The 140805-nt window shown below is 33.7% G+C and overlaps 2 protein-coding genes across 6 annotated transcripts; both read right to left on the bottom strand.

Annotated features, from left to right (window-relative positions):
- Positions 1-1869: 1869 nt before the first annotated feature.
- Positions 1870-3950, bottom strand: LOC123712487 (secretory phospholipase A2 receptor-like). Its single transcript, XM_045665597.1, has 6 exons — positions 3841-3950; positions 3479-3592; positions 2999-3139; positions 2600-2794; positions 2267-2518; positions 1870-2119 (listed from the first exon to the last, which is right to left on the bottom strand). Exons 1-6 carry the CDS (start codon positions 3893-3895, stop codon positions 1941-1943), a joined length of 936 nt encoding a protein of 311 aa, XP_045521553.1. The 5' UTR covers positions 3896-3950; the 3' UTR covers positions 1870-1940.
- A 52510-nt stretch (positions 3951-56460) lies between these two features.
- LOC123712511 (allatostatin-A receptor) lies at positions 56461-121450 on the bottom strand. 5 transcript variants are annotated; one of them, XM_045665629.1, is made up of 4 exons: positions 121294-121450; positions 64029-64898; positions 61991-62146; positions 56461-57282 (listed from the first exon to the last, which is right to left on the bottom strand). In XM_045665629.1, the coding sequence occupies exons 2-4, from the start codon at positions 64854-64856 to the stop codon at positions 57181-57183; spliced, it is 1086 nt and encodes a 361-aa protein (XP_045521585.1). In that variant the 5' UTR covers positions 64857-64898; positions 121294-121450; the 3' UTR covers positions 56461-57180. The 5 variants fall into 5 exon arrangements, with proteins under 5 accessions (XP_045521585.1, XP_045521586.1, XP_045521587.1 ...); XM_045665630.1 differs by lacking the exon at positions 121294-121450 and adding an exon at positions 79489-79557; XM_045665631.1 differs by lacking the exon at positions 56461-57282 and adding an exon at positions 59835-60839.
- Positions 121451-140805: the final 19355 nt, after the last annotated feature.

Below are 140805 nucleotides of genomic sequence, written 5' to 3'. Positions count from 1 at the left end.
CTTATTATAATATAAATTCAGATGCAATATTTAAGACGTAGTTTTAGACGTAGTTTAGCATTGTACAGTACACTGTCTATGTGTTATTTATATGCTAGACAAAATATAAGAACGAGTTTTTTCGTGTATTATTTTTTAACCATTGTTAGTATAAGTTGATCTGTTTTATCAATTTATTAACACCTAACAGCGGCTATAACGATATAGGTATCATTTTCATTAAAATCATAAATTTTCATTAAAAATTTCATGGGACTTTTTTTTTATTGCATAATACGCATTTTTCCCCAACTTTTTCCCCAACCTATTATAGGTTGGGGAAAAAGTTTCTTCGCATATTTTAAGAAAATTTACATTTTTTAATATAGTTTATGTACATTTAACTAAAGTATGTAGGTACCATTTCATTCGATAATTTATAATAACCAACATACTTTTTGCCATCTTGTCATCATCAGGTAGGGACATGATCCCATTGCTATAGAAATGATCCCATTGGGTCTCCTAATCAAAATACGCGACAATTGGTTTTGGCAGTCCTCTCGTGAATGGAACCTCTGCCTAAAGAATTCTGAAGAGACCGACATAGATGGAAATCGGAAGGTGCAATGTCAGGACTATCCTAGGGATGCATTAATACCTCAGAGCCTAGCTCTCTTAATTTTTGCTGAGTGAATAAAGATGTGTGAGTACTAACGTTATAATATTGATAAACTAGACCCCTTCTGTTTATTAATTCCGGCCGTTTTCTCTCAACTTGCTTTAATCTCATCAGTTGTTCGCAGTAGAGATCAGAATCCACCAGGATTCTAACAGCTCATAATAAATAGTGCCGTTCCAATCCCACCACACACACAGCATCACCTTGTTGCGAATTAAGCCGCGTTTTGCCACAGTCTGTGAAGCCTGACCGGCCTTTGAGCACGATCTTTTTCGCACGATCTTTTTCGCACGTTCTTGTCGTACGTGATCCACTTTTCATCACCTTCTTCGAAAATGCTTCGGTTTCATTACGTCGTAATAAAGAATCACAAATAAGTACACTGTGCATTAGGCTTCTTTCAGTGAGCTCGTGAGGTCCCAAATATCCAGCTTTTTTGTGTACCGTTTTTTCTCAAATGCGCCACAACTGGTTTGTGGTCAATTCCCAGGTATTCAGCTACGTCGTAACTACTGTTATGCCGATTTTACTCCACTTTTTCAAAAATGGTATCCATTTTATCCGTTATAGGGCGACCAGAGCGACGTGCATCTTTGACGTCAAAATTTCCGGATTAGAAAACGCTGAAACCAAATCTGTGCTACTCTCACAGACACTGCACTAGGTCCATAAACATCGTTTGCGTTGCATTTTTACCTTTTTTATAGTAAAATTTTAAAAAGTATCGAATTTTCATTTTCATCTTCATCTTGACGGTACGAAAAATAAATAGTTAAGTGTGTTAAGTTTAGTTTTTGGGAATGGTTTTTATTTTACTCGTGGTCCTTATAATATTATATCGATAGATGACGCTAAGAAGTAGTGATCTCGTCTCAATTGACTCGTCTCGACTGACTAGTGGCTTGCCGCTAGTGAAACAAACGTATGCCTGAAGTTCGCGTGGCTCATTTCACGGACGATACAGTGTTTTGCGGACAAAAATGAAGTAAACGCCAAATACTTAATTTTATGAATTAATGGTTTTAATGAATTGCTTATTTATTTACCATCATATGTATATCATCATCTTATTCTCTTTAAAGACAACTATAAAAAATATTGAAAATGGTAGTAAAGGTGATGGCTATACGATTTATATTAAAAATGTACGCAGGGAAGACACGCGAGGTAAATTTATTCAAGCAACACCAAGCCAAATTAAGTACATATACGTTTGGATATAATTATTTAATTAAATATATATTTTAATAACTGAAAATACATTATAATTTCAGTAAAATTATTCATTTTCGTCCAACAGGCTGTCTACCGACTTTTCGCATATGAAAGCCAGCCTGTAATGGCACCAAGCGTCATCTAATTTTCCTGACCTGAACAAACCTCCGCACGACTGCACTCCGGAGGCGTCTGGCTGGTTAGCTTCGAAAGTGTTGAAGCCTGCGTTTTCAATTGTTTGGCCTGTAAAAATTAAAAAAAACTTTAGTCTACTTTGACGGATGCGTCTTAATTAGTTAATTAATTTTGCAGTTGTATTATTCAATCAAAATCTTACACACCATTAGACAATATATCCATTTTTTTTGTATTGGTTCCAAATAAACATACCGTGTATAGTAGTCCAGACATTTCGCTCGCCCCAGTCATGGACACCCACGAAGGCGACATCCTTAGAATTGGTAAAACGTGCAGCTTGTGGATATTTCGCGAACAGCTCCTTTAAGATTTCAGCTTCAGCATCACTATTGATGATTGCCAGATAGGCACCCTCTGCGGCACATGTCATGAAAGCGCGGGTCCAGTTACGGGCAATCAAGTGGAACTTGTAGCAGCTGCCAGTCCGTGGGTCCCGATTATAATCTTAAATAAGAATAATTTCAAGTTGTTTTAAATTTCTTGGTGAAAAAAAAAATATTTTCGAGGCTTGGTATTTCTCCTTACCCCTATCAACAGTGCCGCATTCAGTTAACACCTCGTTTCTAGACTTCTTTCTGTAGCAGACATAGGGGAAGACTTCAATGCAGTTGACATCGGCGATTGTCCCATTTGAATGCATCACAATACAGTTTTCATTATTGTTTTCGTTATCAGGCTCGAAAGGCATCCATTGCAGCGGCATTTTTGTTAAGGGAATACCTGTAGGCAAACAGCGTTTCTTTTTACCAAGTGGTAAATGAATGAATATAATACATTAAATTTAAAGTGAAAATAATAATAGTATTTTTTTACGTTGAAAATTCCATTTAAGATAGATATGAAAGTTAACATTAAAACCAACGTTAGACAATAACAGAAAATCTACATTTAGATCTTCTATTATTGTCTGATAATGCGTCTCACCTTCTATAGACTGAAAATCTCCGTTCGAGAAAGTCGCATGGATGCCCGTGAAGATTCCTGTGCGTTCAGCATGAGTGTTCTTCAACATATTCTTTAGTATTGTCGCAAACTTGAGATTTTGGGGTGAGGCTAAATTGGCACCTAAAAATTTATTTTATTGATAAATTATTGATTTATCAAAATATTAAGGAAACGCCTTAAACTTTTGCCTCGTTTACTTAATACAGCTAAATCTGCAATAATTATCTCTAAATCTAAGATGATTGTGTCGACAAAAGGGCATCGATATACCTAACATTACACATACATAACAAAAGTTTGTCTCATTGTCACATCAAATTATCTGAACGGAAAAGCTACTTTACTGCTAACAGTTTTAACACATACGTGTATACGTACGTATTATGAGACATATTAATTAAAACTTAAATTGAGGCAAGTGGATTAATATTTTCCCTCCTAGATTATAACAAAGTATACCTTCAAGTTGACATCTCAGCCTTGCGTTCTTCCAGGTGGAGGGGACTTGGTGCAGTTTGATCCAACCTTGAATATCTTGGTTATATTTGTAATCGTAGCGAAATTGACGAGACTCTGTCGGTAAATATTTTTAAAGGACCATATTATTAACCATTACTTATGTGATCATTAAACATAATTAGAAAAAAATTACATGCAGGAGATATCATCACACCGCTTTGCCAGTGATGTTGAGTTTCTTAAAATAATAAATAAATTCCATTCTAATTAAAAATCCCTTTGGCTATTGTCTAAAATCTATAGTAGTCAAAATTTTCATTAATAATGCAATGATAGACTAGAAAATATGAATAAATACTTACCGACTAGGCTGAGCGCTAACACTAGGAAAAAACAGAACGAACAGATCAGTTCCATGATTGCATGCACGAGCAGGCAAAAGGGAAGTGATCAAATTATTTTTAATTGTGTTATTTCAGTTGTTTAGTTTATCTGTTGAGTGGGTGTGGGAAACGATAGGATTTGTTATATGTGATAGAACTCCAATTATAGTAAATTAATCAAAAATATTATAATGTGTACATTGACTATATTTTTGATTAATTTCCTGGTTCTGTGTACTACGCAGAAATACTGAAACTGTTAAATTACCTTCTGAATTTGTATCTTGAAGGATTTGTAAGGTTTTTAACTTGTAACAACTTTTGAGGGTTTTAATTTTCTTTATATGGCAATATTAGCAATTAATTGTTAGGTGATATTGTGCAGACAGTTCTGAAGTAGTAAACATCTTTATTAGGAAGTACAGCCATTTTATGTTGAAATAGTATAATATTTAGCTATTTCAATGTGCTTTTCTTAAATTATAGCATAAAAAGGTACCTATATAATACTCATTATTCCATATACTCAATACTATCAGGAACTGCCGCAAAGTATATGTATCATAATAATGTTGAAAGCCGATAAAATTATATCGTTAGAATAAAGCATGCGTTCCTGCGTTTAGTCTAACTGTACAATCTAACATTGCGTAATATGTCAAATAAGTTCAATATCATGGTCATTTAAATGTTGAGGTACTTATTGATAGTTCTAGATTCAATCAAGCCTAATTAGAGAGATTAAAATAAATTAAACCAAGAAACAAGTTCGTAAAACGCGTGTTAAATGAATAAATTGTAATCTACTAAGCGAATACGAAAACGAATGTGAAAAGATGCATTTCCAAGGTATCAACTCAACTATCCACAATTATACGCGCGCCGTGCTCCGTTTTTTCGTTGCTAACTCGGTCGACGAAATTGTTCTGAAGGGCATGGAACTATTTATTCCATTTTCTAATCTTTCAACTACGGCAAAGTCTGAGCACATCGCCATATTTGGCGAGAGATTGGCTCGCCTCCTTTCGGGGAATAAATCCTTCTGGTCTATCGCCAAAGCTGTCTGGTATTTCAGTCTGCCCTCTGTTCGACCTCTGTTCCAAGCCGTCGTTTTGGTCTCTCTTTCGCGTCGGGCTTCGTGCTACTCGACTTTGGATGAGATTTGATAATACACCATTTCGCGGTGCTTTAATGCCTGAAATCATATTCCGGCAACGTTCTGCCCGCAAAACTCTTTTATACAGGACGTGCAGGTGTTCTTTGGGCAGTATTTATTTCTTTCTTTCTTCCCATATAACATTTACAACAATAAATAAGATTACAGTTGAGAAGGTATTAGGAGACTGGTTTCCAAACTAGGTAAAAACCAGTGATATATAACCAGGCTTCCATTCACAGCAAAGTCATATTGAGTGGTAACAAAAAGTACATACATATATGGGTAGGCAAACAAATTTAACGTTTTAAATAAGGAAAGTAAAACAAAACAAAGCAGTCAACTAGTTAGGAGTTAGTAGAAATAAAGTTGTATGTTTGGGTGTGTGTATGTGATTGTGATAGTGGGAGAGGGTATGTACGCGTGTGTGAGTGAGTGTTAGAAGGTGTGTGTGTATGTCAGGCACACGCTTGAGAACATATGTGAAAATTATTTTAATACATCTAGCAGATTTTCCGTTTGGTCACAGTTCAAAGTAAGTAAAAATGTATGAACTATTTGCTTTACACATTTTTTAGTTTTAGGATATATATTCAGAATATTTTTAAGTTTGTTATACAAGTAAAAACCCAGAAAAGAGCACGATCGCTGAGAAAAATTAGAAAAGGAAGGGGTTTCACAAACGCTACATTAGTATTTCGCAACGAATTAGACTTCAAAGGGAGTGTACTTAAAAGCTCGGCAACGCAATCGCAAGCCCTCTGACATTGAAGTGGTCGATAGGCAGTGGTATCACTTAATATCAGGTGAGTTTTCTGTCACTTTGCCCCCCTGTTTTATAAAAAAAAACCTAGTAATCAGAATAAGCTTATATTCCCACTTCTTCAAACCTCTAAGCCTCTTAGACTTAAGCAAAATGGCTCGAACGATTTATTTGAAATGTAAATCACTGTGTTTGATAGTTTTAGATAGCGGGGCAAACTATAAAATTCTAAACCATTTCGAATTAGTTTTGTTTTGTATTAATAGAGAATTCCATATGAAAATATCCCTTTTCCCCAATAAGTCCACGCCAGGTATCTGCAATCCATTTAAGAATATAACCTTTGTTTAAGCTCTCTTTGGAAGACTCGTAGTAATAGAATTGTATCCTTTTGGGTGAATCTATTTTACCCGCAGGGAGTTGTTTATGAATATAATCGCATTTGTTTAGGCCTCATCGCAGATGGGATGAAAATCAATACAAAAATCCGTATAGAGTTAGGCATCATTAGGCTTTACATATTTATAGAGGATGGTTTGAATAATAATAATAATAACTTTATTTTAGATTATATCCATATGTTTTTTTATATTCTATGCATGGCTCGAGTGAGATATATTCGCCTTGTAGTGCATGACTCTTAATCTTATGTACGTCCAAACCGCGGCCACCAAACCGCCAGCATCCACAAACATCCATGTACAACAATTCTATGTAAAATGTAGATTCTTCTACACTAAGCAGAATAGATCGTACTAATTGAGCTTACTGAAAACTACTTACCTTTTGTAATTATCCTTATGAGCGTCATAAACAAATCCAGAATGAAAAAAATAAAAAGTCGTTTTTTAATATTTAAATCAGCATTTATTAAGAAAAAAGATAAAATAATCCCGGTAAAAATAGTATTAGAGATCAATGCGTTAATTTGTACTGATAACTAGATATTTTAATTAATAACTGTCCACAGAAAAGATAAAATGTGTATTTCTTAGAAGCATAACAATCTGGTTGTATTAATGTGAAGGTAGTACTTCACATTAAAAATGACATAAAAAATAAACCACATATTTACGTATATTTCAATAAAACACTTACCATACTATCGACGTTACAGAAAAGTCGCAACCATCTTTGACATTAAAGTATAACAATTACTAATAAGCAATATTTATATTTTTTTTATTGACTGCATACACCGCATGGACTAAGCTATACTTAAACTGATAGATTGAAATAATGCCAGTTAAAATAAATATTCTAAAGTTTAAAGTAAACACTTTTTTACCGGATTTAAGCTATGTATTATTATAAACTTATAATTATTTTACATAGTTTTCTTTAAATATTGTGTAAAAACTATGTTAACAAAAGACAATATTCTAAAGTTGAATACCAATTAGAAGAAGAAGAATCGACCGTTCAACATCAAATTAATTTGGACCACGGAACGAGTGGTGGGACCAATAACAACTTGTTTATGTATCATAATTCTATACACAATTCTATACATAAACAATATTTTGATAATGGATAACAGATACAATAGGCGATGTATTTTAAATTATTATAATTTAATTTTGATCATGAAGTTTGAATCCTAGGCTGAAAACGGTCAACGGAAAGGTAGCAAAAGGATGTTTTAACTTTAATATTTTTAAAAGTAATAATACGAATAAGAATTGCCTTTCACATCAGTCATATGTACTAATAAACTAAATTATTGAAGGAATATGGCTGGTTTTCATTGTTTCAATTTTGAGACAACGCACAAGTATTTTAAATGTTCTGTTTATGACCCATGAACACTATTTCATCTTATTGATTCACCATTAAATAATTTCTTAAAATGAAACATAGCTCGTAAACAAAATCTAGACTTTGTGAGGAAATCAGCATGTCTTAGTTCATTTAACTCGTGCGTCAAGCACTGAGCCAATGACCGAAACATGCAATCAACCCAGGAAACCGTTTATGGTTTTTTATGGGTTGTAGCACTGCTTGATTATTATTACGAGCTGATGTCGGTTATTACTTCGGTATAACTTCTGATTTATATCAGAAGTAATATGTAGAAACATATTTGATGTTCTGTAAAACATTTAATACATTTTGATTCGGAAAAATAAATTCGAATTAAAAGAATATACGAACCCGATTAAACATTTTAAAAAAATCTCCAAAAAGCGTGTAATTGTGAATAAAACCACACACAATTTGATTTCCAAATAAACGGCTAATTTTTTCCATTGAAAATGACTTTATTGGATGTTTTGTCATAGTCATATACAACTATGTTGTATACTTATCTTCTGTAATATAAAAATGAATCGCAAAATGTGTTGGTAAGCGCATAACTCTACAACGCCTGGAACAATTGATTGAACAGATCAGAGATTTGATTTTTGAATTATTAATTTAATATCCCTATATGAGCAAAATTATTTGAATACATACTAATAGGAAAATATATCAATGAGGCACACAATTTTTTAATATTTGTCACTTTTAGGTTCCCACTATCCTTTTAGATTATTTTCCAATCAGTTTTGAACCCTAAATTCGCCTCTTAGTTTGAAGCCCTCTAGCATACATCCCAGTCGGGGTTTTTTAGTGGGTCACAGAAGAGTGGCCAAAGTTCGTGAAAGCGAAGATACTTTGGTCACCCGAGCTGAACCTCACACATCGGCCTATCATCAGGGTGATGGTTCTGCCAAGAGAATTTTTTGCGCCGACTATAAAATTGGTAGGAACAAAAAACTGCCACATTTCAAATCTTTTTGATAGAACGAAGTCTGTGGGGTCAGCTAGTTTTTAAATAAATATTTTCAAATGAAATAACATATGTAGACAAATGTCGAACACGTCGCTAAATATATAGAGGATTTTATTTAGTAATCTAATGATTACTTTAAAAAAATCTCACAACACAACTGTATCAATACTATATACATATATAATATTTTGTGTTTTAACCAATCAATGGATGAAATCTATACCCAGTGACTAAATTGAGCGGTTGTCCAGACCCTATAATTTTATTTCTAACCCAAAGGTTGTATCTATCTAATTATTAAAAATAGTTTCTTAACGCGCAATTAACACTTGTTAAGATGTTTAGTAGTTTAGGCTCCTCGGTTGCCTGGCCAGTGCGGTTAGTTTGAGCCTTTCGTTTGAGGTTTCTTCAAAGAAATCATGAAAACTTTTGATAAATAATAAATTGTATATTAAATTTAATTGTTCTTCTTTGTCATGCTCCAACGTATTAATTTAAAATACAATCGTTAATGCACTAATAAAAACAGTAAATTGCTTCTAATAAAGTGTTATGTATCCCTGAGCTTAATTACATTAATGTTTATGGATTCAATTTAATCTGGCATTTTAAAGAGTTCGTAAAGTGTGAAAGGCGCAATCTCGAGAAACACCTGTTGGGGAGGTGAGGTTTTAAGTAATTAATACACGTCATATGTACTACACTCAGCTTTTGTTTCTAAGTACCTTAGAAGCAAACATTACTTCGATAGTTTCACTTGTCGATTCTTCTATACATATATTATAATATATAAGTACCGTAGGCCAATATACCTTGCCAATAAAATTACATAATGAGTTATTTTCCATTTCCTGGACGCCGTAAATAACGAACACCGTTTTTTTCAATTAGATAAATTCTCTAAAGTTAAAACCTAGTTCAGCCATATGTTCAGTTTTTTTAATGAAGTAATGTAATATTGTTAAAATTTATAGCTACATAATATTAAAGTCCCAGGAAAAAATACAAAAATATTATATGTAAATAGTCACCTTTTTATACAGGCCTTTAATCTGTTTGGTCACGACTCTATGGATTTATACTCTGTTTCCAAGGGGTATTTTGCCACTGCTTGCTCCAAAGATTTTTAAGAGACTCAATGTCGCCATGTCGTTTAGGAGGCCAGTCCTCTAAAATTGAACATAATTTGAAATCTAAAGGGCTGAGGTAAGGGCTAGATGAGGGCCAGTCTTCAGCTCCTATAAAGCCCGGAACGTTGGTTTTAAGCCAGGCTTGAGTAGTTCGTGCCTTGTGACCCGGTGCAAAATCCTGCTGGAAAGTTCAAAAAAAGTGTATTGCTGAGAGGTGTAACGACATGATCCAAGACTGTGGCTGAGGTTTTCACTTCTTTTTCACAAATGTAGTCACTTCTTGATAAGACATGCCCCACCAAAGCATCACTGACGCAGGATGATGACCACGTTGTACGTTTCCGAGCACTTGAGCAGCTTCTATAGAACTATGAGCGTACACTTTATCATTTTGTTTATAGTAGTGTTCTTTAATCGTGATTTTTTTTTCATCGGTAAAGAGGATATTTCTGTGCTTTTCACCTGCGTATTTATCTTATATATAGAGGATGAGCACCGAGCTGCAGGTCTTGTTTTAAAATACGCGACAGAGTCCTAGCGGGAAACCTCATTTCTCGCGATAAGATTCTTTGCTTCGTAATGGGGTTTCGACGAATTCTGGCTTTGAAAGCACTAACAGCCTTTGTAGGTCTAACAGCACGCGGCCGCCCCGATATTTTCTGGTCTTCGCCAGACGAAGTGTTGTTGTATTTGTTGATATTACGATATACGAACATACAGCTTTAGAAGTGTCTGCACTTTGTGCATTTGTAATTTGATAATGAACACGAAAAAATATGTGAAATGTCGCAAACCCGAAAAAAGTTTTTCAAATAATTTACGTGTTCCAAATTCAAAATAATAAAAAGTTGAATAAAATATTTTTTTATGTAGGTGACAGTATTTATGGCCAGACTAGTTATAATCGGTTTACTGGTAAAAATATTAAATGCTGTTTAAAAAGTTTCAAGGGGGTTTATCTGATGTTGAATTTTAGAATCAAAAGTAAGTTGCACTCGGTCACAGTTTTAATAAAACTAAAGAATTTAAAAAAATCGATTGGATCTCCAAGGCCCTAATTGCAACCAAAGTTTTCTAAAGATGACAAATAAATACGTGACACATTGACCTTTAAGTCTTAAAGATTCCGCTTTGTTCACGATGTTTCCTTGACCATAAGAGTACACAAAAAAGCCAATGAAATTAATTTCCCATAGATTATCAAACGTGACTGTTATCGAAAGGTGCTTTGCGATTTATGCTTTTTGTTGTATAATGATTTGCGCTCGGGAAGTATTAAACCAATAAATTATTTTTAATAATGGCTCAATACCGGGTGAATATGTGTGTAGATTGTGTGTCAACATAAAGATTTATATTAAATCTAAATTAAATAGATAGACACACATGAGTGTGACTGTGATGTAGTAGATATAATAAGCTATTATTACTTAGAATATATTTTTAATGTTCGCTCCAGACACCGCTTTTGGGTGTAGAGACTTGTCTGTAGCAGATACGGACATAAAATATCGCCAAAGTTTTCTTCGCAGTTTCTGCGACTCGTCGCGCGTCGGTTTCAGGGACAGTTTATGGGCCAGAAAAGGTCGCTTGCAAATATTTGTCTCTTAAAAGTTCAATTATTTAGCCCCCTTTTTATTTGTAAAGACTCGAGAGTAAGGTGTAGTGGTCAGCGTGCTACTTACATCCCTGAGGTCGTAGGTCCAATCCCCGGCTGTGCGTTAGTTGATTTTCTTTGTGTTTAACATTCGCTCAAACGGTGAAGGAAAACATCGTGAGAAAACCGTGTTGCCTTAGACCCAAAAAGGCGACACCGTGTGTTAGGCACAGGCTTATCACCTATATGCCTATTAGATTGACAAATGAAATCTAAGGCCCAGGTCTAAAAAGGTTGTACTGGTTTTACGACACAGTTTTGTTTTATTTTTAGTACATGAGAGTAAATTGTTTAATTTAGCTAGGGAAACGTTTAGTTATGTTACCGTTATGGAACGTTTGTTGAGAATGTTAAGAGTTACTTTATCATATGCAGTGAACCTTAAGAATATTTTCAGGAAGCTTACCCCCGCTCTGTTATTGGCTTATAACGCGTCATCGACCAATTTCTGAGTAGCTTGGCTTTACGTTGGAATCCCAGAAAAATACAAGGAAAATTCTTTATCTTTGATCTGAGTGGAAAATTTGTAACAAGATTTTCGAGTTTTAGGCCGAAAAGGAATTGGTTAAATTGTTCTACACAAAGTAATCTTATTAATTAATGGAATAAATATGTATTCACAAAACATCAAAAAGGCCCTTTTGGCATTTATCTGTGAACGAGAGTCTAAGAAATTATTTCTATTCAATAGTCACATAATGCATGTTGTAATAATAATATTGTACATATTGTTACAAAACTAATATTTTTATTTTATATCGCTTTTTTTCAACTTTTTACTTGTATTAAATTTGGAACACGTATATTATTTAAAAAAAAAAACTTCTTCCAATTTTGCGCCATTTCACATATTTTTTGTGTTCATTATCGAATTACAATATGGAATGGGGGTTTTAAAAAAATAAGATTGCAGTGATCGCCTTGAACAAAGTGGGTATAGAGCCGTCGGTCATATTCCAGACACTTCAAAAGCTTAGTATCAGCCGTATGTTCATATATCGTACTATCAACAAACATAATAACACTTCATCTGTCGAAGACTAAAACTATCGGAGCCGTCGCGTGCTGTTATAACTACAAAGGCTGTTAATGCTGTTAAAGCCAGAATTCGCCGAAACCCCAGGGAGCAAAAAATCGCGAGAAATGAAATCAAAACCACGAAACGGGTCGATATACCTTCTGTAGAAATATGCAGATAAAAAGCACAGAAATATCCTCTTTTGTATACGCTCACAGTTCTAGAGAAGCTGCTCAGAAGTGTATAACGTGGTCATCATCCTGCGCCAATGATGTCACGTTCAGCCTACATTTTTGTGAAAAAGGAGTGAAAACTTCAGCTAAAGTGTATCAAGATACAGTCTTGGATCATGTTGTGAAACCTCTCAGCAATACACTTTTAAAAAATATACCGTGGACTTTCCAGCAGGTCACAATGCACGAACTACCCAAGCCTGGCTTGAAACCAACGTTCCGAACTTTATAAGAACTGAAGACTGGCCCTTATCTAGCCCAGACCAGAACCCTCTAGACTTCCAATTATGGTCAGTTTTAGAGGACATGGCCTGCTAACTAAACGACACGGCGACACTGAGTCTCTTAAAAAATCTTTGAAGCAAGTAGTGGCGAAATTTCCCTTGGAAACAGTTTGTAAATCCATAGATTCGTGGCCAAACAGATAAAGGCCTGTATGAAAAACAAAAGGTGGCCATTTCGAATGTAATATTTTTTTTATTTTTTGCTAAGATTTGTATTATTAATTGATTTAAAAAAATGCATTTTCATTTGTAACAATACTTATGGCTGGACTAGGTACAATTATTTGTGGTTTATTATGGGTGAGTTTATTTTCCTGAAAAAATAGGGGAATAATAATAATTCAAAGTTAATGAAAATGGTTATTCATAAGTGATTTTTGCATAAAATGTATCATAGCTTTGTCAATACAATAATTTTATCTTTTGACAGCTCAAACGTTCGATTTTCCATACAATTTACTTAAGCACAACAGGTATTCTATTTAAAAGATATATTATCATGTTTCCGTTTAGTTTTGAATACTATAATAATATACGCACTTTTTAGGTTACTTTTCGGTTACGATAGCTATAATTAGTTACATATGGTTCATTTTTAAGGCATCTGTAATTTTATTTAAAGCAACTTTTTGAAATAGCAATAACAGGGGCTACGTATTCAAAAATAAAGGAGGCCTTGTTATTCTAAAAAGATTTATAAGAGTGGATGACTTCAACTTGGTAATGTTACCGACGTCTGCATCTGGCGGCTGCATACCAATGCGCTAAGTCGATATAAGAAACCACAACCATTGTTTCTGAAATTTATAAAAAAAAAACTAAAAATGTACAGTTTTTACAATTTTCTTAAGTTACATGTTAATAATAATATAAATTCAAAAGTTTACCGCTGGCAGCATTTTCTCGCTATATTGCGATATTTATTCGTTGAGCAACGAAAGCAATAGCAATACATATTTATTTACAATTATTTAAAATAACATGAAATCAATATGAAATCATCCTGAGAACGTGCAATTTTTTATTACTTGATGTCGACTTATTCCATATTTTCGGAAATGAGAATGTTACAACATATGAATGAAAAACTAAGGGACTCATTTATTATTAGCAAAACTGACGATTTACATTTTATTGGGATCTAGTGTATGATGATTGTTAGAATTTGGTATGCGTTTTTTATTACTTGCTAATACATTAATATAACTTAACTAACGTTAGGTTAGACACCTCGTGTTAGGGGACCAATGCACCTGAAAGCGCTTCTACATGCGTCTACACGTTTCAAATTTCCATTTTATCGACGGCCATACTGACACCTTAATGTATTACTCAATTTATTATATCGCTGTTATATATTACATTTTATATCGCTTGAATTAATGACTACATTAAAAGCATATTTCAAGCGAACTTATACACTTTTTAAAATTAATTGTAAATGTTTTTCACATATTTTTAATGCTGATGTTGTCGTTGATACTGAATATAAACGACTTTGACAACGGATGTTTAAAAATATAAGTTCATTTAGGTTTATATACTTCATGATATCTTTAATGCAATAGTGGAAAATTAGTAACATATAGATTTATGAAGAAATCAATATGGTACTAAACATTTATTTAATTTATTTAAATTTACACAAAAATACATACACAATCCTCACGTAAGCCTATACGATAATGTCGAAAACATAAAAAGATTAAATGCAGAATATATACAATATCGCTACTGTGAAATATTCTGCGAACATAATATTATAAAGATGTCGATAGTGTCGAAGAAAGCATTCAGTATGTGCATCGTCTTTATTAGGTTTAGGTTTAAAGACGTTTATTCTCATAACTGACCGCCTTAAAGACGTTGATTGTCAGAAAAATTATACGCTAAAGATACAATTTATCACGCCGTGGATCATTGCAAAGCTGAATTAGCGAAGTAGAACTTGGGGGAACTTTAATTTACGTAGCGAACTGGGATCACTCAAGAGATGGTATTTTAGTCTTTATTTAAATATTGCCAGGATGTCTGCACTTTTTTATAATTATATAAAATATTTTTAAATATATATTTTGTGGATGTTTATTATAACGAACACAACGCTTAATGTTTTTTTTACCGTAATTGGTTCTATACTTAGGTAGAATTAGATTATGGGGTCGTCGTGAACTGCACTTCGGAATTTGATTTATTTTAGTGAAAGTAATGTTAGAGTGTATGAAGTAATTTAAAACTTTGTGGATTAATAAGCTGGTATTGTATTGAAATAATTGTTTTATATTCATAAGTTTTGTTTTACTGTAGATTTTTTGTGTAGAAGTTAAGTAATTGAAAAGCAATTGAATTACTTGATTTTGAGCAATTTGAAGATGTGATATATGAGTTTTAGTCTTGGCTCCCCAAATTTCAATAAGGTAAAGAAAGTATCATTTTGCCAAAGAATTATAAATATGAAGACAAACTACGAGAAAGGCTCCGAACTATGTGTCTAAGGAACCTCTTAGAGAAGATAATTTAGTTATTACATATACATAATTTATGTGACCACACATCGACAACAGTCCATATTAAGTTATTGTTAATATATAATTCAAGAATCTGTGCAACAGACTGGTTATGGCTACCGTGGCACATATCCCCTTGGTAAAAAGAGTCCAAGTTCTTGAAGAACACTTGGGTTTCTCACCACCCCCGACAAGAATTTAAGTAGTTAGTAGGCCAACTGTAAGTCTCGTCTTGTTTCTTACTTACTATACCCCACCATCTCTAAGATTAATCATGTTGGGATAGTAGGCATAGATGCCATACAGTCTATAATAAAGAAAACGTAATAACTAATTCTGAATACGCTACAATGGAGCGCTTAGACAGTATTTTGTTTGGGCTTCCCAAACAAACGATACCACTGGTTATTTCTCGTGTTCTGATTAGTTTGTAATAATGTAAATTAGTTTGTAGGTTAATACTTCTTATTTTCCATATTGATTTTAATTGCAAGGAATATATAGAATAACAACGTCAAAAAGCATTTCAGTATCCCGAGACGTTACCGCAGAAGTAGGAATTATTGCCTATGATTTCCTTACAAATAAGAATTTGTCTGAAACAGTAAAATAACTTTCTATCATCAAATTGCTAACCCATGTCATATCTTCGTGTCATACCCAATTTTCGTCCTATTTTGCCTCCGGCATTACTCGACTTTTGGGTTTTTCTATTCGAATAAGGGAATAAACGATAAACGTTTTTTATTTCCATTATGCTATTGTTTAAAACGGTATCTTATAAATAAGTTAGAACTTCTATTCCGTTGTATAAATTGAATAATATGTTCGATACGGCGGATTATTTATATTATGTTTATATAGTAATAATAAAAATTAATAAAAAGACAATGACAAGAAGTTAAGAAAATTTTATCCCTGTGGCAGTGTACCTTTAACGCTGGCAGCATTACCTTGCTGTATTGCGATTCTTATTTATTATTATATCACCAGTACCATCAAACAGGCGCCAACTTTATTCTTTAATTAGCGCCTTTGCACTTATTATTTTTATTGATATTTTCATCATTTTAAATAATAAATTATTTTCGTATCAATCGTATACCGAACTTTCTATGGAATAACAGTTCCTAAACCTTCTGTAAAGGACACATGTTTCGGTGCATTACATTAGTTAATATTTACATAGGTTAACGGACCTTTTATATTGTCCGTTGATTGAACTGACGGAAGTTCTATTATTTGTTAGTACCGAGAGTAATAAATTTTTTCATCATTTAATTATTCCTAATTAATTTCTTATGTTTGCTTCTCATTTTGTGTCTGAATCTTGTATTGGTTGCACATTCTTGTTGATTCTGAGAAATAAATAAACATTTTGAAATGTTTATTTTTTCTTGCTCGAAATGTCCACACTGTGTATATTTTATACAAGGAAATATTTTTCAAATTTTACACACATACTATGTGTTTCTCGCATCAGTTATATTAGAACAAACAAATTTCAAACTAGCAAGGAAAATATTAAATAGAAACATACACAAAATTACGGTAAGCAGGAAGATTGTTGTAAAATATGTCAATACCTTCATCAATGTTTCATCAAAGAGCGAGATAGCTAACTGGAGCATTAAAAGTAGTAAGAAAATATTATATAGATTAAACATTACAAGTATAAATTTAATAGAGGTTGCCTTGATTTTAATTTAATATAAAGGTATAGAATGAACTATCGCAGATTTATAGCTATATAAAAGAAGCATACCAGGCTGGAAACGTGGAATCAGCAATATAATTCATAACAAAAGTGACACGTCGCAAAGTGGCAAGTCTTGTGAACGGAATGTACGAGCTGTATACAATTTAAATCGAGCAATAACTCCTACACTGACATCATGAATTTCATTTCATATTTCTGTTTATGTCTCTTTTTATATACGGCTCTTAGAACAAAATCACATAGGCCTCACATTTTTGTTGCATTAGTAATGACTTACTAATATTTGCTTTGAATTCAAATTACCAATATTTGCAGGTTAGACTTAGATTACTACTAAGAGCAGTGTTGGCCTACGACTTCAGCGTGCGACACTCATCCCTGAGGTCTTAAATTCTATACCCGGCTGTACACCAATGGACTTTCTGTATATGTGCGCATTTAACATTCGCTCGAACGGTGAAATTCGACATCGTAAGGAAACTGGCATGCTTTATACCCAAAAAGGCGATGGCGTGTGTAAGGCCCAGAAGCCTATTGAAAATTGATTATGAAACAGATACACCAAATCTGAGGCCCATACCTAAAAAGGTTGTAGCGCCACTGAGTTTTTTAGATTAATGAGAAGATCGGCGATAACAATGCTACTTTTATTCAAACTGATCGTATTTAACCTACTTCTACTTGATAGCTTCCATGATCAGTACATATATCTTTAAATATATTTTTGCGGAATAACATCTTGCATCTACGGCATATTCCCGAGAGTAAAATGATATTTTAAAATATGTGGGCGTGTCTTTAAGTAAATACAGCGCCGTACATCTTCTTAAAACCACTGTTGAACTCAGCTGTTAACGTTCTTAGCACTCACAACGAGAATCTAGCATTCAAGGCATTTAATGTCCGTAAATTTTGTTTATAGATATTTAATTATGCTATTTATTAGAGTGATTATCGAATACTTTTTAAAGTAGATAATGAGGATCTATTACCATTAAACCTAACTTTTTTATAATTTCAAAATAACCTTTTCTATATACCGATTTTATAGCAATGCCAATAAATAAAAATGTGTTTCTCTACCAAAAGCCGAGAAATGACCTTCAAGAAAACTGGGGTTACATAAATGTGTAGTAAATCCATTGGCCACACAGGGAAGATAAAACACTTAGTTTACAAAGGACTTGAAAGCCCTTGTGAGCCTCAACTTTACAGACTCAACGGGCTTTACAAATAATACACGGGATTCTCTATGCGTTATGGAAAGGTTTGTTAAATAGCCCGAGTATATAAGTTACTGGTACCAGGTAGTGGTAGGTGGTGTTCCTGCTGCTTGCAACTTTATAAGTCTATTGTAATTTCGACAAAAAGAAATGGAAAGGAGGAGGCAAAATACCCAAAAAGATATTATACAAACGAAAATACTAGACATTAACAAAATGAACAATGAACAACAAAATGAGGAAATGCTCCCAGCGTTAAAGGAACACTGCCACGGGGACCACCTTATTAATTATCTTTATTATCATGTACTATGTAGGTTATGATAACTAATAAAGTTATTCATTATATCAAGTTTTATTATATCAAGTCATATTATATCAAGTAACTACGTTTTTATTATACTATGTTATTATTGAATGGAATTATTTTTTGAAAATTGATTTAGTAGGTACATCTGTGTTGTTGTTACATGTGACTGTATTTCTATTAAAGGCCATTACTATTACAATTAATCATATAACTTTAAACAAAATCGGTACGTAAATTGTCATACGACTCGACTTTGAAGTCTGGATTAACAATTTACTCTCCCTACCCTCAAAGAACTTAAATATAACAATCTGTGTAGGATAACTGTTCCTTATCTTTACATATATTTATCAAAAGTTATTACAATCTGTGTAGTGAAGCGTGAAAGTAATACATATTAACAAATTAATCATTGATTAATAGTTAATTTACTACATATTGTTAGCGGTAGTTGATTTAGTTCTTAGGGTAGGAAATTAAACACTTCAATGATGACTTAATTCACTATAATTTACTTCACTGATTTTACGTGAACTGTATAACTTCAAACTTGTACGAAGAAAAGGCCCGTGCGCATGTGTCACAACCTCTTTTATAAACACAACTCCCTCCTCCGACTCGACCATCCCACTTCGGGAAAATGGTCGAGTCAATTCGTAACAACTCGTAAACAACCGAACGAGTCAAATGAGTAACTATTGCACATGCGCACTTGTAGCAAGATTCTTAAGAATATGTTTCATAAAAATGTTTAGAATTTAATTAAATTAATATTAGAAGCTAACAGTCGGCCTTTCCTGACAATGTTTGCGTCTCGCAAAAAAAAAAGAATGCTTTGTAACATACAACTCAAATTAGAAACCAAATTTTAACTTTAACTTTTGAATTACATCTATAACTATAGAGAGTTAAATTTAATCCATTGTGACGTTACTAATTATTTATGTTTATTTATTATGGGATATATGAATTTGTCTCGGTGGACATCCTACTCATCGGCAAAGAAGACACAGGGTATAGGCCGAGAGAAAAAGCCGGCGTAAAAAACTCTTGGTACTCTTAAAATATCAAGTCATCAATTTTATCAATAATTTACAATAGTCTTACTAACTAAATCTATTGTGACATCTTAATATTCACAATAGTTTTACATAACCAAATCTATTGTGACCTCTTCACATTCACAATAGTGTTACATAACCAAATCTATTGTGACATCTTCACATTCACAATAGTTTTAAATAACAAAATCTGCTGTAACCTCTTCATATTCACAACAGATTCACAATAAAGTTTACATAACTAAATCTAATGTGATCTCTTTATAATAAAAAAAAATGACATAACTATCTAATTAACTCTATCTTGATCCTTTATATTCACAATAAAGTTTACATAACTAAATCTATTGTGATCCCTTTATATTCACAAAAGTGAATTTATCATGTAAAATTGATATTCTAGTCTGTGTTCAAAACATAAATTTAACAAAAATATATATTAAAATTAAAAAAAAACTTATCGTAAGCACAACAATTACTTGAAGCACTTTCATTTCTCACAAAATACCTAATTATATTAATAACACCAACTACTACTACAACCCTACTTGTTCTTAGTATTATGTTTCAACAACATATTTTAATTCACTCAAAACTTACTTATTATATTCAGCCATCGCTTTTATTAGGATACTATTACTTCTGGAGATGACGTAAATTTGACATTACTTTATCAAATAATTTGTCAAATACAAACTCATTGGTAACCGATCAAATTAATACAATAATTTCCTTACATTCAATTTCATTACAATATCTTATCAATTCTGTTGTACGAAATTTTTATCATCAGACATAAATAAAAGTATTTCATATCCACTATTAAGTCTAATAATAAAAAGAAAACTATTGTTAGTGTAAGTCAAGTATTGATTATGCACAGGGAAAATATATATGTAGAAAAGTAATATGTAATTTTACTATAAACATACTACTTTTAATATAAAAATTATAACAGTCTTAACAAGCAAGCTAAATTGTCGACATGACATAACATCGAAGTTTCAGATTTGTTACTTAAATTGAGATTTATTCCGTTTTATGCTGTGCCAAAACGCAATCCTTTGTAATATAATAAACCCAAAGTGAATTACAGTCAAATACGACCCCCAAAAAAAAAAGCCATGAACGACTAGGCTCTGCTGAATGTTAACATACTGCAGAGTCCAATTCATCTGAAGTAAATCAAGTTTCTTTATTAGCAGTGCCAACTTTAAGTGCTGGGAGCAATATGTATGTAAAATTAGACTTCGGGAGGTTCACTAATTTAAAACCTAAACTTGCGAATGCTTGCTTCCTTTTTATTTTAAATTTCTAAGCAACACAAACAAAAAATAATAATAATAGTAATACCTCTTTTTTCAGTCTTACGGTGCCGTTGTCCTATAGGGTCATTTTTACAGGCCATTTTAATCTCCTTTGCAACCCTTGCTCACTTAAAACCACAAATACCATCAGCTTTCTAATAGTACCCTCTTGCAAAGTCCAGTGTAATGCAACACCGACTGACCGAAGTATTGTCCACTTATTAATTCGCGGTAGAGGGCAAAGTGCACAGCCTAAGACAGTAGGACAGTGCACAATTTAGTTCTCGATTTTTTTTTTGTTTTACCGTTCCCAGTTTGATCTTATTTCATGCCGTATTACGGGTAAAAACCTGTCGCTTAGCTCTATCTTAATTTCTGTACATGTTTTAAAACCAATCGCTAAACTTATTTGAAGAACCCAGCTACAAATAAGTATCTATATTTTCATTCCATTTCCTTATTAATGTTAATCTTTAATTGGATTTACAAATGAACGACTATTCAACGGTCAATAGTAATTAGCGATTCCACTGTTATCATTATCACTTCATTCATATTGACGTTTTTCTACTTTATGGACGTGTAATAACAAGTTCTATTAACGGTTGCCTATAATAAAATAACTCCTCTAAATTTTCAAAACCAGAAAAATCTTTGAGACACTTAAAATATTTTCATTTTCCTTTCGAGGTTCTCGACATCAACTTTGATCTGAATCTTTCTTCAAAGGAACACTACATTTGTCCAATCGATTTTAAGAAATATGTTTTACGTTTTGACTAACGATTGGCTAGTTGTCTCGCCACGGATTTAAATTTGTAGCCTCTTCGTGAGATATACGTAAACAATAATTTAGACCGTACACCGATGCTATTTTGCGTGAATGAAAATAATCGTGATATGCATATGTCGTATAATGTCGTAGAGTCGTAATATCACTTAGTGACTTACTATAGACGACGTGATTGCGACGAGCACACATTCTTTGACAAATTGTCATAATTTTGTCCGGATTGAATTCTGGGACCAAGATCATATTTTAAAACTTCTAACTTCAATCTGTTATATTGTTTAAAATTTAATTTAAATAGAAAATCTTAACAATAAATATTAGTATCCATCCATACTTGCCTAAATAACAACACTAAATTCATATCTCGTATTCAAATTTCTCATCCACAAGACTTAAAAAATCTTGATCGAAGTTCACACTTACTACAGTCTAACCCATTGCAACAACTTAAATAGATTCTACCTTCATTTAGTTTAATAAACAATAAAATTAATAAATATCTAATGACAAACTACTTAACCAATTTCTTTTTGACACTGGAAGGAACTAGCGTCTAAGTTACAGGCTAGGCCTAATTTAAACGCTAGTGCTCATAGAAGCATATTATGTGTAAGGTTAACCAAAATGAATATTGTAGCTCAACGTTTCGTAGCCTATTGTATGTTTACAACCTTTAGGTTTTAAAAAATGTAAGTACAAAATGTTATGTTTTTTTTGTCTAATAAAGTAATTGTAATATTTAAAAAAAATGAATCAGCCGTTTGCTGTATTTTCACGTCTTGCATTATTCATGCAATCGTCGTTCGCGTGCCTTACTTTTGTGGCTAAATGCTGCGTAAGGACTGCGTAGTCCTGTGATGGTAGTGCCGTGAGGCAACGCCTGCGTAATTATTCGATCTACTGCGGCTTTTGTGGTAAGGTTAACTTACGACTGCCCTATAGTCTTGCTCCTGCATTGGGAAGCGAGCTGCTTTAGTCTCACTAATGAAATAACCATGAGGTTCGACTCCTATATGTCTAGTCCTTAAAACCATTTCGTAACTCAGGACTAAAACCCTAGATTCTTTTTGCGTCTAGTCATACTACTGGAAACAAACGTTACACATAAGAAAAGCATTGTACATTACTACACCCGCCATCTGAATCTTAAAAGGATTGGCATCGATTCTAACAAAGATATTTTCTATTTAAATCAAAAAGCTTAATGTATATATATATATATACTTGAAACTATACTGTATTATGTTCAATGTAATTTTCGTCTAACATAGTTATAATTTGATATTAATCTAACCTTGAAATCCTAAAAATGGTGAAAACTACTTACTGTTTAAAGTAGCTTATTATCCTAAGATTTTATAAAATTTGTAAAAAAAAATATAACAATTAATATTAAAAAAAACTAAAAATATTCACCTCGCCTAAAACCTCTAAAAATGGTAAAATTATTATTATACACAAAAAATATAAATAAATTACTTCTGTAAGAACCTTGTTATAATATTAAAGAGACATGTAACTTCTAAAAATAAAATATTATAGATTTAATTAAGGTAATGGTTAAAATTCATTAAAAAAATTAAAATCAATTATTTCTGTAATAAAAATAAACTTTATAAAAATTTTCAACTCACCCAATAAGCTCTAAAAATGGTAAAATTATTATTAAAAAAAAATAAGTCCTGTAAGAACCTTATTAAAATATTAAACTGGCTTAGGACTTCTAAAAATAATAAAATTATTATACATTTAATTAAAGTCAGTTTAAAAGAATCGTTAAAAACATTAATAAATTAAAATCAATTATTTCTGTAGAAAAAATAAACTTTATAAAAATCAATTCACCTAAGAATCTCTAAAAATTGTGAAAATTATAAAAAGATACGAATACTATAAAACAAGATTTGATTGTTTGCTTTTTGAATAGGCCCCGAAACTGGATGGATTCACAGGATCAATTAGAATTAGAACCCTCCATTATCTCGGATGAACATGGGCTAAATAATATTTTTACAAATTACTATGGCATTCAGTTCACACCCAAGGCGTGAAAAATACTATATATTAGTTCACATAACGCCTTTATAACTAGCTAAATAAACGCTTCACTACCCTAGTAACCTCTTATAAATAAAGATTATAAACTTTCCTATATACTTATTAAATTTATTTCGACTTCATACAAATGGTAAGTATTATAAAAATATATAATGTAACAGCTCTTAAAAATAAAAAAAATTACGTAAAATGTTCTTTGCGTTCTAGAGCGTTAAAAGGAAATCGGACAATTCAAGATTATATCTACAATTAAACAAGAAATTGTACTAGTATACGACTTCTTTTCTTTCATATATGTTAGGTAGGTATCAAGGCCTGCAGTTGGGAAGCTTTGATTTTTATCGATATAACTAATACGACAAGACAGGGCCGAGAGGTTATAATTGGAAAAGGTTTAGAAATCTTAAAACATAGCACAGTTCCACGCTTCCTACGCAATAGCACAGTCTTGTGTGTGTTAGTTAATAAAGGAACAGAACTTTATACTCCTAAGCTACTTTTGATAGCATAACAAATGTATAGAGAAAACCTAAAATACGAAACCAACGTTACTTCGTAAAATAATTTCCTTCCTTAATATACTTCTGTACCACAAAGAACGGTTCTGTGGCCGCCGCTATACAATATTATACTAGAATAATAAGTCCTGAGTACATACCTCGTTACAATATTTTCTTCCCAGGAAGAAAGGCACACAATATTATCAGACGTAAGGATTAGGAGAAATTCTATTAATTTCGGAACAAAGAGAGGTTAGACTGATGCTAATACCTTGCCTCACGATAGTTCTCAAAAACGCACTAAACACTCACTATACAATTCTAAATAGTGGACGTAGCTATTATCAATTATAATTAACAAAAAGTATATATTAAAATTAAAATATGTCTAACGTAACCTGAGTAAATCTCAACAATGACTCAACTAACAAATGTGACGGTCGGCCGAGAAAAAATATTTGGGATCACCATCAAAAATTATTAAATTTAAATTATGTATTTCGAACAACTTCTATTGATCTATTTTACGGAATAGTGAAGTCATACAATTGAATTATTTATGTATTAATTTAGATAATATTGCGATAAATAGCTAAAAGTTAATTCCTTTGTTCACTTTTTATACATACGGGTAGATAAAAAAAGATGCAATTTTGCATTAAATAACAAATTTACGTGCATAAAACGCTGTAAAACTTGTCTTATAACACTTAATTTACTCAAATGACGAACGATTTTGAATATTATAGCAAAAATCAGTACCTAGGTACCTAAAAATCTTTAGGTTACAAAAATGGATGGATGGAATTTCTTCGCTGCATCCCGTTCTTCTGAATTGTTTTTTTTTTTATAACCCTCTACTCCCCTGCCATATTGTCCAGGGACTTTTTATACCACATTTTTTCCTAAAATAAAAACAATATACATTTAATTAATTCTACTAGTTCGCGAATGGCAGGCGTCGCGAAATACGCCCCGGCTGCATCGGTAATATTTTTATTTACAATATTCATGGGCGAGCCGGGGCGCAATTCCTCGCGAGACCCGCTCTTTCGGTTTTGTTTGCCTCCTTTAAATATTTAAGAATTTTTTCGCAGAACCGTTCCAGGCACGGTCTGTGCTTTATTAACATGTCCTGTAGGCCGCCACGGTCTACAGTCATCTGCATTTGTTGCTCCAGGTCGTGCCTGGACGATGCGAATATAGGGCAGTGTAAAAGCACATGTTCTACTGTTTGCACTTCATTACTGCAGGCACATGTTGGGCTTGTCCTAATTTTAAACCTATGCAGGTAATATGCAAAGGCTCCGTGCCCTGTAAGAATTTGCGCCATCTGGGGAGTGAAACGCTTCTCTTTTATTAACTTGTACGCTGTTCTTACATTGCCGATAAATAATTTTGTTGTTCCAGCTGTTTCACCCCCCAGGTAGCGCTCGTTCCATACCTCTAGAGTCCTCTGCCTTATCTGATGTTTTATATGTGACAGGGGGCATGCGGCGTATTCTGGTTTTGATCTGAGTTTTTCCGCCGGTTCTTTTGCTAATGTGTCCGCCCTCTCGTTCCCTGGCGTACCAACGTGCGCCTTTACCCAGAAGAGGCTTACATGAGTTCCTCTTTTGCGGCACTCTTCCAGGCTCCGGCGGATCTCGGCTACCTGGGGATCGAGAGATCGTCCACTCACAATAGCATCTAGTGCTGACCTAGAGTCACTGTATATTTTAGCGTCACGCTTATTTTTATTTATGTGGCTAGTCGTGTATCGTAGTGCCGTCAATTCGGCTTGAAATACTGTGCAGTGGGCGCCATCTTCATCTTCTTGCTATTTAGTTCCATACCATCTTTCCATTCCGTCCAAGCGGCGCCCACTCCTGTACTTGTTTTGCTGCCGTCCGTATAGATTTGTGTGCCGCCGTGTCTTTCGATTTCTTCCGGATTTGTGAGCATCTTGTAATACAGTTTCATTTGTTTCGCCGGGGGTGGGAGATCTACGAATTGCACTCTCTTTTCTAATTTTTCGCCCTCCTTCAGTATTTCCGCGCTGACCCCCCTTTTTTATCTCGTATAAGGCAGCGGCTTCCTGAATACGGAGGTCTAGAGGAAGTATCCCGGCCAGTAGGGTTGCTGCGTGTAACGAAGTCGTCCTGTAAGTTTATGCAATTTTTTGGGCAAAGCCCCTTTGCAGATGACTTAGTTTTTTCCGCACACAGATTTTATTTGTCGCGGGTGCCCACACCGCGGCCGCATACATTACGATTGGTTCAATAACGGCAGTGTACGCGGTCGCGATAACTTGCTGGTTTAGTCCCCATTCGATCTTCGCGGCTTTAGCCAGCTGCTTATATATCTGAATGGCTTTCCGGCATACCCTCTCCACATGTCTGTTGAATGTGAGTCTAGCATCCAGATTAACTCCGAGAATTCGGATGTGGTTATCCATCTGTATCGGTACATTATTCATATTTAGTCGTGGGGTGGCATACTTAAGTTTGCGCGTCACCACCATGGCCTTGGTCTTGTGTGGCGCAAATTTTTCGTTTGTTTAGGATACCCCATCTATGTATCCGGTTCAATGTTAGGTTGAGGTTCTGCTGGATCTCACTACCTGTCTCTCCTTCCGCTATCAAAACGATGTCATCCGCAAAAGCCTGGACGTACTCACCACCTTTTCGCAAGTCCTATAGGAGCGGGTCCAATATTAGATTCCACATTGTTGGTCCCCCTATTGAACCCTGAATGCAGCCTTTGTTAGTTACTTTTTCAACCGTGTGTCCAGCGTAGGTTAATTTTATTTGTCTTTCATGTAAGTAACTGTCCATTACTTTCCTTAGTTTTAATGGGCATTGTTCTTCTGCCAGTCGGACTCTAATTTGCAGCCACCAAGCGCTGTCAAAGGCGCACTCTATATCGAGTGATACGATGGTTATTCTTGGATGGTCTTCTTTTGTTTCAGCTTTGCGCGTATATGTGTGACTGCGTCATATAGGGCATCCTCAGTGCTCCGCTGGGGCATGAACCCGTATTGGATTTTCGAGGTTTTCGGGACTAGATGCCACTTTAGCCGAGCAATTAGCATCTTTTCGTATACTTTTCCTAGAAGAGGTAGTAAGCCTATGGGTCTATAAGACTTTGGGTTTGTATAATCGGTCTTACCCGGTTTGCGCAATACAATTATTGTAGCAATTTTCCACAATTTGGGGAAGTACCCTAGCTCCAGGCATTTGTTTAGGACGGTTAGGAATAAGTTAGGCGCCGCGTTTATCGCGCGCCAACTTATATCCGGCGTTATGCCATCTTCTCCGGGGGCCTTTCTCGGGTTGAAACTGAGAGCGGCGGTTTCGAGTTCAGTCATTGTGAAAGGGGAATCATAGACTAAGTTATGTCCCTCTTTGTTTACTGTGTTTGCTCTGCTTCTTATCAATTTGTGGTCTTCAGTTTCATCCTCACTTGTGTCTTCCGGTAAGAAAGTTCTTGCCAAGGTCTCCGCTGACTCCCTTTCGCTAACGTATCTACCGTCCCTGCAAAGTGGTATATCCTGGACTCTGGTCTCTGTCCCTCTTATCACTCTATATATACCTTCCCACATTGTCTCTCTTTCCTGTTTCTCGCAGAACTTCTGCCAACTCTCAGTTTGGGCTTGTTTGATCCGGTTTTCATACTCTTGTTTTGATGCAAGGAATTCATCTACGACCTCTTGCCTTCTGCGTGCTGCGGCACATCTTATCCTTCTCTTTCTAGTCTCAACCTGTTTCTTGAGCAGCTGCAGTTCTTCGGTCCACCAAGCCATTTTTGGTTTCTTCCCGGTTTTAATTTTTGGAATTGCTGTTTCACTTGATTTGATTACGACATCTGTGAACTTTTCTACTATTTGTTCCAACTCTTCAATTTTGTTTATCTTCCTTACGACGTCTTCTGTTAATTGAGAATTTTCTATATTTACTAACATTTCTTCCTCGAATTTTACCCAATCATCTTTTTTACTGTTGTAAATTTTTGTTCTACTCTTTCTCTGGATTCCTTGATGTATTTTTGCATTAATTTTGAATAATATGGCATTGTGATCCGATGAAATCATTCCTATGTCTACTTCCCAATCTTCGATCTTTCCTAATAGGTCGCTCGTGCATACTGTTACATCTAAGTGGCTGGCTATTCTGGTTCCTCTCCTTATAACCTCAAATGTTGGTTGCTGCCCATCATTCAGTATGTGCAGGCCAAGCTCAGTTACCAGACTTCCGAAGGCTTGTCCTCTATCGTCTATTTTCGGGCTTCCCCACCACGGACTTTTGGCGTTTGCGTCACCGCCTAGAACTATTCTACTCTTGAGCTCATTCACCGTCGTTTCCAGGTGCTTTAGATAGGGTTCTATATCGGCTGGGTCTGGTTCCATGTAGTATGACATCAGTGCAATGCCAGTCTGTGCCGTGGTCTTTAGTTTGATACTATATTAGTTGTTGTTAGTGCGGGGTATTGGGTAATACCAATATCTTCGTCAAAAATCAACACTGCTGCCTTTATTACTTTACCCACTGGAGGATTCTGGCACTGCACCACTCTCACTCCCCTGTAGTCTTTCACCCTACCCAGAGCTTCAATGTATGGCTCCTATACTAGAGCGACTGTAATTTTCCTCAATTGTGCCTCGTAAATAAGTTCACTCATTGCAAGTCTTTTCCTTTGCAGGTTAATCTGCACAATTTTTATCGCTTTTACCGTTGGCTGGCCCTTAGCAATAAGCTACTCTGCTTCTGGCCAGGCTATCCCACCTCTTCCTTACTGGACATTGCATGTCGAAGGCTCCGTGGTCTTGTCTCTCAAAACCCCCCCTTTTGCAGTTTATACAGGTGGGTTTTTCAGCTGCTTTATATTTGGGACACTTCTCCCGGATGTGGGTTCCTCCACAGTGGGCACAGGCACAGACTAGATCGTCCTCTTCCTTGCAGTGCTTGCGCCCATGGCCATAGCCCAGACATTTCATACACTGCACCAGGGGGGACTGATCTACAACCCACACTCTTTGTAGGTCCACATGCACTTTTCCTGCGCTAGTCAAAGCTTGCCATAATTTTGGTGAGACTTGAAGGATGACATGACCCTCATGTGGGGTCCTCGCTCTCCGACGGTATTTTTCGGTCATCCTCCAGTCTTCTTCTCGTATGTGTTCTACTATTTTCCTGTTTTGTGTTCGTATTGCCTGCTTAATGTCTTCTGTATTGTAATTCAGCAAATTCTTTAGGACGATTAGTGGGTCTTTGTTTTCTACTTCTTTTACTTCCAGGTACTCATTTTCACTCTCTAAGTTTTGCTTGAGTCTCTCCTTTTCTTCTAGATCTCTACATCCAATGATTACTTTTCCATTTTTGATCTTTCTAATCCTATCCACTCGAATGCCTCCCTCTTTAACATTTGCGGCTTCCCTAATTCTATTTATTACTTGGTCTCCCGTTTCCTTTTCATTTCGTGGTTCTATTATCATGGAGTGCAGCTCTACACGTCTGTTCTCCATGTTAACACCGTGCTTTGCGTTGGATGGCGTCTCTCTTCTTTCTCCTCCGCTCGTTACCACCTTAGCATAGGTTCGTCTCTCCTCCAACGCTTGTCTCACCACTGTTGTCTGTTCTTCTATTTTTTCTTCTAGTCTCTTTTCCCTTCCATTTTGTTCACTAATATTTTCTAGAAGTAGCTTGGTAATTTCTTCTAACTTTTTAGTCTCCTTCTCTAGTCTTATCAGCTGCTCCTGCATAAAAAATATTATAAATATATAAAATAATTGCCTCCTCAAAAATATTTAAGAGGTCTTAAAATCTAATGTCTATTTCCAAAAGTGGTGGTGTTAGACAGTCAATAATTTAAATTAAAACTAGGGCCTCCTCCTAATAAGGTAGTGGCCGTGTCGCTGTCAAAAATAAAGTTACAATTATATAAAACTTAAAAATTAAATTAATTAACCTATTTAACAAATCACAATTAAATTTGCTAAATAGGTCTATTCCTAATATATCACAGTCATAAGTTATTATATATATGTCGGGAAAGGCTCGTCGAAGCTGCTGCGTTTTGGACCGCCGTTGTCTGTGCCGATTTCCGTCGTCCTGGAGGTGTGGTTGGTACAGTTTACTCTTTCTTCTTAGCTCTGTGGAATTACATTCGCTTTTGTTTACAGCTTAGAAGTTTTTCTTGTAGCCTTCGGTAAAATCCATTATTTCTTTTAATTTTTTTTTATAAAATGAAATGTGCACAGTCATATTTTTGTTTCTATTCCGAACTTGCACAACAATAAATGCTCCTTCAAGTACGTAACAGTACAAAGTCGCGCAGGTTACGTACACACATCGAGTCCCAATACGGATTCCAAGGATTTTATAGTGGAGTTATTTCTTCCTTGACACTTGCACTATAATAGTTCACGCACTTTTAGTTCCTTTGATATTTACGAAAATGAGGTAGAAAATTTGTTAAAAAAATTTAAAACATAAATTTTCGGTTTATTTCCAGTTCCGAGGAAGAAAATATTATTTCCTGTGATTTATATTTCACTACTTATGTCTGTTATTTACTTTTTATTCCGTATCTTCTATAATTACTATTTTTAATTGATTAATTAATGAGGACTGGATGTTGACGTTGCGCCTACTCGCAACATCCCTTTACTTCTTCTGAATTGTTAGCGGTAGTTGATTTAGTTCTTAGGCTAGGAAATTAAACACTTCAATGATGACTTAATTCACTATAATTTACTTCACTGATTTTACGTGAACTGTATAACTTCAAACTTGTACGAAGAAAAGGCCCGTGCGCATGTGTCACAACCTCTTTCATAATCACAACTCCCTCCTCCGACTCGACTATACCACTTCGGGAAAATGGTCGAGTCAATTCGTAACAACTCGTAAACAACCGAACGAGTCAAATGAGTAACTATTGCACATGCGCACTTATAGGGAGTGTTAACGGAGTGTTAAGGGAGTGCGAAAGCGGTCTGCTGGTCGCCGCGGGCCGGCTCAGGTAGTCGCGTGCGAATATATAGGCAATAACATGCGATCTCGCTTGCGCGCTACCTGAGCCGGCGCACGACTCAACAGAATTAACTATATACAACAAGTTTCGCCACGTCCGTCCGCTCACTGAAATTAAAAATTTAGTTTTACATTTATCATAGGGCACTACACACTTGTAGCAAGATTCTTAAGAATATGTTTCATAAAAATGTTTAGAATTTAATTAAATTAATATTAGAAGCTAACAATATATTGTGGCAATTAATTATATTTTTTAAAGCGAACCGAATAGGAAAGCATATGACTTGAAAGACATAGATAATTTAGAATATTGGTAGGCAAGTTTTATTATGTTAAAATTTACAACACTACAAAGCACGAAGAGGTTTTTATTTGTGAGTAGTTGAGGTATAATTGAGGGTAGATGACTTATTTTTTGGTCATTAGAATAAAATATAGTAAGAAATAACATCCTTGCTACATTTCGCTGATTTGCCCAGCAACACATGAGTCAAAGCATCCACTGACACACTTACCAGTCTAAAAAGCTGAGGGAACATTTCAATGGGTAAACGCAGTTTCTCAAACTTATTTCGAGACCAGCCGTTATAGGCTAAATAAAATGATAATAGTGTTTTACATAAAGGATATTATTGTAAAGTTAAACTGGTCTCCGTAACCTATATTGAAAACATTGTATGAAATTATGTGATACTCATATGAATTGCAAAAAAGTGCACAAAAAATTCTGTCTGTATGTTTTCAACTGATTTCTGTTTTGAAAATTAAAAAAATTCAATAATGTCAGGTTATATTGCAAAACGAAAATATAATTATAAAGTAGGTGTTTTTGGGCCAAGTTAAAGTCAAACAGCACCTAGCACAGTGGCGCATTTTCATTCTTCAAAAAGAAGCCAAAAACGTAGTTCTGTTTCGCAATGACGGTTTCTATGCTTTCATTGCTGTTAGTCATTCCTTATACCCAAGGAAACCTATGAGTACTAGGAACCGGTTCTTCAAATTAAAAAAAAACAACTAAATATATATAAATAAATTATCAGAAAACGTGCGATTCTATGACAAAATGAATTTTTTTTTGATGAATGAAGAAACGATTTTTTATCAAAGCCCTTATAAAATAACAATAATGAGACTTAAGTCATAGGCACATATACAATTTGAGATACCTTTAATGTATTCGTCCCAATTACACTCACCATGGTTTTTATATCGCAATTTCAATTAGATTATTTACGGTTTAATATATCTTTAACATATATGTATTTTACACCAATTACTTACAGAATCATATAAATGCTATCTTAACTGTCTGTATTTTTATATAATAGGGGGCAAACAGATACGAGGCACACCAGCTAATGTTAAGTGATTTCGCCGCCCATAGACAATTGCACTGCAATAGGGCTCGCAAGTGCGTTGCCGGCGTTGATTGTACAGTTGTAATTTTATTCAGATATATATTTTTAAATAGTCGGATAGTATGAGAACCTCTGCCTTCCTGGTAGATCGCTCATGGCCCGGCCGTTAGTCGATCGGCAACCATTTGTCATTGTCAATGCAAACGTACCTATGATCCATTGTTATTCAAGAAATCATTTTTCTTTGCCGATCGGATTAAGGTGTTTATCTAACCCACTTGAAACTCCTTAAAATTTATACGTTTTCTTCTTCTATATATGCAAATAATGTTAAGTTTTTTTCTGCTACGAATGACTTTTGATGAAGTGTTTTAAAGAGAAGTACGAGGTATATATGTTGAATTTATTGTTTTTTTTAAATAAGTTAGACACGGTAAGCTTATCTAGGAGGGCTTTCTTATTTGAATTCTATTTTTTTTATACGAGCCAATTTTAGTGGGTGCGTTGCCAGCATTTGAGGGAACAGCGCAATGAAGTGACCTGTGTCTCGTGAAGCGAATCGTGGAAGTCTTCCATCTATTAAGGTTGTTAAGGCCGAATAAAGTGAAAATAATTTTATTTTAAATTAATTTATTTCTAAGAAAACCAGGTACACAAAATAAAGAATGATATTTGCGTGAACATCGGTGAAATCAGAATGACAGTGTAACATTATATATCACATACGCCTCGGTGCATTTGTAGTCATTTTCATATTTACTGAGTATTTGCTATTAAAATATGATCAGGCGCTATGTATCAAACAGGATGCTGGTGAAAAAAAATTCTACGAATCATCATAATTTATATTAATGAGATCCATCTAAGTTGAAGTGATTGAATAATTAGAGCAATTAACAGACAGAATTGAGTGGGGGCAAGTTGAAGGGGCGAAAAGGTACTGTGCGAATTAATGCGACCCAATTTTGGGATACATTCAGTGGTCTTAATAAATTGTTACAAGTTGGGTTGAGCACTCTTCACTTCGTATTATGAATTACGGCTCTTTTTATTGCTCATGTGATGTTCTGGCTTCCCCATTTGTGTAATGTTAGGATAAAGGCAAGACCTTGTCCTGTATATAATGTACCTTTGCTTATAAATTCATTCAACTTTTTAACTATTACTTTTCAATACAATTTTCGTGTCATAGTTATATATATAATGAAAAACGTATATTTAGTATTTAATAAATATAACGTGAAACTAGCACCAAAAGTCCCGTTTTAAGACGTGTGCCATTTTTCATTGTAAAGAGCTTTTTGTACATTTGTTTAAATATGTACTAAAAGCATAATACGATACAAACCATTTCCGCTTAAAAGAAAGTTTAAAGTGTCGTCGGAAGTGACGTAACGATGTCGCCATCCGGTGGCTTAGCGCTCATTAACGCCTAATGGACCTTACTCGTTTTGTCCTCACAGCCTGCTTTATGCTCGCCTGACATGTGATTTTGCTGATTTTAGACAGCATAAACAACAACAACATTTATTTATATACGTTTGTTACAAATAATTATTATTTACTCTATTAAATCACTGCTTTAATAGTGTTTAGTTATATAGTGCTGCATATATTTACATCAACATCATACAACTTTGAATTAAATAAATAAAATAAATATATTTTTTAGAACAAAGGGTAAATATATACCTTGTACTATAGACACTCAGCCTGTCAAAAGGCTTACGAGAGTGTTACGAATTTTGAAGGATTGGTACGCTTTTTTCTTAAAATCAGTTTAATTCAAAAGTTATTAATTATTATTTTCGACTTAATTATTATCTGACAACGTGGCTATGTCTCTCTTACCACTACGGCTGTAATGAACTTTAAAAATCGTTTAAATAATGTAATATATTTGCATTTAGACTTGTTATTTCGCCTTTTCTTTTATAACGAAATATTAATGAATACTATCTAGTATTAAAAAAATACTTGTTATAAATTCATACTTGTACTGTTAGAGATGTTTGATTTAATTTTTAATACTATTAGTTTATCGTGTAAGACTAAAAATATATCCACCTTGTCAGTGCAGCTCAGTTAAGTGAAAAAGGCAGACTCTAAGTTTGGCCTCCGTACACTTAGAGACTGATCTATCCGGTCAACGCCAAACCGGGTTGGGGCGCAATCCTCAACTTAGAGTAAATCGCTGCTCATTAGTCCGGACTAAACACTGTCAGTGGTCATTAACCCTGTCTAAGTTATAACCATTTACTATCTTCGGTCCGCGATACCACAATATTGACACGATTATCTACCCCTGTAATATTAATAAAGCCGCATGTATAACGCGTTGCGGCCTCATTAATTGGGTCACTGTATAATTATTGACATATATTGTGATTATTCTAGAGATTTAGTTTTATGTTATTGTATTCCTATAATATAAAATAATCCTTGTAAGATTGCCTCTTAAGCTGGAGTTCCCACAACTGAAAAACGAGTTGTTTCAGTAACCAGGCGTTAACGTACGGTCGTTGGCCATCCGTTAATTATATAGGAATGCTGTTGTCTACTAACCACCTTGTTACTTGACGTCTAACAATATTACTCGCTCTATTTCTGACATAATAAGGTTTGCCGTTCCTCTTGAGAAATAACTTTTGCACTGCGTGTATATTATATGACGCAGCATTGTGACAATAATAAATAATTTTATATTAAACACAATACGTGCTTTAACTAGTTTTTTGGGATATTCGTTCTTTTTGCTGTATTTTACGTAGTTTACACGTCGACAATTTTTCATGTAACTAAATTTACCGTACCTATTCAATAAATCAAAATTTTGCCTACGTTGGGCTATACCGGGCATAACTCCGACGACTTTGAAAATCGCCACGCTTATAAAACTAAGAAAGTCTGAGTGAGCCAAATGCACAGCCTTCGCTCGTACAAGCAATAAGAAATTAAATTTTTGTTCCATAAATTCCAAAGAAATAATATGTATTAAGATCCCGCAATATGATTCCCCAGGTATTAAGCCTCTCCAAAGTTTTCGCTACAATCTCAAAGCTTCATACGGGTCTTATTTTAATTACTTATTAATTATACCACGAAATTTAATATGTGAAAAGAGAATGTTTAACAAGGCATCATATTCTTTAAGTTTTCATAAATCATAGAGCACTTGGATTTTATAAGCATTAACTTACTCCAAAAGATCCGTTCTTTTTAGACAAAAACGTGAACGACAATTTGTGCCTTCTGAACAGAAATAATGATATTGGCATTTATTTTATTTATTTATTCACAAGAAATATTTACACTCCTTACAGTACCAATACGATAATGTCGGGAAAAAAATTAAATATAAAAAAATGATGTGGGTATTTTTTATTTATTCGTAGGAGTATTTACATATTATGACGATGTTTTAATTCATTAAACGTTTAACTTAAGGAAATACATTACAAAACAATGTTTAACCGTATAAATGAAATGTGTATGAAAGTTTTGAAATAAGTGACAAATATTAGTACCTACATAGAAAGGCACAAGAATTAGCCTGTAGGGAGGGTAGTATAAGATGAATCAGCGTTCTATATAATCAGCTGGAAGATTAGATCTTATTAATTTCGTCCTGAAAGGGTCAGCACATATATGGGTTCTTACTTTGTTTAGACATAAAACCCTTTTAATTAAACTCTAGTCTAGCATCGTTTAGTACAGAGTATGTAACGGTATTTATTTTGTTTTTATTCATATTTTTCCTTTTCTAATATAATTCTTGGGTAAATAAAACAGTACCGCTATGTATTTAAAATATTTATTTCTAATAAATTGTTAAGCTATTCGATTTAAGTTCGATAGGGAGAGGAAGATGTGATTAGTAAAAGTTGTTTGTGAAAACCTTTATGTGACTGATGAAAATGTAATTTATTCCGTATCTGAGATGATGAAATCCGTCGTGAAAATTTATTCATAATTTTCGGTAAACAGCAATTTCATTAATCAATTTGATAACTTTATTGAAATTTATGATCCGTGGGGTTTAAAGATAAAATCCCGAGAGTCTTGGTTTAGTAAGAATAATAATAAGTTGTAACTAGCACTATCCGCCCAAACACTACGAGTATTTAATAGAAAGTGTCAAGTTTTTAAGGAGGCCTTTCACTTAACTGATTGTAATTATTTTTATTACTTCAACAAATATATATTTGTATCGTCGCATTCATGGTTAAGTTATTTTTTTTCTTTAGGAACAATAGCTATGGGGCGGGCACGGGAGGTATTTTAATTATTAGCGTATATAGGAATGGATCAATCAAATGGATGCGATAATGAAGTCTCAATTCAATCGTTAAAATCCACCAGAGTAAGAGCAGAAAAGAAAGAAAAACAAAATTTGTTGTGATTTGCAATACAATAATTGATAATTAGTAGTCCATTCATTCACATGAATTATATCATACGAAATAGAAATTCCAGTGAATTGATGTTTATTGTAAAAGCATCGAAAACGTTGCTTAACTGATCTTAAATGAAATTATTAATTATGATTAGTCTATACTGGTATGGCTTCCGAATGAGATTGAAATATTGTGTGATAGATAGTCGGTAAACATAGTAGTTTCCGAAAATTATTAAGTTATAGAGATAAGACACCAAGAAAGGTTTTATATGTTACTAGCAATGCCCTGCGGTTTCACTCGCGTAGATACCGATCTCGTGTTAGTGGAAAGTCCACTCAGTCGCACTATAGATTAATTTTTGTTACTCTTAGTTTTTAATTACTTCCTTTAAAATTATTAGATACAAACTTACATTAAGAATCTAATCAATTTATAGATTTTACTATACAACGATTATGCATCTGGTACATTTTGTACATTATCAACCGTGGAATGTTCGACATTAGTAAATTTAAAAATGTACAGGTAAATGAAAAAGTACTGATTTCAAGTAGGCAATGAAATATTTTTTTAATAAGTCCAGGAATTTTTATTTCTTCTAAAATGCAAAACTTACTTCTATAATACATATTAGGGAAGAGATTTATTTGTAGATCTTCAGTGTCTCAGTACTTCAGGGATTCACAGCATTTGACGTAGTTTTGTTTTCTGGTAGTTAAATAATTTGATGTTCTGGTGTTTTCGGGATAGGTCAATTGCCCATGGGTAAACATAATTTTTGTAGATGACGGTCTATAATACTCCACAACATTTTTTTTGTGCTATCATTAATAGTTTCCACAGCACACTGCGATGACAGATTTTTTGTAGATAATTTTTTCACACCTTAGGCTATATAATCGCAATTGTAATGGGTTTTTCTTTAGAAAATGTAATATAGCCTATGTCAGTCAGTGAAGATGCAGTTTTCTAATAGTAAAAGAATTCTTGAAATCGGTCCAGTAGTTTTTTTTTGTGAAAACATTACATATACATACAAAAACTATCTTATGTAATTTAATACTTTTTTTTCCTTTACTCACAGTGGTTGCCTGGAAGAGATCGCTCAAAAGCGATAAGGCCGCCAGTTGCCCTCCTTTTGATTTAATTATGTTCAATTTTTTTAATATTGTAATGTAACGAAGTGTTAATAAATAAAATAAATAATATAAACTCAAATATTTCCTCTTTATAATATTAGTATAGATAAACATGGTGGTGTGTTTGTTCGTTCTCTGAATATACAAATACAAATGAACGAGACAGTTTTTTTAGACAAATTAATGAATGGTAAAAAAAATATACTATTAAAGTACGACTGATCTATTTACATTCTCATAAAATTTATTGATAGATATTAAATGGGCTTTTATTATTATTAAATTAAAATGTTAAATACTTAAAGTATAAAACAAAGTACTATACAGTCATATTGGATTTGAATACTTTTTTCACTTACTCAGTACATTATTAATTTATCTCTGGTTGATATCGCGAGTACAATAAATCATGTTGAAGTCACGAGCTCCCGCCCTCGACCTGCCCGTGACACGTTTGATGAATATTATACTTTTCCGCTTCGACAGATTTATTGTATTCATTTTTTGTACTTTATATTTTAGGTTTTATTTACAATGCAAACTGCCTATAAGGCTGTTATCAATTGCTTTTGAATTATACACATGCTTATAACTGTTTTTATGCAGGTTTATTAGGCAGTGTTTGCTTCTTGCTAGTCTTACGACTCTTTAGGCCGAGGTAGAAACTAATCCCTGACTGGCACGGTAAGGGAAATTTATTTGCAATGCGCACCAGCATGACAGGCATAGACGGTACATCACGTAGTTGCCCGTAAAAATAATCAGTATTCACCAAGCACATTTATAGTTTAACAGTAAAAATATATTTTTTAAACCAGTATAAACACAACAGTAATATTTTTTTCAAAACTAACAACTAAAACCCAAATTTGATTGAATTATTTCGGAGTGTAATGAAAGCGTAATAAAAACATTATTCTATGACAAAATCTGTATGCATTCGAAGGTCGAAGAAAACTATATTGAATAGTAAACAGTGAGTGGATTTAATAGAAAACGTGTGAGCAATATTTTCGTGATACGATTGTGTCACGTATAGGCGTTGTAGGTGTTTGTGGACTTGTTAGCTTGACGTAGACATGGAAGGCGAAGGCGTTAAACTATGACTGGATAGGGTAAAGTAAGTTTATTAGACAGCATAATGATTCACGAAGTGAAATCCTTAAGGGATGCAAATTTGAAGTTAGTTCTATAGCTTAAGACAACCATCTCACAGTCACCAGTTAACTAATCATTTAATTATCTATCAAAGGTCTAGCCATTAAATTTCCTTGACAACTTAATCGTACAACGCAGTGGACTCGGACCGCGTTAAAGAAAATCGTGTTGTAGCACTCTCGTAAAAAAAGTTATTTTTCAAAAATTGAAAAACTAGGAACACTATTATAATATAGTTATTTAGTTTATTTTATAACAACACAATTTTACACTTTACAAATATAATGCGTTGTATGGGTATTGGAAATCGCGTTATATGAAAACGAGTTAAAACAAGTTTCATTATTTATTTTATATCATACTTTTGACATTGACGACTATTATAATTCATAGAATGAATTATAATAGCGAAATTGATGCTATCTATACATTACTTGTTTGAATGCACACATTTTAAGAGCTGATTAATAAATAGGGTAAGGTTAAAGGAAATGTTTATTAAAGTTCATAGAAGAATTCCTCTTGTGCATTCTAGGGTACATGTGTCTACGGATAAGATTCAAAAACGTGACTCCTGTATATATGTATAGGGTGCAAAGTGAATTCGTGGGGCTCTGGGCTACGGGGACGTCCCCTGTAATAGAAATCAAGCGACGGGGAATTCCCGTCCCGGAAAGTTCGATAGACGCGTTTCGCACATGGGTTGATTGACCTGAGGGATACCAACGTTATGATGGGAATTTTTAAAATTCCATTTTTTACATTCAAAATAGCGAATATTGTTTCAGCGACAGACTTTGTATCCACGAGGCCCTTGGTTGCAGCCCAAAACCCCGAAGGTAGATCCACCCCTGCTGCTGTACGTCAGTATAGGATTTTGACATAGTATTATGGGTATTTTGGGAGTATTAGTTCGCATTATGTTTTGTTTCTGAATATCAACGTAAAAGAGAGCAAATAAATCCACTTAAATATGTTATATTATTATAAAAGCTCAATGTAGCCAGTTTGACCATAATGTATCAGTTCGATTGACGACGAAATTACCGCGAACATTATTAATTAAAAACCAGGACCAAATATAAAATAATGTTTCTCTTTCAAATGAATACACCAATATTTCTACCTGTGAAACTGCCAAATGACAATCTACGTCACACATCTTCTTGCTGGGTCGCTAAATACATTACTTTAAAGGTAGTTAAGTTCACTCACATCTCACGCAGATGTCTGTCTGTGGTACATGCTATGCCCGCAGAGACATAATTCACCTTTTACGACTTTACTTTCTATACTGGTAAACTTTTTACTTTAGCTTAAATTAATGATAATATTATAAACCTGATTCTGGGAATGGCAGCTCTGTGAACCAATGCGTATTTGAGTAATCGGCTGATTTTGGCACTCCCTAATAATGACGTAGTGCTGATGTTTCATTCATGTAATAGGAGGCAATCGAGCAGGAGGTTCCCCTGATGTTAAGTGACACAGCCGCCCATGGATACTCACACTGACAGAAGGCTCGCAAGTGCGTTGCCTGCCTTTTATGAATTGGTACGCTCTTTTCTTGAAGGACCGACGAAGTCATATTGCTTCGGAAATACTAATGTAGGCAGCTGGTTCCACATAGGGGTTGTAATAATTAAGAATGTTGCAAACTCAGCCTGTAATAAAGTCCTTAACATGAAGTTGGCTTACGCTATTGGGAGGAGGTGGAGGAGGTTTACACATATGTATGTCCTATCACATATAATACACGTTAAAGATAATAACAGGTGCAGTATAGTTGCATAATACAATCGTTTTTCGAATTCAGCGCAATGCGAAACCCGAAACATTTTTCAACATCAACTTACGATCTTCTTATGCAAATGAAGGTTCGCAGTACGTGATGTCGCCAGTTCTATTCCCGTCACGTAAACGCATAGGAAACTGTGTTTACCGCATCTATGATATTTTTAAAGTTACCTTTTTAGAAACGTGGCATCGATCCTTGACACGTTATCAATATAATAATTGGAAGCTTGAGAGTGTAACCACTCTTGCACCCTTCTAACTAAAGTACACTTTCGTTTGTTCCACTGTGATAAAAAGAGACAAATTATTACTTTCCTTAAAACGACTTAATTAAGTTTTGAATTCATGAATAGGGCTAGAATTTTTAAGTCTACTATAGTTGAGATATTCTTGAATCTGTTATTAATTCCAAAGATAACTTCTTCAAGTCATATATGGTGAATCTAAATAACGAAAAAGATTAGCACTACATTTTGAGATTTGTTATGCAAAAATAATTAGATAGAACACAGTGTACTTTTAAGTAAATTTAAGTTAATATCTACGTAGTATAATAAGTAGTTTTAAGTTTGTTTTGGAAAATAGTATTGAAAGCTATAAGATATACAGAATGGTAAAAGTTAAGCCTCATATATTCCTTGGGGTTTAATCAAAATGCCTTAACAGTAGTGTATATAGGATGTCGCAACCTGAATTTGTATGAAAATTTGTCAACCAGAACTCTCAATTTCATACAAATTAAACATTCATCTTTACATAAGATACACACGCTTAAAATTTTATACAAAAATTAATTATTTTTCCAAAAACCTCTATAGAGTATAGGTCTCCTCCAACTGGCTCCATCTCTCTCTATCTTTTTCATTTTTCTCCCAATGTTTCCTAACAACTTCTTTAGATCGTCAGCCCACCGTGCTAGAGGGCGACCTCTCTTTCTTTTCCCTGGTAGCCCTTTGTTATCCTGAACTAATCAGTGGTGTGGCCTGCCCCTTTCCACTTTAGTTTTTTTGCAATAAAATTTACATATTTTACACAATATTGAACTCCAATCTTCGTAGAATTATTTATTTCGGTCTATCTGCGAGGAAATGGTTTGAAATGTTTACGATTAACGCGATTAAAAGAATTTTATGAACCACTTTCGTTTGCTATTTGGCATCAAATGTGTTTCGATGCTTCTTCAAGGTTATAAAAATTTAAACTTCTAAATATTATGAATAAGTTTTTGTTGAATGTGCATTACGCGTAGGAACTTCATTTTTTATAGGTTTTAGCAAATATTTTTGATATGACAACGACAGTTAAATTAAATTTGAAGATTTTTTCAAAATTATCTGTGGCTATTGTATATTAATTTGTAATAAAAATAAAATAAAACATGACAATAATTTGGGCTTCGAATTGCTTCCGCATCCACCGCATTTCTTCAGATTAGGCCCCATTAAGAGAATTCTCGCTGGACAAAATTTTGTGACAGATAATAATCTAATCGTTTTTACCACAAAGGCAGCCGAACTAAGTCTTCCCGATAGGGTGGTAATATGCCATGCAACCTGCATGTTTCCTACGATGTTTGCCCTCACAGTAAGTGTAAGAAAATAAAAAAAATATTGTTTGTTGTATGTGCTTGTATGTTGCTTAATAAACTTTATTTTTAATTTAATTCAGCAACTATTCCCATTCAAATAACCAACCAAATACACAAAATAAACTCATGGCGCTCAGAATAATCGTTTATTTTCGATGTCCAATAAAACAGAAATATAAATAATGTGTACTATCAGCAAACCTCGAATAAGACTAATAAAGTGATTATTTTCAGTTTTGTTGATTTGTTCAAATAGTATACTGAATTATTACTAACTATTAGTAATAGTATACAATAACTTTTATTCGTGTACAGTGTATAGGATCACTGGGCATCCAACACCCTAGGCATCCCCTCATCCCATTTGTCCCTTCTTTCAGAAGACAGCGTTTTGCCCACCACTCACGGATGTCCAGATTGAGCATTATGATAAACGAGCTAGGTCTGGATCTGGTCTGGAAATCGATTTTCCTTTAGTAGTTATATTTTATGTTTGCCAATAAGAGCTTGTCACATTCAATATTGTATTTACTTTTTATTTTAGCAATGTATCAGTGTGCCGAGAATTGGCAGGCTTTTCTTAATAAATAAATTATAGGTTTGCTTAGATTTCTAGATAGTCATCCTGTTTTACCGACATACGTCCAATTAGCATCTAAGACTCGACGACTCGACTCGGGTGACGATAATTTCTGTCACCTTATCGGAAACTATTGATGACGTATAAAGAAATTTGAGCAAAGCCGGGATCCAATCTCACGACTTAATGCTATATTGGCGGGTCTTAACACATCTAGATTATGATTGTCACACACAAATTGTGTTCTAACAATTATCATTCCGCAATGTGCATAAATTTTTCGCTACCTTTTTCGAGCTATCCGAAAGAAATAGCTAAGATAACTCTTAAGGGGTCAATAATAATACTTTAGTTATGGTGAGAGTAGTATGAGTAGTGAGTAGTGATATATACCCTACACACAAACAAGAATTATATCACGATACAATCCAAAAGTACAATAAGCAGTGAAAAAAATCAAATAGGCAAAGCGTTTTATTTTGCTGATATTACTCACCCATTGTACTGAACAGTACATATTATTTTTGAATTATGAGTGTTTTTAATAAGATAATTACGCAGTTTAATGGAGAATTATTTACATAAATAACAAAAGACTATTGTTTATTTAGGTAGCAATATTGACGAAATTATAAATACCAACGTTTTTCCTTTTAATCCGTATGCTTAAATTATGAATTTATATTAAAAATATGTATGTAATGTATGTGTATACATGTTTGTGATTTCCTGTAAATACCACAACAATTAGCTCATTGAGAACACCTCAGTGATGGGGATTTCCTTCCTCCACAGTCCTAACAAAATAACCACCACCTACCATGCAGACCATGTATTGTAGTATTTTACTAACACAATATTATACCTGTTCGTAACGTTAGTAAAAAACTGTCATTTTAATTTTCTTTGTATTCATTTACTGTATTAAAATTAGGCAAATTATTGGTCTAACATCTTTTTAATTTTTTGAAACAGTTTTTTTGCCATTATTGTAGTTTAGAATAGATAAACATAACATATACTGTAGATATACTCATAGAATTATATATGATGTGGTGAACATTATTAAATCAATAAATAAACGTTGTTTTATGCAAATATGCAAAAGTTAATAAAGCGTAATTGCCACAACCAATAAAGTCCATCAGATAAAACATAGATCGAACACAAATTAGGTTGTTAACGAGGCGAATATTTTTCATCAAATTTTGTAAAAGAAGTTAATAATTTTAACCGACCGAATAATTTTGAAACAAACTCATTGTTAGCTGTTTTCCGAGTCATTAACTCAACAAAGTAAAATAACACGGCGGAATTATTTAATTCTCAGTCAATTTGAGTTATAAACTCGTTTTAAATTTTATTAAACTTTACTCTGCGAGTAGTACGAAGAATATTCGTTGGAAGACTCGGTATACCTTTAAGATAAAATAGGAAAGATGGTAGTATTGTACACCAAGATTACCTAACGCTAATTTTAAATAAGTTTTAAAAGGTTTGAAAGTTGAACACGTTTTCTTAAATGGAATGAAATTTTCGTTTCTTTCTAGGATCATCTTTTAAATATAGTTTATAAGATTTGAAATTATTTAAATTGATTTGTAATCATATAGTATCCCCCCTAACTGTATAAATAATCCTGCTTGTATGGTGAAGGAACAAGTGAAGAAAGAATCAGAAACAGTAGGCTGATCATATTTTTGACTATAAATAAAACACGATCCAGTAAACATATGCAAGTTATGACTAGCGCTAATTATGCAGACTTTTGTATGTCAAATCCAATCCTGTGTAGGTTCATACTTAGCTTAAGTCTTGGCTCTGTATAAGACCTTAAAAGTAAGTTTATCATAAGTATCTACATGATACCGTAATTTATCACTTCAGTCAGTTCAAATTCCGATACTAATCGTAAATTCTCAAGAATCTTGTATCCATCGTAAAATTGGTTATTTTTATTACTGAATGCGCGCTCTGAATAGTTTTATAGTGATTCAAATCGAAGTACTCATTGTATAAAAATAACAAGAGATAAATTATCACGCGCACGATTCCTTTCATCTGGGACTCTAGTAAATGATAGATTAGATAAAACGTGTCCGTTGTTAGTTTAAAAATGCACTGGAACTGTACAATATTCATCTGTTTTTCGCGATTTTAAATATCGTTATTACTATTAAAACCTGTTTATTGTAAAACCGCATTTCCCTCAAGTTAAGAAGCGCTCAATAAGAAGACTCACCGAAGCCTTAAAGGCATAGACAAAACCAAGCGTTGAACCACTACAACACGTTAGTTAAACATTGAACGTGTAACTAATTTACTATGTAAATATTAATTAGTTTAAACTCAATCGATAGTTTCTGAACATTATAAATATATAATGCGCTATAGGTATTACATTATACGTATTATGTTTATCGGTTCCCCCAGATTTAGTAGCTTCATATGCTTTTTCGTGGTCACCGAACCAAACCATGTTCTTATTTATTTATTGACGTTTACCTCAACTATATTTACAGTATATGTTACAAGCCATCTTTGCTAAAATATATGACAATTTTGGTAAACATAAATATTACAAAAAATATTAGGCCCTTACATATGAAATTGGCGTTTTGTATGGGAGGAACAAAAAGTCGAATATTTTTAAATATAATATATTTAATTAATCAAAGTATGAACCATTGTTTTCTATGCACTTTTGCCATCTCATAGGTTCATTGATCCCTTTACTAAAAAAACCAGTCGGACGGGAATCAATAAAATCTGTTAAGGCGATTTGGACTGCCCCATGAGAGTTAAATTTTTTCCCTTGCAAGTTGTCCAAATTTCGAAAAAAATGGTAATCTGTTGGAGCAAGGTCCGGGGAGTACGGAGAATGTCTTAGACATTCCAATTGAAGCTCTTCTAATTTGGTAGCCGCCTGTTGTGCAGTGTGTGGTCTAGCGTTGTCGTGAAGTAGCAGTGGCGTGGAGCGATTGACCAGCCTAGGTTGTTTAGCCGCTAGCTTTTCCATCATGGTTTGCAATTGCTGATAATAGACATCAGCCGTAATAGTCTGGCCAAATTTGAGAAAACTGCAATGAACAATACCGGCACTAGTCCACCAAACGCTTACAAGTAACTTTTTTGGGGTTAATTTTCGCTTGGGGCAGGATTTGGCTGGCTGGCCAGGATCCAACCATTGCGCTGAGCGCTTCCGATTATCGTAAAGAATCCATTTTTCATCACAGGTAATGATTCGGTTTAAAATACATAATAACATTATTGTGCCGGTTCAGTAATGTAACGCAGCAGTCGACGCGCGTTTGCCGGTTTGCTTCAGTCAATTCGTGAGGTACCCACCTTTCAAGCTTTTTAATCTTCCCAATTTGCTTCAAGTGAATTAAAACAGTTTTATCACTAACACCGCAGCCTGCAGCTAACTCGGACGTGGTTTGCGATGGATCCGCTTCCACAATAGCCTTCAATACTACATTATCAACTTGGGTCTCAGGCCGTCCACGGGGCTTGTTCTGCAGGTCGAAATTTCCAGAACAAAAACGTTGGAGCCAAAAACGAACTGTGTTTCCTTTTGCAACATGACCGCCATGCCATACACATCATTCACCCTTCGAGTCGTTTCCGCAGCACTAGTGCCACGGCGGAACTCGTACTCGTAAATAATGCGATACTTTAAGTTTTCCATTTTGTAAAATGAGTGACGCAAACAGAAAAAAACAGAAGAAAAAAACAAATGAATGACGGTCATCGAAGCACAAATACATGAGTAAATAGCTGTACAAATTTGAATTTGTAATTCCTTACCAAAGAGGAGAACATCGTGATTAAAGTGGCCAGTACGAAATACGCCAATTTCATATGTAAGGACCTAAAACATACTAAACAGTATTTTTTGTTGTTAAGCAAAAAAAAAACCAGAAAAACAGCGAATTAGGTATGAGGTAGGTACTCGCCATTGAAAAGCCTACTACCGAATATATCCAGCTTCGGATAAGTAATGTTTAATCCGTTATAATCGCGAAGAATTCGAAAGAGCGGTGCCTGGACTCCTAGTTTGGTTTTTGCAGACGGATTTCAATAAATTTGGAAAATTCTGCTGATTTTAAACCTTGGAAATGAATAAAGGACGACAACGTTAATGTTCTTCAAATATTTACACAATATCTTTTCTTGTAATTAATCAATATCATAACATAATACTAACTTTAAAGATATTTGTATTGGTTACTTCTCTTTAACGCAAAAAGAAGACGCTCGCATCGGCTGTTAAAGCGCATATCTTCTACATCAGGCGTGACCAGAGGGTTAATACCCGTATCAGGTCCGTGTAAATTTCAACGCCAACCAGTAAGTATTATGCCGTAGATTAGCGTTGTCAATCCAACAAACTTTTCAATTTCATTATACTAAGTATAGAACTCTTCTAGCTAAAAATTGCTGTATGCTAAAGTTCTGACGTAGATGAAAAGTAAGAGGATGCCGTGAATTAGTTGAGAGTTAACTAAACATCATTAGTTACCCGTGTTTACATACGAAATTAGATTCGAATGCAGTGAATATCCATTCCTATCTGTTATGCTTTATTTACAATGGTTTAGTCACTCGTAAAATCCCCATTTTATGCTTCAACCATTTGGGCTAATTTTATCGATAATATAGCGTAATTTTATATGTATGTATACATCTTTTGTTTTTAATAGACTTGGAAATTGCACTAAACAATCTTATATAATATAATATGTATTGCTTGTGAGACATTGTGTTTCCATGCGATGGCCAAGTGAATGTATTTATTAAAAACATAAAATATTTGTAATATTAATAAAGTGTGTGTAAGATGGTGTGAGGTTAGATAATTATGTAATAGCTTAAGACAGAAGGTCCCCCTTAAGTAGGGAATGAATAAATTGACCGACTTAGTGTTACATGGATCTCACAACTTTTTAAGGTACGGCGTTGCGAGACTTGTTTTTTTTACAATATGTTATGAGTATATTAAACTTAACAGTAACATCTTATTTTAATGAGTGTTTTTGTCTGCGTAGGAAATGTACAAAGATGTCTTAGCCTAGTGGTGAAGTGTGATCGAGGTTGTACTTATGAATTCTGGCTATGCCTCACAATTTTTCTTATGTTTGTGTGCCTAATTGCGCATATGGAAATCGAAGACGTCTGTCAGACACACAGCTTTTTGCTTCTAAAAAAGTAATCAATTTGACAGATATGTCTGAATATGCTCCATTAGGTGCTTAAAATTTGATATAATTGCTGCCTTTGACAAGCTTTTGTATCTGACACACTGAGTAAAATTTTCAGTCTAAAGCATGCCGATTTCCTTATGTTTTCCTTCACCGTATTAGCGAATGTTGAAAAATATATTATATGCAGTTTTCAACATATAATGATGGTATACGTCGATATATAATAGCAAACCACGTACGTCGATAACATCTAATTTTTTGAAACAGAAAACAGGGTAAATACTGTACCGAATTCTATTTCTGTAATCTTCAAGCACATAACACACACATCGTTTTACTCGAACGCATTAGAATCGCATTAAACAACGTTAATCACTTCACACGTCAATATTGCCGAACACATTGTAATTGCTTGTTCGTATGTGTAACTACGAATACTAGCAAAGTATTATGAATATTATTAAATATGTATGAAAGTGAAAAAAATTAAAATGGGCAGGCCACACCGTTCTCATGAACAATGGCGGATGGACAAACAGTGTATAAAAACGGAAAAGGAAGAGTGTTCGCCCTCTTGCACGGTGGGCTGATGAGCTTAAAGAAGTTGGTTTAGAAGATAGTGTGATAAATGCAAAAGATAGGACGTGTTGGAAGCAGTTGGACGATATCTAAGGAAGTTCTTGGAAAGACAAGAAATAATTATTTTTGTATAAAATATTAAGTGTGTATATATATTTTGAAGATGGATGTTTAAATGAGGCTTAATTATTATTATTGTTATATGTATGTGAAATCTTTTAATCGTGGCAAAGAGTAGATTTGTTTCTGAACGTTTCTCATTAAGCAAACATGATTCTGAAAATCAATTGAATCATTGTCTTTTATAATTATAAAATAATTTTACATACTCATTTAGAACGGACAAATGAAAGCAAACTGCGTGAAATTACATTGTTTAAACAGACCAAGATACATATTGAAGGTTAGTGGGAGGTTCAAAGGTGAAATATCAAAGGAACGCCCACACACTTTTGCGGGACTTAAAAACCTCATTTGTTGTAGCTTATTTCAATAAGCTGTTGTTTAATATTAGATCTAACAATTTTGTATAAATAATAAAGCTCTTGTAATGACAACATGTTTTTCAAGAAGAATGATAAAGGGTCGCTGTTTTCGACGATTACGGGAAGACAGGCAAGCTATTATTGTGCTTTTGATGAAATCAGCCGAAAAAAGTTACTTTTTTTTTTTTTTTTAATAAAATAGGGGGCAAACGGGCAGGAGGCTCACCTGATGTTAAGTGATACCGCCGCCCATGGACACTCTCAATGCCAGAGGGCTCGTGAGTGCGTTGCCGGCCTTTTAAGAATTTGTACGCTCTTTTCTTGAAGGACCCTAAGTCGAATTGGTTCGGAAATACTTCAGTGGGCAGCTGGTTCCACATAGCGGTGGTGCGCGGCAAAAATTGCCTTGAGAAACGCTCAGTCGTGGAACGTCGGACGTCGAGGTGATACGGGTGGAATTTTGTATTTTGCCTCGACGTCCGATGCTGAAACTCAGCTGCAGGTATTAATCCGAACAACTCCTCTGAACACTCTCCATGGTAAATGCGGTAGAAATGCAGAGTGACCCCACATCTCTACGCAACGCCAAAGGATCGAGCCGCTCGGAGAGGGATTGGTCGTTGGATACGGTCAAGTGGAAGGAGCTGGTACTGGGGAGCCCCCGCCCAGAGGTGAGAACAGTATTCCATGTGGGGCCGTATTTGCGCTTTATAGAGTTGCAAGCGGTGGCCCGGAGTGAAGTACCGTCTCGCCTTGCTGAGCACACCAAGCTTTTTGGAGGCTAATTTAGCCTTTCCCTCCAAATGACCGCGAAACTGAACGTCGTTCGATATGTCAACGCCAAGTATTCCGATGCTGGCTGTGGCTTCAAGAAGAGTGTTTTCGAAAAGAGGAGTAGCGACAAAGGGTATTTTTTTCGCGGAAAACGCGCAAACTTGTGTCTTCTTGGGGTTAAATTGGACTAGGTTTAGTCTACCCCAGTCCGAGACTCCACGTAAAAGAGTTTCGACTTCAGACACAAGTTTGTTCCGGTACTCATCGACAACTGCCCGAGAAATACCTGCCCGGCCAGTGTAAAGAGTATCCCCAGTGCTGTCGTCCGCATAGCAATGAATGTTGCTGAGTTGCAACATGTCATTGATATGCAGAAGAAACAGGGTCGGGGACAGAACACAGCCTTGTGGGACCCCAGCATTCACGGGTTTAAGGTCGGAACATGCTCCGTCGACGACGACCTTGATGCTCCGATCGGCTAGAAAGCTGGAGATCCAGTCGCATAATTTCTCAGGAAGCCCGTAGGCTGGTAGCTTCGAGAGCAGTGCTTTGTGCCACACCCGATCGAAGGCTTTCGCTATGTCCAAACTAACCGCTAGTGCCTCCCCCTTGGACTCAATTGCCTCTGCCCATCTATGAGTAAGGTATACTAGAAGGTCACCAGCTGAACGACCACGACGAAAGCCGTACTGATAATCGCTAATCAGCTGGTGGCCCTCTAGATAACTCAAGAGCTGGCCATTAATAATGGATTCCATTATTTTGGAGAACAAGGAGGTTATTGCGATTGGGCGATAGTTGGATGGATCAGTGCGATCGCCTTTTTTAGGGATCGGATGTATCGAAGCGGTCTTCCAGCACTTCGGGACAGTGCCGAGCGAGTACAGGTACCGGAAAAGGCGCGTCAGGACCGGAGCCAACTCAGGAGCACATGTACGCAGCACAATTGGAGGGATACCATCCGGCCCGCTCGACTTATGAATGTCCAAGGAAGATAGTGCTCTGCGAACAGCACGTTGCTGGAATGTGATTTCCGGCATTGAGTTATCACACCGCGAAATCGCCGGTGGTGATCTCCCCCGGTCATCCAAAGTCGAGTTGGACGCAAAGAGACAGCCCAAGAGGTCGGCCTTCTCCTTCGCAGTGTGGGCGAGCGAGTCATCCTCTCTGTGCAGCGGTGGTATCGATGGCTGACAAAAATTCCCTTGTACAGCTTTGGCGAGAGACCAGAAGGCTCGGGTCCCAGAAGGGAGTTGGGCCAATCTCTCGCCAAATCTGGCGATGTGCTCTGACTTTGCCTTAGCGATTTCCCGTTTGAAGGACCTGGAGGCTGAGTTATATGCTTTTTTATGTTCGCTGGTATTGGCATCACGAGATATCGCCGCTTCCGCCCATGCATTAAAGCATTCTCGCTTTCGACGCGATGCCGCCTTGCAAGAACGCTTAAACCAGGGCTGTGACCTGCCACCGATCGGCACCGCAGAGAATGGAATAAAAAGTTCCATGCCCTGCAGAACCACTTCGGCGACAGAGGCAGCGACGGAATCTGGAGCTTCCGACGAAAAGCACATAGGCCCCCAAGGGTAGGACGCAAAGAAAGACCGCATCCCATCCCAATCTGCTGACCGATAGTGCCAAATACGACGACAACCCGAAAAACGGGGCCGAGGAGGGCGCGTAGTAGGCACAGTACTCCGGACCACACAATGATCCGATGAACCCAATGGCGGGTCAACAGAGACTTGATAGGTCTCCGGATGTGAGGTCAGCAGAAGGTCCAACAAAGAGGGTTTATGACCATCCACATCTGGTATTCGCGTAATCGCAGGGACCATTTGTGACAGGTCGTAAGCTAAAGCAAAGTCGTGAAAGGATCTTCCCACGTGATCGGTGGTTTCCGAACCGAGCCAATCGGCATGGTGAGCGTTAAAATCGCCAAGTATCACGATTTCAGCGGTAGGAACCCCTTCGAGCAGGGAATCTGTAGCCATTTGGATGTGCTCAATGAGTCGCTCAGTTTCGGTATTTCCGCTATGGGACCTATACAGGCATGCGTAGAATCGCGGATGGTCATCGCAGTCTACGCGCAGCCAGAGGCTAGATAGGTCCCTTCCTTCAAGCGACCCGAGGCGACGAGAACAGATATCCTCTCTGACGTACACGCAAACTCCCGCCCGCGGCACAAATGAATGTTCCAATTTGTACCCCGGGTAGGAGAGGTAGGAAGTATCAGCCGGGAAGGATATCTGAGTCTCAGTAAGGAAGAATAAGGCCGGCTTCGCAGTTTCGAGGTGAAAGTGAACCGCGTTAAGATTAGAGTTGAGCCCCCTAACATTGGTAAAGTCCACTGAGAGCGTGGAAGGGGATGCCTTCGGTAAATTCTTCCGTTTGCCCCGAGATCGAAACTTATAGTTTTTTGAGCAGTTTTTGCCCACCCCAGAATACGAAGGGCAGCCTGTGCATCCACCACCGAATACTGATTGTTCCGATGATGGACGCTCAGAGGGGGATTCTCCACAGCGGAAACGTGTGGTACCCCCCTGGGGTAATCTCTGTTTAAACTGCATCTTCATATTCTGGGGGAGGGGGAATTGATGGGCTCCGGGAGTCTCACTCACCGCACGAAACGCGAGTACAATAAGATGAACCTATTGCATCACTTCACGCCGGTTTTCTGTGAGACAGTGGTACTGCCCCGGTCGTGCCTGCCCGATTGGCTGAAGCCCGAAAGCAACAGCATGGCACTCCCACTAGGAATGGCACTCACACTACTTTATGAAATAATATACATTTCCAAGGTATTTTGTGTGTTTGCCCTCGAGGCAAGAAAAGTCAGACAGAGAAAGGAAAGTCTAGACTGGAACTTTTTTAAATACCGTTATTATGATGACTTGAAATCCCACGAAATCTTAAATACACTTAATATTATTTGCTAGTAGACTCAAGTCCACGAAATAAAAATAATATCGAGTCAGCCATATTTCTGTAATGCTCATTGAAAGGTTACCGAGAACTTCACATCTCCTTGCGGCTTAAGGGATCTGAAGCACGAATGTGAAAAAGTTGCGTTTTAAAACTGCCCCTGCCAAATATAAATACTTATTAACGTTAAGAGGAAAATGTTTCTTTGGGACATAGAAAGAAGAATCAACCGGTGCATAGCTGGAAGTTGGAATAAACTTGGTAAGTATTGTGCAATTGTTTTAATACTGTTTGATTACAAAATAAACTCAACTAATAACTAGAATGTGCTAAAACGTATATGATTTGTGAATGTTTAAATCGAATGTTTTTTGAAGTAAAACTTCTTTATCGACTTTGGAAAATAATTTACCGTCACATTTTTCGTATACGCGTCACATTTTTCTTAATAACGATAACAATGATAGTAATAATTCTATTACAATTAATGAAATCCTGTAATAATCTTAGCAGTAATAAGGTAAAATGAAATAATTGTATCATTTGTATTCATGTGTATGATAATTAAAGCCTATTATTAAACTTAAATAATTTAACTTTATTTAACCAATTTTTGTAAAATTGCATACAGTAGATCATTTTTCAAAATAGGTCATAAGAAGTTTCACTTCTTACGTGTGTACACTACTACACGCATACATTTTTTAAAATCTAAAAACACGCATGAAGATATTTTACATGCTATTTGCATAGTGTTACGTTAAAGATATTTATTTTCTGATATGTATTTATTTATGGTATTACTTTTCCTTTATTAAATTGCCATAATACGCCTTATGTAATTCAAGATATCCCATACGCATTTTATATTAAGAAAATAGAGATCAAGCTCTCAAAAATCCTAATATTGTGCCACAAGAATTGGCAGATTATATCTTTGTTTGATACCTTAACGTAGATAATGAGCAGTGTTGACCTAGTGGTTCCAGCGTGCGACTCTCAGGACCCTGAGGTCGTAGTTTCGATCGTTGTCTGTGCCCCAATGGACTTTCTTACTATGTGTGCAATAAAAACTTCTCACGAACGGTGAAGGCAAACTTCGTGAGGAAACCGGCTTGCCTTAGACTCAAACAGTCTACGGCGTGTGCCAGCTACAGGAGGCTGATCGCCTACTTGCCTATTAGATTTACAAATTATCACAAAACAGATACAGAAATCTGAGGCTTATACTTAAAAAGGTTGTAGCGCCACTGATTTACTTATTTTATTGTTTGATTCCTACCTATGTACCTAAATCGTTTAATATTGTTAATATATACATGTAAATAGTAGCACAATTTCAAAAACATCCGATTTGGCATTATTTTATTATTGGCAAACGAGCATGCAGGTCGAGCTAAACCGAAGCCAATGTAGGCCTATTTTATTTATCACTATGAATGGATGCGTTGCCGTCCTTTGAGCGGCGTTCAAGCACGCTTTCTTATTGGTACTTACTTATAAGTATCAAACTGTTTTTGTAGTGAATTTTATCATTCTTGGGTTAAAAATAAATATTCGTAATACAATTATAGAAAGTTTATAGAAATATAAACTTTATTTTTGAAAATGTTTTGCAATACTGTGAATTAAGCCACTTTTTATTCTCAGCCATACGTTACTGTTTTAGTGGTTTATAAGGTAGTAAAAATTAATTGTCCTACATACAAACTCTGACCATACAATCAACCATAAAGTAAAAAAAAATCCCACTGAATGCAATATCAAACACATTTTGCAATAATCGTAAATCTTTCATCGAAAAACGAGAAAAATTCGCGTTCCGGTTACGCATTATTATGCTGTGGCTACTACGAGAAAAACAAAATTTTATAAAAACAAATAAATCAATAAAAATGAGCTTATTAAAATTGAGATTTTTAATGTATTAGTTTGAAAATAAATAAACGGGAGACCATTCTATAATTATAAAAATAACTTTTCTGTGCGTAAAAAGCCTTCGCCCACTCACCTCCTTGGTTATCCTATTTCATAGACTTTGATATTAGGATTTCACTAGTTAGAAATAGACAACAAGCGAGTATCCTGACTACAGGGGAGGGGAAATATGATATTGTTTCACTCGGTTTCAGATTTGCTTACGAATTTGATTTAAGAAAATTGAAATAGGCACCTAATAATTTCAAGCTCTAGGCTGATGAAAAGTAATATTTCTTTTAATTGACTTTAGTACTCTGTTGTGCAAAACATTCTTGGGTTGCTGGTCTGGATATAGAGCATTAACGAGCGATCGTCCGGCACGTAGGAAATGAATCGCAATCCTCTCTCCCCCCAAGGGGATAGCAACCACTTTTTGACATGATTCTAGCATTCACTGAGATTTCATCTCCGGTTGAGAGAGCTTTTTTTTACGTCTGTTTCAATTTATTCACAGACTTTGTGGTGTTTTTATATTCCAGATATTTTGAACCTATTTTTTTTACCTATTTGTTTAAAGTAGGTAATTTATTTTAATTATCTTATATTCAACGATAGGACAGTAATCCCGTATAAATCGGTATTTCGCCCCAATGACGCGAAGATTTCTCAAGTTATATATCTGTAATGTGAAATTTTATAATCATTAGTGATGTCCAGAATGAGTTTTGTGTACCTTTGTACCTTCGACTGTGTTCTTATACACTTAAACTAGATAACTTTTTATATTCGGGTTCCTAGTTATTGAGTTGTTCAAAAAAACGGTTTTACGAATATACTTCTACAACACCATTTCCTATAACGCGTTGTAGGAGGGTTGAAGCTGTAATTGTAAATGGTAGGTGAATTGTAAGCGTGAAACTGACTTATCTATCATAACAGATTTCTCGACTATACGAGTAGTATAATTATGATCATAGGAAATAATTTATTTTGATTGTACTTACGTCGTAAACTTTTTTTTACAACAGGGTTTGCCTAGTAATCTAAAATTAACAGAAAAAAGGGTGACAAATAAAAACATTCTGAAACATTTACTCTGCATTTTAATTTATACAAAGCTTACAAATACAATAATTATTAATGTAATATTAACTACATCATTGTATCCACTTTAACAAATATATATACATAAGAGAATAATAAATCAAGTAACAGGTATTTCATGCATCTTTATCAATATATTTGATACAATTTAACGGAGCTAAGATATAATTTTTACAACAGTCTACCAATTTATTATTACTATCAAAACGCATTTTATGCATAATATACTACGTTTTGCTAAATTTTTCTATTAATAGCATTTATTTCGATGTAAACCACACAATCTACGTTATAACATTATTCAACTTAAATCCATATTTGGGCTCAGAAATATGGATTCAAGTTAATATATTTACAATTTCCACAACTTAACAGATAATATCTACACATTATTTACACGGCTATTCAAATAACATATTTATCTAATAGTTTTTCTACAAATTACAGACATACATCTAATTCACAAGCGTATTACTGATTTTATAATCTTCATTAAAATGTAGAAACCCAGATTAGTTTAACAAATGAATTACTTAACACATACTATTATTCTCTTTTCCTAGACGATAACATAGACTTATACAAATGACTATAAACAATTATTATCTATTTTTTAACAAAGCAATCTGACTATGTTCTAACGGTTAAGGATCAGTACATCAAATGCATACAATTGTGTTTAACATTTGCTGAGAAATCGAAATGTAAGTTTCAAAATATAAAAGTCAATCAAACAGCCGCACTTTTAAACGATGGTCGCCTGTTCGGCGATATGCGTGCGACTGCGCAACGACTCTCACACGATGTCATGACATGAGTTCCCATTTCCAGTCCGTGTTGTCTTAGTGGGCTGACCACGCCCTATCCGGTCGGAATAAGAGGGTGGGCAGTACATTACCTGAGAAAAGAGAATGGAGTTAATAAGTATAGCTTTGAATTAAATGGAAACATCTATGTATTGTAATACCTCCCTTAACACGGTAACACTTCACACACGTAACCTGAGTCAAACTCGTCAAAATAACTTTATTCATTTAACCTGTACTAGGTTATATATATTATGAATGTCAACAGAAAATATGATAAATTGATTCTTTATTTAACAATGGAGCATGGTGTTTTATATTTTATTCATAAATAAGTTATCATAGGAGGAGTTTTAAGGAGGAATCAAATTATCTCAGGTTATGTATACATGCAGGCATGTCCGTAACCACAAAGGATGTAAAGTAACCAAACGATTCAATCGTGAAATGTAGGTACTTGAAATGTTATTAAATTTATATATTATTCCAACATACAGTATTTACAATATCACATAGTTGTATTAATAACAATTAAAAAATAATATATAAAAAAATTCAAACAAATTTAAAAAGTTTGTTCCCTGTAGCTGTGTACCTTTAACGCTGGCAGCATTTTCTCACTGTATTGCGATACTTATTGCGAATGAGGAAAACACCAGCTCGGGGTTCACCAGTACTATCCACCAGGCGCCAACGTAAATCTTAAATTAGCGTATGAACACTTGAACCCCACGGCCCAGGAATCGTCTCAAAGGGAATAAAATCAAAGTTGTAGGAAGGACTTCTATATTTGAGGCGTTTTTCATTTTCCGTCTACTTGGCGGCCGCGCCAGCTTTTGTGTTATTTATCTTATCGTTATTAAATCAAAATATAAAAGATTCGAAAGAGAAGTAATATTTCTCTTGTCACAAAATCCCTTACAATATCCCTTCAATACATTTGGAAATCAGATTATTATTACATAATATCGTGCTCAAACTAATGAGAAACATTCAAAGCATAGAGCTCCATTCAACGGTCCCATACAAATTCACGGAATACTCTTACTATCAATTAAGTAATATTTCAAATATTACTCGCAGTAAAGAGAATCTCAGTGTTTAGAAGCGAAACCTTTTAATGCTTAATTCTAATTGACTGCTTTGACCTGGCTTCTAATCAGGGCAATCAAATTAAGAGAGACTTTAATTAATCATCACGATTTAAAATAAATTACGAACCAGTCACAGCCTTGTGATAGGAACGGAACCAGAAATAAAAAGATCATAAGTTTCGTGTACGTTGTTTAGGGTTAGGTTAGGTTCGATTCTCAATGCTGAGTGTAAGTCCGATATGTCAAAAGTGTATTGGATTTGACATCCTTTAGTATTTGACCTGAGACCTAGCGCTTGACAGGCTACTTCTAATTCATTTGTGATATTTGTTTTAAAACAAATGTTGTCTCGAATCGCAGTGGCATGATATTTCAGCAACACTTGCTGTCTTGTGATTCTTTTTTAGTCTTTTGTACTTACTGTCTTGTGGGGCTGTTTTCTCGTACCAGTTTGTTGAGCCTGGAGGAAGGAAAATGCATGACTTGCACACTAGGTTCAGTTTTATTAACCGGAAAGCCGAAGAAGTCATGCTTACTCAAATGTGACTGGGGCGGTGGAATTATTTGACGGGTCGTTAAATTCCCTCAAATATGTTTCAGAAAAGCGATGGCTGGCACACATCATGTCTGTGAACAGGTGCTGCTTCGGGAAACTGGACTGCGAAGTTTCCGTTCAGTTTCGTAATTTAATACAAATAAAGAGCGGACCGTCACTCCCTTCTTTCTAGTTTCTTCTATCTATGTTTGCCTTAGTCATTTTATATGATGATTTGATATTTTAATGGAGTACTGAGAGGTTTTTACGCCGGCTTTTTCTCTCGGCCTACACCCTTCGTCTTCTTTGCCGGGGGTCGTAGGGATGTCTGCGATACAAATTTAATAACGTGTAATCAGTGATACAGGTATCTTATATTCCATAGTAAACATATTTTATTTTTATTTTTTAATTTTGTATTTTATCTTTACACCCTTTGGCTCTCATCAATTACTTTTAGTTTTTTTTATGTAATAGGAGGCAAACGGGCAGGAGGCTCACCCGATGTTAAGTGATACTGCCGCTCATCGACACTCACATTGCCAGAAGGCTTGCATCCGCATCTCGCTTATCCAAAACAATTAATAAATACTTTTTTCTTCTACATTCGACATTCTTCTATAACGAAGTATTTTGAGCGCAAAGTTACTTTACTTATACAACAAATGATTGAAGACCCTTGGCCTCAGTAACGAAAATTTAATAATGTGATTTATATACTTAATCTATGTTATATTTAACGTCGACGTAGACATGGATGACTAATATCCTTATTTGACATGTAGTATAACTGTCAGTTTAACATATGCAGGCTAACTGCGAGTTCCTTTGTTTGAAAAATTGCTTGAAAAAATATTCTTGCACACTTCAGTTACACAGAAGATGTCTTTGTAGATTACATCTTTCAAAACAACATAAAACAATTTTATTATTATATTTGATCCTATTACAGGTATTGTTTTTAGTAAATAACAATTTTATTACCTACTACGAAATACAATTTAGTAAGGGAAAATAGTATTCAAATCAATGAAATTTATTCTGCCGATCGCCATCCGATCCTTTAGCCTTAAGCTACAATGATCGTTAAAAAATAACATTGAAAGATTATTATCAATCTAAATAAATAAGAAGATATTTATTTTCCCTTCAAATAAAGATCTTCATTCACCTCGGTCTTTTGTGGGTATAAAGCTAATAACGTCGAAATAAAACCAAATTATATTTGTATACTGTCCCACGTATTTAAGTTAACATGTTATATTAGAATATTTGGCAACCATAGTTAATTTTATCAAATCTGTCTGAAAGTATAAACACTAGCTTATGGCTTTACGAAGTCCTTTTACTGAGAAATACAATTTTAAAGTGTCACCGGAAATATAACTTACGGAACCACAAATGTATCTAAAGATATTGTAACAAACTTGCTTTAGACTGAACTGAGTTCGATTCATCACGTATTTTACAAATATATCTCGCCACATATAACAAATATTATACTCTCTTTGAAGTTTGATAAATGAGCTACTTATACAATTTCGCGTTCTAAACGTATAAACAATGGAACGCGAACAAAGAACAAAAGATGGATTTATTTTTACAAAATTTATCGTTGTACAATATCGAAGTACTTCAAAGTGTACTGATGAGTGAAATGAAATACTTTATTGGCAGAAAGTGTGAGTTGTTTCCATTATCTTAAAACTATAAAGACATTTGTTTTAACTATATTCTGGATAATAGATATAACCGAGCAACGACCTCAATGGTAATCTTTTTGTTGTCACAGTATGACGTATTTTAAAGAAAACATATAATAATCATCATCAGCTTTTTTAATTGGTCCATTTCTTGACGTAGGCCTCCTCCTATAGTACGCATCTGCATCCACATGGCCTCCATGTATGCATGTGTGCAGTATTGCACTGAGAGCAAACCTCCTTCACGATGTCATCAGTCCACCGGTCCAGTGGATAGGCAGCACCACGGTTTGCACTCTCCATCGCCTTGTTGTCTGCTACTTTCGATATTTGTCAAAGAAAACACACTTTCATTGAAATTCTTCTGAAATTTGATATCATTATCAAACCCAAAAAAATGTAAAAACTTGCCCAATTATAATCTGCGTGATCAATTTTACTATATCTTTAATGTTGTTATTCGTTGGAGGCTGAAATGTACTGATTTCTGTACTATATAGTAATGAAATAATGACAATAATTATTGCGGAGAAAAGGTCACAACTGTACCAAGGAGCTAGACGAAGCTAGCAGCCAGATGTTATTCCAGGAATCGGTTAACGGAAGAATCGTCGTGTCCCGTTACCGACGTATGGCTTTAAGTTTTAGTTTAGGTTATTAGTTATATACTTATCAACCGCAGCCGATCCGGACGAACGTTATAAGCTTGTTTCGCCTTATACTTTTGATTCTCCGCATGAACATTGATCATTCCGCTGAGTGGTTGATTTCGCAAGTATGATCAAATGGAGCCATCGTACGCTAATAATAATATTTACTAAAAGTTAAAAAATGTTTAAACTTTATTTGATTATACAAAATCTGATTTGAGTCGCGATATAATGATTGATGATATAAATGCCCAAGAACTTGTTTTGGTACGCGCTGATTACGCGCCTTTTCTGTGATGTACTGTCCACTTATTGAGTAATATCACGTTACGACCGATTTGACGAAATTGGAACAGCGGTACACACTAGTTGTGTGTCCCGCAGTTCCAAATTATAGTCAGTTGTTAAATCTCACACTGAACAAAGTAGTTTCATTTAAAAAAAACAATTTCTAACCGATGCCAAACATATCTCTGGGATATCACAAAGTGATTTTTTTTCCCCATTTGGATAGCAACACAACACGACCTGAAACGTTGTTTGATTGTGGGGAATTTTGCTTGTTATGAGTATTTTCTACAATTTTAATGATTTTACAACGTATATTATTGTTATTTATAAATTCTTTATTTGCGAGAAATAGTAATACTAATTTGAAATCAGGTTAAGAAAACTGTAAATACAAATTATAATGAATGTAAAACAAGTTCTACGAATCCTTGTAGCGCTACGCAACCATGTATGGTCATGCCGTAGAGCCGAAATCGCGCTACGAGTATTCATAGATTACTCATAATAGAGGCTCATAATAAAAATACCTTTCTAAATGCGATGCGAAAGTTCTCCGAGAGGAAGGCATAAAGCACGGGGTTGACACAGCTGTTCATGTAGGCGAGCACGTGGGACACGATCTGCGCCGTCACCGTAAAGTAAGTGATATTGTAAGCGTCCAACGCCTTTACCAGCAGGATTATCTGTAAATGATAATTGTATAAAAGGAAAACTAATAACCCGTCACCTTTATTATATACGACGTAATAGGTTTAGTATTAAAACATAGGAGAGAAGTAGGCGTAAAAAGCTTGTAATTAGATTGGTCCATAACTTTTTTTTATTGTTCTTTAATGGCTATAAAGGACATTTCCTAAATTATTTGGTTGCTTATCAGTGTAAAGCTACTTATTATACAATATCTAAACAGTTACATTACACATACTCCAAAAACGGAATGCACATTCAAGTATAAACATAAAACACAGTTAACAATTATTACCTACTTATAGATATAATAAATAATAAATTGGGTTTGCCTTGTATTGTATGAAAAGGGGTGTGAAATAGTAAAAGTGACAAATCAGGGCAGTCAATAAAACCGTTGCAAATAGCGTGGAAAAACTTCAGGTCGTAGGGTTTACGTCCACATTCCAGGGATTCAATAGCAGAGTAAAGAAGATCAAAGTTATGTCCGGTTTAAAAGGCTACTAAAAACTCACTCAATTAATACATACAAATAAGTCATTTAATCAAATATACATATATACTCATAACTCATATATAAAATATATAATAAAATAACCCAACCAATGTAGATTAAGTATACACCTCTAAAGTTAATATGTACATTCGTAATTACAAAACAAAAACAAATAAAACCCAATACTTAAACTGTTTTTTAAAATAAACCAAAATATATAAATAGAACAATAATAAAATAAAATTGTCTTATAAAAAATAAATATAAACTTGCTAATCAAATTCGAACAATGTTCTATGTTTTGTTTACTTGACTGATGGAGTTTATTATGTCTACCCACATTTTTGTTGCCGTTATGTTTTTTGTTATTTTATATACCTACATCAGTGCGCTCTAATAATTAATCTTAGTTTTACATATTGTTTCTCAGTAAGTGAAATATGTATGCAATTCTTATGAGAAATAAATTTATTCTTAAACCGTAAGTACTTGCAAGAATTTATATACCTATTTTTCTTTCAGAAATCCTTAAAACTTATAAAAAAATTTTTTTAGAATGTTCTATTGCCTCAATCCTGTAGATTGGGGACCAAACAGTGCATGCAAATTATACTGTGCTCCTAAAAAAAGCAATATATTTAACTATTCCTTAAGTTGGTCGTGAAAGCAATTAACATTAAAACTGTTATCACAAGCACGGCAACAGGCGCAAAGATTAAAATTAAGCAGTTTGTTTTATAATAAAGGATTAGCGGAATATCTAATGAATCAGGTGTTGGCTTCAGATAACGGTAAATCTCGTTTTATTAGCTTGGCAGTCTTGAGTTTCAAATAAGGTAAATATTGCAATATATACCATATTTAAGATCAAGAATGAACTTTAGTTGGTAGACAATATCCAGCTTAGAAATATTTAAATAATTAAAAGAAAGTACTAATTTTTTTTTCTTTATCTGTTATACAAATTCTAGCAAATATAATTAAAATGTCTATAAGCGACAGTGAGTCTACTTTCACAAATGCTTAGAAGATTAATGTGAGTAATGCAATTAAATAATGAAACTTTGGTTTTAATGGAAGACAAACGATCATGGATCACTGAATATAAATTAATGAAGTCGGGAGTGTAATTAATTTATAAGTTTGTTTGGAATAAGTAACAAGGAGTATCGGATCTTCAATATTGACTTTATGGAGTCGATTAGGTATGAAAATCTATTTACTATCCAAAGTGTAAACTTGAACCAAATGAAATTCCTCCACAGAGTATTCTGATCATCTTCAGTAAATAAATAAAGTGTCAAGAATTCATATTTTTATGGCTTAAACACTGATTTATAACAATATTGACATAAACACACATATTACATTACTGGTATTACCTGGATAGGACACCAGCAAACCGCAAACACTACAACTACAACGACCACCATCCTGGTCACTTTCTTCCTCCCTCTTCTACTCTCCGCAGATACTCTGCCTCCAGGAGCGCTCTTCCACAGCCTCGATAACATACATACATACAAAATACTAATGAGAGCCAAAGGTATAACATATGATGAAAGGAAAAACGACATTTGAAAGCCTAATTTGCTATAACCCAGCTCTTCAAGAAACACACAAGAAGAGTGGTTTCTGTGGAAATAAGAGTATTCTCTCTCACCGTGGCAGATGCCCACGGGGATCGCAGTGGTCAAAATAACCACCCATATACAAGCTATTGCAAGTAACGCGTTTTTCTCTGTTCTTATTGACATCGAGGCTATGGGGTGCACTACTGCCATGAATCTGTCTAAAGACATCAACACGAGGGTATAGACTGATGCATGAGCTGTGACAACTATGAAATACTGAACGACTTTGCACCACCAGTCCCCGAAAGGCCATCTGGGCATGACATAATCTGTAGCCGTGAACGGAACACAGAAGATAACGAAGAGTAGGTCAGCAACAGCCAAGTTTATAATTAAGAGGTTAGTGGTAGATCTCATGCCAGGGTTTGCAGCAACGACGAGAACAACCAACGCGTTGCCAACGAGGCCAACGATTCCGATGAAACCAAAGAAAATTGGCACAACCCTAGAAACGACTTTCTCAAGAAGTTCTCCATTTTCAAATTCGGCACTGTAGTTACAGCCTCCAATGTTTGCGATCTCTTCGCTGGTCAAATTCAGGCATATGCTGTAGAATTCGTCTTCTGTAGACTCCATGATGACTTAGTTCATGATCTTTTTCAGCCTGAAGTTAACTACCTGTAACAAACGTATACTTTGAGTACAATTTTAAAACACGATGTTTGGAATTTTCAAATAAACGTTCTATAAATAGGACAAAGTAATACAAGCAGAAGATGAAATTAATGGGATTCTATAGAAGAATTTAATAAATGTTGATTAAAATTACATTCCATTTTCAAGGAATAACCAAAATATTATGTTTCAGTTTGTTATAATAATTTTACCTACAAGAACACTGTCTTCGTTGTTATTAAAAATTGTTGCGAACTTTCCTTTGGACTGCTCGACGTTTCTAAAAATAATATGTTGATCTTACAATATATTCACATTTTGGGTGTTATTTTACGATTTACGTTTTTATTTTAAGCTACCAAACATTTCAGTCGGGTTTTTTTTAATGTAGCAGGAGGGAAATGGGTAGGAGGCATACCTACTTACATTGACTGAATGCTCGCCAGTGCATTGTCGACCTTTTAAGAATTGGTACGTTTTTTTCTTAAAGGATCCTAAGTCAAATTGGTTCGTAAATAGTGCCGTGCGCAGCTAAGTTGCACATAGTGATGGTGGGTGGAAAAAACTACTTTAAGAAATGCTCAGTTGTGGGACGAAAGACGTCGAGGCATACATAAATTCATATCAATTCAAATTCAAGGGATACAGAAATAAATACAGATTTTTTTAGAAAAAAATCTATAAAGTTTCGTAAAATATCACTTTGTTGTTGTTACAGAAGACACCCGATTATAATTTAAAGCTCTATTTTCCAAAAATAAACGATGTTGACACTTAAAAACGATATAAAGATGGCGAAGAAACGAAATGGCCCATTGGTTGCACGTTTGCTTTTGCGAATCCATAGATTTTTTTTTAATAGTATTGTTTTTCCTCATAGCAGCCCATGGACTTCCATTTTAGTGGGTTCCTTGTCGGCTTTTAAGGGAGATTTTAATATATTTTATTCATTCTTTAAACAATTAGAGCTCCAAGAAAGGCCCTTACTGGAAGTCGATACCACAGTTCGCTACATCAATTATAACTAACATGACTCTTTAAATATCTATTAATTATATATTTAGTACAGAATAAGGTACCATTCTCGCCCGGTGACCAAATGTGTCTTGTATTGTAAACAGTACTTTTTAATCGTCAGTGTATTTGTGCTACAAACTGTCTGACTTTTTGACTTATAGCATTTTATCCGAGCAGGTATACAATGTGAAGTATCCTTAGGGAACAACAGAAAGTTAAAAAAAACATTTGTTCACGACTCGACTGGATTTTTCACGCGAACATTTTTAATAACTTCCTCTTGTGTCGATACAAAACCTTTTTATAAGAAGAACTTTGAGTTCGACTCGACAATTTAGCTTGAATTTAAGGAACTTGAAATGCATAAAATTGTAAATAACCATATAATATACATTCACGATTCACTTGTTCACTGATTGCACACAATTTGTTAGTGGTAACATCGTAAAATTTCAAGAGTTGTTTTTTCTCTTAATCATGTCAACAAAAGAAACGTAGATACTGAAGAAATGAACAAACTGACAAGCGCTCAATTAAAATTGTCAACTGTATTATTATATTTGTGTAACACAGATTATAATACATTAATTTTCAATAAGATTAAATACATACAAACAAAGTATTATTTTTATTTTATCAGTGATCAGCTCTTTGCCAAGATATATTAGCCAATTTTGGGATAGAAACAAAAGAACAATCTATATTTCTATACTACCCTGCAGCCAGGGAAGGCGTTCGTTAAATAATTAAAAAAATATTACGTTATTAAAATCTCGGTTTATGAAAAGTCTGGTTTTATATAAACTTAACATTTGGTTCGTCATTCTTACAACGCTAATTAAATTTAATGAAAACTGGTGAAAAATGTCGCCCGATTTGAAATAGAACAATATTTTGATCAAATTACTGAAACATATGACAAAGGCAATTTATTAAGTTTTTGATTACATTGTGTTATTGCAATACAATCTCAATTTGAAATTTAATTGGTTTTAGTTTTATGTAGTCGAAAAACAAATAATATAGTTTGGTTCGAGATTTTCGAAAGTAATATTTTTTGTATATCAAATCTGCTTCACTGGCTATCTAAATATGTAAATGAATATCTTTTTAAAGTCTGCGTATCAGAATTAGCCTCTCGATTTTTATATGGGTGACAGATTATACGAGTTTCTAAAGAAAGGGGCCGCACGTGCCTATCAATGCTTCGGTAAGGTGAGCACGATATATAGCGATCCCTTAGCAATATTTTAAGATCTAATCTCATAAAAAATATACTTTAGTTGATAGAGTGTCGTTTTCGAGATGCCTTATAGGTTTATTAAAGGAAATTGAAAAGTTTAGATTTCACGTATTTGATCGAAATTATTCTGTATAGTATTAAGGTTAATATGATTTGAATGAGCACTATTGGCCTAGTGGCTTCAGCGTACGACTCTCATCCATGAAGTCATAGGTAGATCCCCGGCTGTGCACCAATGGACTATCTTTCTATGTGCGCATTTAATATTCGATCGAACGGTGAAGTAAAACATCGTGAGGAAACCGACTTGCCACACGGAGTACCGTTCTTATTTGCTTTTAATATATAAATTAAATATTACTAACTAGTCGTTCTTTCTCGAAAGTGTATAAAAAAATGACATACAACGTTAATGTGTTATAGGTATTCGCGTTGTGTTCTGTTTAAATGAAAAATCTTCAGCATTGGACGTCAACGCAGAATTTAAAATTCCACCCGTATTAGTAGTACCGTAGCGTACCGAACTTAGGTACCTTCAATATATTATTGAAGGTACCTAAGTTCGGCACGCTCTATTGAGCGTACCAATTCTTAATAGGTTGGCAACGCACTTGCCAGCCTTCTGGCAAGTGCGTTACACTAACATAGTGTCGCTAGTAGTATCACTCAATATCAGGTGAGCCTCCCGTTATATAAAAAAATATGTATATTCCCAGTACCTAAACTCTGTAGGTGAATTAATAAACGAATTTCTTCGTAATATTCATGTCAAAAAGCATCTCATATCAAAGGCGTAGTCAAGTTGTGTTATTAACAATTCATTTTCACTTGATGTGAATAACGATCGCGTGAAAATGAATTTCTTATCGAATTGTACAAAAACTCATTTACGACTTATGAAAGCAATTTTTCACGTGACAAAATGCGTTCATTCAGAATTCATCCAATATTTCATTTAATTAACATAGTATGATTGTTTCCGTAAATCAAACCTATGACTTGCTTTTGTTAAATGTATAATCGTCCCTGTAGAATTCATTGTTATTATTTGTTTTTGTTTAACCGATATGCTTGTTGCTTAAAATATCTTGGACAGACTGCATACGAAATACAACCGTTCTGGACGAAATGCAAAAGAATAAAGAAGTGCTTATGACGGTTATGAAAAGGAAACTTTAATATTTCGGACCGCAAAAAATACGAGCTCGTTCATCTAAGTATACAAGGCAAAGTGGCAGGTAGAAGGAGACAAGGCCGCAGTCGAACGTCTTGGTTGAAGAATCTTGACAGACTATGGTTTGGACAATGTCATTGTTCAGAAGCGCGACATCCTAAGTTAAAGAAGCCATGATGTTAGCCAACCTTAGAAAAGAAATGGCATTATACGAAAAAGCGATATTTTATCTGTATTAATAACACATGACCTATTTTTGTTCGAAGTTTCTTTTTTTATAGAACAGGGGCTAAACAGGCTTACTCGATGTTAAGTGATACCAAGCACACTCACATTGCCAGAAGTCTTGAACGTTACGTATAACGTACGTCATAACTGGTACGTTCGCTCATTGTTAGTTATCACCTAGAATTTATCATTTACGAAAATAATGTAACAACTCTCATGCGATATCACGATGAAAACAGGACTTCGCTGACGTAACGAATACTTAACAGATATTTCGAACAGTATAGAGTAGGTACCTATCACCTTATTTATGTCACCATATTTATACCGCCACAAACAATTCCTAACTGTGCAAGACCGCACTTCATTAAAATGCAAATATTCTGACGCCGAATGAATAATTTAGCTATTATTGACGCCGCGATGCATGGCTCTCGAAGCTTCTGAATGCGTTTGCTTCTGCCCCCTGGCTTCTAACATTACGCGATGCTTATTTTTATTATTTTGAATTTTACTCTAAAATCAATATTTTTTTAAAACAAGTGTATATTGGACTTGTAATAACGTCCATAACTCACATAGTAGTTGTAGACTTCCTATTAAATGAGCTTTCCACCTGACATTGTTGAAATATATTTGTTATATTTGGAATAAAAATAAAGTCCCAAATTTAATTTAATTGAAACAGCAAATACTCTTTAAGGTTATCCAAGTTCCGCGTGTGCGTGTACGCAGATAACCTGGAGGTAGTGCGTGAGCCAGCGCCCTTTGAGACTTATTGTTGGATGCCCGTATGCCTTAATATATTTTGTGATCTTAGAAACATTAAATTAATTGATTATTTTTATAAATGGTTGTTGTTTCTTCCACTCCATATGCTAACAAAATAATATCCAACATAACAAGATTTAACCAATTTCATCCCTATTTTAGACACCTTCTACCATATTTTCAATGGAGAGTGTTCAGAGAATTTATTCGGACTAATACTAGCAGCTGAATTTCATCTGCGGACGTCAAGGCAGAATACATAATGCCATCCGCATCACCTCGACGTCCGTCGTTCCACAACTGAGCGTTTCCTAAGGCAGTCTTTGCCGCGCACCAATGCTATGTGGAATCAGATGCCCACTAAAGTGTTCCCGAACCAATTCGACTTAGGGTGCTTCATGATAAGAGCATACCAATTCTGAAAAAGCTGGCAACGCACTTGCGAGCCTTCTGGCAATGTGAGTTAAATTTCAAGGATCTAAAAACTCAGATTACGTCTGTATTTTCATTTACCTCTGTTAGGAAATAAATGGATTAGCAGTCAAAGGCGTCCGTGAAACCGGAAATCTTCGGGTAGGATGCGTATAAGCGGCTTATTACATTCTCTTTTCTCTGAGTCTAAAGTGTAATATTTATTTGACCCGAGTTTCCCTTTGTTTCTAAAGGATATCCTAAGACTCTTATGTCCTTTGAAGTTAGCAAATTGTCCTCATGTTCTCATTTAGAATTAAAACCGCTGATACCCTGTATTACATTCGTGAAAATTGTACGGAAGCTATATAGCGATTATAAATCGATAATGTACCTACTGTACATTACGATGTACGTATGTACAACATATTTTTTTTTGGTCAAAGATTCACAAAGCTTCATAGATGGCAAACATCTGAATAAATATAACCAGATTCAAATGTAATTCGCAAAAACGGCAAAAATATTTTGAGGAAATATAAAAAAGTTTCGCAAATGTGTCTCTCGTCTAACTCAAGAGACATAATGAAAATTCAAACGAACCACATAAATCTTTCACTGGCTGAAAATTGGAAAACAAAAGTGCCTCGAAAGGAGTCTTACTTTTAAATATTCACAATAATCTCTTTGTTTTTTGTTTAATGGAAAATGTTTTATATTTGTTGTGTAAGTCTTTTTACGTGAAATAAAAACAAAGTATAATATATAATATCTATGTACCAAACCCTTATCAAGCATCAATGAGATTGTGATATCACGATGGGTAATTAGAATTCAATTGGTTTTGAAACGATTAACTTCTGTTCTGTTCTGCTTCTGTAACAAGACTTTAAACATATTTGTTTAAAGCATTATAGTATTTTTACATCCACTATCATCCATCAGCTTTGCCATCAAAAAGATTTTTTTCTCGATAACTAGCTGTCATAGATCAAGTAGAATCATAATGCTGACATAAAAAAATACATATTATTATTATTACAGCCTAAATTTATGTTATTGAACTATGTCACCATTAAAATTGGTTGAACAACTGAAATGACAACGTGAAACTACGTGAAAAACTCCTGTCCTGGTGCATTGTGGTGCCGCGTAATAATTACTGGAATGTACCGCCCACCCTTTGCGAATGCGTTCAACCGTATCTAGTTGTATCGGTTCTACCACTATAACATATAATTAATACACCTTTGCCATGGCATTATTAGTGCTAATGAGTGATACACAACTATATTAAGTTTACGTAACGACAAGTTGTTTATAAAGCTTCCAATAGTAGATCTACAACGTAGAAAAATCTTTATGTTTTTATTTTGTAATTATTTTCTCATACATATATATGTACATTGTATATATATATATGTATATTGTCTAACAATATTCTTTCATAGTAGACGACGGTCAAAAGCGGCTACGCCGCTCATTTGCATGCTAGTTCGGTAAATCAAAAGCACGAAACTTAGCGCGGCGACATCAAATAATTAATTCTGATGATAGGTTATCCTATTATAAGAAATGAGTCGATCTGCACTGTGTACGATGATTATTTTTTGTGTAGACATTATTATATTAAGATGCACGAGTTGTTGTTAATTAAAATCTAAATCATCTTTAGAACGAAACTTACTGCTGTTTCCGAAAAGGTTTTCACCTGTTTTTACGGCAATTAACTGTAACGGTTAACTTTAGTGATGTCTAAGACTAACTATCTAATGTTAGCAAACATGTATTTGCCTGGCATATCTACTTTTACGATATTTCCATTCTTTTCGCACAATAGCGTAACTTATAACGACAACATCGCTTGTAAAAATTGACATGTATTTTTACCACATACAAAATGTTGTCTTTAGAATAAAATAAATAAAAACTATTGAGTTTGGCTTCTCAGATGTAATTAAAATTTTGCTAATGGCTTAAGATCGTTTCGTAATTCTAATAATTTAATAATTGAATTATAATATAAGGGTCGTGTTTTTCTTAAACATCTACCTCAGGTGTATTTAATTTGGTATTTCTTTATAGGCAGGTAAATAAAATTTTGTGTCATACTTTGATGTTTTCTTACATCGCAAAGCTGCAAGTATTATTACGCATATAGAAATATCATGCTTTAATCACGCATATTAATTGACAAACCATTAAATAAAATCTATTTCTTAGAAATAATTGTTTTTAGAAGCTCAATATTTATACTGTTAAGATTCTGTATTATATATTAGAAAATATATTTCTTCCAAAGTTCTAATTTAATGCGGAGAAGAGTATAATAATTTCTGTTCTGCATAATTAATTTCTACTCGAAATATAACTTGAATGTCAAAACTTCGACGTACGTGTAGCTAAATAGCAAACTCGGTACAGATTATCTAAACTGACAATTAACATAATTAACTGCTTTATAATTCTTATTCTGAAACTGAATTGAACTTTTAAATTTATTATTGAACTCAATTTAAAAGATAAGCATTTTTAAGTAATAATACCACGGTTTATCTTTGTCTTAATTAAATTAAATTATATTTTAGTTATTTACAATCTATTATGACATTAAAATATACATTATACTTATAATAGACTATAAATATAAATTTAATTCCTCAAAAAACGAAACTAAAAACGGAAAACTGTTTCCACATTTAAGAAATATAGCAATGAAATATGTAGGTACGGTTTATTCGTAATGTGGAATCTCTCACATGAAACCCTGTGGGCCTTTTTTTCTAATAGGCAAGTAAAAGCCTTAATTATGCCAGACACGCGCCATGTCTAAGCCCCATATACCTGAGGGTTTATTCACGAGCGAGTGCTAAATACGCTGATAGGAAAAGGCCTATTTGATAAAAACTTTGTTTAGGTTCGCAACGCAAAAGAATATTCAATAATTTAAAATTGAAACATTTCCCAGGCTAGTATAGGTATATAAGTTACAGCTATTTCCGTGCTCTGTTGCTCGGAGGCTTGACATAAATACATCAATTCATGATATCGCTCCATATGCCTATTGGGTTTTCCAAGCCTTATTTTAATTCCTATATAATTAATGTTTAATATAAAACGATAGAAATATGCCACATTATGAATTCATGCAATTAACGCGTTTTTCTCTTTGTATTGGCTATTGGCAAGCATATCTTATGCTTGTACAGCGAAGATAACCTGAAGAACAAAAAGAAAATAAATAATAAAACAGACAATACGGGACTTCATACAATGGTGTCCCATTATATTGCTTTTCAAATCAAACTCGAATGAATGTTTGAAAAGTCCATAATTACTGTGGTATTTAATTAACAAGACAACACGTCCTATTCAATATGTCGGCATGCATATTGAACATCCGTTTACGTCCACTCGAAATTGCATTCATATAAGCATTCTTCTACACGAGCTGTTATCAATTATGAAGTTATTGCGTTTATGCCAGTATTTTTTTCATTTAGTTATCATTATTTACTAACATTTTTCATTTGTTCTTTTGCACATTTTTTTAATTTTTAAGTATGAATTAATGCATATTATCTCAACCGCTTTCCAAATATTTTAACTAAACCGATTATACCTTATATACGAATAATATATCAGAACAATGGCGCTGGTGTGAGCTGTCAGTCACAGAGTTGTAATCTTACAACGTCAAAGTCTTATCAGTTTATAAACGTTAATATTTGTGGTTTATTCGATTTGCTAACATTACTAAATCTACAAATAAACAGACTATTTGATAGTCTGCAGTAATAGTAACTTCATTGTTATTATTATTAATGTAGTAATGACGTAATGGTGCTGCCATCATCATTAGAATTTAATAACGTTAAAGTCTAATTAGATTAAAAAATAATCGAAACCGTTAATACTAGTGGTAGCGGTTATTTGATTAGTTAGTGTTGCTAGATCTACAAATTAACAGACTATTTTATAGTCAGTAGTAATAATAATTTCATAGTCATCAACTAATGTTTGATAAGTTATCTGCTGGTCCTGTTTTTTGTTAAAATTCAGGTCGTTCTTTGTAGTAATTGTTCAGGTTATCGTTTGTTGCTTTGTCGACAGTCAATATTCATATTAGTCATTGTCAGTTCCTTTCTCCACGCATAATTCTAGACATTAATCGCTCTTCAGAAGAAGAGAAGCCTAGAAGAATCTAGGCTCAATTATGTGGGTGCTGCCCTACTTCTTTGTTCTGTAACCCCTCGCTCTTTAATCTATTTTCCTCTCTGACTCATATATTGTGAATGGTTTTTAACAATACCCTTTAATGGTGTTTTAAGAACTAAAGTCTACGTGTGTAACTTAATCACCTTCCCTCATCTCTTAATTTTTCAGCCACATGGAATGCAATTTTGAAATGAACGAATTTTATGTTGTTGAAAGTTTAATAAGGATTCGTGTGCAGGGGCACTTATTACACAAAGCATTGGTGGCGTCATGAAAGCTCCGTTGCGAAACTAGACAATAGATTTGTGTCTTACTGTGCAGACCGTTCTATCAACTATCTCGAATTAAAAATATATGTGTAATAAGTGTTCAGACAAATTTAACATAAACTAGTAAATGATAAACCTACTGACAAACGCTTTGCTTGACAGCAAACGGTGTATGTGTTATTCATTAAATATTTATTCCCAACACACAAAAATCTGTATTTACAGGCGGAATATATTAAACGACTCAAATATAGTAGACTTTTCTCCAACTTTGATTTTGGAGTAGAGCCACTCTTGGGTAGTGGGGTTCAAATGCACAGGCACTAATTAAAGATTTATGTAGGCGCCTGGTCGATAGTACTAGTGACCCCAGAGCTGGCAATTCAGAAAATGCTACAGTGAAAAGTACAGGTACGTGTAAGTGAAAGGTACACTGGCACAGGGATCAAACTTTTAAAATTTGTTATAATTTTCAACATTTGAATATTATTACAATATAGTTTTAGAAAGTTTTACGCAATTTCTCACATATTCTAAAACTGAGAAACCCCTTTTAAGGCACAAGGGATTCTGGCGGTAAACCTGCCTGATAGCTTTGAGATCCCAACTCGTAAACCTCTGATTCATCCCGTAGGATTCTATTTGTTATTTCAGGTATTTTGCAGACTGTATTCCCCTTTTCTATGTAAAAACTCGTAATGTTGATAAATTATTATAACAAGGCTAATGCCAATACTAATGCGTTTTTCAGACAATAAAAATGTCAGTCAGTATCAAAACAAATAAAACTACGAACATTAACGTCAACCGTGCCTATGAGAAGTTATTGCTTCCAATGGGTACTTATAACTCGACTGCCACCGACATCTTTATCTAAATTGCCAAATATTTTACTCTTGACTGCTATTAAATTAAATTTAACGTTTGGTTTATTTTATTAAAACTATCATTACAATCGTAAAACATTAATTATATAATTATTTTTCCCTACCGTTTTCGTACGAGGTAATCATTAAAAATTGTCAATGTCAATATAAACTTCTGACAATTCAATTAGTAATATATATACTATATATAATACGTTCAAAATGCCAATCTGCATTGCCAGGAAAGAGAATTAACATACAGTATAAAACAATTACGTTTTAATTAATTCAAAGTTCATAGAAAAATAGACAGGCATTTGCCAAAGAAACTGGAAGAACACCTAAGGACAAAATCCAAATATGATGTTATTTCAATATCCGTAGCGGTTTTGTGTGAAGCTGTGGGAGGTGTTGATAGTGTTAGTAATGCTAGTTATAAAATAGATATACATATACAATTAATATCAAACTAAAAAATGAAACTATCAAAACTATTTCAAACATTAATGGTTCTACACAGACAAATAAATTTAAATGCTTGAATTATAAATACAAAGTGCTTTAAATAAAACTGATTTATTGCTATTAGCCGCTAATATAATATATTTTGTTGCTCTATTTAATTTTATGATGCCAGACTTGTATAACTTATGTATTTAGAAAATTTATATAATCTTAAAGCAATGGTTATTATAAGGATGGTTTGACTATCAATATTATTTTATGCAAAGGGCAAAGGGATAACAGGCCCACATGATGTTAAGTGATACCGCCCCGCCACCCATGGACACACATTGAAACACCCTAAGTCAAATTGGTTAGAAAAACTTCAATAGTGCCTTACAAAACGCTCAGTTGTAAAACGATGGACGTTGTCAATGAACGGGTTCATATGCATATTCTGCTTCGACGACTGATGATGAAACTCAACTGCTAGTATTAATCCGAACAACTCATTAAACACTCTCCAGAAGAAGATGCAGAGATCTACAACACCACGCAACGCTAAGGGATTGGTCGAAGGGGGAAACGAAAGTGGCTGGTCATCTACGATTCGAATCGATCTTCGTTGAATAAAGACAAGTGGAAGGAGCTGGTACAGGAGAGTTGCAAGCGATAGTCCAGAACCTCTTTTCTTCACCAAGTTTCTTGGAGGTTTATTTAGCCTTTCCTTCTAAATAGTCGAAACTGAACGTCATTAGATATGTCAACGTCCAATATTCCGATACTGACGTAACATAATAGTTCTAGATATTTATAGATTGAGTCTTGAGAAACTTATAAACAAGCAACTGATCCAATGGACCTTTTTTAAATTAGATCAATGGTAATGGACGGTGATGGATTATCTACGTTGTAAAATATACTTTCTTAATAATATTCCAAGAGCACACAATTTCCTGTGAAATTCTTGTTTACAAATCTGTCCACAACTTTTATATTAGGAAAACATTTTCCATTACTGTTATTATTATAATGAAGTTTTGTTTAGGTGAATTTATAAATATTCTCTCTAAAAACTCAAGTATTTCAAACATTTTACATACTAATGTATTATATAAAAAAAATTGCAGGATAATTAATAAATAGTTAATAATTATTATTCTAATAGATTTTTTTTAATAACAACGAAGCGATTTGTAATAATAATAATATTTTAGTACTTTTTGATGTATAACTCTTTAAAATATGTGGATAGGGAGAGGAGTAGTGGCCGACTGTAGACGTCTTGTTCGCACGAGAAAACCAAAACACATGTTTAAACTTTTAATAACATGTGTATCAAAATAATTGCAATAATTAGGAAGAAAAACTAGTCACGCCACAAGGTCTGGGTCTTTCTATATCTGTTTCGTGATCATTTGTTTTTTCTAAAATGCAAGTGTTTGCCTGCTGCGCCTAACGCATGCCGTCGACTTATGGAGTCTAAGATACCGGTTTCCTGGCGATATAGATAGCATTGAAACGTGGTACACAGCCGACCAGTACGACTTAGGGGATGAGAGGCGCACGCTGAAGCCGCTAGACGAAGATTACTCGTACACTGCCACGGCCAATTAGGCAAAACATTTAGCTTTCGTTAACAGTCTTGTTACTACTTTTGTCTGTATAACGATTCGATCTAGTGTATAGAGAATTTAAATACAATTATTTCTTAAATATTTCAATATCGAATACCAGTTCTCAGAAAAACAAATTATCTTTCTGATCAATCATGTTTTGTTTGCCCACTGTTATCAGACAATTTTGTGAGATATTCACGTTACCTAGAAAATTTGTGTTATTAAAAGTACAATAAATATAATATAATGAACTGAAGATTTTGACGTGATTTTTATGTTATATAAGAAAAGATAATGGAATAACAAACATTTACGTTTTTTGTAAATATCAACATGATTACATGAATACAAGTCATGTTGTGTAATTATTCATAGAGCAGTGTTGGCTTCAGCGTGCAACTCCCTGAGGTCGTAGATTCGATCCCCGGCTGTGCTAATGGACTATCTTTCTAAATGCGCATTTAACGTTCACCCGAACGGCAAAAGAAAACGTCGAGAAGAAATGTTGCCTTAGACCCAAAAAGTCGACAACGTGTGTGAAGCACAGAAGGCTGATCACCTGCTTGCCTTTTAGTTTGACAAATGATAATCAAATATATAAATCTAAGGCCCAGACCTAAAGAAGATTTAAGCACCACCGATTTTTATTTTATTTCTCATGTTATATAATTAATACCTACACAGGCTTAATTAGTCGACAATTCTGTTATTTTCAACTATTGCAGAGTTTTATAATGACCGTGTGCGATTGTCAGATTATTCATTTGCAATTCTCATAAAATTAAATCGTAAGGCATGCATAATCGATATTCCAAGCGGTTTGGTATTGGTTATAGTTTTCGAGGCCCTAAGATAGCTTCTCACAAGCGATTTCCATATTTGCTTAACATCGTATAACTAAAAAATAAATAGTTATGGTATTTACAATTAAGTTCGTAATGGAAGAGATGACACAGGTATTTTGGACTTAAAAAGGGTTCCCAAATCTTACACATTGTAATGCATTGTTTATAATAAATTTACACTTTATTTTAAAAACTTTCTATAAATTTGATTTCACGTTAAATTAATTACATAATAATGTTCTCCACGTCCAAATGTCGTCGCGGCGTTTTGAAATGGAGTGCGTATGTATTCCTAATCCAGAGCTACACATAAAAACTTCCTTAGGAAAATTATAAATACATTTTAAATTGTTCTGCATGATCTAAAACCCGGGGACACGCTGATCTGCTGTCGAACACGATCATCTAATACAAAGTTTACATTTCAACTTCACTGGCATTACTAATTTAGTATTTACAAAAATAAAACGAATCACTAAGGGTCCTTCGAATACTACAAGTTTAAGTTATTTAGGTCAAGTAGCTATCTTTATTAATGTCACGAGGCAATTTTTGTGACCATTTAACCAATGTTTATTTTGGTTTAATAAATCATATTTCAATGTTAAAGCTTATTTATTATGCTTTTGACTCTGTGCCATCACTTAATTATCATTAAACTTTGTAATAATTAACAATAGAACATATTTACAAACTGTATTGTTATATATTTGGCAGGAAATATATTAATTTGAAACATAATTTAAATTTAATTAATGTATGTCGACATCTTCATGGCAACATCGAATATTACAATAATTACTTTTAAGTATTATAAAGTTCCAGTCTTTGAGATCCCTTGCCGATTCAATTTAGCTCTGTTGATTTTATTTTGAAATTCCTATATCGTTGTTATATTACAATTTACAACGTAACTTACAATGTACTATATCATGATTTAGATTGCAGAGCCTATTGGGTTCACAGCCTAACAAATGTATTATTTATGAAAGAAAACGGATAAGAAACATAACATATAGTTAAGTACTTGCTTATAAACAAGTATTAGTGAAGTAAATATATTTGTTTCAAAGCCATTTTAACTACATACCATATTGCAACCCTTATTTTACTGAATTCCTTCTACGTTAGAAGAAAAGATAAGTACATTTTAAGAATTTTTATTTATATTTATAAATTGTTACAAAAGTTGGCACTCACTATAAATTACATCACTTTTTAAAATTATTTTCGTTATATCTCACAACCCCATTAGGTAACATGATATACATGACATACGACATGGCTCTCTCATGCTGGAATTTTAAAAATACCTAATTATAATAAAAAACTAAAATCAAATTTTCGCCGCAGGTATAAAGTACAAAAATCCCGCAAAAACATTTATTTATCTATTTCTTATACTAGTTTTAGTAATATTTTTTCTTATTTTATTGTTTAGGTACTATATTCTTAAACAAAAATCTTCCAAGACTTTTCTTTACTTACATTGTTAATTTTTACCATTATTTTTTTGCATCTGATGTGCAAACTCACTATTGTGGTCTCTGGCAGAATGTGAAACACGTCTGCTCCACAGCATCAACACTCCAATACTGAGTCAGGGCCAGTTTCAACCACAACGCGCACACATTAAAATGTAAGGTACATTCTTTTTTTTTCTTTTATGATTATAACTATTTTGTGTTTGTGTGTGTGTTTCGTTAGTAACAATTGTTATGTTATGTTAAAAACACTACATGTTTGTACAGCATATTAGAGGCCAAATGCGTCTTTCAAAGCTCCTAAAAAGAGTGTCATATCAACAACATATTTGCTTTGATCTTCGTAATAAATATGTTATTTAGACTTTCATCACCGCGGGAACTAAATCAGGTCATTCAATATCCAAAACTTTGATTCAATAATTATAAATGTCGAATATTTCGGCTTTTAGAGGCTTCATATCATTTTCCAAATACTTAGAGATTTAATCTAGGGACTTAAAATACTATCAGCCGTACTAAGACTTGTTCATCATTAAGAATTAATGTTTCTTAAGCCTAAGTTTAGCAAGGGTTTTAGAGTTCCAGAGATCCAATTCAAGTCAAGCATGTCAAGGTATAGCTGAGTGTATATAGTTTTGTAACTTAGCCTGGGATAAAATAAAAATAGACAATTAATTACAGGAGTATTGTGGGCGGCAATTGATTGGTTTGACCTGTCGCATCGCCTACAGTGATAAACGCCCTACGCAAGCATATATTAATATAATAAACAAGGAAACAATTCTGTGATTTTAGTCTTTATATATTATAATAAAATACGGTTCTTTCTTTAACTCACTTTACATATAATCTTAATTAGTCTAATAGAATCGTTTTATCTAAAGTCTGTCATCAGTCATCTATCTCTTCATCACAGCGTAGAGACAATTAGACAAAAAGAGCCGAAACAGTTCTTTCGTTAATAGAGTGAAAATTGGATTGATTCTGTTTTTTTTCTAATGAACCACACTTTTTGATTTGCTGGTAATTTTCCACGAGAACATATTTCTGTATCTGTTTCATGATCATTTTCTAATAGGCAAGTAGGTGATCAGCCTCCTGTGCCTAACTCGTCCTCAACGTTATCGGTCCAAAGGAAGCCATAACTGGCTAAACATCGATTACCTCACGATGTTTTCCAGCATACTGCTTTAACTTGTTTTCTATAGTTACAATAAATTTCCAACGTTTTAAGGGAATATTTAAAATGAAATTATTACATCAACATATCTTCAGTAGTTCATAACGGTAGCAAATATAAATGTGTATGTGTAAAATTTGTGATGTCATATAATATTATCTTCTATAATGTTATGCATACAACGTGTATGTATAAAACGTTTTTGAAATAAATAACAAAACTTCTTTAACATATAATTATTTATTACAACTAAAATACGTAAATAATGTGCGTAGGATGTAGTTGGTTCAAGCCCACTTTGGAACTAGCCCTTTCATAACAACGTTCTCAAATTTCAACAGGCGAATAATAATTATTCGGATTCCATTTCAATTTCGTACATTTTAGTCAAAACAGCACAATCCGTATTCGCTCTGAATAAAAATTCGCAATACACGTTATGGTAATAGGCGATGCCGACAGAATTTTTAATAATCATAAATTAAAATGAATTTTGCACCCACCTATGCTTTTTGAATATTAAGCTGCTTACTTTATAACTGGCATCTGTTGGGATTACTATTCTGCTAGGTGAAAGGATAATTGTACGAGGTGTGAATTTGTTGTGATCTTTAAATTTTCATATACAAGTTTCGTACAATTTTGCCACTCAAAAATATATATATATATATTAGGTCCTTACATATGAAATTGGCGTTTTGTCGTACTGGCCCATTTGACCTCAAATACCTCCTCTTTGGTTAGGAATTTTTAATTAAAATTTGTACAGCTATTTACTCATGTATTTGTGCTTCGATGACCGTCATTCATTTGTTTTTTTCTTCTGATTTTTTCTGTTTGCGTCACTCATTTTACAAAATGGAAAACTTAAAGTATTGCATTATTTACGAGTACGAGTTCCGCCGTGGCACTAGTGCTGCGGAAACGACTCGAAGGGTGAATGATGTGTATGGCGGTCATGTTGCAAAAGAAAATACAGTTCGTTTTTGGTTCCAAGGTTTTCGTTCTGAAAATTCCGACCTGCAGAACAAGCCCCGTGGACGGCCTGAGACCCAAGTTGATAATGTAGTATTGAAGGCTATTGTGGAAGCGGATCCATCGCAAACCACGTCCGAGTTAGCTGCAGGCTGCGGTGTTAGTGATAAAACTGTTTTAATTCACTTGAAGCAAATTGGGAAGATTAAAAAGCTTGAAAGGTGGGTACCTCACGAATTGACTGAAGCAAACCGGCAAACGCGCGTCGACTGCTGCGTTACATTACTGAACCGGCACAATAATGTTATTATGTATTTTAAACCGAATCATTACCTGTGATGAAAAATGGATTCTTTACGATAATCGGAAGCGCTCAGCGCAATGGTTGGATCCTGGCCAGCCAGCCAAATCCTGCCCCAAGCGAAAATTAACCCCAAAAAAGTTACTTGTAAGCGTTTGGTGGACTAGTGCCGGTATTGTTCCTTGCAGTTTTCTCAAATCTGGCCAGACTATTACGGCTGATGTCTATTGTCAGCAATTGCAAACCATGATGGAAAAGCTAGCGGCTAAACAAACTGGGCTAGTCAATCGCTCCACGCCACTGCTACTTCACGACAACGCTAGACCACACTCTGCACAACAGACGGCTACCAAATTAGAAGAGCTTCAATTGGAACGTCTAAGACATCCTCCGTACTCCCCGGACCTTGCTCCAACAGATTACCATTTTTTTCGAAATTTGGACAACTTCTTGCAAGGGAAAAAATTTAACTCTGATGGTCTGAACAGTCCAAATCGCCTTCACAGATTTTATTGATTCCCGTCCGACTGGTTTTTTTAGTAAAGGGAGCAATGAACTACCTGTGAGATGGCAAAAGTGCATAGAAAACAATGGTTCATACTTTGATTAATTAAATATATTATATTTAAAAATATTCTACTTTTTATTCCTCCCATACAAAACGCCAATTTCATATGTAAGGACCTAATATATAGGTATAGAAAAACAAACGATTTTAAACATGATATATGTACAGCGTTATAAATAATAAGAACGTAGTAGGTAACTTAATTGCTGGTAGAATTTCCTCTCTGTATACTTATTATTAAGGTAAAAAATTGTCACTGTACATACAAAGTTATTTATCCATTCTTTCACGTACATAAAAGAGGCATCTATAAAATTATATCTTATTTGACAGCCGTGATCTACCGAAATTACTTTAACAGCTTCGAAGTAATTAATAAAAATATACTTTTAAAATCACGAAAGCGTAGGATTATGTTATTTTTCTATTTATTTTTTTCCTATCTTTCAACCTCTAAAAGTTCAACAGACTGAAATTACTAAAAAAATATGTAAGAAATATCTGCGTCTTAGAATTACACTTATAGGCAGATTTTTCTGCAATCTGTACATCATTTATATTATAATTGAAATACATCTAATTTAAATATGGTCTACAGCATGCAAAAACAAATTTTCCAAGATACAAACAATAAATTAATAAAAGCACTATTTAGACAATTTAATTTTTTAACATAGATTAATAAAATCTACTAATAAACCAAAACTATGATGATTAAACTATATGTTTATAGCATCGTATTAAAAAAAAATTAAATAACTCTCTCCATAGTAGCTCATCATTCAAAAAAATCAAACACACCATTACTCATCAAGCGAGTTTGCTTATCTTCCCAAAGACGCGTACAAATTATTTGAAGAAGTTTATTAAGTATGGGGGTGTGCAATTATTTAACTAATTACCGTCTAAAATTCGTAATATTAGCGCATTTAACCAGTTCAAAAGGACATTAAATATACATATCTGGATGAACCTAGTAGGCTAAAATTAGGACGGATCGCAACGTGTATCTCGTTCGTATATATATTAAGTTTCTCATGTAAATAAAACAATTTTTTTTGTAATTAAACATTTTACTTAAATTATTTGTATTATTATTGTAATTGGACAAAAGCACATCTATCTACAAAAATACCTTTGTGTATACTTAGATATATTTAGCCTTTCCCTTTGAAGACAGAAAGTCCTTTTTAATAAAAATGTAAAATGTAAGTGGAGACGTCAACGCGCTGTTACTTGTAAGCGACATAATGTCAAAGGGCTAAATTGCAAATTCCCGCCTTTTTCTTGTAACATTTTAACACAAGCCAATTTATTTCCTTTGTTTATTTTCAAAACTATTTTACATTTCTACCATAAAAATGACAATAATACCGTATAGTACTTATTAACTGAGATTATATATTTACTACTGAACCGAAAAAAAAATACTTCTATTCTAACATAAATCAATTGTCAAGTACCAATAGATAATTCATAAATGTCAAAATGTGAAATTGCATATTAATGTGTTTAGCAAAGATGACAAATGTTGCGTTCGAAAGAGATTATATAGGTAATATGAAATAATAATAAAATTATAAATAGAAATATTGTTATGTTAAAAGTGAAACTATTTGAATGTTAAGAGAATCTTTAGAACTATTACTATAAAATATGAACAAAAACATATGATAATACAATTTTCAAACCTTTTCTAATAATAATTTAACATGTATAAAACTCACCCACTCATTTGCACCCACACACTCACTCATGCACTCAGGTTTGTTTAAAACAGTTTAAAAATTAAAAACAAAATGAATAAAATTAAAGATGTTATTAAATTATATTATGTATAAATAATAAAGTAATATTTTAAAGAATTTACAATTATGTTTGTTATGGAAGAGCCAGGAGACGCAGGTTTTTTTTTCATAAAAGGATTCCCAAAGCTTACTTAAGACATGTTTCTCAATTTTTCTACAAGTTAGAGACGTTTACAGCAAAATTTGATTTGATATGCGACCACTTAATTCCGTTTCGAGTGCGATAAACAGCGAAGATTTTAAAGTACGAATATTGTGATAAGTGATTGATGACTCATACTTGAGTGTTAAGTACGCGGTAATGAAAGTGAAAAAGTGATGTTTTTTTTATTAGCGTATTTTTCCGCGTAATTTGTGTTTTTGTATTATAAATATATTCCTCTTGATTAAATCAAAATAAAGCTTTGAAGTGATTTGCGTTTCCGATGTGATCCTCTAGCTCGTAACCATATTGTTACGACATATAAGTGAAACATATGTTTAATTAGTCATTAAAAACTAAATAATTAATTAAACTCAAACTCAAAATAACTTTATTCATATAGGTAACACTTATGAACGCCAATAGAAAAGATGATGATGATGAAGATGAAGATAAAACACTGACTCATATCTTCTTCACAGACATGACAGTGCCAACTATAACAATATAGATCAAAAAATTTTATGAATATTTTGTTTTCAATACATTCAAAGGACCCCGAGTTCTTAGATTTCCATTCAATAAGAAAGCTAACTTTTCATAAAGGTCCGTTAACTTTGAAACTCTGATGGTTCTATACCTGTGCAACTTGATAGATTCTTTTGAATACGTGATTTTATCCCTTGACATTTGATTTAAGAGGGTTTGACAGGAAATAAAGATTTCTTTGAAAATTATTTTATAGTATATTGACTAGAATTTTCTTCAAATATTATAAAGGAAATTGTATTTGTACTTCTTCAACCAACATAATTTTTTTGTAGAAACAAAAGCTTTTAAAAAGACGTCATTCGATACACAAGCGAAGAAAAATCTGTTAAAAGGAGACGCCATCTCGTTCGTAGCATTGCTTTAATAAAGTTATGTGATATCGTCGGAAAACACATACATACGTTCAGAGTTTTCCCCAGCGATGTTTGAATGAAGATACGCGTAAACATAGCAAAAAATACCCAGGTGTGGCTAAAATCAAAGGGCTTTATATATTTGTAATATTTTTTTTTATGGAACGGCTATGGCTCACCTGATTTTCAGTGACACCGCCGCCCATGGACACTCACATTCCCAGAAGGCTCGCGAGAAACGTGTGATGCAGGCCTTTTTTAAGAACTGGCTCTTTTCTTGAAGGATCCTAAGTCGAATTGGTTCGAAAAATAATGTAGTGGGCAGCTGTTAGTTTAGGTTAGGTTAGTGGTGGTACGCGAAAACACTGCCTTAAGATACGCTTAGTTGTGGAACGACGGACGTCGAGGTGAATGGTATTTTGTATTCTGCCTTGACGTCCGATAGTGAATCAGGTATAAGACCCCAAATTTCTTCGCAACGCCAAACAAAAATATAAAATATTTTATATAAAACTGAAATTAAGTTAATTATTGAATTTACATTTACATACTTACGACTAAAATAATAAATAAATTTTTGACCAATCTCTTTCTATACACTACAATTATATGCGACAAATAAATCTTTGCAGCAGTGTTACGCTTCAGTCGATCTCATGCATTTTGCAATTGAACCCCAGCGTTGCACTATATAAGTAGTATACGGACAGGGAAGATATCGTGAGCAAACCTTCATGAGGGGGGGCAAATAGTGCTTAAGGGACGCCCAAAAATGGTAGTCATCGCAGCAAATGGACACCCATATTTATTGGGTACGTTGCCGGTTTGAGGTAGGAGTATACTCTTACTTTGAACAATTGGAGGACGTATCACTCAATCGTTTAAAAAAAAAGAATATTCTTCTTAGGACCTCTATAGAAACATAGAAAGATCACCTTTAACAAGTTGCTTAAGAAAAGAGATACAGATATTAAAGTTAAATATGAAGGGTTGTAACACCACAAATTTTTAATGTTGTATGGGAAAAATAAACGAACAAATGTATCGAGTTTTTAAATGACGAAACACCTTCATCAAATCAAATAAACAGATAAAGTTACGAAATGACTATAGTAATCCCAACTCGATATTTTATCCATAAATCCTCAGAAACTGCAACTAAGTTAGCGGATCGGGTTAAGCTAAGCGTTGTTTATGGTTAAACTTTACCAACTGTAAGTGTTATAGTTATTGTAGCTTGAGATGGTACTATTTTTAGCCTCTAGCAATGAGGGTGAATCTGTTTATTTATGACGCCTGCTGTATTTACTATATATATATTTATTTATTTTAGAGCAGTGTTGGCCTAGTGGCTTCAGCGTGCGACTATTATCCCTGAGGTCGTAGGTTCGATCCCCGGCTTGTACTGCTCTAAAATAGTAGTTTACAAGGTATAATAAATACTTATTAAGATATCGATATATAATTTAACTGTTAATGATTAGGATAATAATATTACTACACCAAAGTGTTTTCAATAACTATGAACCTGTGTTTGTTTTCTCGCTTTGAGTAACAGCAGATCTATATAATTTAGTTTTTGGTTCTGATATTAATATGAATATTTTACGTTATTTACCTTAATCGACGATGTTGGTACTATTTGCTTTAGTAGGTAGTTTTAAACGTAAATATTTTCTCGTTTATATGCATTAAAGATAATTTGAGTCGTTATTCGGTAATATTGAAGTTCTGTAAATTTGTCTTTGAACGCAAATTGAGGACTTGAATACCTACACGTGTTCCCGAGACAGACTACACCTGTGCTTTTAGACAAAGTGACATCGTTATAGTTAACGCTAACGAAGTTACAACACAAGCGCGATGCTGCATTTTTCATTTTATAAAAATAGTATCGAGAACGCGTTCTTCAGATTCACAATCTAAAAAAAAACTTACTAATGTTCCACAAATGTTTCAATGATTTGCAGATTAAACTGATAGTGAAGAACCTTAAACCATGACAAAAATAGTAAAAATCGTGTAAAGAATTTGCTTACCACAATTAACTAAGATTTGAACAAACCAATCCCATAAAGAGATAGCTGGCTTCAGAGATAGCTCTAATATTTCTTTAGATTCTTGGTATTCTATAGAAATAATTAACAGTGACATCATACTAAGTGCATAACCCCAAATATTCTAGTGACGCTTTAACTCTAAATGCGTCATAAAACTTTTTCAGTCGAAGTTACATTTAATATCCAGACACGCGAATTGGAAATGGTCTAAGGGTACGTGTATATGCCTATATGGAAGACGTTTGGAATATCGAATGTCAATGATATAGAAAAACATCATTGGTATATTATATCATTCTTGGATTAAGTCTGAAGAGTGACGCTTACATGCTTCACTGCTCTCTTAAGATATATATGTACTAATGTTTATATTTAAAGAATTACTATCAAACGTGCACTTAAATTTTACGGATGAATATAGCTACGATTTATTGAGCTTCTACCTTAACGACTCGTGAAAAATGGAGCGTAAAATTGTTCAACATTGAACAACATTTCTATAGCACTTTAGATTTACATCAATTCAGCAAAAAATATATATTAACTAGACTAACGAAACCATCCATTTCATGTGAACAGGCAATTTTAAAGGGCCCACTTCAAAATCCAAAGATCCACTAAGGTAAACATTTGGAGATTATTATACCCTAAAACAGAAGTGGCAATGACAAGGTGATCATTAAAAACTGTTTGGAACTGATCAAGGGGAAGAGGAAGAAGAGGACACCCCAATAAACGGTGATTATAATAAATAAAATCGTTAGCAAAAAGGGAATAGATAAAGAAAGACATGAATAGATATAGTTGGTAAGATATAGAATCCCCGTGAAAAGGTTCGGCGGTAGTGAAGAAAAATCTTAGGTTAACAAGCAGAAAAAATGTGTACCATGTCTAAGCTGTATAGTTTATTTTTCTAATTATTGGAAATTCAACGGACTTTTATGACAAAAAAAAAATGTTTATAACTTTATAACCAAAATAGTTTCACATATATCAGTGAAACTAAAACCGATTTTAATCAGCGATACCGACTAGGGATAAGAGGAGAGCACTGAAATAAAACTCAACAGAGGGTATAATCAGGGTTTACTCCCAAAGGATGGATCAGCGATATCCCTCAACACTGCAGCATCACTGCAGTTGCCAAAACGCATTGCAGTTTCGACAGATAGGAGATTTTATCGGTTGACATTCAATTTTATGATACCTAAAAATACTGTAAAATATCGCGTGATAATACCTAGTTACTGACGCTTAAGTTCCGCACCTTTGAGGAAGGGAGACAAGTAATATTTTCATAATTACTTTTCGTAATGGTAATGATTACAGGACCTCTCTTATATTACATTAATTTAAGGAAATGATGCCAGCATTAAAGGCACACTGACACCGGGACCAGACATTATATTATTTTAATTATTATTACCATGTAACATACACACAATATACTTTATATTGTAAATACTATATATATTTGTGTATTAGAAATAAATATTTAACAGATACTCAATGCATTATGTGCATATTACTTCGATACATTCTATATGTATCTAAATATATGAAAACAGAATTCAAAAGTGATTTTATCTTCATTCTTCAGATTAGATGTCACAGACTGACAAATTGATAGACGTCTAGTAGCATTTAGAAATAGAAAATAATTAAGAAAAACGTGGCAGTTTGTATCACTTGGCTTTCACTGTAATATAAATTGTTATTAAACGAAGTTGATGTAAATCAATTTATTTTCTACGCGGGTTCAATATACCCTTAAAGAATATCAAACTTCAATAGAGTTTAATTTGTTTGTCTGAGTTGAATCAAGCTTCGTGTGGCTTCAAAGCCGCAATAGTTCTCAATTCATTACGTTATTACTTATTCTTTGAATTTATTACAATGTTTTATCTCAAATACTAATATCTCAAAATTTAATGAATAATAAAAATATCTTACGTGTTTCTAGATATTTAAAGAGTTATAACTCTCAATGTAAACTACATAACATTATTCGTACCAATAAAATAGCAGGTTCATCTGTGTTAATTACTTGGTGAAAAGGTACCATTTCTCGATAATAAATCACATCACAATTTTGTTCAAGCGAATTAGAAAAAGAAATATATTTGACTCTATATTTTAGATATATATCTTGATAGGTCAAAGTGCAAACAAATCACGAACAATTTTTAAAGGCAATCAACAAAAACGATTGCAATCAACTTAAGAGTTTTATAATTCATTTTAATATTTTATCTCAACTATGATGGAGCGATTAGCGTTAAAACTAGTAACCCTTCCATGGCGCCAGAATAAATTATAATGAATATAGTCTGCTTATTTCCAATCTACACGCAAATTTCATCACTCAGTTATTGGCAATGCAAAATTGCCAGAGCGTTGAATTGTATATTTTTAACGTACATACAATCAAGGATCTTAAATATTAATAAATTAGAATTGAGGATTACTCCAATATTACACATATATTGAGATAAAAGTTAGGAATAAGAAGTCTTAGATATATTCTAGTTGAATAGCTAGATTAGTGCTGGTAGATCATCGCAATTTTTCAAGGAATTGATGACTCATCAATCAGGTATTAGGGCTCACCTCACTAGGATCGTCTCTTGTATAGTATATACAAATATTTTTAAATATGTGTGTTCTTCATATCTATATATGGGTCTCGTTGTATGTGTTATGATGCATTATGCATAGATTGCGTAATGGTAAATTAAAAAAAGGATGATTTGGATATTTTAAAAAACATTAATGTTTATTATATACGCAAAAATGGCGGAGATTCGTATCATTTGCTCCCAACATATTGTTACTCAAACACTTCATTGGGCAAATTGAATTTCCTTCCTTCTTCGTTTCGGGACAAATATTTGGACCTGTCTCAGTCGAGACGTATCGAGACATCCAAGACGGCTGGCCGTATCAATTTCTCTGAAACATTTTTTGTTTGAAAGCTATACTTAATCCCTATCTTATTTCTTATAATTGGTTTTGTTATGTTCATATATACTTAATGCAAAGACATATTTCGAGTTTCTTTTCTCCCATAAAATATTTGTATTTAACTATACGAATAGGAACAAGTGAAAGAGTGAGGCCTATTTCGCACTCTCGCGGCTGAGGTCATAGGTTCGATCCCTGGCTGTGATGCCTGTTCTATTCCGATTTATTTATTTTAATTTTATTGACATGGCATTAATTTAATTTACACCCCATGTGTGGAACCGCTGTAACAAAAGAGACTCAAAAGTACAGTTTTTTTTTAACCCGAAACCCGATTGAACCAAAACTACAATATATATCGTGAAATCGCTGAAATAGTGCTCAAAGATACAAAATACAACGAAAAATTGAGATCTTAAATTAATGACTAATTATTTCATCACAAAAATGTATTACATTGTTTTTTAATACTTGTAACACGTGATTACATTATTGACCTATAGCCAGAATGAGGTGTCGGAGTAACTTCATGATATTAATTGGATTTTGTGCTTAAGTGTATTATGTCGAGCATATTAATGGTATAGCTTTGACATAACAGGCGTATATAACGTAGATTAAAATGAATATATCGTTACTTCAATCTGTTAATAACAAATGTCGACCAACTTAAATGAGCTGCCACAATATTCCCACGTTGGATGTGGCGCCAAGTGGTGATCTCATGATCGCAATGAAATCTTCTATGTATGTCTTAATGATTATTTGCCTCAAAGTCTTCAAGTTAAATTTTTAATAAAAATATCAAATCTCAAATTATGATAAATTTAGAACTAGCGTTAGAAAACTGTTAATAAATATTCGATTTAGAAAATACCCAAAAATAGTACCCAGTCAAAAATATGAAAAATATTAATGAGAATAATACAAAATGTATATTTATAAAGTTATGATAAAAGAAGCCTTAAAAGGTTTCAAAGAAAAGATTTTCAGGTTTTAGTCCTGACAAGTTTTTCTTTGAATATTAATGTTATGTCAATAAACTCTTGATAATAGAAACATTGTTATTTTAATTCTTTTGAGCCGCATAACATTGAAACTTTGAGATAGCAGCAAAAGTTGGGTACAATACTCGTAGTTCTATGCAACTGTAGTAGTGTTGCCTGTTATATCTAATGAATATGATGTAACCAAAGAGTATTGCATGATAAAATGATATGATACTAGTGAATAGTTCCATACTTATTATTAGATTTACCATTTTATTGAGGATGGATATGAATTCATCAAAAACATTTTTTTTTAATTCCTTAGTAAAAGCAGGAACATTACAAAAAACATTTTTAAAAACCCAAACGAAATGAACATTTCATAAAATAAGAACAACGTTAATTAATTCATTTAGAGCTTCGCGAAGACAGACAAAATGGCGGTAATTAAACCTTTAAATAGGAAAATTAAGCAACCTTTCCAGACATCAAATGAGAAAAATGAAAAATGAGTACTACGGAGCGTGGAAATATAATTATGAGGCGTCTTAATACTCCAGAGTATTGTTAGTTACAAAAAATCTTTTGAGTGCTCCAGCGCTGTAGATAAAAGTGCTGTTTGCATACTTTGTGATTAATGCCAAAAATTACTTTGAATTATTTATAAGTAAGCAATTCATGATTTTATCTAAGCTTTGAGGGAGGGATCCAACACGAATCTGGGTGCCTGGTGGGTGCAGCTCGTTGTATTAAATAAATGTTACGCCGAGGCTATCAAACTTTTTAGCTCAATGTTTTCAAGGGCAATTATTAGATTTTTAAAGGCAAGGTGCCTTTATAATGTGGGAGAGTATTAAGTCCGTAAGTATTGACAACAATTATAATTAACTGTTTTTATTATTAAGTCACCATTATAATTATTATGACATTTGTATGCTTATTTTGATTGTGCGGTATTTTTTTTATAATTAATCAGTCTGAATGTACAATTTTATTTACAAATAAACCATTTATTATTTATATTATTAGAAAAGAGTCATCTTTTGTATAAATACGACGGCGATATTTTGTTTTAAAAATCTCAATTATATCCTAATGGACCTTTATTTTATTACTCAAGATGAAACGTTTGGTTCATTATCAACTACTATTACAAAAAGACCTACACGACTTACGCTCTTATCTTCGCAAATTGGATGGAGCAAAGCCGATTTTCGGAATAATTGTATATTATATAACATATAAACACAATCCCCTTATTCATAAAAACTAAATTAGCCTAATTACACCGTTTTTTCTAAAGTCTCATATGTGTCTTTTCATCTCCGTCTAAACACAATTTGTCAGAAGAGAACATTAGTTAAAAAGTTTAATTGGAATGGTACAACTTTGTTATTGGTTTATATTTCTAACAAAAACCTAAATTATTATAATTTTTAACTCATAAAGTGGCCGAGACACATTTCAGAATGTATCACGAATCTTAAAAGCAACATATATCATACATAGATATTGTCAAGTAATATATTTTATTTATTATAAAATAGGGTATGAGTTACTAAAGAATAAAGTAATATAAACGGAGAGAGGAAATTTATTATGACATAATAACTTTGGTAACCACATTTTAATAAGTTTCCGAACCAAATTAATACTCAAACTTCGCCATTGTCTCAACGTTTGGGAATAAGTTAATTTAATATTTGATCTTCAGTGACAATGCAAATTCGTTATGGTTGTATAAATAAAAAATAAGTGATAGTTAACGTTGTTGCTTTAATTCGCATTTATTTAACTTTATATTTGAGTAAATGTTGTTAGACTGTACATAGAATATATTAAAAGTTGTAAGTAGTTGTTAACAACAAATACTATATTTATCTAGGTTAGATCATAATATAGTACAATACAATAGAGCAGTGTTCGTCTAGGCTTCAGCATACCATTTGAATGTTTACGACAGATAACAGTTTTCCCTCACACTACTATAATTTCTTCTCTTATGTTGAAAATCTTTATAACGTCGTTACTAACTGCAGAATCTAGAAAGAAAGTGCATTTTCGTGTTTCATGATCGTTAACAAAAGAAACTTTAAAAATGTATCTCAAATCAGAAGTGGTTAATTTCTTGTTGTATTATTTTTGTTAGTACCGAAACATTTGTCGTAAACTGCGCAATCTTTCGAAATATACAAAGCCATAGAAACGTATATTTTCGTTTGAACATTACATAATGGGTTAGTGTCAATATAAATAAAGGACTTCCAATATTATTCACTTTAATAAAATAGTAGTGGCTTCCACACTGGCCCATTTATTTTTATTCCCTCAAAGCCTTCGTTCGACTTTATTTGGCGCACAAAATTGAAACTTACAATTATTGACATCTGCTCCGGGATTATTGTTTCGGTTCACTGATCTTTATTTTAATTGGAAAACTCGAATTTTAATATAAATCGGTTTCATTATTATTCAAAGCAGGTATTATTAAAAAAAAAATATAGTAGATTAAGACGGATTTTCTCTGTTATATAGTGTTTATTTTTATTAGTATATTATTCAATTAATTTTCTTAGACGTGAATTATCGACCTATAGAAATTAAATGTTAATTATATGTAACCAAACTTTACGGCAGCTTAATAACAATAAAGAAATATAAACCTAGTTTAATAACAAACAGCTTGACTTAAAAGATGTAGAAGAACATAAACAGCCAGCTGTTTCCATATGCTCTACGCCGATAATAACGCAACTCTCTCTTGCCTCTCGTGCACAATTAATCAAATTATTACTGAACTAATAACGAACCTCATTTAATAACAGGCTCTTATTTAGTTAATTAACGAACTTCATTTAAACTGCAATTCGATTTCAATATTAGTTTCAAATATCGTACGATTCAATGAAATTATTGCATCCGGACTTTGACCGTGTATAAGTGTAGTTATTATTTTGTATTGTTTATCAAATGGCGTCTATTATTAAGCTATTGTTCTATTGGTACATTGCTTTTACGTGACATCAAAATGAGGCAGTCAATGGTGTTTGATGATCTTATTTCATGTAGCCCGTACCTAATTTATATAAAGTAAAAGCCTGTGTGGCTGTGTGTGGTAACAAAACGTTTGTTTGTGAATTCTATTTTTTATGTCCTTTTGACGTATAAAATTACATTATAAATTCATGATAACATTTCAAAATCAAAAAGATTATAAATTTACATTTACTTCCGGCTCTCTAATTAAGTACGGATAATGGACGAGAAGAACTATCATAAACACTCTCTCACTTTTTTAAATGGTCAAGATTTGTATATAAGTGTAGCAATACAAGCTTTTAGTATCCTCTGGCGTAGCAGGGTGAAGTAGACACTACGGAAATAGGTTTTCAGAAGTTACGTTACGCTAGACTTTTGGAAAACTTTATTTACGCGGTGTACTATTCAACCTTTTACAAATTAAAGTTTTAGTGGCTCTTTGATGTATTGGATTAAGAAATTACTGAGATGCCTAAACGGTTAGTATCTTTAAGATAGAGGTATATATGTATATAAAGAGCTTAAAATAAAGCATTTTCTATGCAAAAAATAGAAAGGTTAAATACGTAGAATCCTTTTAGAAAGGTTCTTTTATTTATAACTTATTGGTGGTAGTGAATCTGATAGCACGTCTCCATTTGAATTAGTTTTAAAAATGAAAAATTGCAATTTATGTATAAGAATTTTAGATTTGTTTGTAGCGATATGGCTTTTGTATACATGTTCAGTAGTAGTAGTAGTAAATTATATAAAGTTTAAGGTGAACATACAACAGTTCTCAAAAGGCTGGCACGCACTTACGAGCCTTCTGGCAATGTGATTATCCATGGGCGGCGTTATTACATTACATCAGATGAGCCTCAATCCCGAGTGCACCTGTTATAATTATTAAACTGTGAATAACAATTGTTCTTAATTTCTAGTGTCTGTAAAAATATGAAGTCGTCTATCAATGTCGTGTTACTCATAACATTAAATTTTCAAAGATTCTTATCTCAATGAAATTGCGCGTAAAATTTATTCAAAGAAAAACCTTATTTCCATCTTTCAAGTTGCCTTATAGATTAATTTGAATATCTTAAAATATTCATCATGCATAACTTTAAGAATTAGTCAATAATTTCTGTTTTAAACAAGGGTTATGCACCAAAATGCTTACCTTATGTTTATGCAAAATAATTCAGTGGCCCTATCTTGGCCTCTGATTTTAGAATTTGCTGTATTGAATTTCTCTCATAATAGACTAGACCTAAGATACCTCAAAGCCTTCGTTAAGCGTACCGTTCATTGCGCATTTAGAAAGAAAAATTGATACCGTGGAACAAAGTTGCATGTAACCAGCTACCTAGCTAAGTATTTCAGAACCAATTTAAATTAGGAGGCTTCAAGAAGCATAGCAAATTTTAAAGGGCCGGCAACGAACTTGCTACCTCTTAGTTAAAAGTAGACTTGAATTTAGATAAAAATGGTAAGCGTAAGAAAACATCTCCAAACCCATTTTTTTAAAGATATTTTATACTCTTGTACGCCCAGATCTCGGTTCTCAGTGCAAACCCTACCAGTTGTTGTATTCTGGATGGGTATGTCATTAAAAACATCAATTCAAACAAATGACCAGTATTATTCAGTTTTCATGCTTCACAGCCACAAACTGCTAACATAATTATTTAGCAAAATGTCATCCTTCCAGGATAATTGATAAAGTTTCGAACAACCCGCATATTTATAAACTTTCCAACTAATTACTATTCGTAGTTTGCTCTTTGACTTTGTCTTTGCGATTTATTTTGCCCCGATTCTTCCTAACCTTCCGGTCATTCCTAATACTGATATTAAAACTGACCCAAAATAGTCAAGTATATATATAAGCATATAAAAATAACTTTAGAATGACCATAATTTAAATTTGTAACAGTAAAAAGTGGTAAAGGTATCATTTGTTTTTAATTACTTGAATGATGCAAAAAATATATACTTCAGCATATTTCGTCTTCTTTATAGACACAATTATACAGGAATATCAAAATGATAACTCGTTTAATGTTAACGGAATCATCTATTAGTTGAGTGAGCAGAAAACGCCCTAGGCTAGGTAACATTGGCTACACATTACCGTTTGATTAATGGCTGTGGGCCGTACCAGTATTATTATTGATGTTTAGCTACACCTAACATTCTAAAATTAGGATGTTCTTTACCTACAATGAAATCTTCAAATATTGTAACATTTTGTCTGATGGCAGAGCTGATCTTTGTATGACCGACACTTATTATGCTTAGATAAAACATACATATAATTTATATTTCAGAAACGGCACCAAAACGACTTTACCGACTCCCAGAAACTGGCTATACTTGTTTCCCTTTGAAAGGCTAGAATAGTGAACACGTTTTGATGAAACTATAACCGATGCCTAAGTTGGAATTTGAATTTATTTGGAGATATTTTTTATTTACACACATATAGTGATAATGAAAATATTTAGTATTTATAAAGTTTGGTCCCTGTGGCAGTGTACCATCAACGCTGGCAGATTTTTTTTGAGAAAAGTACCAGCTCTGGGGTCACCGGTTCTATCTTAAATCCGGCGCCAACTTAAATCTTTAAATAGCGTCTGCACTTGAACCCCACGGCCCAAGAGTCTCTACTCCAAGGAGAATATAATGGCGGAATCAATTTTTGTATAGTTTTCAACATAGCATTACCAATCTTGGTATCCAAATTATGATTATATATTTAAGATTGTTTTCTGATGTTTGACGATAGAAACAATCCATGATGTTCAGTCTTAACATTGGAAAAGTTACTAGTAAACATATTAATTAAATATGACATAATAATGACTTTCGTTTCTGAAGTATTTTAAAGGACCTGACTAAAAATTACTTTCACTAAAATGTATAGTAATAATTTATCGACAAATTGCGAAATGTATAGTGGTTTAGTCTGTTTGGTAAATATAAATCTGTATGTAAACTGGCTGCAGTTAATTTTGGCGCTGTGTGCAAACAAATCCGTCATTACACTCCAATGCTATTTCTCACTTTGGAGCCTAAACAACCGAGTTGATAGTTATTAATTTTGTTTGTTTTCAATCGTTTCAAATAGTGGATTCCCTATTTAAAAGGTATTACAATTATCATAATATACAACAGAACTTAATTTGAAATAAACTTATCTTTTAACACGAAAACCAGATTTATCCACCTTGTTATACCACCTTGAAGATGACATTCTTAAAATAACTAAGCAAATGCAGTTTTTAAACAATAAGTGTGTTTGTTAACTAACTAACAGAAGGGAGTTTTGAAGCTTTAGAACAAAACTTCAGGTTTTATTAAATTGAATAGTAATTTGATACTGTTATGTATATCAAATAGCTATCTATCAACTTAAACGTTATTAAGGAACTGTATGCCTATATGCTTACTTCTATTATGAAAATGTGATAGTCAATATCAAACATCAGTTTTGGCTTCAGCGTGCGACTCTCATACCTAAGGTCGTACTTACAATCCCCGGATGTTCGCCTTTCTTTCTTTTTAAGGGCGCATTTCACATTCGATCGAACGGTGAATGAAAACCTCGTGAGGAAACCGGCTTGATTTTGACCCAAACAAGTCGACGGCGTGTGTCAGGCACAGGTGGCTGATCTTGCCTATTAGATTGACATAAAATAAAATAGACACAGAAATCTGAGGCCCAGGCCTAAAAAGGATTTAATGCCACTGAATTATTTTATTTTAAATATCATATATCAGCTTTGACTTTTTAAATTTTGTGGTGTTCGTAAATTTTTACAAAATTGTTTTTTCAACAATGTGTAAATTATTATGTTTAATGGAATAAATGGATTTTAAAAAAACTAGAATAAAGTTGCGTGCGGGAATTATAAAAACTCCTATTAAATCTAGAAGAATTTATTTCTCGGCTGCTAGTATGATAAATCTTCGCACACAACTACACCCTCACGGTGGGGCGGAAATAAATCACTGGACCTTATTAATGACTGCGCTTTTGATACCACTTTGCGTGTAATAGTTAATTCCAGACCAGGTAAATTAAAATGGAAAATATTATACGTGATAATACTTCAAACTAGCAATTAATTGAAGCTTTGCACCGACAAAGAAACAGGCGACATAAAATTCGCTAAAATATGTCTCCCATAGTTAGGTGCCATTGCAGATTTGGTTAAAACATGAATTTATATGTGTTTTATTGCTAACGAAATATGTATTTTAACATATAAACATAGCTGTGTTATAAACTACTACTGTACTCATTATTTTAATTACATTTACTGGCAATATTGCTTTTGTCAATTTGTACGTTTAATTAGTGAATTGAGAAATAAAATTAATTTCATTACCTTTGGTATTTTACATGTAGTAGTTTCGCGTTTTACATTCTAAGCTTTTGATAAAACCAAGATTTATACAAAAGATAAATTTCCTTAATTAAAGATGATAAAGTCTTCCCGAGACAAAGAAGTTAAAAAATAATGAAATTGTGACTTCATAATGTAAATAAAGAACGAAACAATAATGCCCCCATTTCTTGTGTTCCTCATTAAGTTAAACGAAATCTACACTTTAACTACATTCTTAGATTCATTGGCTTGTAATTTTTATTAGAATTATATTTGTTGTTTTTGATTGTGAGCGCACCAATTAACTCTAACAAGAAACTGTTCACCAAGAGTCAGTTTTAATAGAACATAGCGCCGTGTAAGAATTTTGTTGTATATCTGAATAATTTTAATTTTGTATCATTTGCTTAAACTTTCTTTTACTTAAAGTTCGGGAATATGGGATGTAAAAATTAGCAATATAGTTACGAACGAGTAAACAAATACAGATTTATTCCCTTACAACATTATTGTTTACCAAACTGAGAGAAAACTCGTGAAAAATATGTGAAAAACATGTTGAAATTCAGGCTTTTCTAACTGTAGGATTCAGCTTCATTAACATAATAAAAGTTGCCTTTTCATTTTATGCATAATATATTTTCGTCCTTCACAGCCACAGGACATTTAAGATACTTATTTTATTGGAGCATTGCCTATTTTGAATACGTTCTACTTAAGCTGAATTCAACTGCACAACTTAGATCTTTAGATCTTTTATAGCGTAATTGAGACATCCGAATGAAACAAATTCCATTATATGCCTGATAAGCAAAGATAGTATCGTTTCTTAAGGTAGTTGTTGCCGCGCACCATCACTATGTGGAACCAGCTGACCACTGAAGTATTTCTGAACCAATTCGACTTAGGCTCCTTCAAGAAAAGAGCGTACGTAATTCCTAAAAAGCCGCCAATTTACTTGCGAACGTTCGGCAATTTGAGTGTCCATGGATGACGGTAACTTAACATCAGATGAGCCTCCTGCCCGTTTGCCTGCTGTTAGATTAAAAAAACATATTTACAAACTGTTGTAAAACCGATATGTTGGATTTTAATAACTGAAATAATGCGTTCGATGTATATATGCATATTACATAAATATCCATGTAGCTTTAATATACTTGCTAATATACTTAATAATCCGAATTGTCTATGTATCGATAGTCTTTAGCAGTCATTAATGACTGCAGTGAAAACAATTTTGATGATTGGAGGACCACAGCAGCCAATCACAGTTTCGTCAAAGCGAATTTAAGCTGGCGGTTACATTTCTCGTTAGCCTAACAGAGCCTAGCACTAATTTAATGCGTGTTCCAAGCGGTGTGGTTATGCAATCACTTCAAAATATTTAGCCAGTTGACAGCTGCTAAAACGAGTATTAACATTAGTGAAAATTAATTTCACGACATTATTTAGGCTTTGGGTTGTAAATTGTTTCTGAGAAATTTGTCAGTGTGTTCGGGTTAATTGATCTGACGAGAAGAAAATGAGATGTTAGGTATCAATTACTCTCTGTAATTGTTACGGACAAAATAAATAAGTGTATTATGAGAAATTTATAATTATATACTATTTATAATTACAATTCGTCAGCAAGAAATTTTACCATAAAAATAACTTAGGTTATCTAGTTATTTAGCCTCTAGACTTAAAGAAATCATTAACAAAGATTATTTAATCCAAAATATAACTTATTTACGGTAATATGACAAAACGACTTGGTATGGCATCTCAATGTGGACACCCTATCTGACATCATTAAGGTTTCGACTCTCGAAACTGAATTTGAGTTTCCAAAAGAAACTTACTAATTAGAAGAGCTGAAAGCTTTGATTTCAAAGGACGTTGTGCGAAAAAATATAAAATCCGCCTCCATAAGTTTCACTGATAAGATTAATTTTATATCTAGTTTTAAACTAAATATAATCTTGACATAGAAGCCATTAAAATACAATTTTTTACGTAAAAGCTTCGTAACACATTTCCGTAATAATCGCGCACGGTCAGTCGTAATCAATCAAAGTACGGAAATTAACCGAAATAATGGCAGCTAATCCAGAACTTAAAACAAAACGCGATGTAGCTATTAAAGTGGCATTCCAGAACAAAGAGTAGCTTTTTAAGTCTTTTTAAGGTTTTATGGTCGATTCCCTGCAACATATAATAGTAATAACAGAATAAATAGAAACTGGGTTCGCAGAATTTGGTAATAATGGAAAGTATTACTTATGTGTATTGGTAAAACGGACTAGGAGTTGCTTTTATTATTATAAAAAATGAAATAACTCAGTGACATGTTATTGAGAAATACCATTTAAATTATTATTTAATTATCAATACATTCACTATTAATATTAAAATAAAATAATACTGCTAACATAAATTACTATAACAAAAAATAATAACTAATCGTTGACATTATTTTGTAGTACAGGTTCGGCGCGTTTGCTAGGCTCTTGGCCGTGTGTATGCATAGAGACCTACTGGCTTCACGCTTACCCTTCGTCAAATATAGAAACATTTCTTGAGCCTGACACGCTCAGAATCACAACCTGTCTACGGCTTGGGGTTCCAGTCTACGGTCCTCATAAATGTCCCTGTGGCAGTGATGTCAACAATCTAGGACATCACGGAATAATATACCAAAAAAGTGTAGGCCGCTTCTTGAGGCATGCTGCACTTAACGATAACGCCGCGGTCCCTTGCCACCGTTAACGTGCCAAGTCTACTTGAGCCGACTGGAATTGCAAGAGACCGCTCGGTATGAGTTTGATTCCATGGAAGATGGACCGGGTGCTGGTATGGGATGCAACCTGTTCAGATACATTGGCCCCTTTCCACATGGACCAAAAAACACAGCTAATGCGGCTTGTGATGCGGCTAAGAAAGTTCTTTGCTGATTTTGTCCCGCGCGCTGTAAAGGTTTTTAAGGATATAGCAAAATGGTTATTCGACATCACAGGAGATATTCGAAGCCCAAAGGGGGAACTTCTATAGTATCTTCGGAACCTTGCCTAAAGGGACTCCTTTTAATAATATATTTTAGTTATTATACTTTAAGGTTGGTTATTGTTTTTGTTACATTAATTTATGTTAGCAGTATTATGTTATTTTAATATAATTTTAATCTTATCAATCGAAATAAAAATTCCTTCTAAAACTAAACTTAACTCGTGAAAGAGCTCCCCAGTGACTAGTAACAGTAAGTACAGTTGTTCACTGTAAAAAATTTCAACAGAAAATTTACAACCTTTTCATAGAAATTCATGCCTTAAAATTCGGTTAAAAGCTTTTGTAATAGCTTAAAGTTGGGACGACTTATCTTCGTGTTAATAGTTTGCATTAGATGTTAAAAGTTCGAAGCGGTAAATGGAGGCTGCGGGCATGTTTTGTCGGAGTTAAAAGATAAGGTGTGACGCACAATTAAAGTCCTCTATTCAAAAAATAGATAAATGCTACAACCTTTTTAGGTCTGGGACTCTAGAATTTCTGTATCTGTTTCATAATCATATGTCAATCTAATGGGCAAGTAGATGATCAGCCTCCTGCAGACTTTTTGGTCTAAGGCAAGCCGAGGAAACCTCACGATGCTTTTCTCAGGGTTGAGAATAGCACGCTGAAGCCACTAGGCCAACACTACTCACTACTATACCTCTATCAGTATTCAGTAATTGTGTATAACTATCAGATACATTAAAGAGATACCAGACTTTCAAAGATGCTATAAAGAAATAATTAATATTCACTATTGGTGGTCCACTTATGTGCAAAAAGCTAAAACCTAAATGCTAATGAATTAAAATGTCAAAATGAATGCTTTGCATGCTAAAAGAGTAAGGGCGACCATTTTTAAATCTCAAGTAGGATTTTTAGTGATTTTGTCAGTCAATGAGTTCATTTATTTTTTCGTGAGGATATGATTTGTGGTGAAGGTGGATCTGTGGATCAACCACCACCCAAGGCGGAACACTGTAACAGCGTAGCCTATAACATAGTGATGTAGGTTGGACCTCGGTGCAGCAAGAACCATTCCTGTCGGCCCATTCACCCTGATTTGTATATTAGGGGAAGTCGGATCCAATGTTTGCAAGGATGCGTCAGCATTTCTTCTTTTGGACTATGGACCGGGGGAACAACTCCGCTGAAAAGCTTGCTTACCGAGGATTACAGAGATCTCCTTCTTGTTGAAGCATGGTGGCCTCGCAGAATCGCTTATTTCCTAAGTGCCGTGACTATTATGCTGATGACATATGAAACATGGTGTAATGGTTGCAGCTCTTTAAAAGCGTTGTGTAATACAAAAAAGTTACAGGAGTATTCATGTTAAAAGTATATTTAATCTTTTCAAATATTAAATAGTGGTTACAGCTACGTTCGATGGCTATTATTGGTGACTAAATTTACGTAGTTAGTATGTAGAGTAGCTCTAATGGCAGTGAGTCCAAAAAGTTTATCCGTTCCTAAAGTTAAAGTCCTTCTTGATAAAGGTTTTGTTTGTGTCAAAGCTAACGAAACTTAAATAAAGATACGCTCTAACTTTATTCCAAGGAATTATCGTGTTACAAGCTTGAGAATTTAAGATTAAGACTAAGAATAATTTGTATTTGTTTTTATAATATGAAGTTTTAACAAATCAACGAGCTACGAGCGAAATTTTTGCCAGCAAATTCTTCTCTTCTCTCTCTTCTCAAATCTTGGGTGTTATTAATAACTACGTCGTTGTATCGTAATAGATTAGGAATCTTAAGAGATAGAGATACAAGATCTAAAACTACGGTTATAGTTTCATGCTTAACTTGCTCTACTAAAAATCGATTTAACTATAGAAAAACATGTGGATTTTGAAGGTTTCCTACGATTTTTAATATGAAGTCTAGAGTAGTATTACCTAACGTGGGGCCCACGTCCCACAGGACAATTTGATTGTTAAGGGAGCAATTCGAAAATTTATTAAAATCATTTGGTATTTCAATTTAATTTTTTCATTTTGTTGTAAAAATTTACTTACTGTTTTTCGTAAAAATAATCTAGTAATTTCTTCCTAAATATCATTAAAATTTCTTAAGTGAACAATTCAATTGTGTATTATTAAAAACTGTGTTTATTACATAGGAGGGCCTAGCACACAAAAAAGGTAGGGAACACACAGGTCTAGAGGAAGGTAAAATTGTTTAACGACTGTTAATATATAGGCCTAATCTCTACTACAGCCTTAGTTGTTGATTTGTCTGTGAAATCCCATAACGCCCCGCAACGCATTGACTTCACGTATAATTTTGCTGATTACTAATCAGCTTTCTATGCTCTGCCGGAACTAATTAATGTTTCACCGGAAATTTAATCTCCGGGTTAAACATATTCAATAAGTCTACCCATTAACAGAGCAAGGTGAATTTCATCAAATTGTCAAAATCATTAATTTGTGTTAAGGAAACGTCAATAAGATGGTCAAAGTATACATTAAAGTCAAGAGATATAATTTTAATGCAATTTTATTTCACTGTTTTTACAAACAATAGCTCGGAATTTTCGATGAAATAATAGTTAAAACGCGAAATCTCTACTATAATTTTACACCAAATGTCACCAATTTAAATTAAAGCATAGTATTCGTTTGAATCAAAGTATAAATCTTAAACATGGAAATTGTACTTACATCCCGCGTAATGAGACCTTTGAGTCTTCCGTGTCACGTGAGATACCTACTCATAAAACTAATATGCTTCTACGAAATATTAATTTAATTCACATACGCTGAAATAAACCTTAAATATACATCATACGGTATAAATTAGGTTGACAAGTACTTCAGTGTTTTAATTACTGCGGGTATGAAATATTTTTAATATACAGTTATTATTTTAAAATTTGTGTCGGTTATATTATGAAGCCGTAGACTATGGTAGTTTTTTTAAGAAATTCAAAGCGTAAGAGCTTTAACATAATACACACTTGTGTATCGTCTCATGATAAATGTTGAAAAACACTAAATTTTATCACAAAATGTAATCAAGAAACAAACGATTTACCGAAATATCAATGATATTTAGGATCTCTTAACACTGTATATTAGATATATATAATATAGGTATACAATTTCAACTATAATCTAGATTGAAGCTAGGACAGATAGAATATTCAGATGATTTCAAAAAGTTTGTTCTTATTAAAAACATCATGTCACTTACATGAGAAAAATAATCATATCAAAAAAATAAACATTAAGTATATCACGCCACCGTCGTACTCTATTAATGCTAAAGTGTCCATCTACCAAAGAACTTAGCAGGCGTATTCGAAACGATTCCACTCCTATTATTTCCCGTATAGATGTAAGACTCGTTCCGTAATAAGATGTATATGATTAGTGTTATGCCACTACACTTTGAACTTACTACAGGACTGGATCGCACTCAATCGAGCCATAAAGTTTGAATGAAGAAGATTTCGGAACATTTTTCTAATCAAAACGTCAAACAATATCCAACGATCTATATCACTCTTTGCAAAATAAAGCATTTATATAAATGACAATTGTCGCGTAAACATTTTGTCGTAGTCGACTATTGTCATCTTTGGAGAAAATGCAATTGTTTGAAAGAGCCTTCAAGAGCTACGTGGCTCGGAAACTTTATCAGTAGCTATTACATAACTCCTTTATGCTTTGTGGATTGTCTTCGGTCCAGTTATTACCTGGAATACTTTTGTAATTCACTTAGAATCAGATCACTTAGAGTTGTTTATATAAAGTTATCTAATAACGCAAAAGATTCAAACAAATATAATAAAATTATATTTTTAATTATTATATTTGCTTTATGTTGGATTTAAGTATCACTTATCATTGCCTTATCGAAGAAAAATACTGTTTTTTTAGTATTGTCTTTTGTTAACATAGCTTTTACACATTTAAAGAAACCACTTGTTACCGGATTGAAGCTCTGTATTATTCGGAAAAATTTGAAATTATGTAAAATAATTATAAGTTTATAATAATACATAGCTTTAATCCGATAAAAGAGTGTATCCTTTATATACTGTTTTTTTCCTATTTAATTTATATTTATATTTTTTTTTATAATATTCAACATTTGCTATATTATTCAAAATTGGTTAAAACATTTTTACATATTTACTACTGAAAAAAAGTAATGAAGAAATATTTACCTTTTATCCTTATTATTTTGACTGACACTTTCTTTGTGTTTAACAACCTATAGCAATGAAGAAAACATTGGCAGAACAATTCTGCCATCCAATTATCGGGAACAAAACAATTGTTTGATTAATCGCTAACAGGGTTTATTATTTTTAGCCATTATACACCCATCAAAACCTAATTGGCTTCAAGGAATCTTAAAGAGTAAAGAGGTCAAAGCTGTCATTTACAATGAAAACGAGTTATTGTATTCACACTCACACTCAAAATTAATTTAGACACATTAAGACAGTTTGCAGTTCGGGTTGTTCCAGAGCCCCAAGTGGTGGTATTTAGATGATACAAGTTTAAGTGTTTACATCCATATTTTTTTGTTCGATACTTCCATATTTCTTCTTCCCTATTGGCAGCAAGTGTTCAACGATGCGTTGAGGTTTACGGGCGTGACATATGTCAAGCACATCGCTTACGCATAATTAGTGGCCTCTCGTAGGCCGTGACGTCATTCTACGCATGAACGCTCTGCAACTCTGCTAGTTTATGGTTTTGTTTCTTTTTCGCTTTTGAAGATAGTACATCTTACGTTTTCAGTTACAAGATAATCGTTGAGGCTTTTGAACTGATTTTATTGCATTAAAATCTTGATAAAAAATAAACCTTAGTCCCGCTCTTAGCTCCCTTAAGCTTCTGCGTCGTTGCCTGCCTGCCGTATCAATGAAAAATTTCAACACTTTGATGGCTGGAAGAGTATATGGAAGAAATTGGCTGTGCCAAAAATTAATCTGGAATTTTATAGGAAAAACACCTATTGTATGATAATCAATGTTTCTAACAATTTACCAAAAACATCAAAAGATGTTCCGACTAAAGTTTTTACAAATCGGCTTAATATACTAGTTTTGGAAAAAAAAGTTATTTTAGACATTATTATTTGCGTGAAACATTATAATTAATAATTATTTGATAACGTAACATTATTCATACTAAAAGGTATTATTTAGAACCACAATTGTACTTATTATAGCATCCTAATAAAGAGCAGCCAAATTATACTGCCCTCTAGACGCGAGTTTTAATTAAAAGTACAATCGACACCACGCCCGATCAAAGCGATTGGGCGAATAGTAATAGTTAGGGGAGATTTCCTTTTACGGAAATACAATTAAACTGATAGTAGAAATAACTATGAAATCATTTCCGTGTGAGTAATACGTATCTGCGTCTATTTTACTATTATAACTCTTTTATCTCTTCCTTTGGCCTAAGATCTAAAGTAAATCTCTGCATCTATATACCATGAAACCGACTATTAGAGAATCTAATAAAATCATCGTACAAGCAACATATTTATTGGGCATTACATGTTGGGGATCAAATATTTAAAAACAAATTAAAATAAAAACTTTATAAATTAATAACAAATTAACTATTATTTTTAAATGAGATAAAGTAATGTGTTCTTAAAATATAAAGGTATACATCATAAACTCGGAGTCAGCTGCTGGAAGATCAAGGATTATGCATAGACAAGGGAAGATAGAAAATAAGCGACAACTGATAATCTATGATATGAATATTGTCGTTTTCCGCTGTCGAACAACTGAATCTACTACAACGTCAAACGGTAGTCGTAGGAACGACTGTCAAACGATTAGTTTAATATCTATTGACTTTAAGGTTAAATTTCTTTTAGTAATAATAATGATTATGAACTCACTATTATTATTGAACGTTGAATAGTCGTGAATTTACAGAACTAGCAACATAAACAAATCAAATAAACAACGAGTATTAAAGATTTGGAACGACTTAGACTTTAATGTTATTAAATTACAATGACAATGGCAATTGACACTAACGCCATTGCTCTGTCATAATAAATAACTACACACACTTGTCATTGATGCCATGCATGTATTGTGTATTTTTTATGTCATGTGTTCTCTGTATATGTGCTTTTTAAAATAAATAAACTTTTCATAATAATCACTATGAAATAACTATTGCTACTGATTATCCACAAGTCTTTATCTAATAAAAGCAAATCGAATAAACCACTGTTAAACTTCAATTTTGTTCATTTATGCTCTCTTGTATAATGACAATGGCAGCTGACACGGGCGCCATTGCACCGACATATACAATATGCAAAAGAAGGTCGATATATTATTGTAAATAGATGTTTTGCCGCTCTTCTACCAATTGACTATTCAATAAGATATTGAAATGGAACAGCTGTTATTATAACAATGGGACATAGATTGTATCCTGTACGATAGATATTTTATAGTCGGATCGGATTATCGGGATATCTGTACGAAATTATTTGTATGACGTTTACTTTCAATTGTGTGACATTTATTACTTAATGTTAATCTAAATGCCCCAGTTTTTATGTGCGTATCTCTATATTGTAAGGGTTACAATATCACTTAAATCCAACTTTGACAATAGTGCCAAGTACAAATGGTAATTAATTACTTAAAAATCCTTTCAGGAATAAGTTATAAAATTGTTCTCATAATTGACTAAACTGATGGCATTGAAGAAAGTTGAGTAAAGTCTTCAATTTCTTTGTCTGAACCAGAGCAGATCCCACAGCTTGTATATTGAAAGGTTTTTTTATCTCCACTTGTTAACCAATTGAAACAGTTATTATATTATAGACCATATATCTTTCTACTGGTAGTAAATATGTTACAATTGTAAGTGTGACTCATTGTTTCGATAGGATAATTTCTGTTACTTCAGACTCGAGACTTAGTGCGAACTCCGAAACCAAAAGCAGCGGTATCACTTAACATCAGGTGAGCCTTCTGCCCCTTTGGCCCCTGTTCTAACTATGAACCCATAAAATTTATTGTGGTGCTACCAGTCGCTATTGGCAAGAGTAAGGCATAAGGCACTTTGAATTTGGTCACACAAGGAATTTCTGCAGAATATCGCCGACGTGGTGTACCATTGTTAAAGCTACGCGCGTTATCTACGCGCAATACAATTAAAATCAATGTCGTAATGATTTTTTTGGTCCTGCGGCCGGAATTTTTTTTACTGATGTCTAGTATAACGTGTCAGAAGGGACTGCTATAGCTTGGCTTTACTACACAATGTAGCTGCTAGTAAAAACATCGCCTCAGTTGAGCACTTTTGAATTTACTTAAAGAGATGAATTTAAAATCATGTAAAACTTTGACCCGTTAAAGAATTTAGTTTCTTTGAAGTTTTAGTAAGGGTCAGGTAAATAAACCTTTACCCTTTTAGTAGTTATCTTTAGAAGGGTAAACAATGACATTCAACTGAGTGAAATTCATTTCAATGCAAGACAAAATATTTTACATAGTTTACTGCGGGTACCTTTTTGTTTACAGGGTGGCATAGAGTTCATATCATACAGAGTTATGTTGACTTGACTTAATGTCCTATAACCCCTAGGTGGGGCAGAGGGCGTCCACAGTGAGTCTCCATCGCGTTCGGTCTTGAGCCTCGTGTTTCACCTCGCTCCAAGTCTTTCCGGCTCTCTTTGCCTCGTCCGCAACTGTTCGGCGCCAGGTTTGTTTGGGACGGCCACGCTTCCGCTTTCCTTGCGGATTCCAATCAAGCGCCTGCTTGGGAATATGATTGAGATCCCTTCGGAGTGTATGGCCTATCCAATTCCATTTGCGTCGCTTGATCTGCTGACTGATCGGGGTTTCTCGACAGCGCTCCCAAAGTTGCTCGTTAGAGATCTTTTCAGGCCAGTAGATGTTCAGAATACGGCGAGGACAGCGGTTAACGAAGACTTGGAGTCGGTGCGAGATGTATTTGGTGACCTTCCACGTTTCACACCCATAGAGCAGCACAGATTTGACATTGGATCCGAATATTTTAACCTTGATTCGACGCGTCAACATCCGTGACTGCCATATAGGCCGAAGTTGTGCAAAGGTTACAGAGTTCTGTACATCTAAAATATTTTAACAATATTATTTACACAATTTTACGTTGATACAGTTAACTACACTTAATTTGGATATAATACTTTTTTTAATGTAAACGAGCTAATATATTATGTTTCTGATATATCAATCGTAACAATTCAAAATCACCGCAATAATATATCTGAATACCGATATCAAATATCATTTCTTTAATAATACGTAATTAATTGGATGACAGTCAGTAATCCTTATTACGTAAACTACGCTACGTAATGAGGTTTAAGTTTCTACTTAGTTTTAGTTTTTACTCTTTGATTGTGTTTTTTTCCTACAGCTATTTAAGCTAACACTGTGTGGAGTCAGCTGCCCACTGATGTAATCCGAACCAATTCGACTTAGGAAGAAGAAAAGAGCGTACCAATTTTTAAAAGGCCGGCTACGCACACACGAGCCCTCTGGCATTGAGCGGTATCACTTTACATCAGGCGTGCATCCTACCCATGTGCCCCCTGTGCTATAAAAAATAAATAAAATAACACGAGTTATATATATATTTCGGTTAATAATTAGAAGCGCAAACCAAGTGTTAGTAACTTACACTTATAGCCAATGAATAAATGCGCCCTTTAGTTTTTCATACACTCAACAATTATAATATAATATTCTCGATTCCGTTATTCAATAGAACGACTACATTATTTTTTAAAGGTAAAAGTTAATTTTTATGCTAATCCAGCGTCGCAATTCCACTACCCCTAATTATACGTTAGTTATAAGCTCATGTTTTAAATGATTAGAGCCAATTGACACCTATAATCAAACAAAGTGTTTCATTTATTTTAACATCCATCCGCCACTGTTCTAATATATTTGATGTACGTGTGTAAAATTTCTTGATCTTTAAACATACATTTTAGGATTCATAAATAAATAAATAAAATTTATCGACGTTTTAAGCTTTTTCGTTACATACGTTAAATTGAAGGGAGTCCCCCTTAAAAAGCGAATTAAGTTCTGATTAATAAAACGTGATAAGCGCTCGGAAAAATCCATTAACTGTACTAGCTGGTGTCAATAATGATAATCCACCATGTCTGTACTAAGTGAGCACTTTACCCATTCCAGTTACTTAATGATACGCCCTTTATCGATACTAAACCGATATCGCTTAATTAATAAAATATATGCTTAGTTTCTAGATTTAGATGGAACGTTTTTTTATTAGGACTCAGAATTTAAAGCACTAAAAATAAACGGCGTGTGTCAGGCCCACAGCCTGAAACGACGACGGATACAGAAATTTAAGGTTAATAGTTGTTGCGGGAAGGGATTTATTTTCATGTTTATGTATCCCCGTAAAAATCACATGTTAGTTAAGTTACATATATTAGTTACTATTAAGAACCGCAAACCAAATTTGAGCACCCATGAAGCCAAAGCCCTTTAGTTTTTCCCACACTCATAAATTGTAACATTATTCTCATTCCGGTAATGTCCAATAAGTCGCCTACACTTATACCCTTATAGGTAACATAAGTGCCACTTAGATTTAAGTTAAGTTAGTTGTTATAACCCCACTACCCCTAATGTTATGCTAGTTATAAGCTCATGTTTTAAACGATAAAAGTCAGTTGACATCCAGTTCAATACAGTTTCATTTAACATATATTTGAACATCCATACAACAACGGCCATCGAAACATAACTCTTTTCTGATTCAATTTATAGCAACACTACTTGAGTCATTATATATTTGCAGCTTTCCATAGCATTACATATTTAGCAATGCTGTATTTTAGTACTACCCAAGGATATATATAATAATAGTTTTTGAAGTGAAACTTTTTTATTGGCGTTGGAAAAAAAATACAGTCACATTTTTGAGTTACGCGTCACATTTTTCGGTTACGCGCCATCTTTTTCTTGTACCTACCACGGTTGATTCGAAGAGATTCGAAGCCATTAATAACAAAAATATATAATAGCGATAACAATGATAGTAATAATTCTATTACAATTCTGTAATAATCTTAGTAGTAATGAGGTATAATGAAATAATTGTATAATTTGTATTCATGTCTATGATAATAAAAGCCTTTTGTTAAACTTTATCTAATTTAACTTTATTTAACCAATTTGTGTAAAGTTGCATATAGTACATCATTTTTCGAAAAGTAAGGTCATAAAGAAGTTTCACTTCTTACGTGTGTACACATCGAAAAATACGGGTATTATTCTTTGAACGCATATCTTTATCGATCACGGCTGCTGTCAAACGTTATATCATTTAAGACTATGATCTGATTAGTGATAATAAATCATTAATCTATATAAAATAAATACAAATTATTTACGTGCTCAAATCTACTTACTTACTAGTGGCTTCATTCAGCATGCGACTCTCATCTCTGATATTGTAGGTGATCCCCAGCTGTACACCAATGGTCATTCTTTCTATTTGCGCATTTAACATTCGCTCAAAAGGAGAAGGAAGACATCGTGAGAACTATCAACTTATACAATATTAAGGAACTGTATGCTATGGTTAATTCGATTACAATAATATGATAGTAAATATTATATATTATACCTAAGGTCGTTGGTTCGATTCCCGGCTGTTCGCCTTTCTTTATTTTTAAGCGCGCATTCGACATTTGTTCGAACGGTAAAGGAAAACATCGTGAGGAAACCGGCTTGCCTTAGACTCAAACAGTCGACGGCGTGCGTCAGGCACAGGAGGCTGATCATCTATTTGCGTATTGGATTAAGAAATGATTATGAAACAGAAAGACATCTGAGGCCCACACCTAAAAAGGTTGTAGCAACACTACCATATATTTTACTTTATCCAACTAATAATAGTAATACACAATCATATAGCGCTCAATCAGACATCAAAAGATAATCATATCATAGAGATCTACACCAATAATTTGCTATGAATGTGTTTGATCAGTCATCTCAGAGCGTATTGTCGATCGGCGTCACTGATTGGCTCATATCCTTCTTATTGATGGCTACAGCTCAGGTCCAATATAATCTGGAATTCTGTCACCTAAACAATTGTATTAAAAAGGAACGTGCCCAGATTTTGTATTACTACTCTCAAAACACTGTGCGCGTGTTGTTTACGTTAGATTTGATTTAGCTTAAAAGGCATACTGCGTGTAATAATATTTTTTTGTTTCCTCTTAGCTTAATAATCACTTTATAGGTGATGTGCCTATTTTTGGCACGTGTTGCGACCTAGTTGGAAAGTGTTTAAGGTCAAAGGATTCAGTTTCATGTGTTTATAATAAGACATATATTTAGGGGTTAATGTGAGTCGAAATATCAAGGTCAGTTTCAATATGTCGTACAGTTTTCACTGACTTCAAAACTCAAACTCAAAATAACTTTATTCATATAGGTAAACAAGTACATTTATGAACGTTAGAAAAAAAGTCAGATTAGTTGTTCATTTACATTTCCTACCAGTTCGCAAGAAACCTTTCGCCACTCTTTTTAATCACTATGTTTTGAGTCATACAAATTGTTTGAACTGGAGCAAATCAATCCCAAGGATTTTGTTCGAAATACATAATTTAAATTTAATAATTTTTGATGTAGGTGATCCCAAATATCTTTTAGTTGCACACACATTAATTATTAGTTAAGTCATTGTTGAGATTTACTCGGGTTACGTTAGAAGTATTTTTATTTTGATATATACTTTTTGCTAATTATAATTGATAATAGTTACGTCCACTATTTAGAATTTTATAGTGAGTGTTTAGTGCGTGATCGTGAGGCAAGCTATTAGCCATATTGTGTGCCTATTAGATATATTGTGTGCCTTTCTTCCCGGTAAGAAGATATTGTAACGAGGTATGTTCTCAGGACTTATTATTCTAGTATAAGATTGTATATCGACGGCCAACGAAACGTTCTTTGTGGTACAGATTTATTGATTAATTTACGTTTAACGAAGGCTTTGAATTTACAAAGAAACCGAAAACGAAGCTTATTAATTTCATTCTGAGGTAAGAATATGTGGTCCTCAGTACCTTTTTCAATTAATTAAATATCTGTTATTTTTTACGGTAGTCTTATAGTATATAGTTTTACTATATGACCCGGTAAACTTCGTGTCAGCTATAGATATTTGTGTCAAAACTTTTAATTTGTTTTAAAACAGACCAAAGAGATCGGACTGACGGAATGACTAGCTAAAGTATGAAACATCTATGTATCACCAATTTCTGAAAGCATCTGAAGGCATCATAAATGTAAGGTCCTTACATATGAAATTGGCGTTTTCGTACTGACCACTTTGACCTCAAATATCTCTTAATTTTTTTTTCGAAAATCATGATTAATTTAATTTTCCTGTTTGATTTCTTTTTCTTTGCATCACTCTATTTATAAAATGGAAAACATGAAATATCGCGTTATTTAGGATTACGACTTCCATCATGGCTCGAAGGATTAATGATGTGTATGGCGGTAGTTTCGCAAAAGACTGCGTTTTTGGTTCCAACGATTTCTTTCTGGAAATTTTGACCTAGAGAATGAGCCCCGTGGACAAGTTGATTTCAAAGAATTGAAGGCGGGCTTGGATCCATCGCAAACTACGTCCAAATTAGTTGCAGGCTGTGGTGTTAGTGATAAAAGTGGATAAACCACATGAAACAAATTGAGTAGGCGAAAAAGCTTGAAAAGTGGGCGCAATACCTCACGAATTGAGTGAAGCAAATCGACAAATGCCCGTCGTCTGCTGCGATACATTACTCAATCAGCACAATAATGAAGGGAATCCAATCATTACGTGTGATGAAAAGTGATTCCTGCACGATAATCGGAAACGCTCATCACAATGGCTGAACTCAGCTGAACCAGCCAACTCGTGCCCCAAGCGAAAATTGACTCCGAAAATGTTACTTTGAGCTTTTAGTGTCTAGTGCCGGAGTCGTTTACTATACTTTTCTTAAATCTGGGCAGACGATTACGGCAGATGTCTACTGTCAGCATCTACAAACCATGATGGAAAAGGTAGCTGCTAAACAACCAAGGCTGGCCACTGCTGCTTCACGACAACCTAGACCACACAGTGCAAAACAAACTTCTTCTGAATTAAAGAAGCTTCAATTGCAATGTCTAAAACATCCACTTTACTCCTCGGACATTGCTCCAACAGAATACCATTTTGTTCGAAATTTGGATAACTTCTTGCTTTCAAAGATTTTATTGATTCCCGTCCAAATGGTTTTCGTAAAGAGATCAATGAACTACATATAAGATGGCAAAAGTGCATAGATAGCAATGGTACACAGTTTGATTAATTAAATAAATTCTATTTTAAAAAATATACTCTATGTTCCTCTCATATAAACGCCAATTTCATATGTGAGGACCCAATATATGGCAACCAAGTGACATTTGTTTATATTCTACAAAGATATCAAATATTTACCAGCTTTTATTGAAAGTTCAATTTTAGTTTTTAGTATTTTACTTGACTTATTATTTAAATTTTCCACCGTTAAAACATTCCCTAAACTTTCACAAATATTTCGAGATCATAATTAGCCAAATGGGTCCAATCAATCTCGAGTTTTAGCGAGACAAACGAAAAGCAATTTATTTTTATATTCATAGATTTAATTAATTTGTACTCGTACTTTGTATCTGATCGTTTGATTTGCCTAAGTTTATCGCTTGGTATATATTGACTTCCGATCTTTTAAGTAAAATACATCTGTTACAACGTGAAGTTATTTTACTGTCCTAATTCAGATTTCTTTGGAATTTATATTTGATCTTATTACTTTAATGAACTCTGACTATAGTTTACATCAGCTTGTGAACTACTAATGGATTTTAATTAATAGGAGTCAACCGGGCTTACCTGATGTTCAGTGATACCGCCGCCCATGGACACTCACATTGCCAGAAGGCTTGCAAGTACGCTGTCGGCCGTTTAAAAATTGCTACGCTCTTTTCTTGAAGGACATTAAGTCAAATTGGTTCGGGAATACGACAGTGGGTAGCTAGTTCCACATTGAGGTGGTGCGTGGCAAAAACTGCCTTAAGAAACGCTCACCTGTGGAACGACGGACGTCAAGGTGATACGGATGGTGTTTTGTATTCTGCCTTGACGTCCGATAATGAAATTCAGCTGCAGGTATTAGTCCGAACAACGCCTCTGATAACAAAATATTTATAACCCTTTAAAGGAAAGTAACGTTTTAAACAACACTGGTGAGCTAGAACTCAGTCATAAAGCTTCCTTTCGACATTAAGATTATATCCCCTGGAGACCGCGTTATAAAATCTTGAAATAAAGCACGCATTAAATATTGAAAGTAAAACCTGCAGACAGTCTCTCGGCAGTAACTTGAAGCTCATTACTCGTTCCTCTTAAAATTGTCTCCTCGTAAAATTGACTGTTAAGCCTCTTTCATACAGATGGGACTCGTTTATTCTACGCAGTTTGATGTTATGATAAATACGCTGCAATAAAATAGCACATTTATTATGAATGGACTTCTGTTACAAATTGGTAGTTTGTGGTTTCAAGTAAATGAGTTGATTTCAGACGATTAATTTACCATAATGCAAGAGGATAAGGATACGTTTAAGAAGATATTCATCGATATATATTGTAGAGACTAAAAAAAAACTACTGGTGCTTTTTAGGGTTTTGCCGATCGGATTTATTAATTAGATTCCTAATTATTCCATTTCTCTAATAGGCAAGTAGCTGATCACCTACTTATTATTATGTGTCTGACACTCGGCACACGCCGTCGGCTTTTTGGGTCGGTTCGTGCCGGTTTACTCACGATGTTATCCTTCACCGTACAAGCTAAAGTTAAATGCGCAAATAGAAAGTCAAATGGTGCACAGCTGGGATACGAACCTACTAAGGAACAAGAGTAGAACGACGAATCCACACTGCTCATCATGCCATGTTATTGTGCCAATATTAATATAATTTCTACTTTCTTTCTATGTGCACATTTAACATTCGTTCTAACGGTGAAGGAAAACATCTTGAGGAAACCCTATTGCCTTAGACTGAAAACATCGACGGGGTGTCAGGCACAATTGGCTGATCAGCTACTTGCCTGTTACAAAATAATCATGAAACAGATACAGAAAGTTGATGCCCAGACCTAAAAAGGGTGTAGCGCCACTGATATACATAGAATATTTTAAAGACCATATTCGAAATTAAGCATAGTATTATATATTTTCCGTAAAAAATTTCGTTTCACAGTTAGATGTGCAAAAACTAAAAATCTTTCGAATTACAGGTTTATGTACATAACTTACCATTTCTGAATATACTCGTATTTGGATCCCCAGCTGTAGGACTCAAGACAAATCAAAAGTTTTTAACTCCTCAAACTATTGAGTGAGGATTACACAACTTTAAGCTCCACAGACTATGGGTTGTTTGTATAAGCCCTAAGTCGATTGTTGCAAATTTATTGCGTCGAAGAAATAACAATTCATTACCACTCGTAAAAATCATGACGCCTTAATTATGACGTCGTTGACATTTAGTTTTATAGGCGAAACACTTGTTTTTGATGTCCAACCATTAGCCATTCTTTTTCAATAGTTTTTCATATCTCGAAAATTTTAAAAACTATCTATGACACGATGTAACATCATCTGCGCGTAGGCTCCTTATATGGAGACCTCGTCAGAAATGACCTGCTAACACAGACACGTGGCCGCCCACAGACTATGTGGACGACATTGTCAAGAGGGTTGGTTCACAGTGCTGGCAGAGAGGCCAGTGTACGGAGGCGTATTGGAAGAGGCCTACGTCCTGAAATGGACCAATAATAGGGGCTGAAGATGATGATTATGATGAAAATCATGTGTGAATTTCCTAATTGAGACCTTTTATAATAATAAATTACAATGTTTATTATTTTTGCAAAGCATATTGAGATAGAGGACACTAACGTTAAAATACAAAAAAGCGTTGAATATTTTGTCCTCTGTACTCTTTTATCTTAGACTCATACCCCATGGGAAAGGGAATCCACGCCTCTATAATGTCCATAAAAAAGCCGTTTGGGACACCCTTTACTTAGTTTATTTGGTGATTGAGAAAAGTATTCCCCGTTTGTATATATACGTGTACAATATTGTTGAGGATTTCCTTGATAAGGATATCCCAGGAGCATTGTAATTTGCAAAACATCGCTTTTTCCCATAAAGATAGGATCAAGAAAGTCGAAATTTTTGGAAAACTTTTGAATGTTTTGTACATTTTACTACCAAGTTCATAATGTTTTGGGCGCATTGTGAACATATAAGTGCTATGTCGATTCTTACAACTATTAAAAGATATTAGTATTTTATGTTAGACTGTAGTTCTTTATTAAATAAGCTAGACTACAGTATAATTAAACTTAAAATGGGGTTTTGGGTAATTAAGACTAAATTGGGAGTAATATCTTATATTCTAGCAATGCTACATAGGATATTGCTGCAAGCACTTGAAGCCGATTAACTAGAATTTAATATATATAAAAACTTCTTTATTTTAACACTGTAAAAATACGCTTTTACAAGATACACTCGTTTTACTATTTTAGATACGGTCAATTCTATATATTAAGTATCGTAATTTCGAATACATAACAAGGAATTGTTAATTCACGTTAGTTAAACGCGAATCAGGTTAGTATTTAAAATGGAAATAACAAATAATCAATCGTAGTTATTTGATATGTCACATGTGTTGTTTTATCGAAATAAAATGTATATTTGAACCTGTCTGAGTTTGACCTATATAGAATGAAACTGAACAAATAAAGTTAAAAACTTTGCGGGGAATATTTGGTAAGTTATCAAGTTTCACGCGGATGTATAGAAGTTGAAGCACATATCCTATTTTGTGACATTTGATACATCTTGTTTTTTATAGATTCAAAATGTGTTAATAAAATGAATATCTTTATGCGTATTATGTATTGAGAGATAGGTGGATAAACTTTATTCGCTTCAACTCAACGTCTATTTCAACCAAGCGTTTCTTAAGGCAATTTTTCCGCACATCACTACTATGTGGAACCAGCTGATTGGCTGACCCACTGAAGTATTTCCGAACCAATTCGACTTAGGGTCCTTCAAGAAAAGAGCGTATCTTAAAAGGACGACAACGTGAGTGTCCATGCGGCGGCGGTATCACATCAGGTGAGCCTAATGCCGTTTTGCGTCTTGTTACATAAAAAAGATTTCTATGGCCAGAAGATAATGCTACAAAAGGATGATAAACTGTATGTTGTTAAAAATGTAACGTAATGTTTATTTATTAGAATTTAATAGTACTGAATTTCAAAATTTATTTTACCTCCGCATTGTACGTCCTTCATCACGCTGAATCACGTAGAAATTAACACATCGTAACGTAATACATATTTTACTAGCTCAACGATTCAGCTTGTGGTACTATGTATAATTAATCAAAATTGGCTCAACGATACAATCGAGAGAGGGTTTTATTAAAAAATATTTTTATCATAGAGGAATGAAAATATTTTTATTAAAATGAATAATGATTACAAAGTTTTAATTACGAAGCCATAGACAAAAAGGTAACTCCGATTCACATTCAAATTCAAGTTGGAATAATATGAAGGGGACTCGAAAATCTTTTGTTTTCATTGAATTACACTTAGATGTCGTATTCCAGATTTAACAATGACAGCAATTACAGTAATACATTTTTATTCAAAATCTATGTTCATACAAGAAAAACTTACAAAGTTAAAAGTTTTTTCTCTGCGTATTTGCAATCAGCACTAAGGCGAATCTGTGCTCTGGTGTTGTCATGTGGAGTGGCTTCCCATTGGAAGCATCTACTCATCTACTGCCTAGATTTACTATCGGCCTTCACATTTACGGTTTTATGGTGAGTTGGCGAGCAAGTTCGTTCGGGTAACAGACTAACCACTCTTTGTATTTAGCTGTCAGTCTCCGTCTTTCCTCTTTGATAGTTCTCATTTCAAGGTGTTCGTGAACTTTGTCGTTGGTTGTGTACCATGGTACTTTTGCAATTGCTCTTATAATTACAGAAAACGTTAAATTTATTAAATAATTAACATTGTAAATGTAGCATTATTCAAATAAAATATTTTATTTTATATACCTAAATCTGACATACATAGGAAACTCTTCGTTGATTACTTGGCTTTATTAAGCAGCTTCCCTTTATGCATGTATAATAATGATTTTATAATCGTTCTCTTCTTTTTGAGGCCACATGTTAGTTTTTATTCTTACGTGTGGCCTTTAAATGAAATTTCTACGCAATTTAGCAGAAATGGTCCATTTTACAGTGTTATAAAACTATAATATTTCTTAGTCTCTGTAGTATAGACATTCTAGACCTTAGAATACTTCTGCCGGACACCTATGTAACACATAAAGGGTATGACATAGGTTCATTTAATTAAACTGATAGATATTTAACTGTTGGCTATTCCTGTCAGACTAGGCACGACTTTAATCAAACTAAGAACGATTGAATTAGTTTGATTAAAGTCATAGAATTAGTGCTGTGATATTTAATTCAATTTCGATCAAATACTCAATCATCGGACAATATATATAAAAACGACTTTATTTCAATACTGTATAAATAAGCTTTTCAAGATAAACCGTGTTTTATAAATTTACCATTAGATACGGTTAATTCTATATTTTAATGTTTACAACATAAAAACAAGGAATTGTTAATTGCCGTTACTTAAACGCGGAGTTCTCAAGTATCGGAGGATTTATAAAATATTAAGAGAGTTATATTCCTTACCCACATAGGAGCCTGCTTATAATGCTGCCTATAAAATACTTAATGATTTTTATAAATAATTTATAACATTTTAGACTAATATCAAACAGACCAATCACTTGTTTCAATTTAGTTACCAAGTATGATTTCATTATGTTTCTACGCAGACATAAAAAATGAATAACTGGGATTACAATTTATTTACTAAATTTGCAACTAACATTTAGATCAATTCTTTAAATAACAATTTAATTTGAAAGAAGATATAATATCCTCCTTTTTGCAAAAAATATTGTAAAAAAGTAATTGTTAAGTTCATTTATAATGTTTAATCACAATTTAAAATAATGTATTCTTGTTAATTAAGCACAAACATCACTTGGTGAGTACAACAGGTGACTTTCGTTATTTGTTGCGTAAAAATCTTAACTCAAAATAGTTTAGTATATTATATTTTAGCATATCAATAATAATCTAAACTATATTTAGAAATAATTCTGTAATACAATATTTTTCCGACACGGAGATTACATCATAACTATAAAATATACATTTGTATATTTTTATTCAATCTTATTTTAATACTTACATCCCCTCTCAGCAAAGTCACAAAATATCTCTAAACACTTCACTCAAAAACTGAATATCACTCAATAAATAAAATGTAAGAATTAAAAAGCTTAAAGTTTTCAATTACTTTGAAAATGGAACACGCTCCCGAACTTAGGACGGCAGCAAGCGACGAGTTCCCGCGACGAGCCGAGATTGACTGAGTCCCGACTCCCGGCTCTAGTCTACATATGTATAACTGCGGTTGAATCCTGGACTGTGTTTAGAAATTAGTATACAACGCCTGGCCAGCTATTGTAGCTATGAGAAGCTGTAAAAGCTCATTCAAAGAAGAATATTTTTTTTTCTAAATACACATTAGCAGTACGTTGGTTTGTTTGCAGCAGGGCTGTACCGTGTTACACTCAACTATTATATCGCACGTTTAAATCCCGACAGTGCATCAATGGATTGTCATTACATACCTGCAATTAAGGCGTTTAGTAATTGCATCAGGCATAGAAGGCTTCACGACGAACAACGATATGCACTTTTCTTATGTAACTTTAAATCACTATGGTTTAGGCCAAAACAGAATAATAAAATATTCATTCAAAGAGTTAAGTCCCTCCCGAGGGGAGAATGTTTTGACAGTAGAAATTCCACATTCGTTCTTTACAATTTAAAGTCATTCCCAAATCGCTTGTTCAGAGGAGTTTTTTCTTTGAAGATTTATGGAAGGAGTGTAGCCATTTATTTACTGCACTTATTCCGTCGTTTACCTTATACAAAGGACACAGATAAAGAGGATTTTTTATGAAAAAAACGGAATCAAATATGGGGTAACAATTCGCCTTGCTTAACAATTTCATTTCAATTTGGCTATGAGGAAATTAAAATGTCGTATATCAAGTGGAAAACTGGAACATTGAAGGTCTAAATTCCAGTAATTTGAGCCCAAAATTCCGGACGTCCACTCGCTATATAATTTGGCACATTTTATCGCTAAAAGGAAACCTCTTGAAGCTTAATTCGTTTACAATTTAAAGGTTCTATTCTACAGTACATACTGAATAATAATTGGGGATTGGGAACCGATTTTTTTGTGTTTTTGAATTTAATTCAAATTAGTATTCACATATTTACTTTAAAATCAATGGCTACAACCTTTTTTTAGGTCTGGGCCTCAGATTTCTGTATCTGTTTCATGATCATTTGTGAATTGAATAGGCAAGTCGGTGATCAGCCTTCTGTGCCTGACACACGCCGTCGACTTTTTGGGTCTAAGGCAAGCCGGTTTCCTCACAATGTTTTCCTTCACCGTTCAAGCTAATGTTAAATGCGCACATAGAAAGAAAATCCATTGGTGCACAGCCGGGGATCAAACCTACGACCTCAGGGATGAGAGTCGCTGAAGCCACTAGGTCAACACTGCTCATATTACCTACATATTTATCTTACTTTAGAAAAAAATATGTTGATAATTAATGAATGCAAAAAATTCACTATTTTCATATCACATAGTAAATTTGTTTTATTTATATACATCTTCACGCCTTTTTCCCGAAGGAGTAGAGAGACACCATCTCAACTAGCTACCGTCCTAACATAGATCCCTCTCGCTCAATCCACTTTCATTTCATTCACCATCCACGCCGGTCGGTTATGGGCACTTGGCACTTCTCTAGTAGGTCCTGGATATTTCCCAGGTATGTACGATAAGGCCTTCCCCATCGGCTCGCCTTGTATATCGTACTCGTAAGCTGCTGCTCCTTACTACATGACCAAAACACCTAAGCATTATCTTTAGTATCCTTGTCATTACGTCCTCTTTTAAAGCACACTGCTTACGTATCTCACTATTCTTAAATCCTATGCAACATAAAAACACTGTACCTAACTGGCCTAACAATTATTAGTTAATTCCAGGTAGAGGACCAGACGACGATCTGTGCCTGATCCTGGTCTTCGATTTGTTATTTAAAAATATGCCGGTTTCCTCACGATGTTATCTTCACCGTAGTTCACTTCAGCAACTTTGAATGTCCACGTTGTTAAGCAGCTGAAACTCAAATAGTTGTGACTACATTGCCATATAATATTTGTAAGGAATCTTTTAATGGAACATAAATACCTACAAAGGTTTGCTTGTAAGCTACGTACAGAGTAAGGTAAGTTCTAATACCCTATAATTCAAAACTTTGAAGGAAGGAATTTAAATAAGAATGTTTAATAATACACTGCTCTTGACATTGTTCAAGAATTTCTCATCCTCAGCTTTGAGTTTTAAATTATTTGATATTAAATTTCGGTCTTTAAACATTAAAAAAATCCTATTGAGCCTTTCCTTTACAATTAAAAGCAAGTAATGGTACAGAAGTAAAGAACTTTATAGACTTTAAGGTAGAAATTGACAGCAACTTGTATGATTACAATGTTTTGTAAATATATGTAACGAAACAAATACATTGACCTGACAGTGATTCTATGTAAATAATAATTACAAAAATAAATTTATTTTTAAGCGTTATTGGGAGACGAACTTGTAACATTCGTGGAAGTGTTTTAAGTAGCTAAGTTACGTATTTATGAAACATATTTTTTTCCAAATTATTCTGATTTGCGTATTACGTATCACGTATCCACTGCGCTTATTTGTCATGTCAAACTTCTAGATTTCAGTAACAGTTAAAGCTCTTTATTCGCGGAGTATATGTTCCATATATATGCCCTGAATACAGAAACCGTGAATGGTATTTTTTATGGAATTATAGGGAATACGTTCCTAGGTAGGACAAAATAAAAATCTATTTAATTGAAGTAATCTTCAGTCTTGAGCAACGGTTTAAAGAATCTTTTTCTTGCTTGGCTGTTTTTAAAAGCTACTTAAATCCAGCCTGATATACAGCAGTGGCATTAGCAATTTGCCTCTTAAAAATAAGACTTCAGTCCATACAAAAATCAATTCTCAAAAGAAATCTCAAAGCACATTTGTCAATCTTAAACCTTCACTAAGAATATTCAAATTAAACGTCACGTTTCCAGGGCTTGTTAAAGCCTCTTCAATAGGCTGTTAATTTAACATTTCCTCCAAGTCGCTTTCAGTCAAATCTTCACCTTGCGATTCAAGCAATTCCTGAATGTTACTTGAATCTGTTCGAACCCTGTTCGAAATCTGTCCTATTCCATTCGCAATTTCGGCTGTTTGCAGTCAAAGTTTGAATTTGCACAGATCTTTTGCCATTTCCGTAGTCAGAGCAGGCCACAGTGTTTTCGAGCATGACTTAAATGTGGTGGCTTCAGTTCTTCCAATGATTATTTTATGTTTACGATGCATTTTGCTATGTCAAAATTCTTCCAGCATTCCATAACATTCATATCAGGATTATTATGATTAGATCCGTGAATAAAGAAATCTTTAGCCTCGAATTGGGTCGCATTTTTTTAGTCCACAAATAGTGAAAACGAATGAAGGAAGCGTAAATATCCTTATTTACGCTTTTACTATATATGAACAACGGAACAACATGATTATTTTTTATGCCAATGCGTCGCGTGTTTTCAATCCTGCATGGAGATATCAATCACGAAGGGAATAAAGCATGTGAATTTATAAAATTGACATTGAAGTTGCTTTAAGATATTTAGGTGAATAAATCTTTAAAGGCGAGGTGCCTTTTATATATATATATTCTACTTTATTATATTATAAATAACTTAACTTATTATTTTGACATTATGTTAATGTTCTTATTATATGACTTTATGAAAATTAATATGAGTATTTTTATATGGCTGATTCTGCGGACTTCCTGCCTATGTGCGCATTTAACATTCGCTCGAAAGGTGGAGGTAAACTTTAACTAAATCTTTAGCAAAGCGTGTTACCTCAGAATCAGAATGTTGACGGCGTATATCAGGCGCAGGAGGATGATTACCTATTTACCTGATAGATTGATAAATAATCATGCAATCAGACATAAAAAGGCCTGGCCGGATATATATATCAAATGTATATATCCGGCCGGGCCTTTTATATATCAAAAATATATATCTTTTTACACTTTATCAATACATTATTGATACATCGTAGGTGCGTTTGGAGACAAATAAAAATCATATTCAAAGTCAAATAATTTATTTCAATTAGGTCTATTATAGAATACTAATTTTTAGCATAGTTTAGTTACAGACAGACTTATAAGACATGTCTACCAACTACCAACAGAGATTTTTTCAATCTGATACCTATATTTTACAAGGCTTTAAAAAAAGAATACACACTCAAACCTGCATTGCAGATGCAGGCGTCCAGCATATAATTTCAAGTGATGCTTAGTTATTCTGCCATGCCCCGGATCCATAAAAAAAATATTTATCAATCTGGTGCATAGGTACACAATTACAAACTTATCTACATCTACATACTTATCTAGTATAAACATCAGTAAATGCATTGAGCAATAGAAAGGCATTTTGCACGTTTTCTTGATTTGTTCTTCATATGGCGAAGGTGCCAGAGGCTAGGGTCTTGTATAATATAATGACATAAGAGGGGAAAAAATTTGGCAGATCGCCCTGTTTGTCTAAAAACCGGCAGTATCCCATCGATGTCTCGCCCGACACCATGTCTCCTTACGACAAACTATTGGCTTATTTTGGGGTACGTGTCTTTGATGAGGGCTAGGCTGGCAATTAAAACAATGAGGGAAGTGTGTACTGCACCTATGGTGAACAGCTTTGACGCTATTTTTCAATGCTAGTAGTTAAAATTGCTTGAAATTCACATTTTAGAATTATCATTCTAACATAAGCAAGTGTATTATATATAAAATCAAACCACAGCGTATGTTTTAAATCCGTATTAAACGACGATGTTTTGATACTTATTTAAATCACTTAAGGCTATAATAGATCTGATGAAAGAGATATATGTTCGCTGTTTTAAGTTATGGAACCTCATATCAAGGTGTAAGTACCAAGCAATATTTTTAGGGGACGATAAAAATGAACATCCAAATGCTTCAATTTGTTTAAAACATTGCTTCTGCATTGATCTGCTTTTATAATGTTCTGGTTTTTTTTCAACGCCAAGTCGAGGTCTACGCTATATCTAGCAAACATGACCTCATGAAAGTTTACTGAGCAAACAAATATCTGAATGAGTGACATCATTAGAAAACCGGCTCGCACATGCGCAATACATATTTATCTATGGAACATTTATCCTAATTAATAAGATCAATTTATTCGTTCTCACTGAGTGTTCGCTTTGTTAATATCATATTTAATATAACAAAATAAATAAATGAAATATAATTAGAAGTCTATATCATGTTTATCATTAGACACGACCTCTAACGGAGAAAAGGCCTCTTCCAAATTCTTCCATTTGTCTCTTATCCTCGCCACCAAGTTCCAATTCTCCCGCGTTCTCCCTTTTCATCAAGAGAAAGAACAACCTCAATATTATTTCTGCGCTGACAGAAATAAAATTGAGATTGATACAGAAACAAAATTAAGTAAGTTAAAGTATAAAATACATTCTAACGTACACATTACTTTATGTTAGGTAAAATATACTAATGGTTAAATTTATACCTCTTATAGCAAAACTAAACTTATCTGTATAACATGAAACACAATAGTTTTGCTTATTATTAACAATATATATAGCTATGCCATTTTAACTTAAATATTTAATTACTATTCACATTTCTTTGTAAAACACTCTTGAGTTATTTGATTTAAAAAAATGTTTCAGCTCTATTTCCTATTCATGCTGGTCTTCTTCATGATCATATGCCTGGTCTGTGTCGTTATATTACTTTGGCATAACAAAAGGCATGATTCTGGAGCTCCTACGTGCGAAGATTCCAGCCACCCCATTCTGGAGATACGAGGATCTGCGAGTATGGAATCTCAATAATGCGATACCTTCCACAAATTTAACACATTTTCCTTGCTGGCAACTCAAAGTCAAAACTATTATTTATTATTATAGCAAACCGTCCAATCAATATTGACAGGTATAATATTATATTTTGGAAAATTTTGGAAAAAATAAACTTAACTGTAGATTGCTTGTTTTCTCATATTTAACATTAACGCTTTCTTAAAATGTGTTAGAAAAGTCTTACTTTTGCGTTAAACCGACGCGCACTGTCTAACATTTCACATACTCTTTAAAAACATATATTAACCAATACAATGTACTACTATTAGAACATGAATTTTATTTAATAGAAAATGTTTGCGTACAAGTATAAGTACATCTCAACTCTGTATACTATGCGGTTGTTGGTAATTTAACTTAGTAATTAGATAATATATCTAATGTAAGAGGACAATAAAGTATATGGTACATCCTACAGTTTTATTTATATATAATATCTTGTTAATTAGGGGTTATTTATATTTTCTGGGTTTATTTATTTGGGGAATATAGTTAGTTAAAATGTAATCTGTATTACGTTAATACTGATATGTCCTGTCTGTTACATAGCCCGTAATAAAATATCGTTGCCATTACAAAATACGTGCAGATGATGCTTTTTTTACTGCCCAATAAGCTAAGAACTTTATAACATGACATTAGAACATATAACACGATATAACAAGGCAATTTGATTTCTGTATCTATCGCTCTAGTTTATGACTATTCATTATTTATTTATTGTAAATAAATCTAATCATAAACTGAAATATAAAGGAAGTTTATAACAGTGTGGTGGAAACACAAACTGAACACCGTTTTTCTGTTCACCAGGACGTCGAACAGATTTAAGTTATTAACTTATATAGGCTAATGACATAAACATCATAACATTATAGCCATTAAAACGTCAGAAATCAATAGAAACATCGACGTTCCATAGATTGCCAATTCACGAAACCTGTTTTCGACGAGAACCCTCGTTCATGGAATGAGTTTGAAAACTATTATAAGCAAAGAAAGAAAAAGTACTAAACCCATTATTGCCTTTCTTAATTTTCATTTTTGCTACAATTATTTTAGATTTATGGTCTGTATCCTTTATGTTAGAAGTAATACCTACCGCAACTAGTACATAGGATACATCCACAAATAATTGTAAGGTTATAAGCATAAGAAACACATTAGGATTAAGTTCAGAAAATTTCATACCTTTACCGCGTATTCTTACTAAAATTGTCATCGTAAACATAGAAAGTGTAAATCGCTTTTCAGACTAGATAGAGTTAATTTTATATGCGTAAATCTCAACATGAGGCTCAGCGCTGTCACTGAGCGCCTATCTCGCTGTAAAATTAACTATTTTATTTACTTGACTTCGCTTGGAATCCCCAAATTTATTGCCTTTTGGCTTTAAAAGAAACGCAGCGTCGAGAACATTATGCACAATATTATGGTAAAAAGAAGTGAATATAAAAATCGGACAAATACTATTTAAATAGTATACTTTTCAGCAAATAACTTAGTCAAAAGATTTAAGCTACAAATCACTAAAAAGCGTGCTTTCAGCACTGAAATTGTAAAAGAGAATTCTCTACCTCCAGTGCTGTAATTCTTTTAGCATTTAACAGAGCTCGGCTCGTTTCAATGAAAACCACCAGAATATGCAAACGAAGGATCTTTGCGACTTCAATATAAAATACAGGCTTCACGAATGATGTTTGAATATATAAATGTTGACATCATGTTTTAATCAATTTGTTGGTTTTGCACCGACGTGTAACAATGTTGTCGTATATTACGGAATATATGCATTTTACTTATATTCCGTAATATAAGACAACATATGTATTTTACTTCTAAACAAGACACTTTCATGGTCATACGCCAATTCTCAACAATTGCTGGTCTTCAATTGCTGCATCAAATTCGTTAAATAGCCTAGTTAGGCGTGCCAGGTTTGCGGCCCTTTGCGGTTTGCTTTTTTATTCTTGTTGGATTTAGCAATAATTGTACTATATTATTTCTTCGCATGCGTAGGGTTTAAAGCTTCTTATACAAATATCAACATATACAGTACTCGTACAACGAGAGTGAAACCTAATTCATACAGTAAAATGGAATCATTATTTAGAGATTTTTTTCGCAGCGATTTACTTCGTTATATTATCACAAATATAGAAAAACATTAAATGTCAATATTTTTGAAATTATATTAGTATTTTACTTTTTCTACTCCTATTAAACGATATCCATCTATAAAATATCTTCTAAATCGTAACAAAATATTGTGATCTACTTCATAGTTATAAATAGTAATAATTATTTCTAACAACTCAACATCTATTCGTTAAGGCTTCTGTCATTCGCAAACGGAGTCTACGACGTCCAAATGGTTTATCTAGGAGCTTGAGTTGACATCACAGTCAACTCAGATAAACGAATCACGTGACATTTACACAAATTCCTTCACCTATCAATTAATGAGATCTCCTTGGGAGCTAAGAGCGATAGTATCTAAAGCCCTAAATACCTATTATTTACCTATAATTGGTAAATGATTACAATCAAAGACAATGCTTTCGTCAGGTGGAGCCATCCATCTAAGTATCCATCTATTGATTTAGTAGTTAGAATCTCTGTAGGCTAGGAAGTGATGAGAAATGTAGCTCAACTTTTTAAAACCCCTTGCAATTTTTAGCTACAAAATGACATTCATCAATGACTACATTTTTTAAGGCTGGCAACGCCGTCCGAGTGTCCATGGGTGGCAGTATCACTCAGCATCAAGTGAGCCTCCTGCCCATTTGGCGCCTATTACATAAAAAACTGTATGTTAATAATAAATGTTAATTTATAAATGTTTCTTTCTTTCAAGGCACAATACTTTAGTAATAATAAGAGAGTGGTTAACATTGAGTACATTTGGGGCTTAAAGTAAACATACAGACAAGTGAAACTGTTATAAAAATGTTTTGCTCAATACAATACTATCTTTAGGTATTACTACAGTGATCTATTTGTTTATACATACTAGATTTAAAATCAAATAAGTATGTTGCCGTATATAAGCTATGGCTCTTAGCAAAGGTTCTAAAATGTGTTTTTAGGTAAATGTTTGTATACAGTACTCAATGCTTGATATGTATACGACATATCAAGCATTGAGTACTGTATACAAAAAAAGCCCAGCCCGCTGCTCTTCCGGTGTCCAGTCCATTCACTTTTATTACCTTACCGAGGCTAGCCATTTCCTATGTCCCTCTTTTATCGCGAAACCTTAAAAAAATGCAACGACGCATGCGATGTTTACTCCTTAATTTGTTTTATGTTTCAGAGAATGTAGTAAGTTACTTATTTCAATCATAAAACGTTATTTAGAAACTGAATATACTGAATTAAGTATTATCATTTGATAAAGATAGGCCCCGCCTGCGGCCGTACGTTCATTCCAACAATGCAAAGTGTAAATAAAATTATCATAGATACAGTGTTTTAAAACATCAGCGTGAATCCAATACATTCTTAAAACAATAATTGTTTAATGTAAAGACATTAAACAATTATACTTATCTTGTAAAACAAAATTACAACGTGAATATAATATAAAATAGCCTACTATATCCTACGTTAGAGTAAATTCTATCTGTTAATTAAACCTGTGTAAATGTTTCTATATTCTGTTAATTGTAATCATTGTTCTGACCGTTACATCAAAGGTAAGCAAACAAAGGTATTCAGATAGCGCTGGCGGAAATGAAAGGTTGGACACTTATGACCGACATGTTAGACATTTGAACCTCAATTTATATTTAGTGAATTAAAGGAAAGGCTTGCTTTGTGATTGCAGTGGAATTTATTACCCCTTGTCTAACTGTAGAAGTGCTTAAGATTAATGGAGTGTAGCTAATTGAGCTAAACATAATTAAGTTGTGTTATGATTGGGTTATTATTAATTAATAAAAAAAAAGAATGTATGTTAATAGACACAGCCATATGTTTTAACGTGTAAATGTTGATATATAACAGATAATACGCTGCCTTTTAAAATAAATTCATTTCAAATTATTGTTTGGATATTAAAGTTCTAAATTTTGGTTTGAAAAAAAACTTGCGTTGTTTAAATGAGCAGCAGTGTTAGCCTGGTGGCTTCAACGTGCGACTTTCATCCCTGAGGTCGTAAGTTAAGATCCCCGGCTGTGCAACAATGGATTTTCTTTCTATGTGCTCATAACACTCGCTCGAACGGTGAAGAAAAACATCGTCAGGAAACCGGCTTGCCGTAGACCTAAAAAGTCGACGGCGTGCGTCAGGCACAGAAGGCTGATAACCAGCTCGCCTATTATCTTAACAATTGATCATGAAACAGATACAGAAATCTGAGGCCCAGACCTAAAAAGGTTGTAGCACCATTTGGTCTATGTGTCCGCTGGCGCCAGCTGTCCCATGCATTAGCAGGCCATTATGCAATTTTGCTCTTCGATAAGTGATATTGCTGCGACCCTATTCTGTTGATCTGGCAGCTGAAAATGATTACTATTATGAGGTCTACATACGGTTAGGCTAGAATATAAAGCAAATCTATAACTTTTGACTTTGACTACGGTATTTATTGTAATTTTACCTTACCATGTGGAGAGGGGGTGATGTCCATTCCAAAGTCACCTATAGAAAAACATTTTATGTATTTTGATTTTATTAGTATTCCCGAAAGATTTATCAACCCCAATAACTTGAATAACGCGCAGGAAATACAACACAAATTCTTTAGTTGTGTGAAGCAAAATACTTAACTGGAAACATACAAGCATATCTTGTTATCAGGAATTCATGTGGAAACGTTAATCGCCCCTCTATTGTACTCCAAATAAACTTATATAGGGAAAAAGGTCCCATGGATTCTGAATAATACCGTTCAAATCTTGTTTACGCGCGAATGGTCCCAAAATGCCGGTTATTACATTTGACAATTTACAAACAGAAGAGTGTAGTCTTCTAACCAATGTACAAGTTGTACAAGTTTAAGACAGCCTTAATGTTAGTAAACGTTGCCCGTCGAAGCACAGATCCCGTTCTTTTGTATGCTTTCTTGCAAATTTCCACTAAGTGATCGCGAAAACTCAGTTGGGTATGTACTAGTACTCATAGGTCTCTTAATGACGTTTCTAATTTCAGTAGCACCCCTAACACGTTGTAATTATATTATACTCTTAATCAAATTTAATTACTTCAAATACAATTCAAAGATTTCACACAAAGCCATTAGAGTAAAGTTCTTTGACAATAATGATTTCCTAGGCTTTGACAATTTTAAGGGAAATCGAAACAATTTGGGCGGTTTTCCTCATTTTCCATTATCGGAATTGAGTTAAATTTTTAATTTAATTCTTTTCATTACAGAGAGGCCTTTTAATCCCGTGGCTTTTCCCCCATTTTAATGGATTATAATTTTTTTTTTGTTCAGTTAGACTATCTTCTAGAATCCATTTTAAATTAAAGCTTTGTAGAAGGAGATCATAATAAAATTATTATGATTAAATAACTACAATATTACCCATACACGAAGAAAAATTTACCCTCATTTAAGTGTTTAGTTTTAAATTAGCAGTTTTGGCCAAAATTTGTGTAAATGAAGGATAATTATGTTATTATTCCAAATACTAATTAAAAACTCACAAATTAAAAAACTGTCTCGTCATGGCTATCAAACTATTTAATCACCTTCACAGAATCACTGCCGTGTGTTGCTTTCAAGGAGAAGGTGATCACACATATTTAAAGGCTACTCCCTAAGAAGAGTATTTAGTCCATAATTTTTTATCAACAATTATAATTAAATTTTCTTATTATTATGACATCAAACGAGTCACTTGTAATACAAAAATTGTAATTAAGACATAATTTTCAGATTTCTTCTTTCGGAAAAAGCAAGCAAAATCCCGAACAATCAAAGTCGTTGAATTGTCAGAAAATCAAAGGAATAAGATCCATCTAACTTCAGTTTGTTTTGCTAACTTTTCTATTAATGTAAACTTGTACTTCTAAGCGATCTTAGTTGGGTTTCATTTTATTTTATTCGCGTCTACATATATATTTAGTCATAAGAAAACAAAATATTTCGTGTCAACAAAAACAATAATTAATATTAGGGTATAATTGCATCATTTTTAAATATAACGATTTTAATTAATTTAATTTAACATTTGTTATTACGTAACGTCTATAAACGCGAATTTATTTATATTGTTTACGGAAGTTGTATTTAAATGAATGTTACACTCGCATGGACAAACCATAATATTACATTGAATAGACAACTTATTATCATTTTCTACATACTATGTCGTAGTTTCATGGTTAGCTTCGGTAAGAGTTAGCGCAAAAGCCTACCTCCATGGGTAAAATAGTTTACTGGACTTTAAACATCAACTTGAACAGACGTAGTTGCAAGTGTGAGCTAGTATAATCAAAAACACATTAAATCTCGATCAAACATCATGAAAAAGTATTACGCTTTCAGCCTGATATCTGAAATTCAGATTTAACAAATACAAATGACGTTTTTTATTCATTTACAGGCCGTGCGAGGTAATATTTTGTTTTGTACGAATTGGTTTTGGGTAGACATGATAGATACGTTTCAAAAAAAGGTGTTTTTAAATATTAGTAGATAACCTTATATACTATATCATAAAATGGCATTTGCATTATTAAGGGTGACGTCAGTCGAGTAACGAATAGTTATCTCAAGGCCCATTTAGATGGAGAGAGTTGGTCGCACGTTTTGGTGCGAGAAATCGTACGCGATTGTCACCAGCAATAATCGCCATAGCGTTATAGTATTATAATGTAAATAATAAGGCAAGAACTAAATTCTCATCCACGATTATATCATACGAGAATCGCCAGTGATTTAACGCTTAGCGGTAATTTCCTACGTCACATCGACATTATAGTAAGACGTTTCTTACTTACGAGAATCTCGACTAGTATAAACACACACACATTTTTTTATGTTCATACGAGTATCGTACAAATCGGTTTAAACCGTTTTGAGTGCGAGATGTTTCATTTGAGTTTAGTGATTACTAGGGTATCGATCTCAAAAATGACACAAAAATCCTTTAAATTTGGCGCTGCTGAAAATATAATATTAAGTTCATTGAACTTTATAGAAGTAACGTATATTTGTGAAATACAGAAAATGACAATTATAAAAACCGCGATGCTCTCAGCTCCTAATGCAATTACGAGTACAAACTGGATTTGGGGGATTTGGTCCCACAGAAATAAGTGCAATAATAAAAAAACTGAAAAGCCTGTATTTACAAGAAAGTAAAATTATCTTTTCTGATTTTAATTTTACAGACAAATAGGTTAGGCTTCTGTTTCTGATAAGTGATAAGACTCGGTTTTTGAGTCTAGAATGGTTTCTCGAGATGTTACTTTCACTATTGTTTCCACAGTATGTACTAGTTAAATATAAATTTGTAAACACATAAAAAGATAAACTTAAGCCGGCTTTCTATGTCGAGTCATTGTACATGTACGTATTGCAGTTAACATATGATATGGGTTCCCCTAAAATGTGCTCGTGTCAATTCCTGTATCAATTACGTAAAACAGCATTTGACTTTATTAATTTATGTTTTAAACGAAACACTCCAAAAATCATTAGCCCTTAAACTTATCCGAATCCCCAATACTTTGAACCCAAAACTGCTAATCTTGAATAAGACTTGGCTGTCAAATCAGCCATAACACAAACGTTTTTGCAATTCGTCAACTCTGTGCACTCTATCCACTGAAATATACCCCATAATGTCTATAAATTAAGTGTCATATTCATTTGATATCAAATAAGTTTGAGTCGGGCTCAACAAGAATTCTTTCCGCTTGAAATGATATCAGAATGGACAAGAGATGCGGGCAAGAAACGGTTACCATATTTTAAGGACAAATCAAAAACATCTTCTCTAAGTATTTAATAAAGTTTTACACAGACAAGTTTGTTAATACTTACAATGTTATTATTTCCTATTTTTTGTATAGTTTCGTCGCATTTAGAAATCCCATGAAGTTTTGCTTAGTTTGTTACTATTTAAGTACTTGACCTTCAATTTCTTAATCTACTGATAACAGAGAAACGTCAGGTTACTTTTTATCAATTCTACAAGAAAAAAATTATAGGCCCGAAAAAAGACTTGTACATTTCGAGACGTTTAGTTGGATTTCTTTGAAAATTTCTTGGTCACCATGTTTCGTTCAAAGTGCCTGAGAGCCGCTCAGCTGGAAAACGGTCTATAACGTTAAATCATCTCGTTACACTACACTTGCTACAATTCTTTGCTTTAAAAGAATAAAAAAATATTTAATATTCATGGTGAATGCTGAAGCTTTATCACTAGGTGCTAACACGACCCAGGAACGTGTCGATTAAAAATTCTAATCAAACACCTAAGAAAATAGACGCGGAGCCGTAGGCCCATCCTAAAAAAATACCCTAAGTTGGCCCATGCGTATTTATTAGTCTTACTCAATACTTTATATGAGAGTATTCAATCTTTAATCTAAGCTATTAAAAGCCTTAACATATTTATAATATGAATTATAACTTTGTTATGAAAACATAATTAGATTGTATTCAACTTCCTCAAATTATTTTAAGAAGATTTACATCGTTATCGAAGTTAAAGGCAAAGTAATTTGCGTGTTGTTTTCCTTATTCTAAATGATAACACATGACTACATATAAAATTATATCAAGTAGATAGATAATATTAATAAGCATTATAAATTAGTTATATATCAATTAAAATAGAACAGATGTGGGTCGATCATTCTTACAAATAATTTAAGTACATATATAATCAATACATCGTTACGAGTTTCACATAACTGAGTACCTATTTAGGTACTTCGTTTTAAATCTGGAACATGATTTACCAAAGCTAAGGTATAATATTTATTTTAAAATGTAGACTTCTCGCATGTGTGGGCTCGCTCGCGGCCATACGAGATATACAAAGTATATCGTAGAACATATGAAAGTAATGAGAACGATTTTAACATTACCATTAATTATGTGTCTGCCTAAATGGAGTAAATACAGAAACCGAGAAAGCTTTTTATGAAGTTGTTATTATAATAAAATTATTTCTCCTTAGCAGAGCGAAGCCACCTGCGGCTGGTAACTCGACGCACCCGTAAAGCCTTAATGTTATATTAATATTTATAACGCCATGTCTTACCAATGGCCTGGTTTTTGTAAAGTGAGAATTTGAAAATAGGGAAAAAGTCATAGAGCTCACTAAAATTATAACGAGTGGGAAGCTTTTAATACGTCCAAAATAATAGTATCTTTATGTCAAAGCTTTTATTTACTTAGATTTTGTTTTTATATGTTTATTCCTCTATGTATATAAATCTCTTTTTAATCAAACATTCTCAAAATAATCTCTGCGTAGGGGAGAGTAGAGTAATGGGAGTCAGCGGGCAATGGGAGTCACCTACACCACTACGAAACACTATATGAGACCGACGCGGAAACAGCGTCCTCAGCCCCCGCTTCGGGCCCCCGCGCAGCCACGAACGGCTCGCGCCAGTCCACTCATGCGCCACTGAGAAACGACCGTGTTTTGTTTTTGCGATCCGATTATGTAATTTATCGTAAATGCAAATTAGAAGGTAAGTACCAAATATCTTGCAGTATGCGGTTATGACATTTACACTTACTTAGTTAGACGTTTCAAATTGTGATGTGCAGTTCAGATTATATCAGTGCATTAAAGTTTTTTTTATTTTTTATTTTTTACTCATTAGTGTAGTTGTGGGTAATGAGAGTCAGGTGACTCCCATTACCCACAAGTGATTACTATTGCCCGCAACTGTGCGTTGCTGTTGAATAATGTTTTTATTATTTCTTTCTAGATGCCGAAAGTACGCGTCAGGACAACTGAAAAGGCTTCCTGGTCTTCTGATAGCCTAAATAAAGCTATACAGCTCATTGATGGCGGTTCTTCTATAAGAAATGCTGCTAAAGTAATGGGAATTCCTTTTTCAAGCCTTCAGAAGAGGATAAAAAAAGGTTCTACCTTAGCACCACATCTAGGACGATTCACTGTCTTTAGTCGTGATGAAGAAGCCGAGCTAGCGAACTTGGTGAAGAAAATGGCAAATATTTTCTATGGTTGCACTGCTAATCAAATCAGAAGAGTCGCTTTCGAATATGCTGAAAAATTAAATGTGAAGCACAATTTTAATCAAGCTTCAAAAATGGCTGGACGCGATTGGTTGCATGCTTTTATGGCTAGAAATAACATTTCTATTAGAAAAGCGGAAGCGACCAGCATAAATAGAATCACGGCCTTTAATAAAACAGAGGTAAGTCTGTTCTTTGAGCTACTTGGGCAGCTGATGGAAAAACACAGATTCGTTGCAAAAAATATTTATAATTGCGATGAAACCGGTATTTCAACGGTTCAAACACCGGGAAAAATTTTAGCTGCAAAAGGACAGAAGAGAGTAGGATCTATTACCAGTTGGGAGAGAGGAAAAAACATCACCTTGTTGTGTGCTATGAGCAGTGCTGGGGGGTACATTCCACCTATGTTTATCTTCCCTAGAAAAAGGATGACTCCACTACTTGAGAAGGATGGTCCAGCAGGCGCGCTTTACAAATGTTCAGACAACGGTTGGATCAACGAGCATCTCTTTCTTGAATGGTTGGCGCATTTTAAACAGCACGCTAAACCGTCTGCAGATGAACCCATCCTTTTAATACTAGACAACCATGCTACTCACATTTCTCTTTCCGTCTACGAATATTGCAAATCCAATCACATTCATATGTTGTCTCTGCCACCACACACGTCTCATAGAATGCAGCCCCTTGACGTTTCTTTTTTTGGCCCACTCAAAATGGCATACAAAAAAGAATGTGACTTGTTTTTAAAAAGCCATCTAGCAGAAAAGATAACCCCTTACGACGTAGCATCCTTGGTGAGGAAAGCATTTAATAATGTTGCTTCTATTAGTAAAGGAGAATCGGGGTTTAGATCAACTGGAATATTTCCACTAAATCCGGAGGTATTCACAGAAGAAGATTTTCTCGCTGCAGAAACTCTCCAATCTGAGACCGTTGTAATCCAAGACTACAATGAATCTCTCGCAGCTGCCTGTGTGATTCCTAGCACATCAAAAGAAGACTCACCAGTTCCGAGCACGTCAACACAAATTGTTTCACTAGATCTTATGATGTCTAACCAAGAAGTCCCACTTGATTCTGAATCAGATGTTGTACCACAAGTTCCTGGCACGCCTAATCAATATAGTATATTGCATGATTTAATAAAAATGCCAGAGAAAGCATCTGTTATTAAAACAAGACAGGGCCGAAAGAAGCAACACGCTACAATTTTAACTTCAACGCCACTGAAAGAAAATCTGTTAGAAAAGGAAATTAATAAAATGAAGAAAAAAGGAGGTAAAGGAAAAGAGAAAACATGGAAAGGCAAAGGACAAGGACAAGGAAAAAATACTAAAGTACAGAAGAAGGGTCCTGAAAAGGCAAAGCGCCAAGTATTACAAGAACACAACGAAACTTCTATATCAGATGTTGGCACTGACGACTTATGCCAGGACGATGAGGATGATGACGCAGAAGATGCTAGAAACAGATGCCTAGTATGCGACGAATTCGGAAGAAACAACGAGATGTGGTACAGGTGTACCTCGTGTGGACTATGGGCTCACGCGGAGTGCACTGGATGGGAGTCAGCTGAAGGTTATGTTTGCGACGTATGCTAGATTTTATTTGACTCCGATTGCCCCCAGGGTGATCACCATTACCCCTACGTTGGTGTAATGGGAGTCAAATCTGTTTTTTTTTTAAACTTTTATAATTTCCAAAGTTGATTGCCAAAGTGACTGAAATTGATCTCTAATGATAGTTTAATAAGCAAATTATGTTTACAAGCAGTTATAATAAATACTTTCTTTTTAATTAAAATTTTATTTGAGTTCTCGCTTAAGTGACCCCCATTACCCTCTTTTACCCTATATGTCATGTTTGCCTATAAGTTCTTGTGACATACATAAAAAATGTATTTACGGTCCTTTTACCAATGTATCAGTTATGTCGAGCGTCAGAGAGGTTTTTTTAAAAAAAAAACACCAATTGGTTTAGTAGGAGCAAATGTAATTTTTTTTTATATTTTATTACTAGAAAAGTACAGCCAGTAAAATAATAACATCTTCCTTATCATCGGTTAATACTAAATTTAAAATACATATGATTATACTTTCTTCTATTTCTTATGAGAATTAATCATATTTCAGTTAAGACTGCCTTGATATCGAATTGAAACGTCAATAGCATGCTTAGAAATTAATTAAAACTGTCAACAAAATAATTACTTAATGAGAAAACAGTGGTTTTAAAATAATAGATGAAGAATTATGTTATTAAACAATACTAGAAAGAGGGGATGGCGTATAACTTTTGCCCCTTGCCCGTATCCTTGTGTTAAATTTCTATGAGAACAAGAAAATTAGGACGTTATTAATAAATGAGCAAAACGGTCCAACCCTTCATTATTATGGTGAACCGATTTGATAGATTAGAGAAAGTCTGCTTTGGACGTTGGAACATTTTGTCTCCAGAGATAAACAATATTTGCTTATATTATTCTAGTTAAAGCTCTTAGGGAATCGTAGTTCATGCTAATGTAATGAAATATAATAATAATGTATTGAAATATAACAAATATTCAATAAGGACGTGGATTGGACTGGAGTCTCTCCACTTGTAGTATTTTTTTGTTTATTACTGATGTTGCTTGTTTTGCGCACTTAAGCTTGTTTAATATTATACACTATTTGTTATTATTAATGTATTCAAAGTTATTTATCTAACCATAAATAAAGGTTGATTTGTAATTCAATGAATTTTACCAATTCTTTAAAGGCCGGCAACGGTCTCGAGAAACCTCAGAGAGAGTGTCCATGGGCGGCGGTATTACTTAACATCAGGTGAGCGTCCTGTCCGTTTGCCCCCTGTTCAATAAAAAAACTGTATTGTCATTTTAATTTAATTAATATTTAATTCAACTTTAGCGACAGTTTTATTAAAATATGTCATTTGTGAGAATCGTCGAAAACACTAGACTTGGCTGAATCTAGGTCAATTATTTATGTAAAGTCTATAATAAAAGCATTTTACAATGATATGAAGTTGAATTTATTTCAATTTGCCACTAAATATATGTCTTATTGCTAAAAACTGAAATTATTTAATAAAAGTTCTGTTTCGTCTCTTTCTGCTTGTACACTGTGAAAAGAGATAGTTTAATATTTTGGTTAAAATGGTTTAGTTAATGTGACCATCACAAACATAAAATAAATTCTTCTCTGGATTCTGAATAAGATGGCATACAGTTAATGCTAAAAGCTAGTTTTAACTTAGAATTTCTCCTTATCCAGTTAGAAGCCGTATTTGAGATAAGGTATGAAATATGCAGTATAATCCTTGCATAGCTGATGTCGAGACCCTCGTCAAAATTTCATCGCTTATATTTTTGGCTAGTTGTAAAACAATTGGATAATGGTTCACCTATA

The sequence above is a fragment of the Pieris brassicae genome, chromosome 7, assembly GCF_905147105.1.
Source record: "Pieris brassicae chromosome 7, ilPieBrab1.1, whole genome shotgun sequence".
Classification (NCBI taxonomy): Eukaryota; Metazoa; Arthropoda; class Insecta; order Lepidoptera; family Pieridae; genus Pieris; species Pieris brassicae.
Note: the sequence above shows the minus strand (reverse complement) of the source record. Positions and strands in the feature narration are given on the sequence as shown.

Bases quoted from the DNA above. Each gene is read 5' to 3' on its own strand.
- LOC123712487 (XM_045665597.1), bottom strand. From the start codon at position 3,895: ATGGAACTGATCTGTTCGTTCTGTTTTTTCCTAGTGTTAGCGCTCAGC. The intron at 3,140-3,478 runs GTATACTTTGTT...ATAAATTTTTAG, and splicing joins GCTGAGATGTCAACTTGAAG to GTGCCAATTTAGCCTCACCC. The intron at 2,120-2,266 runs GTATGTTTATTT...TAATTTTTACAG, and splicing joins TGTCTGGACTACTATACACG to GCCAAACAATTGAAAACGCA.
- LOC123712511 (XM_045665629.1), bottom strand. From the start codon at position 64,856: ATGGAGTCTACAGAAGACGAATTCTACAGCATATGCCTGAATTTGACC. The intron at 62,147-64,028 runs GTAATACCAGTA...TATCATTTACAG, and splicing joins TTTGCTGGTGTCCTATCCAG to ATAATCCTGCTGGTAAAGGC. The intron at 57,283-61,990 runs GTATTTTTATTA...CTCTTTTCTCAG, and splicing joins TTCGCATCGCATTTAGAAAG to GTAATGTACTGCCCACCCTC.